Source organism: Diadema antillarum, unplaced genomic scaffold (genome assembly GCF_040938485.1).
Source record: "Diadema antillarum isolate AM-2024a unplaced genomic scaffold, OU_Dant_1.0 seq00001221_RagTag, whole genome shotgun sequence".
Taxonomy (NCBI): Eukaryota; Metazoa; Echinodermata; class Echinoidea; order Diadematoida; family Diadematidae; genus Diadema; species Diadema antillarum.
In genome coordinates, this window is record NW_027272011.1 from 645327 (window position 1) to 757405 (window position 112079).

The 112079-nt window shown below is 38.8% G+C and overlaps 2 protein-coding genes across 2 annotated transcripts; one reads left to right on the forward strand and one right to left on the reverse strand.

Annotated features, from left to right (window-relative positions):
* The first annotated feature begins 11754 nt into the window (after positions 1-11754).
* Positions 11755-79927, forward strand: LOC139744939 (large ribosomal subunit protein uL3m-like). Its single transcript, XM_071655352.1, has 8 exons — positions 11755-11806; positions 74933-75260; positions 76753-76854; positions 77203-77302; positions 77452-77512; positions 78360-78471; positions 78789-78866; positions 79651-79927. The coding sequence occupies exons 1-8, from the start codon at positions 11769-11771 to the stop codon at positions 79882-79884; spliced, it is 1053 nt and encodes a 350-aa protein (XP_071511453.1). The 5' UTR covers positions 11755-11768; the 3' UTR covers positions 79885-79927.
* A 2974-nt stretch (positions 79928-82901) lies between these two features.
* Positions 82902-105136, reverse strand: LOC139744920 (uncharacterized). Its single transcript, XM_071655335.1, has 23 exons — positions 104932-105136; positions 104221-104471; positions 103471-103482; positions 99932-100063; positions 98919-99011; positions 98034-98120; positions 96729-96802; positions 95878-96010; positions 95208-95281; positions 94382-94478; positions 91560-91684; positions 90901-90988; positions 90193-90291; positions 89442-89526; positions 88526-88589; positions 87796-87967; positions 86904-87047; positions 86119-86294; positions 85411-85514; positions 84558-84941; positions 83940-84047; positions 83535-83641; positions 82902-83089 (listed from the first exon to the last, which is right to left on the reverse strand). The coding sequence occupies exons 1-23, from the start codon at positions 105134-105136 to the stop codon at positions 82982-82984; spliced, it is 2922 nt and encodes a 973-aa protein (XP_071511436.1). The 3' UTR covers positions 82902-82981.
* Positions 105137-112079: the final 6943 nt, after the last annotated feature.

Genomic DNA, 112079 nt, shown 5'->3' on the forward strand with positions numbered 1-112079 from the left:
AAAACATAGAATACCTTGGGTCCACAGCCCGATGACCGTAGGCCTTGCCGACCAGGAAAGTCACATTATGGCCCCGGTTGACAAGGCTGCGACCTATGGCAGAAGCTGCCATGAAGTGGCTCCCCTCGCCGTAAACTGCATTTATCAGGATGTTAGCCGCGTAGCCATTCTTTGTCTGGATCAATGACCCAAACAGCATCAGCACAATCAAGGACAAGTCTAAATGGAAACTCATCTTTACTCCCAGCAATAGATTGTGAGAAATCGTGCCTATCCCTGCCGCGAAGGAGGAAGCTAACCTCGTGAAGTGTGCCTCAATAATGAGAAGTCTATGCACATCGAGACACACAGGTGGCCGCATTATGCTCATTAATGCGTGACGCATCTTTTTGTCCTTTTTGGTGACGTTTTCTCCTTACACGCTTGACGATGTAAAAGGTAGGCGCGGCATGGATTTTCACCGACAGTGAGGAACAAAACCTAGACACTGTGAGTATCCATGAACATGTGCCAGATTGTTCGAAATGTGGGGGAAAATGTTTATTTTTCGTATACTCGCGTCACAAAGAAAATTGTAGTCAGTAAATCACATACATAGGTGGTAATGGGATATTAAGCGGCGATCGGTATGGGAGGTAGTCTTGGCTTCGTCTCCTTTTCCTTGGTGCGATAAACCAAGAGAGGACGCAGATTTTCTGATTGCGATAATCGTGAGACGGGGCGCGATTTTTTTTTCCGTAACCCTAACGCGTCGAAATTGCCCATTGTGTCACTTGAGCAAAGACTATCAGTGTACAAGTTGGTTTTTGTACGCATGTGCGTGGACTTCGCAGTTAGGCGTTGAGTTCGTACTGTTACACAGTATATAGAGTACCATTGGCATGGTCGTCTGCTAACCACAGAATCAGATTACTAGTACAATGTGAGAATGGGACACCGTCCTTCAAGCAGAAACATAACAACGGGTTTGTGTATGGGTATGTGTATGGGCGTGTGTCGAGTGTTTGTGTGTGTGTGTGTGTGCGTGTGTGATCTAGGGGTTATAAAGTGAAGGAAATGTGAAGTTCATGTGGTAATTTCATCAGGACAACGAACGTCTGAGCAGGGAGGTATGAAGGAATCTTTGTATAAAGGGATTGTATAGGGTGAATGAAGTATGAAGTGTGGTAATTTATGCAAATTCTAAAGATTCGCAGCAGACACTGTACAATGTACGTGCGTGAGGTCATGAATATGCATTTTCGATGGTACTGCACTGTCGATCCTCGCTACTTGCTCATTTTCAGACTGAAATATGGCTTTCCGAGGGTGCATGTGTGGAAGAGAGGCAGTAACGATGTCGATGAACATCTGGAGGCGATTGGACGAATTCAGGTAGGCTAGGCCTACACATTATGCCTCTACCTGTTGTTTTATTTTAGGCAGAGGCAATCTAGACGTAGAAACTATGTAGATAGGTCCTACTGTTTTAGAGCTTCAGTCCTTGGGTCCTTGCTGGTGCAGTGTACAGTAACTCACTGTGCACATGTACAGCCCTGTCGCTGTACACAAGTGTCACGACAACACGCCGTGTTGAAGCACAGCGTCTGGTCGAGTGTAGCCCGACCAGACGCTGTTACGCTATGCGAAAACGCTATGCGAAAACACACTGTGTATAGTTCATGAGTTAGGTCGAGTGCAGCAGCGTAGCCCGACCAGACTCCGTCGTGCCGTGGTGAGCTGGGTCGGGAGCTGTGAGGGTTTATACATAACAATAATACAAAACCGATACCAATTGATTTATTGCAGTATATGTATCTCAGAACATTTTTTTTTTTTTGGTCACAAGGTCTACACCTTTTCTCGCTTTGAGAGGGTGTAACCTAAGACTTAAAGGAACTCTGCAGTACTGGTTGAGGTGAAGATTCAACTTGTATCGTTTTGCGAGATATGTAGAAACCACTCTTTGAAATGTTAAAGAACATTCAATTCTAAGGGGAATCAAAAGTTTATTATTTGTATCTCAGAAGATTTTTTTTTTTTTTTTTGTCACAAGGTCTACACCTTTTCTCGCTTTGAGAGGGTGTAACCTAAGACTTAAAGGAACTCTGCAGTACTGGTTGAGGTGAAGATTCAACTTGTATCGTTTTGCGAGATATGTAGAAACCACTCTTTGAAATGTTAAAGAACATTCAATTCTAAGGGGAATCAAAAGTTTATTTGATGAAAATCAGTTTTTAAATGTCTAAAATATCTAAAAACAAGGTAAAACAAAGAGATTTTAATAAAAGGTATGCGCCTGTCACCTTTATTGGGATCGCTTCTTTCAAGCAATTTCTAGGTCAATTTTCATCAAATCAACGTTGAATCCTTCTTGAAATTACATTCTCTTTCATATTTCTTTAGAGGTTTCTATACCTAAATCCTCCCCTCAACCAGTACTGTACATTCCCTTAAATTCTTACCTTGTCCAGCGGCTTGGCGATCGTCACAGTAAGACCACCGACACGGATAAGGTTGGGAGGTAACGGTCTGGGGAAGTCCTGTTACGACCAAAATCACTCTGAGAATGATCGCACAAAAGAAACAATCAACTGATGTTCAGGCTGTTTATTAACAGTGATATTGTGGGTACAGACTGGTAATCGGCGTCACATCAGTACAATAATGATCACAAGAAACAAATATAAGTCAGTAATGGAATTACTTACGTAGGCATTACACGCAATATATCACTTACATGCATTAAGTAATCCTTTGAAAGTGTCCAAATACGATGTTCAATGCACAAATGAATGATCCGCGATGCACCGATGAATGATTCCTTCGACGTAAATCCAAACGCAGGTTGCGATAATCCTTGGTATTAATCCAGGTATATGTCCATGTGATAGGTCCACGGTATAATGTTCACAGCGAAATGTGCAGAATCCAACGACCACGTCCAGTCGATGCGTTGAAGGATGATTCACTTTATATTGTCCAGCTAGGAATCCAGCCCGTCACAGCTTTGCTGTAGCAATGTCCATTGACATAAAAACATGGAGTCTATCTCCAATGAAGAAATTCTCCGCAGGCAAAATGTCTCCCAGGCCTTATCTCCACAAACATAACAGGTCAGCAGGTAACACAGGACTGACTATAACAAGTCGCTTCAGAGCCAGAAGTGACGTAACTCTCAGAGCAGAGGTGTTGGGTACTCTGCCTACTGCAGAATTTCTCTGGCTTATATACTATCCATTCACCCCCTTCTAGCACATTCTATAACTCTCTCCAACCTACTAGCCAGTCCAAGTTCCAGGAAACCTGGATGACTCACTGCCTAACTATGTACAAAACATCATTACCAAGAATAACTACCAATCACATTGGGCTACAGGGACAGTGCCTCACTCAGCCAAATATGTTAGCACTTCCCAGAACATTCTGGAAATGGGTGAAATCATTCTAGATTGAGTGAGCTATAATGTTTTTCCTATTCCATGCATGTACTGTATAGCTACATTGTATACCACCTAGAAAATTCTCCACTGATCTGGTCAGCCTGTATGTACTATATGTATACCACATAGAATGTTCTCCATTAATCTGGTCCACCTGTGTACATACACATTAAAACAACCATGCATACATAACTACTAGTGTGTACATTTGTGACACCATCCCCCATGGGAAAAAGAAAGCCTTGCCGTAGCAAGGGTTTCTTTTACCTTCACAATTTCTCATTATTATTTACAATGAATGTGAGGTAAAATCCAACTCAAGCTACAATAATCACATACTATCACATGCCTTTTGGATAGCTGTATTAATTCCATGTTATCTTTTCATGGATACCATTTACAATAATATTGCTTGGATTCTCAGAGCTTATACAATCGTATCAAACTGTTTTGCACACATTAATGAATATGCTAAACACATACACTGGAAATGATATACGGTGAAAACTTTTCACCTTTGATGCTCTCTTCATGTTACACTCTTGACAGAGCGTCGGCAATTACATTGTTCTTGCCTGCCACATGTTTGATTTTGAGTGCATATGGCTGCGTCATCATGCTCCATCTGAACAACCTGTTGTTCTTCATTTTGAACCGGTCTAAAAAGACCAAGGGGTTGTGGTCAGTATAGACCGTGATCTCCCCTTTGCTATTTGTCAAGTACACTTCGTATTGCTGGAGAGCAAGGATGAGACTCAGAGCCTCCTTCTCAATTGTGGAGTACTTCTTCTGGTATGTGTTCAATTTTTTGGAGAAGTAGCTAACTGGTCGTTCAGTGCCTTCTTCATCTTCTTGGAGCAAAACCGCTCCCACTCCTACATCGCTAGCATCTATTGCCACCTTGAATGGCCTTGCAAAGTCAGGAGCTGCCAAAACAGGCTCATTAGCAAGGACTGCCTTTAGTTTCTCGAAGGCTCTTTGACACTCATCAGTCCACGTGTACTTTGCCTTGCCCTTTAGCAGGTTTGTTAGGGGGGTGACTACAGTGCTGAAATTTGGTACAAATTTCCTGTAGAAACCAGCCATGCCCAGAAATCTGAGCAACTCCTTCTTGGATTGGGGGATGGGAAAGCCTAGTATAGCCTCTACCTTAGCTTCTCTTGGCAATACTTGTCCCTGACCGACTACATGCTCGAGATACACCACTTTGGCCTTTGCAAATTCACTCTTTGCCAGATTAATCACCAATGCGGCCTCCTTTAGTCGATCAAAAAGTTGCCGCAAGTGTGTAATGTGCTCCTCCCACGTGTCACTGTACACTAGGATGTCATCAATGTATACTACACAGTTGTCAAGTCCGGCAATGATTTGGTTTGTCAGCCGTTGGAAGGTGGCTGGAGCATTTTTCATGCCGAATGGCATTACTTTGCATTGGAACAAGCCATCTGGTGTAGCAAAGGCAGAAATCTCTCTGGCTTTGTCGGTCAAGGGCACTTGCCAGTATCCCTTTAGAAGGTCTATCTTACTGACATATGCAGAATTTCCGACCCTGTCAATGCAGTCTTCTAGTCTGGGAATGGGGAAAGAGTCTGTTTTCGTCACGGCATTCACCTTTCTGTAATCTATACAGAATCTTTGAGACCCATCCGGCTTGGGCACCATGACGATTGGGGAGCTCCAACTGCTTTTACTCGGTTCTATTATGTCATTGTCTAGCATGTATTGAACCTCTTCCCTTACTTTTTGCAGTTTGCTCGGGTTTAACCTGTAAGGGTTTTGCTTGATAGGGTCAGCATCTCCTACATCAACATCATGTACAGCCAGAGGGGTGCAACCTGGTTTGTCTTTACACAGTTCTTTGTACTCATGTAACAGACTAGTCACATCTTTCTTCTGATTTTCAGGTAGGTAGTTCAGTGCCTCATCTACTTTCCCTAACATCTCTGAGTTAGACAACCTGGCACTAGAGGGCTCACTTCCATTCTCATCTTGAGCTTCCCCTTCTTCCTCTACTTCCTCTTCTACCACCTGAGCTACGCCTACCGGCTGACTAGCCTTTCTCTCATAGTACTCTTTCAGCATGTTTACATGACACACCCTCTGATCTTTTCGTCTGTCTGGCGTACTGATCACATAGTTCACATCATTGAGTTTCTTTTTGACATAGTACGGGCCACTGAACTTGGCTTTCAGTGGTTCACCTTGTATGGGCAGCAGTACAAGAACTTTGTCACCTGGGTTGAAAGTTCGTGCTTTGGCATTTTTGTCTGCCTTTCTCTTCATAGAGTCTTGTGACACTTTCAAGTGATCCCTAGCTACCTCACAAGCCTTTGAAAGCCTTTCACGAAACTTTGACACGTAGTCAAGTAGGTGGACCTCATCATCCTCCGTCATGAATTTCTCTTTGATGAGCTTCAGTGGGCCCCTAACTTCATGACCGTACACCAACTCAAATGGGCTGAAACCCGTCGACTCATTTGGGGAGTCCCTCGTTGCAAACAGCAGGAAAGGGATGCCCTTATCCCAATCCTCGGGATACTCCTCACAGACCGCCCTAATCATTGTCTTTAGGGTCTGGTGGTAGCGCTCCAACGCACCTTGGGATTGGGGATGATAAGCTGACGACTTCAGCTGCTTCACACCCAAACGATACATCACCTCTTGAAATATGCCTGACATGAAATTTGACCCTTGGTCAGACTGCACTTCCTTGGGCAACCCATACCTAGTGAAAAACTGCACTAGAGCATCTACCACAGTCTTAGCAGTGATATTTCGCAATGGGATAGCCTCTGGAAACCGTGTGGACATATCCATGATTGTCAAGAGGTACTTATGACCCGACCTAGTCCTAGGCAAAGGTCCAACACAGTCGACTAGAACCCGACTGAATGGTTCTTCAAACGCAGGAATCGGAATCAATGGCGCCGGCTTCACCGAATGCTGTGGTTTACCAGCCACCTGACATGTGTGACAAGTCTTGCAAAACTCAGCCACATCCACATTCAACCCCGGCCAATAAAAATGCCTCATGATCCGATCCTTTGTCTTTCTGACGCCTAAATGGCCGCCAACAGGTAACTCGTGAGCAATCCTCAAGATCTCACCGCGGTAACAGGGAGGGACAACAACTTGACGGACCACCGTCCAATCCTCATCAGCTGGCCTATGGGGAGGTCTCCACTTCCTCATCAAAATGCCATCTTTGACATAATAGCACTCAGGGACCTTTTCAGCCTCAGCCTCAGAACACGCCGTCTGAGACAAGCCTTTCAACTCAGAGTCTGCCTGCTGTGCTTCAACCAAGGAAGACTTGCTAAACAGCCCATCACTGTTAGCCTCGGAGCCTAATACAGCAACCCCATCATTCAAGTCCTTGAAAAAGGTTTCTGCCAACCAAACACCGGAATTCTCCTCCACATCAACAGAATCCGCATCATCTTGAACAGCTCTACGAGCCTGAGACCTAGTCACGACACAATCTGGAAAAATCCCAGGAAATTCCTCCTGCAACTGCTCAGTTTCAGCAACCAGCACTGGTTTCTCCGAAACAACTGGAGACGCAACCACCTTGTCCCCAGCCAAGTCATTCCCCAACAAGAAGTCAATGCCTGCCATAGGCAACTCAGGAACAACTCCAACAGTAACAGGACCAGAAACTAGGTCACACTTCAAATCCACTCTATACAGTGGCACTGACATATAACTGCCATCAACAGTCTGAATCAAGACTTTTGCATTTACTGCACTATCTGGTGGAAAAGTCATACCACCATCCACCATCAACGACTGAGAGGCCCCCGTATCCCTCAGGATAACCACTGGCTTACCTGCCTCACCAGAAGTACATGGGGTCACCTCACCATCAAACAAAAAGCTATGATAGCTCTCATCCACCTGCTTCATCCTATCTTTGAATTTGGGAGATTGACTTTCAATGGCCTGTGTTTCACTGAACGGGACACTGTTTTCGGGTAGGACACTTTTTGACATGACAAATCCCAAGTCCTTCTTTGTTTTGTTTTGCAACTTCCAACACTGTGACTTTACATGCCCTGTCTTGTTACAGTGAAAACATTTGATGACATTTGCACTTGTACTGGACCCTTTGTCAAATTGAGGCTTTGGTGCCGATGAAATTTCAGAACTCGTGCCTTTTTCAGAACCAGCATTCTTTGGATTACTCAACTGATTTTTGTCTCTCTTGTTTCCAGAGAAATTCCTGAAAGGTGGTCTGTTGTCATTTCTGTGGGTCAGCTCATACTCATCAGCCATCAAGGCTGCTTTATGCAAACTTGTCACTTTGTGATCATCCAAATGTGACCTCACACTGAAAGCAACACTCTTTTTGAATTCTTCCAAAAGAACAACCTCACGTAGGTTATCAAAGTCCTGATCCACTTTCAGGGATCTGTACCACCTATCAAACATCATTTCTTTTTCACGAGCAAACTCAACATGTGTCTGGCCTGGTTTGCGGTACGAATTTCTGAACTTGTGTCTGTACGCCTCTGGCACCAACTCATAAGCATTCAACACTGCTTTCTTGACTGTAGCATAGTCACGTGATTGCTCTTTTGAGAGAGATGAGTACACGTCGGCTGCTTTGCCGACAAACACACTTTGAAGGAGCAAGGGCCAAAATTCCTGTGGCCAGTTCAAACTGTCAGCCACCTTCTCAAATGACACAAAGTATGCATCAACTCTGTTTTCTTCAAATTTTGGCACCAATCGAATGTTCTTGGCCAAATCAAATTCAAAGGGAGCCCTTTCATGAGTTCTTACAGTCTGTGCATGAGCCAATTCCATCTCACGCAATTTCAGTTGTTGCTCAAGTTTCTTCATTTCAATTTCTTTCTCCACTTCCCTTCGTTCTCTATCCCTCTCTCTTTCCATTTCTAATCTCATCTTTTCTTTCTCTAGTTCCAATCGAGCAAGCTCAAGCCGTGTCTGATCAGAAATTTGAGCTTGATCTGGAATGTTGATTTCTCCTTTGAGCTCCATGTGACCAGCTACTAAGTCAAGAATCTCTGCCTTTCTTGCACCTTGTGGAACATCAACATTCAAATGCTGTGCAATAGCAGTCAAATCACATTTGCGTAACCTTTGCAAATCTTTGAGGGACAAATCTGTCCTCTGAACAAATGCCTGAACATCCATTGTACTGATTGACATTGTCACAATGTATTACACACAATATACAATTGAACAACCAACTCAACTGGTATTATGTCTGTACCAATATTCTGGCTTCCGGTACATTCCAAATTCTAAGTTTTGGCTTAAAATTCACTTCTCGGACACAAGCCCCCAATTTTGTTACGACCAAAATCACTCTGAGAATGATCGCACAAAAGAAACAATCAACTGATGTTCAGGCTGTTTATTAACAGTGATATTGTGGGTACAGACTGGTAATCGGCGTCACATCAGTACAATAATGATCACAAGAAACAAATATAAGTCAGTAATGGAATTACTTACGTAGGCATTACACGCAATATATCACTTACATGCATTAAGTAATCCTTTGAAAGTGTCCAAATACGATGTTCAATGCACAAATGAATGATCCACGATGCACCGATGAATGATTCCTTCGACGTAAATCCAAACGCAGGTTGCGATAATCCTTGGTATTAATCCAGGTATATGTCCATGTGATAGGTCCACGGTATAATGTTCACAGCGAAATGTGCAGAATCCAACGACCACGTCCAGTCGATGCGTTGAAGGATGATTCACTTTATATTGTCCAGCTAGGAATCCAGCCCGTCACAGCTTTGCTGTAGCAATGTCCATTGACATAAAAACATGGAGTCTATCTCCAATGAAGAAATTCTCCGCAGGCAAAATGTCTCCCAGGCCTTATCTCCACAAACATAACAGGTCAGCAGGTAACACAGGACTGACTATAACAAGTCGCTTCAGAGCCAGAAGTGACGTAACTCTCAGAGCAGAGGTGTTGGGTACTCTGCCTACTGCAGAATTTCTCTGGCTTATATACTATCCATTCACCCCCTTCTAGCACATTCTATAACTCTCTCCAACCTACTAGCCAGTCCAAGTTCCAGGAAACCTGGATGACTCACTGCCTAACTATGTACAAAACATCATTACCAAGAATAACTACCAATCACATTGGGCTACAGGGACAGTGCCTCACTCAGCCAAATATGTTAGCACTTCCCAGAACATTCTGGAAATGGGTGAAATCATTCTAGATTGAGTGAGCTATAATGTTTTTCCTATTCCATGCATGTACTGTATAGCTACATTGTATACCACCTAGAAAATTCTCCACTGATCTGGTCAGCCTGTATGTACTATATGTATACCACATAGAATGTTCTCCATTAATCTGGTCCACCTGTGTACATACACATTAAAACAACCATGCATACATAACTACTAGTGTGTACATTTGTGACAGTCCGAAGACGCATCCATGCTTACTAAGAACAGGTCTTGTTCAGAGATGGCATAAAATGGGTGAACTGAAGAACGAAGTCCAACTTTTTTCTCCATCCGTCGGTAAGATGGAACCATAGATGTTTCGATATATACACGCAAGAATGATGCATGCAAAACATTAATTATTCTTTCACGGAAGGTCATTTCGGGCGAGTATGCACTCATAAGTTCCGGATTAATGGCAAAGTTGAAGCCAGACCCGGCTGCTTGTAGAAAGCCACTCCAAGGTGGCCCTGGTGATATCAACACCATAGTGATATTTCCAGCTGTGTCTCTGTTTTGGTCCAACATTGCCTTAATGTGCATGCCGCACATCCAAGAGTAGTCAGTGACGATAGCATCCATGGAGGCCAGTCTCTCCATCAGTGCTTTGTCGGAAATAATTGAACCGCAATCATCTACCATTTGATCTAATAGCAAGTCAATCATTTTCATGAATTGGCCAAGAATCCACGTCTCAAAGGCGATGTTGTTGAGTCTGTCAAAATTTCTCTTCGCGATGTCAGGGGAAACAGTGTGATTGAAGATTTCGAAGGAAAACATAGAATACCTTGGGTCCACAGCCCGATGACCGTAGGCCTTGCCGACCAGGAAAGTCACATTATGGCCCCGGTTGACAAGGCTGCGACCTATGGCAGAAGCTGCCATGAAGTGGCTGCCCTCGCCGTAAACTGCATTTATCAGGATGTTAGCCGCGTAGCCATTCTTTGTCTGGATCAATGACCCAAACAGCATCAGCACAATCAAGGACAAGTCTAAATGGAAACTCATCTTTACTCCCAGCAATAGATTGTGAGAAATCGTGCCTATCCCTGCCGCGAAGGAGGAAGCTAACCTCGTGAAGTGTGCCTCAATAATGAGAAGTCTATGCACATCGAGACACACAGGTGGCCGCATTATGCTCATTAATGCGTGACGCATCTTTTTGTCCTTTTTGGTGACGTTTTCTCCTTACACGCTTGACGATGTAAAAGGTAGGCGCGGCATGGATTTTCACCGACAGTGAGGAACAAAACCTAGACACTGTGAGTATCCATGAACATGTGCCAGATTGTTCGAAATGTGGGGGAAAATGTTTATTTTTCGTATACTCGCGTCACAAAGAAAATTGTAGTTAGTAAATCACATACATAGGTGGTAATGGGATATTAAGCGGCGATCGGTATGGGAGGTAGTCTTGGCTTCGTCTCCTTTTCCTTGGTGCGATAAACCAAGAGAGGACGCAGATTTTCTGATTGCGATAATCGTGAGACGGGGCGCGATTTTTTTTTCCGTAACCCTAACGCGTCGAAATTGCCCATTGTGTCACTTGAGCAAAGACTATCAGTGTACAAGTTGGTTTTTGTACGCATGTGCGTGGACTTCGCAGTTAGGCGTTGAGTTCGTACTGTTACACAGTATATAGAGTACCATTGGCATGGTCGTCTGCTAACCACAGAATCAGATTACTAGTACAATGTGAGAATGGGACACCGTCCTTCAAGCAGAAACATAACAACGGGTTTGTGTATGGGTATGTGTATGGGCGTGTGTCGAGTGTTTGTGTGTGTGTGTGTGTGCGTGTGTGATCTAGGGGTTATAAAGTGAAGGAAATGTGAAGTTCATGTGGTAATTTCATCAGGACAACGAACGTCTGAGCAGGGAGGTATGAAGGAATCTTTGTATAAAGGGATTGTATAGGGTGAATGAAGTATGAAGTGTGGTAATTTATGCAAATTCTAAAGATTCGCAGCAGACACTGTACAATGTACGTGCGTGAGGTCATGAATATGCATTTTCGATGGTACTGCACTGTCGATCCTCGCTACTTGCTCATTTTCAGACTGAAATATGGCTTTCCGAGGGTGCATGTGTGGAAGAGAGGCAGTAACGATGTCGATGAACATCTGGAGGCGATTGGACGAATTCAGGTAGGCTAGGCCTACACATTATGCCTCTACCTGTTGTTTTATTTTAGGCAGAGGCAATCTAGGCGTAGAAACTATGTAGATACTGTTTTAGAGCTTCAGTCCTTGGGTCCTTGCTGGTGCAGTGTACAGTAACTCACTGTGCACATGTACAGGCCTGTCGCTGTACACAAGTGTCACGACAACACGCCGTGTTGAAGCACAGCGTCTGGTCGAGTGTAGCCCGACCAGACGCTGTTACGCTATGCGAAAACGCTATGCGAAAACACACTGTGTATAGTTAGGTCGAGTGCAGCAGCGTAGCCCGACCAGACTCCGTCGTGCCGTGGTGAGCTGGGTCGGGAGCTGTGAGGGTTTATACATAACAATAATACAAAACCGATACCAATTGATTTATTGCAGTATAAGAATCTCAGAACATTTTTTTTTTTTTGGTCACAAGGTCTACACCTTTTCTCGCTTTGAGAGGGTGTAACCTAAGACTTAAAGGAACTCTGCAGTACTGGTTGAGGTGAAGATTCAACTTGTATCGTTTTGCGAGATATGTAGAAACCACTCTTTGAAATGTTAAAGAACATTCAATTCTAAGGGGAATCAAAAGTTTATTATTTGTATCTCAGAAGATTTTTTTTTTTTTTTTTTTTTTGTCACAAGGTCTACACCTTTTCTCGCTTTGAGAGGGTGTAACCTAAGACTTAAAGGAACTCTGCAGTACTGGTTGAGGTGAAGATTCAACTTGTATCGTTTTGCGAGATATGTAGAAACCACTCTTTGAAATGTTAAAGAACATTCAATTCTAAGGGGAATCAAAAGTTTATTTGATGAAAATCAGTTTTTAAATGTCTAAAATATCTAAAAACAAGGTAAAACAAAGAGATTTTAATAAAAGGTATGCACCTGTCACCTTTATTGGGATCGCTTCTTTCAAGCAATTTCTAGGTCAATTTTCATCAAATCAACGTTGAATCCTTCTTGAAATTACATTCTCTTTCATATTTCTTTAGAGGTTTCTATACCTAAATCCTCCCCTCAACCAGTACTGTACATTCCCTTAAATTCTTACCTTGTCCAGCGGCTTGGCGATCGTCACAGTAAGACCACCGACACGGATAAGGTTGGGAGGTAACGGTCTGGGGAAGTCCGAAGACGCATCCATGCTTACTAAGAACAGGTCTTGTTCAGAGATGGCATAAAATGGGTGAACTGAAGAACGAAGTCCAACTTTTTTCTCCATCCGTCGGTAAGATGGAACCATAGATGTTTCGATATATACACGCAAGAATGATGCATGCAAAACATTAATTATTCTTTCACGGAAGGTCATTTCGGGCGAGTATGCACTCATAAGTTCCGGATTAATGGCAAAGTTGAAGCCAGACCCGGCTGCTTGTAGAAAGCCACTCCAAGGTGGCCCTGGTGATATCAACACCATAGTGATATTTCCAGCTGTGTCTCTGTTTTGGTCCAACATTGCCTTAATGTGCATGCCGCACATCCAAGAGTAGTCAGTGACGATAGCATCCATGGAGGCCAGTCTCTCCATCAGTGCTTTGTCGGAAATAATTGAACCGCAATCGTCTACCATTTGATCTAATAGCAAGTCAATCATTTTCATGAATTGGCCAAGAATCCACGTCTCAAAGGCGATGTTGTTGAGTCTGTCAAAATTTCTCTTCGCGATGTCAGGGGAAACAGTGTGATTGAAGATTTCGAAGGAAAACATAGAATACCTTGGGTCCACAGCCCGATGACCGTAGGCCTTGCCGACCAGGAAAGTCACATTATGGCCCCGGTTGACAAGGCTGCGACCTATGGCAGAAGCTGCCATGAAGTGGCTCCCCTCGCCGTAAACTGCATTTATCAGGATGTTAGCCGCGTAGCCATTCTTTGTCTGGATCAATGACCCAAACAGCATCAGCACAATCAAGGACAAGTCTAAATGGAAACTCATCTTTACTCCCAGCAATAGATTGTGAGAAATCGTGCCTATCCCTGCCGCGAAGGAGGAAGCTAACCTCGTGAAGTGTGCCTCAATAATGAGAAGTCTATGCACATCGAGACACACAGGTGGCCGCATTATGCTCATTAATGCGTGACGCGTCTTTTTGTCCTTTTTGGTGACGTTTTCTCCTTACACGCTTGACGATGTAAAAGGTAGGCGCGGCATGGATTTTCACCGACAGTGAGGAACAAAACCTAGACACTGTGAGTATCCATGAACATGTGCCAGATTGTTCGAAATGTGGGGGAAAATGTTTATTTTTCGTATACTCGCGTCACAAAGAAAATTGTAGTCAGTAAATCACATACATAGGTGGTAATGGGATATTAAGCGGCGATCGGTATGGGAGGTAGTCTTGGCTTCGTCTCCTTTTCCTTGGTGCGATAAACCAAGAGAGGACGCAGATTTTCTGATTGCGATAATCGTGAGACGGGGCGCGATTTTTTTTTCCGTAACCCTAACGCGTCGAAATTGCCCATTGTGTCACTTGAGCAAAGACTATCAGTGTACAAGTTGGTTTTTGTACGCATGTGCGTGGACTTCGCAGTTAGGCGTTGAGTTCGTACTGTTACACAGTATATAGAGTACCATTGGCATGGTCGTCTGCTAACCACAGAATCAGATTACTAGTACAATGTGAGAATGGGACACCGTCCTTCAAGCAGAAACATAACAACGGGTTTGTGTATGGGTATGTGTATGGGCGTGTGTCGAGTGTTTGTGTGTGTGTGTGTGTGCGTGTGTGTGCGTTGTGTGTGCGTGTGCGTGTGTGTGTTTCCACTTCACATGTCATCGCCATCGCGTTCGGCTTTGCCTTAGGTGGTATTTTTGTAGTTTTGTTAGCCGTCTGCTGACACTTTTCCTGTGTCTCGCGAGACTTGCGTTACTAGGATGCATGCAAACTCGACGTCGTCTTCAATATCTTGCAAAAAGTAAGTTGGAAATCTAATTGAAGCTTGGAATAAATCATAATCAAAGTACAAGTGTATTATATATACGTAGCGACACGTAGCGGTATGTAGGTTAGTGAAGCAACCTTCTTTGTCAAATTTGTAATCTGCTATTCACATGTAGATTAACGTCGTATATCTGTTCATTTTACTCATGTTTGTATTCCCATACATGTATACACTATAATCTTGTATATCTTTTGTGTCATGTGTAATCTTTGAGTATATCGTATTCACTGGTTTGTTATATTGTTATTTATACTCTTTGTTTGCTACTCTCATACCCCGAGAGGAGGTCGGAAGAGTCAATTATATTCACAAAATTCACAAATATTTATACATCTGCAGCGATTGCTATTGCTAAAGGGTGTGTACAGTTCTGGTCGAGGTGTAGATTTAGCTTTTAACATTTTGCGAGATATTCAGAAACCACTCCATGAGATGTCAAAGAGCATGCAGTGCTATGGATAAGGGGTATCAAAAGTTTATTAGATGAAAATCGGTTTTGAAATGGCTGAGATATCCAAAAACAATGTGAAACAAAGAGATCCTAATAAAGTTGTTGCATGTCGCCTTTTATTATTAGCACTTTTTTTTTGATATCTTAGCCATTTGAAAACCAATTTTCATCAAATAAACGTTGAATCCTTCTTAGAGATTACATGCTCTTTCATATTTCATAAGAGGCTTTTCATTATCTCACTTAGGAATGTTCAAAACATGAATCCCTACCTCAACCAGCAGTCCCTTTAACATTGATCATGTTTATTAAGCCCCACAAAATCAGATTCGAAGAGGGCATTTGGTCTTGGGTAACATGGATGAACTCCTAGGTTAATTTGGGCTTATCCTCCAACTTCACAATGATACAGAAAGGCGTAGTAAATAGGCTCCTTTTTAGTTCAGGTTCATATATATCAACGTATATGATTACATTCTCATGCAATAACATCCATGATGAAGATGGGGGAGGGAAGAGAAACTGCGGGAGGGGGGGGGGGGGAGCTATAGTAATCATCGATTTTGATCGATGAAATCTCTCTATAAATGTTTTAATTTAATCAGCTTTAAAAAGGCATTTTGGATCGGCATTTAAAAATCAAAAGATGTGCTATTTCCATCAAAATCAATTCATTTTCCCAGTCCATACATGTGCAAAATTGCTCTAGTTATATCACGGTTTGAATGGCTCTATCAATAATTTTTTGATGTTCACTTTATCATTGCCAACCCTATAGTCCTTCTCATCACTTGCCATCGTCACCTCTATATACCATCACGACCATCATTGAAGGAAACCAAAACCCAAAAAGAAATGTGGATTGAGTGAAAGCAGCAACATTAGTAGAACACATGCAGTGAAAGTTTAAGGAAAATCGGGCAATCGATGCAAAAGTTATGAATTTTTTAATTTTGGATGTTGGAACCACTGGATGCATGACATCATGTGTGGGCAACAACATAAAGAAAATATAAAGAAAACAAACATGTTTCACTTTTCTTGAGTAATGGAAGAGCATTATTTTGATTAACCACTTTCAGAAAGTATATAGGGGGAATGATACCCTTAACATAAGTCAGTATCAATTAAGTTGATGGAATGTATAATTTTATTGATTTTTTTGGTGGAATTCTCTTCATATTTTCTTTACATTGTCGCCCATCATGGTCTCTAGTAGTCTCTTTATTCAGTGATTACAACACAAAAAATATAAAAACGAACAACTTTGCATCGATTGTCCGATTTTTCCTCAAACTTTCACTGATGTATAATGCTACTGTTGCTGCGTTCACTCAATCCATATTGGTCTCATGGGTTTTGGTTTCCTTTAATATCAACCAATCATCACTACCATCATTGCTTTTATTAGATTACCATGCACGACCATAAACATCATTACTATCATTTATTTTCACAACTGGATATCATCTTATCACCACGATTATCACTCGTATTACCATCGTATACATATAACCACAAGCAATATCTTCCACCACTATCAATATTTTTTTCCATGTCATCAATCCACCAACAACTTCACGAAATCTCTTTCAAAGTTCTCAGCATCATCATCATTATCATTAGTCTAAATAAGCATTGCACCTGGCAATATATTCATACTCGATCCCTCCCTTCAATGCGCACATAGCACTCGTAATTGAAATGATGAAGAGAAACGATTGAATATTAAAACACTGATTTGTTGGATTGTTTGTTTGTTTGTAAGAACACTAGCCGCATTCACACGTACAAAATAGCTGGTTACCGAACGCACTCCAAAACTCGAGAGTTCTTGTTATACTCGCAACTTTTTATAAACTTCATGATCGATATATTATAGAAACAAACACCAGGCTTTAACTGGTATCAGATTCCCAGGTGGGTTCATGACTTTAAATGTGTATAAACCATTTGTTGTCGACTGACACCCAAAAAGGGAAGCCATGCGTGATTTGTTGTCTCGAAGTCGTGCAGTATCGTACACATAGAGCTGTGATAGAAGTTTGTATATGAAGTTTATCAATATCAGCATATAGCCATATGTTAACTATGTGTGAGAGAGAGAGAGAAAAAAAAAATCAAACCCACAGCTCCGATTCTCAAGTAAAACACATTGGTATAGAAGAGATTTGAAACGATCGTTTTATAATGTGTTATTTGGCACAAAATAATTTCACTTATTTTTAATAATATTAATCGATAACCAAATTAAAATCAATTTGCCCGATATTCAGCCAAATTTAAGATCTTTTCATTAAGTTGGAGCAACGAGCATTAGTTCAGAGTCACAGAGGCTACTTTCGAGTTTTTATGAAATACATTCATAGGAAACTGATAACTATAAGTTTGAACGATGATGGCACCCAAAATATCATGGTTACAGTTCGTTATTGAGAAGGTTCGCTATTCAGAAGGCTTTTTATTCCGAAGTTTCGTTATTCCAAAGATTCGTTATTCCAAAGGTTCGTTATTCCGAAGTTTCATTTTCCGAAGGTTCGTTAATCCGAAACTGAAACAAAGCTCGTTATTTCGAAGGTTCGTAACGGACCCTATTTCATTGTCGGATCAATGAACCTTCGGAATAACGAACCCTATTTTATTTTCGGATTAGCGAACCTTCGAAATAACGAACCCTATTTCATTTTCGAATAAACGAGCCATCTGAAAGCGAACCATATTTTTTTCGGATAAACGAACCTTCAGAATAACTAACCTGCGGAATATCGCCACAAATGTTCGGAATAACATACCCTTTTTGATTTTCGGATTAACGAACCTTCGGAATAACGAATATCCGAAACACACAAATTCCCTATATACTTAGAGGTTTGTTAACCCTAAATTCAAGAAAGGTTCGTTAATCCGAACATTTGTGACGTTATTCCGAAGGTTCGTTAGTCCAAAAATAAAATAGGGTTCGCTATTCCAAAAGGTCGTTTATTCAAAAATGAAAAAGGGTTCGTTATTCCGAGATTCGTTAATCCCAAAAGTCAAACAGGGTTCTGGAATGGGTCATAAGACTTTTTTTGTTCAAAAGTTATCTGGTTATAAGTTACCTTCGGAATAATTCGGATTAACGAACCTTCGGAAAACGAAACTTTGGAATAACGAACCGTCGGAATAACGAACCCTATTTCATTTTCGAATAAACGAGCCTTTGGAATAGAACCCCTATTTTATTTTCGGACTAACGAACCTTCGGAATGACGTCACAAATGTTCGGATTAACGAACCTTTCTTGAATTTAGGGTTAACAAACCTCTAAGTATAGGGAATTTGTGTTTCGGATATTCGTTATTCCGAAGGTTCGTTAATCCGAAAATCAAAAAGGGTATGTTAATCCGAACATTTGTGGCGTTATTCCGCAGGTTAGTTATTCCGAAGGTTCGTTTATCCGAAAAAAAAATAGGGTTCGCTTTCTGAAGGCTCGTTTATTCGAAAATGAAAGAGGGTTCGTTATTCCGAAGGTTCGCTAATCCGAAAATAAAATAGGGTTCGTTATTCCGAATACGAACCTTCGAAGTAACGAGCTTTGTTTCAGTTTCGGATTAACGAACCTTCGGAAAACGGAACTTCGGAATAACGAACCTTCTGAATAAAGAGCCTTCGGAATAACGAATCTTTGGAATAACGAACCTTCGGAATAAAGAACCTTCTGAATAACGAACCTTCGGAATAACGAATATCCGAAACACACAAATTCCCTATATACTTAGAGGTTTGTTAACCCTAAATTCAAGAAAGGTTCGTTAATCCGAACATTTGTGACGTTATTCCGAAGGTTCGTTAGTCCGAAAATAAAATAGGGTTCGCTATAAAAGGTCGTTTATTCGAAAATGAAATAGGATTCGTTATTCCGAGATTCGTTAATCCCAAAATCGAACAAAGTTCTGGAACGGGTCAGAAGACTTTTTTTGAACGTTCCTAAAACGTTTTTAAACGTTCTAGAGGGTTTTCAAAAGTTATCTGGATGTCTATAATGTCCAAACGTTTTTCTGTCGGTCCTTAAAACTTTAGAAAGTTTTTTTAGTGTTATCTTACTGTTTAAAACAACGTTTTTATAACGTCCAATTGAAACGTTTAAATACGTCGAAAACCTTCCACAAGAAGACGTTCTGAAAAAGTTTTGACAAAGTGTTCAAATAACGAACTTGGAATGTTTCAAGAACGTTTAGAAAACGTCTTTGTGTTAGCTGGGTAAAGACATAAAATTCAAGTCAGTTTTGAGACTCATTATTCACTTCATATTTACGACGTATTAGTGAAATAAAATTTACTTTGCTTTGCAACCTATTTACCACGTCATATTAATGACGTGACGTTAAATTTACGTCAGTTTTGCGACGTCTTTGTGACATCATATGATAAGGTCTAGGAATTATAGTTTTATAGAATTATATCAGTTTGCGACATATAAACTGTCGTCAGAACGACAACAATTTCACGTCAGTCAACTGTCACAAATAAGATTTTTTTTTTTTGCTCAAATGGAAGACATAGAGAGACGTCATTATCTAGACTTTAGAAAGGCGTAATAACTGTCGTTTGTTGGCGGTAAATAAGCAAAGAAAACAGACGTTATTATAAGACGTCTCAAACTGACGTCAATAAGTCGTATTGTTGTTTGAACCCATATCTAAAAGACGTCATTTTGTGACATCTTTCTGACGCCTGGTTGGTTATACGAAGACGTTGTAAAGATGTGTTGATTACTAATTTAAAGTCTTATAGACGAAAATAAACACAGATACTTGACATCATATAAACGTTTCAAACTGACGTGAACATGTCGTATTTTTCAAACTGACGTCAATATATGTCGTATTTTTGCTCAAGTGGAAGTTGTCCCAAAGATGTCATTGGTGGTCATTAGATTCGTCTAAATGACGTGTAAATCACAATTCTAAAGACAAGATTTACATCAGAATAACGTCACGAGCACGTCATCTACACGTTAATTCATGCCTTTTTGATGTATATTGGAAAAGAAAAAAAGGAAGATGTCTGAAAGACGCCTTTTTCACGAAAACTATGTAAACAAGGAAAATGGACGTGATTTTGACGTCATTTTTAGATCGTGGGCGGTTAAGGTCTAATAAAGCGCATGTGAGTACCTCAAAGTACAACCATGATACAAATCTGGGCCCTAGCTGACATTTGGACGTTTCTAAACGTTCTTGAAACGTTCCAAGTTCGTTATTTAGACGTTTTGTCAAAACGTTTTCAGAACATCATTTTTCTGGAAGATTTTCGACGTATTCAAAATGTTTCAATTGGACGTTATATAAACGTTTTTTAAAGGGACACAGTCCTCACGAAATTTAAAAAAATATGTTGTTATTAGTACCTCCATTGAACTACTTTTACCAAAAACAAACTTTAAAATCACCAAATAAGCTCGTACATTTTGGTTGAAAAAGTGTGACTCTGCATGGTGAATGTGCTAATGAGCAAGTCTTGGCGGAGAGTCATACGTCGTCGATGCACAACTCTTCCCAGCCGTGTTCTGCTCGTTATCCGTACGCTCCCTAGTTTACCCGGATGCATGAAGACGTCGGTGGCTACTCCGACTCGTATTTGACATTGTTTCTACGTTGTGTGTGTGTGTGTGTGTGTGTGTGTGTGTGTTTGTGTGTGTGTGTGTATGTATTGTGTATCATATTCGCACGTGTGGACGGTACAACTAGATGATAGATCTACGGTAGATACGCGTACGCACCCCGTACGCGGTTTGCCCTTCGCACTTTTCCAGTCTCAAGCGCAGCTGCAGCCCTACCTGTCGCCGCTCATGCATGTTCTATAGTACGTACAGAGTGTACATATTTAATTGTAGGTAGAAACGATTCTACACAGGCCTGCTAGTACACTACAGGGGCGACCGCATTCAGCGTCGTCTGGTCAGGCTATCTTACATCGGTAGTTTTGCTCGAATCGTGCAGAAAATTTCCCAGGAAAATCCTTTTTTCCGTCCCAGACCAACAAAAGTATCGTGAAAGGTGAGCTGTATGGCTGGGAAATATCGGTACAACGATGCCGAACATAAGAAACTTAGGGCCTACAAAATCTCGAAATCGTGTTGTGACCTACCTGTGCCTGGACAATTTGTGAAGCGATGTTTTTACGTGGACCGGCAGGCTGTGGCCCTCGGTTATAAACCGAGAAAACTCCTGAAACCAGATGCAATCCTGACCATTTGCTCACATGAGTTAAAAAACAGAAACACCTCGAGCATCGACTTCGAAGAGAACCGAGGGAAAAAAGCGTAGAGAGGTAAGAAAAGTGGCTAGCTATGTTTAATTTACCGTGGGCCTGCAGCCGGGGTTGGACTGCAGTACAGTGCCACTGAGCTAGCTGCTGTCAGTGCCGACTGGACATGCACGGCAAAGTGGAGCGAAATCATATCCCTACGACCCCCTGTGTTTATCCTTCCCGGCTCACGTCATATTTTTTTTTTTCGAGGAAAGGCGATTATCTGACTACTTACAGAAATATTGAGATACAAACAATATTTTCTTAAGAATTCGACTTTCTCATGCACAGGTTATCTTCGGTTTGAATGCCAAAATTGACTGGACGGAGTCGAGTGTACTGTGTATTATGTATACATTGGTATGGTAAGGATTTGCGCGCGAGAGTGGTTTCTACGCTAAGAAGTATGCAACACGGACGGAAGCTAGAAAACGACCGTGCCTATTTGATGTCAAGTTCATGGTATATTTGGTTTAAAGATACATATAAATTTATGTTTACAATATTAATTTTTCGTAAATTATATATATCTAAGCTTGAAATATTTTGTTTGAAATTATAAAACCACAAACTTTCACATTATATGATAAAATTGCAACTAATCATTTGAACACTTAAATTGGTTTTTAGAGGCACGGCTGTCAACTTGGTGAGTAGGGCATGCACTACGTAGCATCTTTTTGCCGGCTCTTTCACGATCGCTTGCAGGAATTATTTTTCAAAAATCGCGTACGGAGACAATTTTTGATGTCCAAGCGTATAAATTGGTGAAAGTTTATATTTTTTACTCTTCTTAATTATCAGAACAGTGAAAATCTCAGGACTGCTTCCCTTTAAACGTTAAAATAACTAGAAACCTTTCTAATTCTTTAAGGACCGACAGAAAAACGTTTGTACGTTATAGACATCCAGATAACTTTTGAACAAAAAAAGTCTTATGACCCATTCCAGAACCCTGTTTGACTTTTGGATTAACGAACCTTCGGAATAACAAACCCTATTTCATTTTCGAATAAACGAGCCTTTGGAATAGAACCCCTATTTTATTTTCGGACTAACGAACCTTCGGAATGACGTCACAAATGTTCGGATTAACGAACCTTTCTTGAATTTAGGGTTAACAAACCTCTAAGTATAGGGAATTTGTGTGTTTCGGATATTCGTTATTCCGAAGGTTTGTTAATCCGAAAATCAAAAAGGGTATGTTAATCCGAACATTTGGTGGCGTTATTCCGCAGGTTAGTTATTCCAAAGGTTCGTTTATCCGCAAAAATAGGGTTCGCTTTCTGAAGGCTCGTTTATTCGAAAATGAAATAGGGTTCGTTATTCCGAAGGTTCGCCAATCCGAAAATAAAATAGGGTTCGTTATTCCGAAGGTTCATTGATCCGACAATGAAATACGGTCCATAACGAACCTTCGGAATAACGAACCTTTGGAAAACGAAACTTCGGAATAACGAATCTTCGGAATAAAGAACTTCGGAATAACGAATCTTTGGAATAACGAACCTTCGGAATAAAGAACCTTCTGAATAACGAACCTTCTCAATAACGAACTGTAACCATGATATTTTGGGTGCTATCATCGTTCAAACTTATAGCTTTCAGTTTCCTATGACTGTATTTCATATAGACTCGAAAGTAGCCTCTGTGACTCTGAACTAATGCTCGTTGCTCCAACTTAAAGGACAAGTCCACCTTCATATACATAAGGATTGAGAGAATGCAGCAATTATAGTAGAACACATCAGTGAAAGTTTGAGGAAAATTGGACAATCCGTTCTAAAGCTACGAATATATTAAGTATCTGCGCAGTCACTGCTGGGAGAGAAGACTACTACAGTGTATGATGTCACATGCGTACAACTATATAAGGAAAATAAAAAGAGAATTTCACAAAACTTTACTTTTTGAATAAAGTGCACATTTCTTCGACTTGCTATACTGACGTATGCTAAGGGTAATATTATTCCCCCTGCCTTCTTAAAGAGAGAAGTCGAGTGTTCTTTTGTTACGCGAGAAAAATGGAAACATGTTGAATTTTCTTTATTCTTTCGTTATATCGTTGTACTCATGTGACATCACAAGCTATAGTAGTCTTTTCGTCCAACCATGACTGAGCAGAAACTTCAAAAATTCATAACTTTTTAACGGATTGTCCGATTTTGCTCAAACTCTCACTCATGTGTTCTACTAATATTGCTGCATTCACTCAACCCACATGTCTATGAAGGTGAACTTGTCCTTTAATGAAAAGATCTTAAATTTGGCTGAATATCGGGCAAATTGATTTTAATTTGGTTATCGATTAATATTATTAAAAATAAGTGAAATTTTGTTGTGCCAAATAACACATTATAAAACGATCATTTCGAATCTCTTCAACAAATGTGTTTTACTTGAGAATCGGAGCTGTGGGTTTGATTTTTTTCTCTCTCTCTCTCACATAGTAAACATATAGCTATGCTGATATTGATAAACTCCATATACTGGTAAACTTCTATCACAGCTCTATGTGTACGATACTGCACGACTTCGAGACAACAAATCACGCATGACTTCCCTTTTTGGGTGTCAGTCGACAACAAATGGTTTATACACATTTAAAGTCATGAACCCACCTGGGAATCTGATACCAGTTAAAGCCTGGTGTTTGTTTCTATAATATATCGATCATGAAGTTTATAAAAAGTTGCGAGTATAACAAGAACTCTCGAGTTTTGGAGTGCGCTCGGTAACCAGCTATTTTGTACGTGTGAATGCGGCTAGTGTTCTTACAAACAAACAAACAAACAAACAATCCAACAAATCAGTGTTTTAATATTCAATCGTTTCTCTTCATCATTTCAATTACGGGTGTTACAGGCCATGTGCGCATTGAAGGGAGGGATCGAGTATGAATATATTGCCAGTCGCAATGCTTATTTAGACTGATGATAATGATGATGATGCTGAAAACTTTGAAAGAGATTTCGTGAAGTTGTTGTTGATGGATTGATGACATGGAAAAAAGTATTGATAGTGGTGATATGTATACGATGGTAATACGAGTGATAATCGTGGTGATAAGATGATATCCAGTTGTGAAAATAAATGATAGTAATGATGTTTATGGTCGTGCATGGTAATCTTATAAAAGCAATGATGGTAGTGATGTTTGGTTGATATTAAAGGAAACCAAAACCCATGAGACCAATATGGATTGAGTGAACGCATTATACATCAGTGAAAGTTTGAGGAAAAATCGGACAATCGATGCAAAGTTTTTCGTTTTTATATTGTTTGTGTTGTAATCACTGAATAAAGAGACTACTAGAGACCATGATGGGCGACAATGTAAAGAAAATATGAAGAGAATTCCACCAAAAAAATCAATAAAATTATACATTCCATCAACTTAATTGATACTGACTTATGTTAAGGGTATCATTCCCCCTACTTTCTGAAAGTGGTTAATCAAAATATTGCTCTTCCATTACTCAAGAAAAGTGAAAACATGTTTGTTTTCTTTATATTTTCTTTATGTTGTTGCCCACACATGATGTCATGCATCCAGTGGTTCCAACATCCAAACTTTAAAAATTCATAACTTTTGCATCGATTGCCCGATTTTCCTTAAACTTTCACTGCATGTGTTCTAATAATGTTGCTGCTTTCACTCAATCCACATTTCTTTTTGGGTTTTGGTTTCCTTCAATGATGGTCGTGATGGTAGAGGTGACGATGGTGACGATGCAAACCGTGATACTAGAGCAATTTTGCACATGTATGGACTGGGAAAATGAATTGATTTTGATGGAAATAGCACATCTTTTGATTTTTAAATGCCGATCCAAAATGCCTTTTTAAAGCTGATTAAATTAAAATATTTATAGAGAGATTTCATCGATCAAAATCGATGATTACTAGCTCCCCCCCCCCCCCCCCCCCCCCCGCAGTTTCTCTTCCCTCCCCCATCTTCATCATGGATGTTATTGCATGAGAATGTAATCATATACGTTGATACATAATGAACCTGAACTAAAAAGGAGCCTATACTACGCCTTTCTGAATCATTGTGAAGTTGGAGGATAAACCCAAATTAACCTAGGAGTTCATCCATGTTACCCAAGACCAAATGCCCTCTTCGAATCTGATTTTGTGGGGCTTAATAAACATGATCAATGTTAAAGGGACTGTACAGTACTGGTTTAGGTAGGGATTCATGTTTTGAGTAATTTGAACATTCCTAAGTGAGATAATAAAAAGCCTCTTATGAAATATGAAAGAGCATGTAATCTCTAAGAAGGATTCAACGTTTATTTGATGAAAATTGGTTTTCAAATGGCTAAGATATCCACACAAAAAAGTGCTAATAATAAAAGGCGACATGTAACAACTTTATCAGGATCTCTTTGTTTCACCTTGTTTTGGATTTCTCAGCCATTTCAAAACCGATTTTCATCGAATAACTTTTGATACCCCTTATCCATAGCACTGCATGCTCTTTGACATCTCATGGAGTGGTTTCTGAATATCTCGCAAAATGTTAAAAGCTAAATCTACACCTCGACCAGAACTGTATACACCCTTTTACAATAGCAATCGCTGCAGATCTAAATATTTGTGAATTTTGTGAATTTTATTGACTCTTTCGACCTCCTCTCGGGGTATGAGAGTAGCAAACAAAGAGTATAAATAACAATATAACAAACCAGTGAATACAATACTCAAAGATTACACATGACACAAAAGATATACAAGACTATAGTGTATATGGGAATACAAACATGAGTAAAATGAACAGATATGCAGACGTTAATCTACATGTAAATAGCAGATTACAAATTTGACAAAGAAGGTTGCTTTACTAACCTATAATATAGGTTAGTGAAGCAACCTTCTTTGTCAAATTATACCGCTACGTGTCGCTACGTATATATAATACTTTGATTATGATTTATTCCAAGCTTCAATTAGATTTCCAACTTACTTTTTGCAAGATATTGATGACGACGTCGAGTTTGCATGCATCCTAGTAACGCAAGTCTCGCGAGACACAGGAAAAGTGTCAGCAGACGGCTAACAAAACTACAAAAATACCACCTAAGGCAAAGCCGAACGCGATGGCGATGACATGTGAAGTGGAAACACACACACACACACACACACACACAAACACGCACACCACACACGCACAAACACTCACACACGCGCATACACATACCCATACACAAACCCGTTGTTATGTTTCTGCTTGAAGGACGGTGTCCCATTCTCACATTGTAATCTGATTCTGTGGTTAGCAGACGACCATGCCAATGGTACTCTGTATACTGTGTGAACGGGTTAACTCAATGGTTAGCAGACGACCATGCCAATGGTACTCTGTATACTGTGTAACAGTACGAACTCAACGCCTAACTGCGAAGTCCACGCACATGCGTACAAAAACCAACTTGTACACTGATAGTCTTTGCTCAAGTGACACAATGGGCAATTTCGACGCGTTAGGGTATTGTCCTTCCGTTCTCTGTCTTGTAGTTGAGTTGGCACTGTGGTACTTGGTAAATTTATCCCGTATCAACTGTCTGTATATTCACTTCCATAAAAACCTGAGCACCAACTGCGGATGCTGGAAAATGTGCCCCCTTATATACGGGTACAACTTGTAGGCTCCCGGAAGGGGTCTATGGGAAGCCATAGCGGGTGTGTGGTGTGCCCCTAGTATAGCCATAGCAGGTGTATGGTACGCCCCGCTATTCCCCACAGGGGTGCTCCTACTACACTCGCCAATGTTGTGGACGTGGAGTCCCGGTAAATAAACTGCACATCCACAATAAGTATTTACCTCTTTCCGTGGTATTGTCCTTTCGTTCTCTGTCTTGTAGTTGAGTTGGCACTGTGGTACTTGGTAGATTTATCCCGTTATCAACTGTCTGTGTATTCACTTTCATAAAAACCTGAGCACCAACTGCGGATTCTGGAAAATGTGCCCCCTTATATACGGGTAGGCTCCCGTAAGGGGTCTATGGGAAGCCATAGCGGGTGTGTGGTGTGCCCCGCTATAGCCATAGCGGGTGTATGGTACGCCCCGCTATTCCCCACAGGGGTGCTCCTACTACATTATACAGCTAATTAGTAACAATCTTATTAATAATATCCTAATTAGTACAAATATAGTGGTGGACATAGTAATAAATCCTTCAAAATTCTTTCAAATGCCAAAATTTTATAAGTGATACGGTAAGTCAAATAATTGTATGCAATTATATTTTGGGTACCAGTAGTCAGTACATGTTCATGTACATGTATGCAAATGTCTGCATTTGTAGACTGTAGAGAAGATCATGGTACATACTTATGCACAAATGTGATTGAAAATTGCTGCAAGTGAAACACATTTAACTGATATCTTTATTTTTTCATTGCTTTTTATTACAAGAAAATTGCAAGGTTTATCAACTTACCCAAAGCCAATTTCAGAAAGTGGTATTTGTGCACCTAATTGGCAAACATAAGTTCATTCCCAAGATCAGCTGCAATCTCATACTTGGAAACATCGAAATCTGTAGCATCATTGAAATCTGATGATGGCAGCCAGTATGCCACCTTGTACATGCTACTTGCATACAACTTCTTTGGCATAATCGTGATTGGATAGTCCCCACCGCTGCGTGTCCGTACTAAATACAACCCTACCTAACCCTATACCCTAACCCTAGTCCGCGGGTGCACGCGCACTGCGGCGGGGCCTATGGGCAATTCCACGGTAACTAGGACACAGGTGCCAAAAATTCAAAATGATATTTGTTTCAAACACCATACATTTTCAGACAGTACTTGAGTTGAAGTTTTAAGAATCATTATGTTTTTCAATAAAAGCGGCCATTTTGATTTTCAAAATGGCTGCCAAAATATGCCTATAACTCAATGGTGAAAAGAGTGTATTGTCGCACAACTTACTCTCTGTATATCCACTTTATTAGTACTCTAAACAACAATCTTTCATATGTATGCAGTTACCAGAGAAGTCTTTTACCACACGATAGAAAAAAAAGCTGGTAGCTTTAAAGAATTTGATAAAAACTGTTAATTACTTTGATAATGATGGATGTAACGTCAGTTACCAAAAACAAGGAATTTTTAAGTTTATTCATCAAAGGAAGTGAGCTGTATGATGTAACTTGGGATTTCTAATGTATGCCCATATGCCTTTATTTTAATACCAGAAATAAGGATACTTGGCATACTGGAGAGTCAAAATGAACACTACAAAATGTGTAACGTCAGTTACCGAAACATCATACACGAGTATGTAACGTCAGTTACCATGACAGTAGTTATAACTGAGGCAAATTTTTTTACTTTTGGCCATTTCAATACATCTGGGAAGTCAACTTACAACAAAGAGCAGCAATCCCTTTCATAGGAAATGATGTCATTACCATGGTATGTCCATGGATATTTTTTTTTTTAGATTTTATTCTATTTCTAAATTCATTTATTCATTCATTTACCATGATTATCTTTTTTTTTGGGGGGGGGGGCTTGAGCTTTCGATTTTGATTCAGCACAAGTTTAAGGTTAAATCATCTGGAAGTTTAGTTTGCCACATGCAGTATATGCACTCAAATTAGTACATTCCCAGTCCTACGGGATGATAAAGCTACCAAAGTTTGTAGGCCTAATCAGTGACATGATTGCATGTTAACCACATTTTCTATTAAAAAAAAAAAACTTCTGCACAGCTGTATAGGTAGTACCAACAGTTTAACAATCTTCACCAATGTTTGCTTCTGCTGGCATTTTTCTTTTTTTTTTTCAGGAAGCTTAGTCAAGTTTCTACCTCAAGGCAAATGCACAAACAGATATTTCTTCTCTTGCACTTAAATGTGTGGTGTACATGTAGTTAACATGGCTCATCTTGTATTATGGTACATAAGCCATGTACTCATTATTGTTTGAAACTTAATACTGATGTTGCTCAAAGTGAGAGAGGATTCTATAGGGTTTTTAAAAAATTGTTCATACAGTGTGTATTTGTTGATTACTTTATTCTATTCATGCAGGGACATTTGTAATACAACACATAATTATGAACAGGAAGAGTTTTTTATATTGATTTTTGTATTCTTTCGTTGCAAAGTCCGATTTCTTGGTATCTCGAATGTATTTGCAAGCCGTGATATATCAGTGAAAAGGAAAAGAAAAACAATTAAATTACTTCAAGCCAGGAATAAAACAATAATGCTCTTTTGACCAAAAGAGCATTTATTTTTCTTCTTCACAGAGAAATATCAAAAGTGCGACACTTTTCATTTAAATCAATTGATGATGGAGATCATCAGGAGTAAAATAAAAAAAAGGAGAAATATATCACAATAGATTTCATACACATTTATGCATATATATTTATGAGTTGATACATGTTTTTTCCCCATGACCTGGAAGTTATTTTGATATATTTTCAAGCACAAAAGTATCCATGTTTTGTGTAGTACTACAAGGTATTATGGGTGGAGCACTCTATGTAGATAAAAACTTTCCTGTTCATTAAAAAACAAACAAACAAACAAACAAAAAAGCCCTTAGTCATGTCAATATATTTATACTAGGAACTGCTTAATCTATCAATGGCTCTGTGTAATCATAAATGTTGAATAAAAATTTAAATCTTCAGACAAATGTCAAGATATATCCTCTTGTGCATTTACATTATTTTTGCCCGACTGTGCTATGGCATGGGGGGGGGGGGGGTGCCCCCTAAGGGCCCACCCAATATTATTTGTGTCTTTAGATTTTGATTTAATTTGTTGCTGTAGTTGCCTGGGATTGTCACTGGTACATTGCAGCAGTATAATAACCTGTTAAATAAATTAGTTCTCTGTAAACCCCACGGCAAAGTATGTGTAACGTCAGTTACGTAACGTCAGTTACTGACATGTTTACCTTTAAGTTTTCATAGAACACAAAGAAAATGGACTACTGTTTCATTTCATTGTGTATTTATGACTGATGAACCAAGGTATGACTCCATATCAACCAAATCATTCTGAATGGTCAGAATTATGAAATATCACATAGCTATTCCCAATCATGATTTTGCATGTGTAAACCCTATGGCAAATGTAAGCGTAACGTCAGTTACGTAACGTCAGTTACCGTCATGCCTTCACTGAAATTGGCATGGTGGTAAAAGGAGACAACTAAAGTGCACATTATTTTGCACACCTGTTCCTAAGAACCTAGGTGTATTGCCATATTAAACACATAAAGGCTAAAAGTCAGGGACATGAGATATTTCCATTTACATCTACACCATAATTTCCCATGTCCTTTTTCCGTAACGTCAGTTACCGACACATTTTCACTTGCTATGTGATAAGAAATGCAGTTTGAGAGAAAAACTTTCCACCTATTTCTTCATTCTCATGAACTTATTCATCAATGCTAATTGCAAGCCCAAGGTGCTTTCATTCACAAAACTACAAGGTAAACAATTTCATGAAAATCCTTACATGTAACGTCAGTTACCGTGGAATTGCCCCTATGCGGATGGTGGGGACTATATCACGATAATGCCACTTCTCTATCATCCCATTGTATGTTACATGTTCTCTATCGGCTTCTTCCCAAACGTGACATATCATGTGCCCAACAACTCTTCCCTCTAACACAGCTTCAAGTTTTTCTGTGTGTCTGTCGTAGTTTAGGTTTGGAAACTCCTTTTTGGCACCCTCCAGTCCAGACTTCTTCAGCACTCTCTCCAATTTCGTCTTGTCTACCATCTCTTTCTGCTGTTCCTTTTCTTTTTGTCTCCTAACAAGCTCGATCCGTAGATCTTTCTGTCTCTTCCGCCTTTGCTCCCTCTGCATTCGCCCATACTTCACAGCTTTTTTGAGGACCTTCTCTTGACATTCTCCACTAAGGCTATCAAGATAATCAACAGTCTTGTTTTTGGTAGCACGCATTTAGGAACTTAGGAAGCACAACGTAGCATTTGGTGCTTTCTTCTGGGCTGCACTGTACATTCCAGATATTTCCTCTGAATCTATGTTATGTGAATGGGCTGATTCAACCTCTTTCTTGAGCACATCAGTGATGTCAAGTGAAAAGTACCTCTCATATTGCCGCTCCAACACTTGGATGACTGCCACCAAACAAGCTCTCATCATTGGTACAAATTGTTCCTTGGTAGGTACAGCCCTCAGTTAGGGTGTCATCAACAACTAATGCCTCACCAAAGAAATTTGTTGTTGTCTGAAGGATGGCTGCTGGGTCATCAACCATTGACTTCAACGAGGCTACAACCTCCTTCACTATGTTGATTCCCTCGAGATGGTTCACCTCATTTTCAGCTGAAGTATAAAACTTCTTCATCCAAGGGCCAGTGAGTTGTTTTCCAAGGATACCCAACACCTCTAACTCTACCAGTGCCAGATCACTGCCCAAATCTGCCAGAAGAGACGATCTCAAACCACCAAGAGATGAACTAGTGCTGAGCAGTTCTTTAAAGACATCATGGTGTTGAATGAGGATGCCTGCGTTGTGGAACAGGATGTGCAGCCTGTTGCCCCTATGTCGGGGAAGAATGTTACGTGGGAGGTTGTTTCTATTCAAGAATGTGGTAAATCCCCGTGGGTCACCTTTCCCATCTTTATACCTCATCTTGCTCATCTGAATGATTATGTTTGCTGCTACACAGTCATTTCCATATAGTTTACCTCTTCCTTCTTCAAGCCCTTTCAATGCACCCCTAGCGGATGATGCCATTGTATCTAGTGGGTGCAGATGGCAATTTCATTCATTTAACGTTTTATTCCATTCACTGTTCACCAGACGCAGTGCGGCATGGTTTGCTGCACATCGGTCAGTCATTGACTTTGTGATATTTCCAATCATAGCAGCTCTTGTTTCTTGATAATTTGCTTCTTCATTAAAGAAGCAATATGTCTCAGCCATACTATTAACTGTTTGACAGATATGGTTGGAATAATCCTGTGCTGTGCCGCCAGGAAGTTCATCCACTGCTGCAGAAATACACTGATTTCTGGTTGCAAAGTGAATTTCATTTATATGTGTTCCCTCTTGGGTTGTTGCATCAAACCCTATTGTTGTGTTTTTGTTTGATAAAATAACCTCTGCAGCCTGCAGCTCTGCCACAGCACCTAATTCGGCCACAGCACCTAATTCGCGGGCCATCAGCTCGACTGAACTGCGTTGCGGAACAGCATCAACTTCGAGTCCACTCCGTTTATCAGATTGTCCTATCAGCACTGGTATATGATTGTTTGTTGGTGTATTGTTTACAATGCAGTCACAGACATGCATTCTGGTATTTGCAGAGTATGTCTTGTGGTCTACTTTTGCTGATTTACAGGAACCAGCCTCCAGATTATCAACAAATTCTTTTAAGAGCATATTCTTGAACTCCAGTTGTTTGATAGTATCTTCTCGATCTTTCAGTTTTTCTTGTAAGTCTTTGTATTTTTTATGTGATACGGATTGAGCTTTCTTTCTCTTTCCCTTTCTCTTCTGTGTTCTCCTGTCTATCAATTTCTTGTGAGCCCTTTTCAGCCTCAAAAGTTCTGCCTGTGTCTTTGCCAGCTCCGCAGCAACATCATTGGTGCATAACTGGGATTTGAGTTTCTTGATCTGTTTGTCCCGCCAAGCTATTTGATCTTCTTTTCTCTTGATAGCCTGGTTTATAACTCGTCTAGGTGATTTTAACTTTGACCGGAGATCGCTTAGTTGGGCACGATATTTGTCTTTCAGATCAGCCTTAGATTTTGACATAAATTGAAGTCATTTGTTAAGTTTTGCGTTTCGTGGTGTAAGAATTTCATTTCTTGATCTTGTTGATACAGTACTAGCTGAAGTTGATGGCATTTACTCAAGTGGAACAATGGATGTAGATGGTGTGAGCTTACTTGCAGGTGTACATATAGATGGTGTGGGTTCAGGTGAGGAAGATGCTATTGGTGTTACTGCATGACCTGCAGCATCTGCAAGTACATCAGAGGACACTTGGTTTTCAGCAGATGGTACATCTTCAGTCAAAGAAGTGTCTTTAGGGGCTGCTTGAAGTTGGAAACTTTCTTCACAAATTTGTGTGAATTTTTCCAGTTCTTTTTTATTACTGAGTTTCTTGAACTTTAGCAAGGTACGATTAACCAGAGTCTGTATCCTTGACATAACAACAGCTGTTGAATAATTATAAAGTGTCGGACAGAAGAAAATTGGACCGTATTTGTCTCTCAGTATCAGTCCAACTTTTACTTGACAAAATGTACAAGTTCAACACATGTCCATTCTTTAACTCTGTCACAGTGTGGGGTAAAACAGCAAAATGTGATTCGAGGTACACTCTTGCTACACCAGGCTGGGCATGTGGATTGCCAGGTCTGGATTTTTTCTTACGTGGTGGCATCTGAAAAATAAAATACAGTAAAAAGTTTGTAGTCCAAGAAGTATGATTTAATATTTGATATGATATGAATGAAATCTACAGAAAGAGAAAATGAACAAAAGCCCTTGTTCGGGCAACAAAAACAAAATGAAATATTTTGATGATGGTGATAACACTATTCTCAGATCTCATTAACATGATTTAATATTAATAGTTTTTACTGATACTAATAATCATAATAAAATGCCTTTTTCCTGGCAAAAAGTGCCCTTTTCCAAGTGCAAAGTGCCCTTTTTCTGAGTGCCCTTTTTTGCTTTTGCCCCCCAAAACAAAAATTGTTCTGCTGCCCTTGAAATTGCATGGGGGGGGGGGGGGGGGGGTAGGCAATAACCAATGACCGACCGTGAGGAAAGTGTAACCTCCCAAAATAAAATAAATATCACAAAAGAAACCGATCAAAAGTCAGTATGAAAATCTAGTTCACCCAAAACATAGAGGGGATATTTAAATTATTATCTAATAATTATGCCCTAAAAAAAAAAAGGCAAAAAAGAAAAGGGGGGGGGGGGGAGGAGAGGAAAAAAGGGGGGCTCACCTCAAAAAGGAGGGGGTGTCCTCCCGTCCCCCCTCCCAAAAAACCCCCCAAAAACTGTGTAACTTATTGTGTGTCCTTCAACACCCCCAGTAATTGACTTCCATGTTTAGTCTTTAGATTTCATCTTATTATTTAAATGTTATCCTTCTCTTCATCCCACTCTACAAAAAATAACAAAAATAATACTGATTACAATGAAAAGATAAGAGAAAGAAAAAGAAGAACAAAAGAATCATTTATACACATGATAGGATGCCTACAGTATAACATTAAGCATAGCCAGACCCTCTAGAGTACTGTGCATTACTAAATTGTAGAGCAGAACTGCTCGCAAAACATGCAATCCAAATCGTCAAACATCTACTTTTAGAATCATCAAAATCATATTTTTTTACAGTATTGTGTCAAATTAAAGTCTTAATTGTGCATGACTTCAGCCTTTGTGAATCAAAAATTAGTATTTCATACTTAATATTGAGTTTAAAAACACGGAAAATTCATGCATTGATATGAGAGCGAAATGCATGCGCAAACATTTCTACTAATATACATAGCACAAACGCTCCTCAAACATGGTCAAATTTGGCATGACATTTCACATTCAGGCACAAAAAAATACACTTCGCATTATCAAAATGCAATGAAACTTCGTCAAACATACAATGAAATGTTAAATAAACTTCAAACATACCTTTCAGCGTCCTAATACACGTATGTAAGCGGTAAACTTGATCCTCAAATTCAAGACATATGTGCTTTCGAACCAAGAATTTTTCAGCAAATTTCAAAAACGATATGCAAAAATCGAGTTATCGATTATGCTGTCGCTATGATGTAGGTCGAAATAAGACACGATAACCAATGAGAAACCCCCTTATAGGGAGATGGTTCAATATCGCTGTGTATTCCAGACACAGGCAGGCCAGCACATCGCGATCACCGCTACGTGCCGCAATTGTAACGTACCTACATTTAACGTTAATAGGGTACGCGGGACCCCTGTGATTTTCACAGTTCACTGTTCCCTTTTCCCGGACGGACGGACGGACAACCCGAAAACATATTCAATGCCTCCGGCACCATGGCCTGCACCACTTCATGGCGGAGGCATAAAAATACTTAAGGTCCTAACTGTTAGCAGTCTGTTGTTACTCACATATGTTTTTTTTTTTAAATTAAAAGTGGAGTAAACGGTCCATACTATCGATTTCATGCACTTAAGTTTTAGTCCTAACGTTAATTGTATTTTTCTTCTGATGGATGCAAACACATAACGTTACACACACACACACACGTATTTGACGTTTAATAGACTCTAGTTAACGTTAGATCTTAACATTAGGCCTAACATTATTACTGTTTAACGTTAGACTAACTATGACCAGCAGCCCTATATCCAGATATCAGTGTATACATGTGAATTAGTATACACGTGGTAACTCTCACTAGATCAAAATCTAATTTGCACAGACTATTACTGTTAGCTAACATTAACTGTTACGTGTCGTTACTAACCGTAAACTAAAAAATGTCTAACGTTAGAGAAAGCTCTATCTGTGAGATTTTACCTAATCATTCAATCTACCATTTTATCACAACTGCTGCATGACTGAGAGTAAGATTTCTAAGAATTGAAGTTATTTACCGCCATAGCTGTCATGACATTCCGTCATGATGCGTTCTTGCCCCTGGCGAGACGGAACGACCCGTCTCGCCGCCCCCGGATCTCCCGTTCCCTTCTCGCCAGGGCCTCCGCCGATGTACACCAGGGTATCCCCGTCCATCTTGAACGAAAGGGCTCTCTTTCTGAGAGCCGTTTTGTTGTTCTCCGTGTATCCTTCTGGATATATTCTGTGCCGTATATACGCCTTCAAACGTGAGCAAAGGCGCTCAAAATCACCGTCCGCCATCTCAACAGCTGATATTGATCTAACTTTGATATGGGTGTACTCTTCGATGAATGCGATACAGATGTAGGCCTAATGGAAAAGTATCAGCTAGCTACATCACATGTGTAAATCATTTTATTTTTTTGCGCCACTTGTTCGAGCGCAATTTAAGTACGAGTCTATAATATAACTCAACTAAAGGGACATTATCAGAACAAAAACATAGGTTTGTCTTTGAAATTATTTAAGAAATGAAGAAAAAGCTTGCCTAGATTTTTTTGGTTTGGTATAGGCACCCACAATAAACAGACTATTGTTTTGTTTTTAATGAGGCCCACTCGCACAACCCGGATAAGATCGGCGGTTGCGGAACGTTTCTGCGTACTGCCTATTGGGCAGTATATTCGTTCCGCGGAACCAATCGACCGACTTCAGCCGGTATATCGGTTCCCCCGGAACCCGGAACGGATCGACCGTGACACCGGCACGAGCCGCACGCCCCAGGTGTGTGTGTGGCGCGCCCAGGCGTGCATGCCACGCATTGGCGCACCGGTCATCGGCGCATCGATCATCGCCCCGCACAGCACAATTGCCTGTTTTAAGCCAGGCACACTGCGCTGCCCGGGCGAACATATTATAAACATACACTGTATATTTCTATGTTGCCTTATGCAACACTACATTTTGATGGAAGCATTATATGGTGTCTTCCCGTGGTCAGCGTGGAGCATAAGCATTGCTAGAATTTTTAAACACCTTACATAATGACACTTACAAAATACTGAAAATGTAATTTCTTCTCAAACATGATAAATTGAATTGTTTCAAGGATACCACTTCTAAGAGAACAGGGAGTGGGAGAAGGGGAAGTGGTAGATAAATAGATAAGGAGAGACAGGAACAGAAGGAGATTAGGAACCGAGTGAGCGAGTGAACAAAATAACGAAAGGGAGAGAAGCGAGACTCCTACCAAAAGCTACCAGAAACTACCAGAAAAATATGTAGGCCACATGCAAACATTCAACATGGTGCGTTCCCACTACCGACTTTGCTTTGTTTAGCTTCAGACCTGACTCTCTAACCTTCTCATGGAACTTGCCCAACCTTTCATCATGTTGTTCTTTACTTTCCCCCCACACTAGAATGTCGTCAGCTACTACTCTGACTCCTTCGAGTTGACTGAATTCATCAATCATGGCCCTTTGCCAAATTTCGCTTGCCGATAATATACCGAAGGAAAGAACCTTGTAGCAGTATCTTCCGAATGGGGTGTTGAAGGTAGTGAGAAACGAGCTTTGCTCCGTTTATGGCAACTGCCAATAGCCACTTGTGGCATCGAACTTTGAGAACATGCTAGCATTTGGCATTCTCGCTGCCACCTGTTCGAACTTGGGCATTGGGTAATGTTCATGCTGCACGGCCTCGTTCAAATTGTGTGGATCCAGACAATGTGTACCGCGCCGCTCGGTTTCCGTACATACATCATACTGTTTACCCACTCCGTGGGTTCGTTCACACGGGCGATTACGCCAAGCTGTTCCATGCATTGCAATTCTTTCTGTATTTCATCCCGCAGCTTGTGCGGTGTCACTCCTGACACCATGTGATGTTTGTGACGAGCACAAATAAGTATGTCTTGACTCAATCAGATACGGTTACAGAGTGACTTAATTGTTCCGTCTTGTACTGCCTCAGACGGCAGGTGGCGCTATAATCACATTACATTACACATATGATCAACGTAAATGTATTGTTTACCATTCAAAGCAGTGATTTAAGAAATCTTCGAACTGTCACATTTGATGCATATGTACTCGTGTAGGTTCGTAGAACTGGAGACGGTTTATTCTAAGACCATTGCTGCTATCACTTATGTTCACAATTTGTGTATTTGTTGCTATCACTAACTCAAATTTCAGAACTATATTGAGGAACTAATTTTGGGATTTTGGTTTGTCTGCGAGTGGGAAGTAAGGTATTTAATTTTGGTTGAGCTTGGAAACCAACGATTTCTTTCTTTTTTCAATTTTGTGTCTTTTAATAGTAGACTTCAACTTTTCCTGCAGGTAGGAATGGAGGTCCGTTTTGATGCCCGCTGGTTCTCCAATCCTTGGTCCACACTCTGTCTACTGTATGGTACCATCGTGGATCAATTGGGTCATTACGTCTCTATGACCTGCATGGGCAGGAGAAGGAAAAGAGAAAAAGAACACGACTAAACGTGTGTATTCATTGATTGATGCGGCTGGCCCAGTTCTCATACGTTCGAAAATCCCAGTAACGAATTTGTTTACAGCTTCATTACTCAAGTGCCTATGTCAGCACAAACTCACAGCCGAAGAATCTTGAATGACTTGACCGCTACTAGCCTATAATCTAGGCGTAGGATGCAGATTTGCTGTTGCCAAGGACCTTTACTTGCTATTGCGCTAAACATCTGAGGTGAAGGGGCTACTGTCTTTGCCAAATGATACGCCTAATGCGGCGAGACTGCAAACAGCGGAAGCAGGGAGCCGAGACCGAGCGGCACAGCCGCGCCAGTCGGACTCGCGTTCACCCGTTTGTGCTCGCTGGGGCGAGTTAGTCTCAATCTTCAGCCACGAGGCCTTGTCAAAAGGCTAGCTGCCTATCAATATCCACCCATTTTGTTTTAGTCGTTGTGTTATTATTAACTGTGAATCAAAGGCAGGCAGTTTTCCATACGGAACTGCCACCGATTCATAGTCAATTATAAGAAAACAACGACAAAAAAGTAAGACAGTCTGGATGCTCTGCTCTTCTGTCCCCCGTCTCCCAGTTCTATCCCCCGGGTTTTTCGAAGGAAGAGCGACCTTGGCTCGTAATCCCAGATCGCGCACCAGTTTTAATCATAAATGCGCATGCACGAAGTGTGGATACGACCAGGTCGACCATGGTAAATGTAAACAATTTCGTGACTACAACTCCATCGAGGCCAGTGCAGTGGTACTTTGGTACATGTCATACACTGCGATTTCAGGTTAAAATGTTGACTTTTGCTGATAATAATGTTACAATCATCCGCTGGAAACGTCTGCGATGCTTCAAATTGTATAATTGTCTCAGTTTAAAACTACCGACAATATTAGCATGAAGCTAATCAATCTGAGGAATAATACAATCCCACTCTCATTCATCCTTGATGTAAGCAAGCCCGCTATCAAGTTCGACAATTCAACAATGATCGCCATGCAATTGTTCTGTGCTAATTATTATTACCGTACCGTATATACTGTGCTCGGCTAACTAGCTTCAAGGTAATAGCATGTGCGGGCACGCCTTACGTTACCACGACGATGACCTAGCCCACACATCCCCCAGTGCCCATCTCCTGCACACAGGGGGATGTGTGGATGGTCGGTCATAAAATGAGAAAAATTACTCTCCCTTCCCCCGGGAGACGGGGGACACTCTGAACGGGGTGTACATATCCTACCGAACACGCACTGTCCAACGATACGTCCTTTCTGATGTTTCCTCTTTCCAAATTTGGATTCATCAATTTCTACAGTATGTCAAGGGCCTCCAATTGGTTCAGATTCGTGAAGTTTTGTTTCTACAGCCCACTCGCATACCTCTCTACAGTAATTGTAGTAATCTGCAATTGTCTCCCTACTGGTTGTCACATATTTCTTTTCTGTCTCACTCTGACTGTCTCCTGATGAAATACAGATTTCATGTATTGCTTATTGATATGAAGCTTTATAGTGATGAAACAGTATAGTAATAAACATTTTCGAAAAGAAATATTTGAAGCATTAAACCAAGTTCCTTTCCTGACAGGTACTTGATTCTTCTTTTGCTTACACTTTTGCATATTACATTGAAAACGCAGTTCTGATCGTTTCCTTCCTGCTTTCTTGACTTTGTAAATTGAATTTAAGTTAATACTGCAAGTAGGACATTTTACTTCTTTTGCAATAAGACCAAGTTCCTTTGCAAAATCCAAGGCCGAGTCTTCATCTCTGAGTTTACTGCACAATCTAAAGAAATTATATCCACATGCTTTGCGGGATCCTTTTGTACACTTTGGATTGCTTGATGATGTCTGACCCTGAATCTGAGACTGAGTAGTTGAACTTGAAGAAGTGGATGGTACATCTGCATGAGTGTCAGTCAACGTTCCAACCTGAGGCTGAGGCTGAGGTTGATGGTTGTACTGTATCACTATCAGATGAACAGGTTGCACCGTACATGTCTGTATCATCACTCATCGTTCGGATATTGCACTAAGTCCACATGATATGATGACAACATTATTATAGTTCCAGGAAATTATTAGTAAGTCCAAGTGAAACACACACCAACTCCACGATGCATCATATGAATTAAATCCAATAATTCCAAACTCAAAAAAAGCTGGAAAATTGTCTGCAATAGAGTGGAGAGGATGGTAGCTTCTTCACTCGAGGGGAAGCTTGTTGCACACGCATATGCAGACCCAATGAATGCGACGCCGTGCTGTACCGTGGGTGTATGCATGCATGCATACATGTATTGCATAACCAACTCCTGTCTTCGCAGGTACATCGGTAGAGTGTGAGACTGTGGACCCACATCCCACATGGTTTAGAGTTCTAGCCCACTTGGAGGGTACGTCTTTGCTTTGCTTTATTCCATTATATATTTCAATGTCTGCTTAACATAAACAATTACTAACATTCATGATCACATAACACATTGTTCGAACTAGCAATAGTGGAGAGTTAGAGGTAGATGAATACAGAGAGAAGAGCAACAGATTGACGGAACAAACAAATAGACATCTTTTTTTTCCTTTATAATCTATCTTTTTTTTTTCTTTTAGTACTATAACCCCCCCCCAAAAAAAAAAAAAATACCACGCCCTATTTTTACTCAACCCCCATCAAAAATGCCGCCCTCTTTTAGAATGATAACGAAATTCTTATTGCAGCAAATTAGTGGGGGGGGGGGGGGGGGGGGGACATAAGGAACTCTTTCCAATTTCTTTTTTTCATGAAATATGGCCAAACCATATTAAGGGTCTCGGCAGTTTGACTTCATGTAGATAGTATTTACAAATTTCAACAACTTGAGAACAATAATTGCGAAGAACTGGTGTTATGCGGTGGACCAGGAACTTCAACTATGAAGCAACGATGGTTTTGTGAGATAACTCTTCCCATCCACCACTTAGGTCCTTCCTCAGTGTTGAACCAGTGTCGAATTTTCTTGCGCACCAGGCTAAGACATCTTGATTCATCCTCAGTGGTCGTCCCTAGAAGGCTTTCCCGTATTAGAAGTTGCACATTCTCTACAAGCTGTTCTGGTGGCAACTGCCGCCTCTTTTTACAACCATCTTCTTCAGTTTGTACACTGTACCTGGAGAAATGAAGCATAGACCAACTCGTTCTCAAATGCTTGAAGGATATCCGTTGAAGGTTGGAGCTGATAGTGATTGACTGTTTTGATCGATTTGAGTGCATTGATAACAATTTTCTTCAGTCCCGAGTTGTTATATATTAAATAATAATTATAATGATTGTGATTATAATACACCAATGATAATAATTAATAATTATCCTATCTAACAACAATCATATGTATACATGCAGAGGGGCATTTGTAAACATTTGTACTTCAAAGTCAAAACCCAACATCTTCTTCATCAAATTGAACTAATTGAATTAATTTGCCGAATTAAAGCATGGACTTTGTCTACATGTACAGGGTTTTTGCTAATTTTCTGTAAGCAGGTTATTACTAATTCACAGGCAGTTTCCAAATTGGCCGGGGGTCCAGGGGGCCACCTAGGCCCCTGGCGGGGTTCAGGGGCAGCACCCCAGCAGGGGTTCAAGCTGAAAGGAAAAAGGCATGTTCGAGGGCCATTAGTGGCTTAAAATGACACCAGAATTACACTCTCTACAGACTGTGAGAAATACAAAAATACACAAGTTTAGAAAGGAAAACTGCAGGCAAAAATTTTTTACAATCTCCAATGACCATGTCATGATGTGCCTGCTACATCCTATTCCTACTGCTTTACATTTCTAAACACATGAACTATTCTACAATACTTTTTCATGTCATAATATGAACAAAGGGGTATTTTCAAATTGTGTAAAATGGAACATAAATCTGAATAATATTTGATAACACAATCCAGACTTATATCCAGAATATTTACTGAAAAAAAAAAAAAAACGACATGAAATTGACATTTGTTTTTGTCTGCGCAGAGCTATACTCCTTGGCAATTTTTAGTCGGGAAACATATAAAGTACGAATTTGAGATAATTGTGCAAAATTCAACTCAAGACTTGTTCTGTTTTTAAATGACTACACCAAAATTACCTTTTTTAAGGCATGAGTATAGTTTTGGTATAATTAGGCAAAATCATGAAAATTTAAAAATGCTCATATCCTCTGAACTTTATTTCCATTGGAAAAAGCTTTAAATTTCCAACAAAATAAGGGGTCTCCCAGCTTCATAGGGTCAGTATAACTAAAGTTATGCTCATTTTCGTGTTGTCATTTTTGCCATATATTGTTATTCATTTCGAGCAAATTTACAGTGACCCAAAGTAGGAACATTGATCTCAATGTATGAATATTGAGCATAATAGCGTGAACCAAAAAACTGTTTTGAATCATCACAACTTTTTAATGATTTCAGGAAATGACATCAAACTTCGAATACTTCGTTGCATGGTAGCATAGAACATTTCCAGATGAGTCCAAGAACGTGACACACGAATCATCCATCTAATTACGTATTCAAAATGGCTGCCATCAACCTTCATCATACCTGATTTGTATGCAAAAAGTGTAAGTATTCTGTTTATTCAACAAACATTTGAGCCATGTCCTCCCAAAAAGCTACTGCTTTGATTATTTGCAATGTTTCAATAAACAATATCAAAGATGACCGTCAAAATTCAAATAGGCCACAAAACATTCAAAATGGCCACCATAAATTTAAAATGGCCGTCAAATTCAAAATGGCTACCCTAAATTTAAATGGATGTAAAGAATTTTACAAAAGCTACATGTATGTTATAAACATCACACTTACAAGTTAAATATTGTACACAATGTATTATTACTTATTAATTAATCAGGGTTGGGAAAAAATCACAATATTTTTGAAGAAAAAAAATCAATTTAATTTAAATCATGATTTTTTTTCGATTTGAATCGATGTTTTCAATTTTTTCCTATGCAAGGCATGAAATTAACTTAAACCTTTCATTTCTGTTAGTTTCTAGCTTACAACATTAACCATTGCTTTGATTTTTGTTAAAAAACGATTTCCAAGGCATGAATTTCCAAGGGGTGATTTAAATTGTGATTTAAATTGCGATTTATATCAAAATGATTTAAATCGCGCCAACCCTGAAATTCATTGATTATAAATGCTTCTTCTCTTTCAGAGAAACTTGTAAACAACTTTTTAATTATAATAATGCTTCTATTTTTCCCTTTCGTATATGCAAGGAACTTGTTACAACAGGAGAGGACTGTACATCTCTCTCTCTTTATGTGTATCTGGCTGAGGAATGGACTTAAAAAAAGATATAAAGAAATTAATTTAACACTTGTGTCATGTAAACTTAATGTATAATTTGGTAAAGACAATTAAACTCATAGTAAACGTCCAAGAGCTGCCAATATTGAATGTCACTGTCATTCTAATTTTCGTCTTGAAATGTTCATTATGATGCACAGATTTGCATGATTGAAGATTACTTGCCTGTTTTATTCAAAGTACAAAACCATGTCTCCCACCACTAAGTCTGCTACTAACTCAGCTACTGTCTGGTATGCAATTTCTTCCTCAAACTGACACTTGTATTCAGTATCTTTCCCAGATATTTTGACAATTCCTGTTATTGCACCTCTGCAAAAATTCTCTTGCCCATCAGTAACACTGAGGCCCTTGTTTTTGACGATTTTGTAACGCTATTTTACTTAGTGACAATAAGCATCGTACGGAGCCGAATGTTACTGTTTTTCATTTTTGAATGTAGCAATTATCTGACATTTATTTAAATAGCATCTTCCAGAGCAAATGTTATTGCTATTTACTAAAGAAAGTAAAAGCAAACATCTGACTTATTTAATCATCGTACAGAGTTGAATATTATTGTTATTAATTTCCAGACGTAAAAGCAATCATCTAACATTTATTTTGACCAAAAATAAAAGTTATTGTGGAGCCCTGACCAGTATTAGGAATAATCAAGCACTAAAAAGTTAATATCTCATATAATTAAAACAAAAAAGGATGAGATTTTATAATGCTTCAGACCGTCAAATTTTTAAGCAGGACGTTGTTGTTTTAAGCAGATTTTTTCACCTTCAGTATCAGTTGCAGTCATCTCCTTTGCTGGTAGAAGAGCAACTGCACATACTCCCTCCTCTCGCCACTTCATCACTTGATTAATCATCAAGCTCTTAAGTGGAGTTACCACTATAGTCATGTGGTGCTTTTTGGGATGTATCTATTGAAAAGTACAGTCATGAATATATACATTTCTAGTCTATGTGAATATTATAGACAGACTGTACATGTAACTTTAAGCTATCTGAAGTTTTCATTTTGTACGTTAGAAAAATTCTATTTTGCTACAAAGATAACGTCTGAATAAATTATGAGAAGTTACAGTGTGTCTCGTGAAGTGTTTCTGCATTGATAATTTGAAATTCAGTCTTCCATGACTATTTCTTCATATTATTAATGTGTGATCTTGCCTTAATCTGCCATGAAGTGTAGTTGAAGCGTGCTTAATCTCTCTATGGGGCCCAGCCAGATGGGGCCTACCAAGTACCATGACATCTATTCTGAAGCTAAAATATTAGCTGACTATCATGAATAACAATTTACTGATCAAAATAGATAGGGCCTACATGTCTCACTATGCAACAAATAGAACTACATAGATTAAAAAAGGATTAACAGAATTTTGATGAACGATTAAATTTGTCAAATTGTTTAATTGTAAGCCAATGAATGTCTGAGGAAAAGTCTTCTCTTAAAATCTAATCAGTATTGCTATTGAGAATAAATTGTAGACCCCCATTCACACATTTTTGTTCTTTTGATGCTGTCTTGCTTGATTAATACCTTATTTGTAGCCTTTCTATTTATGCTCAATCAATAAAAATTCTTCCTTATCTCATAACCATTCTTGCTTTAATTAGTCAATATTTTATAATTCCTATGCCATCAGAGCCTGCATTGCTTAATAAATGATATAAGATTATGATAATGATAATAATGATTATTATCATAATTTGAAATATCTACTCTGCATAGCTTCAGGTTGCTACACTGTATTTACTACAGAAAATTTACTAAACTCATTTTATCCAAGATTTGGTGATGAAAACCAAAGCAAGCACTCTTGCCAAACCCAGTTGGCAATATTATGAAGGTGTCATTTTGTCTCACTGCATTCTCAATAATCTCTATTTGCTCCACTTTGAACTTAATTCTTGCCTCCTCCTCTACTTCCCTTAGAGCATCTTGGAACTCCATGATAGCTATGGTACAATCGGGTGTACACTATGTACATGAGGCCGAGAACTAGGAGCAACATTGTACAAAGCCTATATGGCAGTTGACGTAAAACATGAATATTCTTTTGCGCATGCGCACATCATTTTACTTGCGTGATATGTTTAAAATGGCGAACAGCATCTCGAATGGGGGTCCTGGAGATGGTCTCAAAGACAACGATTTGATGATTTATCTTGTTTTCAGAGGTAATGGTGAGGGATACATAGTCCGGTCTAATATTCAACAATATGGTATTACAACATGTGGCTTTTCGTCGCGAATCCAAGTGTCGTTTTGAACGGTGACTTGTTTACAGAATTGCAAGCGTCGCAGTGCACTTGATTACTTCACTAAATTGCATACACGTCGTTGGGGCGCAGTTATACTGGTTACAGTGCCCCATGCCGGGGTTAGTCTTCTGCGGCAATTTATGGAGAATTGCTTCTCCTTACTCTACTACCCCCCTATGCAGGTTATCCCAAACAAAAAAAGAAGATGGTTTTATGCACAAAATGAAGCTATTTCTATATAGTAGAGCAGATAAGCCGAAAAATTGTGCAAAATTTGACTAAAGCATGAAACTTTCACCAGTGTTAGTACATGTTACGAGATTCATTTTAAGATCGGGAGGTAAGTCTGAATTGACCTCTGATGACCTCCAAAGGTCAATGACCTCAAAATTTGATAAAAATTGATATTTTGCGTCATTGATTAATGTTAAATATGGTAATGATGTACTAAAACTCATTTTCGTTACAGTGAAATTGTCTTCATGTTCCATAGAACCCTGACAGGTTTCTACCTTTGACCTCTGATGACCTCCAGAGGTCAATGACCTCAAAATTTGATAGAAAATGACATTTTGCGTCATTGATTAATGTTGAATATGGTAATGATGTACTAAAAACTCATTTTTGTTACATTGGAATTGTCTTCATGTTCCATAGATCCTTGACAGGTTTCTACCTTTGACCTCTATGACCTCCAGAGGTCAATTATTGACCTCAAATTATCAGAATGTTGATATTTGGTGCAATTGGTTGATGATAAACATAATGCTGTCTAAAAATTAATTTGTGTTACAACTGAATCTTTGTCCTATTCCTCAGATCAAGGGAATTATTTACGCGTCTCTGCCTTTCTGAGGACTGTGACAGGTCAATGACCTCAAAATATCAAAATATTGATATTTGATGTATATTCAATGGTTTAACTGTTTTCTGTGTGCAATCATGCATTATGCTATTAGCATATACTCCATTGTATAAGAAGTGTCTTCTCATTCCACAGAACATTGGTCATTATTTACCCTGAGTATATCCAACTTTGACCTCTAAGGACAATGTGAGGTCAGTACTTTTAGAATATCACTAAAAATTTGTGTAGGATTGCAAATATTGATGTTTGGCTTCATTGGTTTAATCCTAAATGTTTAATCATGTACAAATCACGCCTTGACGTTATAATCAAAGTATGTATGCACATTCCACTTTAAAGCATTGGTTCATAGTAACAGGTCTGAGGAATGTGAGCGGTCAATTATTTCAGAAATGAAGCTTACGTGTCTTCAGTGATGGCAGTGACCTCAAATATAATATTTGTTTGGGTAAGTTATGCAGACTATAGCTTGCATGAAATTATATGCAACATTATCCAATTTGCACTGGACAAAATTTGTACGCTTAAACATGGAAGGTGGGGAGAGGAGTACCATATTTTGGGTTGATGCTTAATAGTTTGTGAACAGGCATATGGCAAAGTCCCTTGAACTGGATGAAAGGGTGACAGATGCTAACCAGAAAACAACAGGCCCACCTCATCAACGATGTACGTCACGAGTCAAACAACCCGACTCGTACAGCCCATGAGTTACGCAGCCCACGAGTCATACATCCCGTGACCTAAACACTAGATAAACAAGGTCAATGAGCTCGGCATCAAATATAATAGGCCCACAAGCTGTGCGGTCCGCGAGCTCGACACTCGAGGAAAACAAAGCCCACGAGATTAATATATGTATTACATCAGAAAGCTTAATCTATTCAGTGTAGGTCTTGTGGACCTCCCCCCCCCCCCCCCCCCCCTCCATGTGTCGGATTCGTATGGGCCTGGTTTGCCTAAGTGTCAAGCTCATGGGCAATGCTACCTAGTTTCCAGCTGGCGGGCCTGTGTTGGTCAGTGTCAAGCTCGTGGGCTGTATGGTTCCGGTAAATGACTCATGGTCCAGGAGCATACAGTGACATCATGGACCATTTGGAAGGCGACATACTGTGAGGCATAACATGCATTCCACATGAAGCAACCCTGTGTCTTGCAACTTGCTATTGTCATCCAATTAAGTTTGGGTCATTACGTCAGGCAATTTTGGGCATTTTTTCAATGACCTGTTTAGGAACCTCAATTCCAAATAGGAGTGGAACTACTATTTACTCTAATTGTCTTCTTTATGCTCGATACTCCTTAACACTTGGGCCTGGCCAAGAGTTGTGCCCCCATGCCCAAATATTGGTTGTTTCCAATATGCCGCCATCCGGTTTGCATCATATGTGTGAATCAGGGTACGCTGGCAGTGGGTAATATCACCTGCATGATCCGGTTAAGACTCTCTGCCAGCAAGTGGTGATTCATTGTAACCTGCTGAAATTGGTCTAGATCTATAACCTCGATCTCTTTCAAGACAGGGCAGCATCTGCGTCTTCAGTGAAGCATGCGATCGGCACACAGATCTCCTCCACGACTAAACTGGATAGACATCCTGTAGTCAGACCAGCGTTCTTATAGGTCCACAGCCACTGTATGCGATCATCAGAGTCTTCCAATGGCAATATCTAAACAGTTTGGGTGAAGGCAAGCTTTTGTCTCTATGATGAGTGCATTGCACATAGAGTACAGGATGCACGAGCTGATAAGAAAGGTTCTTTTTGAATCGCGGGATATTCTACACTCCTTTCTCAGGCAGAGGTTCTGAATTATCAGGTCGTGCTCAGTCTGCACTCTTGAAATGTTTTGAAAAACTTCTGCTTGCTTTTACATGAGCGGATGATTATCAGTTGTTTTTTCCGCTTTTTCATTTTGTGTGAAACAAAGTATTGTTTCTCTTCGAAAGATAGCGTGCCAATTAATCTGCACTTACTGTTAGTGCTCTATCGGCCCTATAAGACATTCAAACCCACCTTCAGCCTAGACATCCGTAGATGTTGTGGTGTCGAGCGGGATCTGAACATCTCCCATGAAGCGAGACTTCTCTTTTCTTTTCTTTTCCCCACTAACAATGTGAAACAAAGATATCCGTAGGCATTGTAGTATGTAGTCGTGGTAGAGCGAGACTTCTCTTTTCTTTTCTTTTCCCCACTAACAAACAAGTTTTCAATAGCAGGAAACATAATAGAGGTATTCGCACATACTGTTTACATTTCCCATCACATGCATTTTAGCGTGCCAATTAATCTGCACTTACTGTTAGTGCTCTATCGGCCCTATAAGACACTCAAACCCACCTTCAGCCTAGACATCCGTAGACGTTGTGGTGTCGAGCGGGATCTGAACATCTCTCATGAAGCGAGACTTCTCTTGTCTTTTCTTTTCCCCACTAACAATGTGAAACAAAGATATCCGTAGGCATTGTAGTATGTAGTCGTGGTAGAGCGAGACTTCTCTTTTCTTTTCTTTTCCCCACTAACAAACAAGTATAGCAGGAAACATAATAGAGGCATTCGCACATACTGTTTACATTTCCCATCACATGCATTTTAACATCGGAATTTTCATGTACACATTTTGCCTGGAAAAGAATTACCAAGAACTTTTCAACACAATACATGTTCAAAAGAAGCCATTTGGTTCATATATAATTTACTCGACAGAGTGACTTATAGGGGCCTACTTATCACTGTCCACGTACTCGAACAGTTTTCGCTAAATATACAAGCGGATGTTCACAAGACTGCAAAGAGTAGAATGATTTGCCCCTTAACATGTCAGACTACTACATCTCTTGAAATATCTTCAAACGTAAATTAAAGTCATTCCTCTTAAATGATTACTCTCAGTCGACGAATGAGGTCCTCGTCTGCATGTCATTGTCGATCTCGTCAGTGTGACTGCATGGGCCGTCCGTTGAGCGGTCTGCCGTCACGCTGTCAGTAGGCCTATTCTCTTCATCACCATCACTCTCCACTTTGTATCAGTCTGACAGGGCGCTTCAACATCTCCGATGACACCAGTTGACTATTTGGAGTTTGTAATTGCACTCCAAATTGGCGTAAACCAAAGTTTTGTGCTATCGTGACTCCTAGTTTTTCCTAATGTCCTGCTGCTCGCCGGTTCAGTCATGACAGTCAGATCCTCATCACATTCACAGCGTAGGTCGATGGTGCATTCGGCGTCGATAAAGATTAGTTGGTTGACTTGGAGGGGGGAGGGGGCATGATGTACCAAGAAAGGGGAACTCCTGACTTTATCTCTGTGGTCTCCAACTATTCTCAAAGTTCCTCAAAATTCCAAAATACTCTGCAGCCTTTGCTTCACTACATAGTGTGAAGCCGCTCCCACTGTGCTTGCCACTCTAACTGATTTCTCGGCTGAGACATGTTTTTTTATAACTAATTTACTAACAAACTTCCTTTCCCTAAAGCATTTCATTGGCTCAATCTTACATTGGGGTGTGGCGTTCACTGGAAATTAATTTCTTACCGGTCAAATGTTCAATTTGCTCCTCCTATTCGTTTCTGTGAAAACTCAATTTTCTATGATTCATCTCAATTTCTGATTAACTCGCCCACTGTCTTTTAGTTTCTTCATTCAGTTGTTCTCTGTAACCACTGGTAAAGACTTTATTGTTTCTTGGATATCAAAATGATAAACCAAATGAATATTAGTGTCCTTATGGCACCAACGTCATCGTTGTTCTGGGTCATTATCCCTGAATTTGTCTTTGGAGTTCCTGTTTGACCCACTCCACTAAACAATAAATGCTAAAATAGAGGGATAAATTCTGGCAGGAGGGCCACCTTCCAGCTCAGAGGGTCATTTATGTTTGGGGATCAGAGGGTAAAAACAAGTCATCACGTCATTCCCCGTAATTTGGCGCGGGGCTTTGGGGATGGAGAGTGCTGACCACTAGCGGGGAAAGTAGCCAACATCAAACTCATAAATTCCTATGACCATAGACTTTTCTTGGAAGAGGTGGTTTTGACACACACACACAAAAGAAAGGAAATAGCTGGAAGGAACATAAACGGTTTCATAAGGGCTTTTTACACTTGTAAATTTTTGCTTAGTCCCGTACCAAAGGTGGGGCTTAGGGGGGGGGGGGGGGCTTAGCCCCACCGCTTGTACGGGACTATCCTTAGCCCACTGTTTACACTCGTTTTTGCCAAAGTGGGCTAGCCCCACCGATAATCCCGTACTATCTGGCCCTGCAAAATAGCAGGGTTAGCACCGCAATTGCGGTGCCAAGCAAGTGAGTGTAAACAGAACGAAAAAATAATCCGGGGCTAAGCAACGGAGACGAAGTCCGACCCCCACTGACCAATCAGAAACGAGGTAATCAAGTGCTGCCGGTGCGTGCGTGTACGTGTACAGTGCACAGCGTAATCATGAATATTAATGTGGTTTGGAAAGTCCGGGGCTAAGAAATACGAGTGTAAAAAGGTCAGTTTTCTCCTTAGCCCCGGACAAGAGATAGTACGGGACTGATTGGCCAGTGTAAAAAGCTGAAACAATTGATACGGGACTAACGATAGTCCTGGGTCAGAGAAAGTCCGGGTTAAGAAACACAAGTGTAAAAAGGGCTAGGAAAAGGACTGCAGTGTTGTTTTCCTTTACTCTCTATCCTATTCTATTCTATTCTATTCTATTTTATTCTTTATTATAAACACGTGCTAGTAGCCATCTGGGCTACAATTGTGTTTGTTTTGTACATCCTCTGAAGGTCACCAGAGGTCAGAGGTAGAGCCTTATCTGTGCTTTTTGGAATATGAAGACACTTTCTTGTAAAACAGGTATATGCTTGTTTTGTACATCTTAACCGTGTTTATCATTAACTAATGACACTACAGATCAATATTATGATATTTTGAGGTCATTGACCTCTAAAAGGTCACCAGAGGTCAGAGTTAGAAACCTGTCTTTGCTCTTTGGAATATGAAGACAGTTTCATTGCAAAACAGATATGCTTGTTTTGCACATCTTAACCATGTTTATCATTAACTAATAACATCACAGATCAATATTATGGTATTTTAAGGTCATTGACCTCTAAAGGTCATCAGAGGTCAAAGGTAGAAACCTGTCAATGCCCTGTGGAATCAGAAGATTTGTAGTACAAATGCATATTTAGTGCAGCGTAACCAAGATCTAAGCCTGTCATTCACAAATGCCTCCAAACATCAATATTCTGATATTTAAAGTTCATTGACCTCTGGAGGTCATCAGAGGTCAAATCAGACTTACCTCCCGATCTTAAAATGAATCTTATGGTATGTACTAACACTGGTGAAAGTTTCATACTTTAGTCAAATTTTGCACAATTCTCGTGATTTTGAGGGCTTAACCGCTTTACTAATAAGACGTGTAGAGACAAAAAAAAATATTAGGCCTACATTGTAAATAGCAAGTTCCCAATAGAAGCTGTATCACTTACAAATCAAGTGACCGGAGGAAAAAGTGAGCTCCAAATCTGATCAAGATTTCCTATTTAAAATTTTGTAATTGAGCCAATGTCAACACTAGGCTTATGAATACAGTAATACAATTATTTTCTTTTAATACCTTTGTCATTGAAGGAATGAATTTGATGGTGCTCCCCAAGATAACCAGCTCCTCGAGTTAACCAGCTCCTCAATCAGCAGCTTCCCACTGGTCCTTTTGACCTCTGGGCTTAATGAGTTCTATTATTTCTTTATTTTTTATTTTCTTCAGGAACTAGCTTTGTACACCTTCATCTAATATTGCTCTAGGAGGTCTTCAAAATCACGATACTCAGTTGTCTCATTTTCACCACATATATATGCATTCCAACAACATCTCGATAAATAAAGAATAACCTGAATGATGTGAAAAACCTTCCACAGTGGTCTCTTCTTTGTATTCAAATGTTGGATCAGCCAGTGCTGTTTCCAGTGCCCATAAAAATTGTGTCATAACATACTTTTCCTCCTTTGTTGCAGTCTTTTCTGAATCTACTGCTGTGAGCTAGATATTGCCTGAAAGTTTGTGCGATAGCAAAGTACAGTCTATCCCATCCATCGATTTGACTGTTGGATTTACAATGGATTTAAAAGTGGAAGACATGATAGAAGATTCAACACCTGCCCTGATTGATTGTGTTCCTGTAGGAATCATTCGAAAGTAAAGTTGGGATAAAGACGGGTAAAGAGAACTTAACCCCTTGAGGACGAGTCCCAAGTATACTCGGGCAGGTGTCTATGGGAAATGCGTGTTGTAGCAAAATCAGTCTGTCCTCAATGGGTTAAGGTTGAGACATATCGTGATATCTACAACAAAAATTCACCTAATATTGCTATGAAAGATGAAGGCATTCATGACGATACTGGGCAGGCATACAATTGTTACAATTACTAATACAAGTAAAAAAGAAGAAGAAGCTGCAATTACATGTGTCCTATTTTAATGCTAGGAATAGGATAGGACATCAGTTATTACATTAATAATGAAAAAATACAAATGATTGTTTATTGTAATGATCAATGACTTGACTGTTGATTACAATAGTAATAATCATAATGTTGATAATAAGAAGCAAAGGGAGTAAATTAAAGACACATAAAAAATGAACTTGTTATAAAAATAATAATACACAGACCTACATGATACATCACATCATGATTATATAAGTGCTATTTCAAAGGGGTTTGGCTAAAAAAATTGAGAAATAAAGTTATCAACTTTCCAACATAATTTCTGACTCACGACTGATTGTATTTTCTGTAATTTGAATATGTCTTGAAATGAAATTTCATATTTATCATTCTTATCCCACATTTCTATAATGATGGAAGGAGGGTGCTCCAAAAATTCTTCAGGCATCAGACTCCTAAGTACAAGACCATTAAAACTCAAATTTTTGCCATTACTTTCATCAGCCAAATAGCATTTTGCTGTTGAATGTCCGCCCAGACGTCATTGCCCAGGACCATTCATTGTTGGATGTGGTGAAACAAGGTTGCTGCATCCCGCTGAGCTGGACTTGGACCAGAAAACCTATCTTGCAGGCAGGTTCTTATCTGCCCAGAACCCATTTTTCTGGTCCGGCACGTCCGACGTTATTCTTTCATCTTGCAAAAAACGATTCATCAATCTCTACCAGGATGCGGGTACCTCCGATTTGATGTTGATGATTTTGAAAATATTGCACGCAGATGTCGTGAAAGAACTGCATCCAGTCAACCGTCGTCCTGTTGGATGGACACTCCGATCTCCTTCATTATGACGTTCTGAGGGGGCCCTCTCGCACAACCACAGTTTGTTGACCAAATGTATGACAGTGCAATAACCTGCCAGAGTTGCAGATGGCTTTTCTCAAAAAAATTTCCCACAAATTATATGTTCATTGTCTTCCATGAGGCCTGAGATGGGCAACGCCATGTGACACCATCAATTGTCTTGTTGTAGGGTCTTTCCTGACATGGTCGGCCACAGAGGGTGGTACAGTCCATGTGTGTAGCAAGTAGTCCATGGTTCCGACACTAACGAACCATGGCGTTGACGTTATATTTGAATCGATGGTCAATCTCCGTTAGAGATATTCCTTCAAACTCTGCCTGGTTCGGCACATTCCTGCCCTAAGGCTGAGCAGCAGCCATCTTAAAAGATGAAAATGATAACTCTCTTGTTCGAAAAGAAGTCTAGGATGTTTCACCAAGGACTGATCTGACACTGGGTTTTTAAGTACAAGAACACTAGACCCTGCAGTAGGCCTATATAGATACCCTGAAAGCAGCTGACCACATCCAGTTGTGGTTAACATGACATTGGGGCAGTGTAGATCATGTTAATTTGGTTGCACATCAAAATTAAGTTTGGCATCCACAAGTTAGATCTGAATACAGCCTATGAGTTTGCAATGAGTCTGACTTGAATTGGTGTGCAACAGTGGTCCACAAGTCGGACACCAGGAAGGAAGGCTGGACACATTGACACCTGTGGTGTAATGTTCTTTTATTAATGTCAAACTCATGGGCCGAATGACTTGTGAGATGACCCTTATACAATGTAGGTTCACTTTTACAAATTACCCCTTGGTGTCATCAGATGAACCAACAGTCATGGACCAAAATATGAGGTCAACATAGCCATACACTCACATGTACTTGCCAACACCACAGATTGAAAAGTGCTATTATACTTATAGGGAGCTAAATTTATTTTAAGGAATAAGAAGTTTCAAGGTTTATAAATGCAGGAGCATGAAAAGCTATGTTCTACCTCCAATCAAGTATAAGCCACTTATTATCCATCTCCTAAAAAGGTCAACTAAATAGTCTCAGATTGTCAAATTAAAAAATGTGATTCAATGCCTTCTCCACCATCCATTGGCGTGCACCCTCATACAATTTCTCCTTGTTTTCCCCATAACACATCTACTATGCCCCATGTCATCTAGCATTGACACGCAACATGCTACGTTATTTTCAGCTGCTAAATTGCTTCCAAGATGGGCCATGTAATTTCAACCGAGTTGGGGTTGTCAGGCTCATATATTCTGCAGCAGGCATCCCCCGCCTGCACCTTGCACGTTATCTGTTGCAAACTAGACGAGCCACTCAGTGGCCCACAGGCGAACTGTTGGCCAATTTTCAGAACTTTGAGAGCTGTCACGCAATTATGATATTCTCCCTTGCAGTATATGTCAACAACCTCCTTACTCCCATTTTCAATGACACTACCCCTGAAAAACGTACTGCCGTCCCTCTTTGTTCTCTCTTCCAAGACTTCCACAACCTCAAAACGTCTAGGTCTCACCATATGAAAAATACCAAGGATTACATCCTACACATATTTAACAGTAAAAACAAAACATGCACAACTGGTAAACATTGTCATGCATTGATTCAGAAATAGATAAATTAAACTAATCTGTTCGATCAATTTGTGTAAATAGTTCTGCCAGCTGGCATATGAAAAAGAAATGTGTTGGAGCTCTCCCATTTTCACTCCAGTGTCTTTGTAGGAACCAACCTGTTCCACATTGGGGTGATGTGATCGGTATACAGGTCTCATTTCACAGAAAAGACTTACTAGTACCTGCCCCAATTCTGTTCTTCGCTCCTCATAAGGCACCAACTCCAAAATGCTAGCATGATTGTCCACTGCAAACAATGCCCTTGCATGATTGCCTGGCATCATCATTCTTGGGACTAACCAAAGCTTGGAGTGAAAGTGATTGCCTAGGTCTTTCTAAGCTTTTTCAAAGCCAGCTTTGAATCTTTGCTGTTTCAAATGTGAGGAGCTTTCTGAAGAAAGACCCCATGTTTATGTCCGCATGAGTTACATCCAATAGATTGTGCATTTGCAGTATTCTACAAAATGTGGACTAATTCTTTACACCTTCAACCATTTCTGCCAGTTCTGTTGCATTTTTACAATACAGTTACGTAGATCACAGAGAATTGCAGAAGGTATCTTTCGCCTTGCAAGATCCAGGAGCAGACAAGCATTCAACCAATGGGATAAAACTGATGAAAAATGTATTTCAGCATTTTTCTGAATTTGTTTGGCCCAGTGTTGTGCCACATATACAACTCTAAGTACAATGAAAACAGGGGATGGGAGATGCAAAACTGTCAACGCAGCTTCCGCTTGGCAATGGCATGCATTAATCGGCCTTCTATGTTGTTGGTATGCATCCACTCTTGCACGGGATCAACAAAGTGATGTTGGTGAATCACCACGTCGTGTGTGTATATCCTGTTTTCTATTTGTTCTATATTTCGGTATGCCCTCCACCATCGCTTATGATATGTGTGCAGGGACTAGTCCATCTTTGGATAATTGGTTCTAGAGTTATCCTGATTTGGTCATTGACGACCTCCATCAGAAATCTCCCTTTCCCCCTCTCTATCGCATGGAATACCCAGTGGCTCTCTCTGTATAGACCTCTATTATATTTGCGATAGAAGAATATGCTCTTGTCAATGTTGATAATGCGAGGCTAACCGTTATTGTCCATTCCTTGTAACTGGCAAAAATTGTTGAAAAGATGCATGCTGTAAACGTCTCTGAGAAAGTTCTCCCAGTCAGTAGCTGTTTTGTCATCTTTAATTCCAGTTTGTCTTTTAGCAAACAAGAGTGCCACATTATCGCATGACAGAATGATACAAAAAGGATCAGTTGCCAAAGTGACAAGTTGCTGGGTTGAAAAAAGCTTCCGTGTCGGATGCTTTTTCTCCATCCACACCCAGAACTCTCCCAGATTTTCCCATCTTGTATGTGGTGATCAACAAGTGTACATGCTTTGTGGCAGTTTTCCCATTCCATACTATTGGCGAGTAGCCCCTTCTCTGCTAGATAGACAATAGCATCATCTTCGGTAGCCAAGTGCGGGAGCACGTTGAGAAGGATGACATCATTGGCCAGTAGAGCGTCATTGTCAAGGATCCTTTCTGGAGGCACATCTTGTAACGATGTAACCCCTGTTCCGTGACCACTTTGCTTGACAAGCAAAAAAAAAACAATTATTTTAATGTTCTGTCGGAGTACAGTAAACGTGTAAATTCTTGCCAAGCACGGTTAATTGCATTAAAGAAGTCCCCGAGAAATATTTTACCATGTATATGATATATATCACATACACTTGACCAAAAACGTAAGTTCCCCCGTAGCATTTTTGGATACCGGCTGCATACGGAATGACGTGCAGTTCCTACACCTCGTCAACGTATCACTGCGCTGTCAATCGACCTGCCACTGGAACTAACTCTGTCTTGCATGTCATCGGGGGTGCTTGCCGACAAACTTGCGGGGCCCGCAGCTGTGTATGAAGGGCTGGTTGCTATGGCTTTACTGCTATGCTGGCGACTGAGGACAGAGGTGCTACTTCCAAAGTATGGTTGGCTAGGGCTGCAACCTCATTAATGTCCGTGGTCTTGCTGGTGGAGGCAAGGATAAGCTGCACATTCCTCGGGAGATGTTGCACAAAGAGGTGTTTAAGCTTGTTTGATTCAAGCTTCTTCTCCTCAAGGTGCTGCTGAGGAGTAGGGTCCCCCAACTCCTCACTGATCAGCAACATGTTCAGCCTCTTCTGCTCAGATAAAGACATTTGGCGAATGAGTTCGGTCTTCAGCTTTGTATACGGCTTGTCCTCGCAGGAAGGCGGGTCGACAGTTAAGTGGGGGGGGGGGGGGGGGGGGGGGCAAGGGGGATCAATAGAAGTCTCTTTGAAAATCATGCCAACTCCTCAACTCTATACAACATACTGCCACATGTTTAAATCTCGTAACAAAATTATATCACATACTTTCCCTCGGTCCTTCAAGTTGAAAAACATGTCAGTGCTGTTTATTGATATTTCTTGTACACAACTGATCTGTATCTAGATGAGCAGAATTAAGGATAAACACATGGGCTGTCATCTTGAAAAGTTTGGGGAAACTGTCTCAAGTGTAATCACTTTGAGAGAGATGGTAAAGAGTGCAGTGTGCTATGATGTGTCTTTGCTGCTGGCAATTTGAGCATTTGTAGTGATGTGCTATGATCTTGGCAATCCTATGCATCTTGGGGCTGGTGTAAAGCCAATGGAACCACATTATGCCACGCAGGGAGGTGATTGCATTTGACCTAGAGAAGTGACGCCGCAGATCTCAGAATAGCTCGTTGGCACCCTCATTCCCTTTTCCGCACAGAGCACCTATTGTACATGGGCCATTCTCCATTTCAAGGGGCTCTTGTACATGTTCAATTAACTTATGAAGATAGTGCGGCCAGCTTGCATATTCCCTGAAAAGAATTCATGGAGAAGCTCTCCCATCTTGACTCCTGTGGCCTTGTACGAAGTAACGTGTTCCATGTTGGGGTGATGGGCTCTGTACACAGACCTCATTTCACAGAAGAGACTGAGCACCTGCCCCAATTTTGCCCTTCACTCCTGTTCAGGCACCAAATGCAAGTTTATGATTCTCCACTGCAAACAATGCTCTTGTATAATTAACTGGCATCCTCATTCTTGGGACTAATCCAAGTTTGGAGTGGAGGTGATTGGCTAAGTCTTTCTCTGCTTGTTCAAAGCCAGGTTTCAAACTATCAGAAATGTTCCAGCTTTGAATCCTGGCTATTTCACATGTGATGAGCTTCTTGAAGAAAGACCCCATGTTTTTGTCCACAAGAGTTGCATCCAGTATAATTTGTGCATTGTCTGTACTGTAAAAAATCCCTTACTCCAGCAGCCATTTCTGCCAGTTCTGTTACACTTTTCCTGTCTTGATAGACCCGGACATACTCTGCCATCGTTTGCATGTCAACCATATTTCTGATGGGTGCATGCAGTCTCTCTTGTTGCATCACAGAGTGTGCATAAAAATTTCCCATCAATTCCAAGAACATTTCCTCACCATTGTAGTCCATCCCCACTGCTATGGCACATCGATGCAAGGATGATCGCAGCAATAACTCCCGGATGAACACCAAAATCTCCCGTACATCAAAATGACTTCCTACGAAGACTGAATACAAGTGGGCTGAAAGAGTTTTCTTGTGAGACCATGAGAAACATAATGCTCACCCCCAGACACGCATTGCAGGCTTTGTAGAGGATCCTCTTCTGGTCTTCGACCTTTCCTATGACTTCTAGATGACCACGTTTTGAGTGATTATAAAAGAGGATGTCATTTTTGATGAGATAATCTTGACTTTGAGGTTGTATGACTCTCTCTCTGTTGTCAGAACAACCAAGTGGATATGTACCACTTTTCAGGTATGAAAAGATGGACGCAGCCACATCTTCAAATGTTATTTTGGCAAAAGGGCCAAAGTACATGTTACAGTAAGCATGTAAGCAGTCGGCAGAATTCAGTTTTTAAAGGGATTATTGGCCGGTTCAGGTGAGGATTCAGCCTTCAACTTTTTGCGAGATACTTAGAAACATTTTTTATAAGATATAAAAGAGCATACAATTCTAAGAGGAATTCAAAATTTATTTGATGTAAATCGGTTTTGAAATGGCTGAAACATCAAGAAACAAAGTAAATAAAGGGATCACAATAAAAGGTGGTTCCCTTCTTGGGTATAAACTTTAGATCACTTTTTTTTCTTGCCCCACGCATAAACATTGGATTCCATTTAGATTTATATGCTCTTTTATACTTCTTAATAGGTTTGTCCTTATCTCAAGCAAAAAAAAAAAATTGTCACCGAGAAATGTTGGAAACCTGCAGCCACATCTCAACCGACACTTCGTTTTCCCTTTAACCATATTTAGGGAGGGGCACTTTGAGCTTGTAAGTATGTCACCAGTCTTATTCCTAGAGTAAGGTGAAATTTCTGTACCTGTAACTCTGAGCGTAAACGTCAGAGACAAAACACACAAATACAATGTGTATGATGAGACTGTTTTCCTGTCCTACCCTTGTGAAAAATTACTGCAGTTACAAGAACTGCAGTAGACTGCAGTACAAGTACTGCAGTCTACTGCAGTTCTTCAATTTCTCTGTGCTTCAATCCTATACTATTCCAACAGATTTTCCCAATTTATTAATATATAGTAAATGTACTAAACCTTGTTACTGATTATGCCCTTGACTTTCTGACTGTCCAAAGGAGGTTTGGCCTGGCCAGATGAATTTTTGCCTCCAGCGAGTGAGTTGTTGATCAGTGCATCTCTGCGGAAGACAGCAAGCATGAGATCACAGGTATACTTGCGGTAGTCGGAGCTGTTGCAATTTCTGAGGGTTCCTCTCACCAAGTCTGGGGATATGGTTACATGGGTCTGCAAATGTGAACAAACATGAAATAGGAACATGGATCTTTACCCCTTTGCTTTTTGACAAAACGAAAATAGAGATTATGCCCTTTACTTTCTGACTGTCCAAAGGAGGTTTGGCGTGGCCAGATGAATTTTTGCCTCCAGCAAGTGAGTTGCTGATCAGTGCATCTCTGCGGAAGACAGCAAGCATGAGATCACAGGTATACTTGCGGTAGTCGGAGCTGTTGCAGTTTCTGAGGGTTCCTCTCACCAAGTCTGGGGATATGGTTACATGGGTCTGCAAATATGAACAAACATGAAATAGGAACATGGATCTTTACCCCTTTGCTTTTTGACAAAACGAAAATAGAGATCCGCATATATAGCTAAATTTAAAAAAAAAAGTATTTTTTTTTTAACTGTAAAGAATTGAAAGTCCAAAGCATTCAATTTTAACCCTAAAAGGCTGGGGGGTGGGGGGGGGGGGGGGGTTGGAATCCGCCACCCCCTAGACGTTGAGCATGATAAGTCCGTAACGCGACATGCTACCACTGCGAGATTTCAAGACTTTTTTCTTTCACTCATTGTGCAACTTTTGAGACCAAATTCAGTGCACTCCCACAGTCCCACATAAAGTCACGAACACACACCTCGTGAAAAAGAATTTGTCAAGCCCAAAATTGCTCAACAACTTTATTTTTAATTCATGGAATTGCCCATATGAAAATGTAACTACAATTTTGTAGAGCACATTTGCCTCTACCGGCATGAAAATTTTTGCGGCGATCACACAATCGTCAGCCAAGATCTGAGAGGACCCCCCCCCCCCCCCCCCCCCCCCCCCCCCCCCCCCCCGGCTGTAAGTGGGGTTGAAATAACCCGGCTGAAATGGGGTTATGATCAATTTTCACATGAAAAGATATGAAAAAATATTTAAGACATAAAATCAATAAATGCCAATACCACTAATACAGGGCTCGACACTAGCAGTGGCCTGGTGGCCCAAGGAAAAATTGGCTTCGGGCCACCAGATTTGAACAAACCATAAATTCTGGTGGCCCATACAGGCAACTAAAATTGTTGTCATGATTGTACATAACTGTATGTTAAGCTGTGTTTTCGGGCACCAAAAACAAAAAATGCCTTTATTTTGGTGGTCGGAAAGGGCAACTGCCAAAAAAGTTAGTGTTGAGCCCTGGCTAATACACCATGTTCATCAATATATAAAAAGGATTGGGAAAATTTATAATAGTTTGAACAATAGCTGTATCAGCGGAAAGTATTTCTACAACTGTCCCTGCAAACCATTCTCTTTCATGCGCTACAGCTACCCATTCTCCCTGATTGGTAAATTTGTGGGACTCCAAGGTATGGGCACTATCAGTGTGGGAAAGCAAACCTTCTGCTTTTTACTTGTTTTTGCAGATGCTTTACCTTCCCTCTTTCTTTTGTTTTTAGATGGTGCACTGGTCTGAGGATCTGTTGATGAAACTTGTTACTTTTTTTCACATCTTTGTACTTCATTTTTAGCTTCTTCAATTTGTCTCGAAGCTGATCGAAAGTCTGATCGTATCCGGCTTCTTCCATTCTTGCAGTCATATCACGGAACACCTTCTTGTTCCTGACGGTTCCATCCAAGTGTTGCTGGACTTCGGTATCAGACCAGAATCAGACTAGAAATACGTCTGAACATGGCTCATTTCTCGAACCTCCTTGGTATGTGCATAAATATTCTCACACCAGAGAAAAAAAAGATAAAGGTACAAACCTCATGAGCCCTGGCTTGTCTGAAGGCCCTTGTAGATTCACCTCACAGTTTCTTGGAACTGACAGCTTTCCAGAAGGAAAGAAGAGCGACTTGACCTTTGCAAGTACAATATCCCAATCATCCTCCCCTTCGGATTCTAAATCATAAGTTCCTCCTCCGCTGTGCACATACATAGTATGCTTGTACTGCCCATTTTCCTGCATCTATATGCTTCCATGACTTCTGGCTACAAATTCCACCGAAGTCCCACTGTCTTGCTGCTATGTGTCCTTTGCATTAGTTCTGGCTCACATAGGTCCTTCTTTGCTTCCAGTCTGGAGGATGCTAGCAAGTTGCTGCTTGCGAAACATCAGCTTTGTTGCCTGAATGATATCCTGATCCATGAGTTGGATGATTGAAGTTGTATTTGGATGTAGGAAGGGCAACTTGGCGTTTGTGAGGTAAAGTTCGATGTGAGATGATGCACTGTCCAAGATCAGTAAAATGATTCTGTCTTGTCGTTTAATCTTTGCATCAATCTTCTTAGTCCACAATTCGAAGAGGTTGCTGGTCATTTACACTTTGTGATTGCCATGGTAGTCCACATTGAGGTTTTTTGTTGTTGTTGTTGTCTGATCTTATGGGTAACTTGGCTTGACTGACTTACCAATGACAAGTGGGGTCTCTTTCTCACCTTCTGCATATAGCACATAGCATCAATGTGAGACACTCTTTGGAATGTTTCCCTCCAGAACAATCTGCTGCCTTGAAATGTAGGGTGGCATCAATTGAGATTTGAAATATCATCAATATACTGCCCATCACTGCATGGTAACATGCATTTTTGTTTTACTTTTTGTGAGATTTCTTCACCAAACAGTTCTCTACCTAGGCTGTTGAGATGCAGGCCATCCCACTTGCAGAGGGTACTGCAGTTGTGAATTTGAGATTCTTTTACTCTATTGTAATGAATTCACAAGCAGTCCATTCTGCACATAATAATTGGAGTTTGGATATTGTAGTGCACTGACTTCTCATACCGCTCTTGCGAGTTCCATCTCAGAATAATTCCTGATTAAAAAAAACAACAACATAGAATTCACATACAGACTGTGAATAGATGAATCCTCATATGACACTATCCAAATTTCATAGAGTGCCGACACTACAACCTATGCCAGCATTAACACAGCATCACTGTCAGTAATTGTTGCTTGTTGGATTTAAACTAGATACCAAATGGTCATGATTTTGGTATCTGGCAAGTTGAAGTAAAAACATCCCCAGAGATCATTTCCCCAAACTCCTGTCACCTTCTTTTAGAAATTCTCATTTATACTCTTCAGGAATCTGTAATAGACTTGTTGTCAAGATATTGTTGTCTTCAAGATATTGTTCTCGCCTCCGATTCCTTCAAGCAAGGGTCTATTACTTCAAAGAGTTGTGCTTTGTCTTCTCGAGCAATACAGCATTGCCTCCTAACTTGTTCTGACAGTTGTGACAACTTCAGTTCGGAGAAGTAGCAAAGCTTGATCAAAATGCCGTACCTGGGAAAAATGTTGATTTTTTTTTCTTTAGTATACTGACACATCTCACATCCCATCCCAGCCACCTTTGACTATCACTACAAACTCAACTTTTTCATCAGGAGGATCAGTGTCATGTTTCCTTAAGCCATCCTGAAATTCAGGATCTAACTCTTCATGAGCTTTTGCTTTGGCACTGGAATATGGCTACCTCACTGCTGTTCATTCAGCATGTTTCTCTGTTGGTATTTCCTTTGATATGATTCCTGTACATTAATGGGTTCATTTGAACTCTCTCCCACAATAACTGAGCCTGTTGCTGGCTTTATTGATGCATTGAAACCATTGAAAAACTTGGTTTTGACCTTCTATTTAATGCCTGGCAGAGCCATTATGAAATAGAAGGTCAAAACCTGGCAGAGCCAGAGCCAGGCATGAAATAGAATAAACCATTATCAATTCGAAACTACAATACAAGAGTACAGCCTGCATTTAGTTAAAATCATAATTAGAAGAATGATAATCATAAATTCATGACCGTTGGCACCACCTCTGGTTCAGTAGATGGTCGATGGCCAAGTACATTGTCAAGGATGTCAAAAAAAGGGGCATGTCTGCCTCCCTGCCCCACTCTTCTTGTTACTTTTTTTTCACATCTTTGTACTTCATTTTTAGCTTTTTCAATTTGTCCCGATGCTGATCGAAAGTCTGACGGTATCCGGCTTCTTCCATTCTTGCCGTCATATCACGGAACACCTTCTTGTTCCTGACAGTTCCATCCAATTGTCACTGGACTTCGGTATCAGACCAGAATCAGACTAGAAATATGTCTGAACATGGCTCATTTCTCGAACCTTCTTGGTATTTGCATGAATATTCTCACACCAGAGAAAAAAGATAAAGGTACAAACCTCACGAGCCCTGGTTTTCCTGAAGGCCATTGTAACTTCACCTCACAGTTTCTTGTAACTGACAGCTTTCCAGAAGGAAAGAAGAGCGACTTGACCTTTGTAAGCACAATATCCCAATCATCCTTCCCTTCGGATTCTAAATCATAAGTTCCTCCTCCGATGTGTACATATATAGTATGCTTGTACTGCCCATTTTCCTGCATATGCTTCCATTGACTTCTGCCTACAAATTCCACCGAAGTCCCACTGTCCTGCTGCTATGGGTCCTTTGCATTAGCTCTGGCTCACATAGGTCCTTCTTTGCTTCCAGTCTGTGGAGGATGCTAGCGAGTTGCTGCTTGCGAAACATCAGCTTTGTTGCCTGAATGATATCCTGATTCATGAGTTGGATGATTGAAGTTGTATTTGGATGCGCCTGTTGCTGGCAGAGCCATTATGAAATAGAAGGTCAAAATCTGGCAGAGCCAGGCATGAAATAGAATAAACCATTATCAATTTGAAGCTACAATACAAGAGTACAGCCTGCATTAAGTTAAAATCATAATTAGAAGAATGATAATCATAAATTCATGACCGTTGGCACCACCTCTGGTTCAGTAGATGGTCGATGGCCAAGTACATTGTCAAGGATGTCAAAAAAAGGGGCATGTCTGCCTCCCTGCCCCACTCTTCTTGTTACTTTTCTTCACATCTTTGTACTCCTTCTTCAGTGTCTTCAGTTTGTCCCGAAGCTGATCATCCAATTGTCACTGGACTTCGGTATCAGACCAGAATCAGACTAGAAATATGTCTGAACATGGCTCATTTCTCGAACCTCCTTGGTATTTGCATAAATATTCTCACACCAGAGAAAAAAGGATAAAGGTACAAACCTCATGAGCCCTGGCTTGTCCAAAGGCCCTTGTAGCTTCACCTCACAGTTTCTTGTAACTGACAGCTGTTACTACCAAAATCACTCTGAGAATGATCGCACCAAAGAAGCAATCAACTAATGTTCAGGCGGTTTATTAACAGTGATATTGAGGGTACAGACTCGTAATCGGTTTTCACATCAGTACAATAATGATCAATAGAAACAATTATAAAACGGTAGTGGAATCACTTACACGTATTACAGCTAACTCTCAAATCATGAGGTCCTTATAATTCCCTGGAAGTCCAGATACGATGTGAGATGCACAGATGGATGATCCTTGATGCACCGATGAATAATCCGCGATGCACCAATGACTGATACCTCCGACATAATTCCAGAGGCGCTGGCTACAATAATCCGCGTTATAAATCCACGGTATGGGTCCACAGCGAAACGTGTAGAATCTAACGTTATGACGACAGCGTCCAGTCGATGCGTTGAATGATAATTCACTTAATAATATCCAGCTAGGAGTCCAGCCCGTCACAGCTTCGCCGTAACAATGTCCGTTGACATTAAAATGGAGTCTGTCTCCAATGAAGGCAAATTAATTATTTGCAGACAAAATGTCTCCCAGGCCTTATCTCCACAAACATAACAGGTCAGCAGGTAACACAGGACTGACTATAACAAGTCGCTTCAGAGCCCGAAGTGACATAACTCTCAGAGCAGAGGTGTTGGGTACTCTGCCTACTGCAGAATTTCTCCGGCCTTTATTTCCATTCACCCCTTTCTAGCTCATTCTGTAACTCTCTCCAACCTAGGGCCACATACCTGAACATACTCGCAAGTCCTAGTTCCAGGAAACCTGGATGACTCACTGCCTAACTATGTGCAAAACATCATTGCCAAGAATAACTACCAATCACATTGGGCTACAGGGACAGTGCCTCACTCAGCCAAATATGTAAGCACTTCCTAGAACATTCTGGATTGAGTGAAATACAATTGTACCTTTCTAAACTGAATGAGTATAATGTATTTCCTGTTACATGCATGTACTGTAGCTACATTGTATACCACCTAGAAAATTCTCCACTGATCCGGTCAGCCTGTATGTACTATATATATCTATACCACATAGAATGCTCTCCATTAATCTGGTCAACCTGTGTACATACACATTAAAACAACCATGCATACAGTACATCATACAGGTATATAACTACTAATGTGTACATTTGTGACACAGCATCTGAATTCTATAGCAGAAAAATGTTGTCTTACATTTGATGCAATATTTGGTACCCTGGGGTACCAAATGAAAATTCACAATTTTGTTGAATTATTTTTTTTTTCAGCGCTGTACCCTGGCTTACCAAAAAATGTGTCAAAATATTTTTTTAGTATTATTATGCACAAAAATGTTTTCTTATTTGTGATTATGCAACAATTAATGCATGCAACTAATGATTATTTTCTGCTCTGTTATAATCTTAACTGTTTGATATTATTGTGCATATTATTGTTAGTACTGAATGGAGATGACTTCAATTTGTGAGAGACCTTGAGCTAATAATGTTAGTATTACTCCATCTGCTCTCTCCTTGTTCTTGCGCTGGGTTTCTGCGCTTGCACTTGCAGTGTTGTCACCACCTTGGGCCATTAAAAAAGCATCAAGAATTTCTGCGATCTTATCCTCGTCAAGCTTACCTACCACCCTTTCCCTGGCATTCTCTAGTTTACCTCTTCTATTGAGTTTCTTGTGTTTTTTGTGAGATTTGAGTAGGTCCTTGTATCCGCTGCTGGCACGGCCATCACTGCACGCAGACGCCATGACTATGGCTGTTGCATTGGCGTAATGCTAGCATTCGTGCTTAAAATTACTTAGCGCAGTGTACGTGTAATAATCAATTGCAGACGAAGTTGCCAGTCTAATGCCCCGTAAATTAATGAATACAAAATGAAACTAGAACCGGAATTTGTCAACACTGACAAATTAGGTGATCCGATCTCTTCGAAAATCAATGATTTGAGTCCTGATCCAAATATTCATGGCCATACAGGTTTCATCTGTGTTGACGGGACATTGGCCGTGTGATGTTTGGATTCTCATTTAGAAAAAGGAGTGAGACCTGCCATCTTTGGTACCGAATTCCGTATACACTAACGGAAATACAGAATGAAGTATATTTGACCTTTGACCTCACTTTACACACCCAAGATGGCGTCTAAGCAAAAAGTACCGTACAAAAGTGATGATTTTATGAAATGATTCTTGTAACATGGTCTTTGCGTGTGCAAAATATGGGAAAGATAGGACATATTCACCAAGATACAGGATGAAACATTTATGACCTTTGACCCTAATTTACATACCCAAGATGGTGTCCGATCAAGTAGTTGTTATTTTATGATATAATGTACGTGACATGTACTAAACATGTGCAAAATATGGGATTGATAGCCATTGTTGTTGTTCATCTATTGCACAGAAAGTAGTAGAAAGAAAGAAAAATAAAGAAAAACTATGTTATTTTATAGAAATTTGAAGGAGAAGCATAAAAAAATCAGGAAAAGATAAAGTAAGGAAAGGGAGATTAAGATTAACTAAAGAAAAAGAAGGAAAAAAGTGTTTAAAAAAATTTTAAAAAAATATTGGCAGGGTTGAGCCTCGAACCAGGGACCTTAGGATTACGAGTCGGATGCGCTACGCAATGACCTATTTCATTCTCCATAGGCCCTGTGTATTAAGCAAAATGACACTGCATCGAAGCCTCGTGCCATTTTCAACCAAGTTTTTCGACGTGATGCCGACATCGTATGAAAAAATGGAGGGCACATTAACGATAGCCCAAAGTCTCAGCTACAACATACTAAAATCTGGGAGATATTCATCGAAGTGTAAGTGAGCTAGTGCTCGAAAAAGAGAGTCATGTCAATTTTCACTGCCAGAAAAACTGCTCTCCCATAGAGATAACACGTAAACTGGTCAAATTTGACAAGGATACTTTCAATCCATTTTTACGAGGTGATGCCGTCATCCAATCAAAATGTTGTAATATATTAATGAAAGATCATTTAATAAGCTACAACATACTGAAATCTGGGTGTAAATTGGCAAAGGATAAGTGAGATACGCTCGAGTGAACTTGAAATTTGATGACGTCATTTTGAAAATTTACTTTTTTTAATTTATTAAGAAATTTGATATCTTTTGAACATTTTTCCAGCATCGTCAACCCATGGAATGACATGTACAACTCATCAGCTTTCAAAATATGTAAAGAAAATGGGGGGTCATTGTCCATCCTGGCGAGTAAATTCGGATTTAAAATTGGCGTTTTTTTTGCATTGTTGCACTGTATATCGCCATTGACGCGTGCGCGGAATTTCAACTTTGACGGGCCCGTATGACGTCATTTAGAGTCGGATTGACTTGAAACTTGGTAGAAATATTCCTTGACATTTCAGGCATCTGATCTGTGTAAAAAAAGTGGAAATTTCTATTGCATATTAGCTGTACGTGCGTATATGCGCGCGCGCGTACGCGTCCGTCCAATTTTTTCAATTTTTCAAAAAATGCTCCAAATGGTCTGAAACGTGTGCAAAAAAATTTGAGCTCGATTTGAGCATACAAATATTTCAACGCGCACGTACGCGCACGTTTCAAGAGAAAATGTGAATTTTGAGAACATGAGTAGAATGCGCATCAGTTGAAATATATGTGACGTAAATTTCATTGAAAAACTTTATTCCATTAATGAGATATGATTGAGAATGTGTTTTCATATAATGACGTCATAGTGACGTCACGATCGACCAATCACAATGATACATTAGATTTGTCGTCTTTGGGACATGATACATATATGGTATGAGTTTGAAGTTGATACTCTGAGTACTTTTTGAGTACGTAGATACACAACTTTTGTCCAGAAATAAAGAAAGAAGAAGAAGAAGAAGAAGAAGAACAAAGAATCCGTACAGATACAGAAGGTGATCCGAGAGGATACTCGGATCACCTAATAAGAAAATCATTTAAATGAAATATTTTTAATGATAACATTAGAAATCCACATAAATATTTTATTAATCTAAGAAATAAATTCCAATTATTTAATTTGAACCTTTTTCTTTCGCATTTCATCTCTTATTATCGGCCATTCGCGCACGCGTAGAAGATTATAAAGATGGCAGCTCCCATGATCAAATTTTGAAGAAATACAGTTGATTTTGGGGTGAATTTTCTGGGCTTTCGGTGATTTTTTTTTTTTTTTTAAATAAAAGTTACGGTAGATGATGTTTACAAAATGGTGTGGTGCTAGAAATTACTTCGAAAAACACCTATGGTGCTAGTTCATTGCGACAACTTTGCCGTATCTGAATGCGGAATCGGCGTATCTGAATTCGGATACGCATTATAAATAATGGGCATGAGATGGCGCTATACAACGCGGTACACCGGGTTACAACGGTACCCCGGTGTACGGCGTGCCGAGTCATTTTACGTTCTGCAAATCTAGTAGTAAATCTGTACAAAACAACCTCTCAGGCAACATTTACTGTAGTGGAAGCAATTCATGTTGGTTGATATGTCGAGAACTTGTTTTTAAATTTTATAGAAAACTTAATTGGTACATAACTAAAGTTATAATTGAAGTCATGAAACGTAAGAAAGGCATGATTAATGTCTAATATTGTACAAAATGAACAATTAGAGTGATGTCTTGCCTGCAATAGCAATTTGTGTTCATAGTGTGTTTCAATGTAAGTTCATTGATTCCACCCTAACTTTATCTAATGCACCATTTTTGGACGACTTATTTTACCTGCCAGCAATCTAGCTTTATGGTAGTACAATAGGCCTGGACATTCAGGCTTGCACCTTTCATAAATATTGATACGCCTGCCATTATGTTGAATTACTAGGGCAGTACTTACATTAGCTGTGTTCAGAAGGAGGCAGTTTTGGTCGGAGTAACTTCGGAGGATAGGTCGGAGTAGTGCCCGTCTGAACAAGGTCGTGGTATCTTCCTCCGATCAGAGGAACTTACCACGACCTCTTCCTCCGAAGGAGATACTCCCAGTTTTCTCAGGAGTATCTCGCTACCATGACTAGCCGGTCGGAGTAAATTCCCCGTGCGGACAAGCCCTCGGAGTATCTATGAACTTACATGCCGTACGTCCTAGGTAAAACTTCCCGGGTCAAATCGCAATGTTGACATTGTGCGACTACACGTGTGCGTGTAGTGCAATTCTAACCTAGTAGTCGATCGCGACGAAGAAGCTAGCGCTCATGCAGAAATTTTCGTCATCAAGAATGGAGAAGACAAATGCCATTGGTAAAAAAACAATCGCATGTTCGACGAGGGCGGCACTACCACTTCCCAAAGTTACACCGACCCTCGTACATAAATTGGTCGGAGTTTCTTCCCATGACCGTCGTGTGGACGCAAGGGTCATGGTAAGATATGCATTAATATAAATTTTAATTGCCGTGCCATAAATGTTTACTCCGACTAGAAATATGTCTGAACATGGCTAGTTTCAGCAACGGCAGTACCAAATGTTAAGTATTTGTAACTTTTGAACAGATTGCGTGATTTTCTTCAAATTTCTCTGATATGTGCTACTAATATTTCTGCATTTACTCAAGCCATATATTAAAGCTCTGTACTTAAATGTCAACCTCATGTGGTACAAAAGATATGCCAAGCCATGCACAAGTGACATTTTTTGAAAGATGGTCAATGTCACTACATTGAATGTTAAAAAAAAGAGCAAAGTTCAGTTTATATTTTACAATTACAGGTTTGTTATTATGCATGAGTGAATATACCCTGTAAAATGGGGAAAATGACGCTTGATATCAATCAAGTGAGAGGATTGTTGTTGTTTTTGCTATGTGATGAAGAGTAGTTATTAGTTATTAAGGATTTATTATCACTCCCCCCCCCTTTTTTTTTTGTTAGATTTACAAAATTGGCTAGCAGTATTTCTCTTGCCAGGACACAATCACTCCAGAAACTTAATGTATAGATGCAGGAGCCTTCTGTCTAGAGGAGGAAGTACCTGCAACAATTTGTATCTAACTCGTATGAATAATGTGAATATGTTACCTTTTTGAAGTGCACTCTTATCTCGGATTGTCTGAATAATTTTATGAATTATGAATGGTAATGTAATGTGTGTTTATTCTTTTCTATGTGACATCAAAATAGGAAAAGGGTGCACAGTTTTCTTCTTTGTAATTTGCTATCAACATTACTGTTTACGGTAGGCTATGTGAGTGACATTAGCAACCACAAAATAAGTCATAATGCCTTATGTAATGTATGAAAACGGAGATAATTTGGTTTTAGAAATCTGCCATGATTATTATGAAAATATATACCAATAACTTCCATAGGTATATATGAACTATAATAAATAGCAGTTAGTCTTACATTTTGCATGTACACCTGCCTACTGTTTGCATTTGATTGGAACATTCCATATCTTAGGAAAGAAAAAGTTCCATTGAACCTTATGTTCCTATTTTGTTAACACTCTGCTGATATTGATGTATGGGAGATGGGTGAAAATACCTATGTTTTTCCTTTTCTATTCACCAGTTGTTACCGTTTACTGTTTTTTTAGGGTTGGCAGGTATGAAATTGTAATTACACAGAAGTAGCAGTTTACAATACCACTCTCTTTATTTTGAGTCTAAATTTATGAACTACTGTATGATGAGCTGGGATGAACCATATGGGCAAGCTCAAAGCATAACTGAGTAGGGAAGTGAGTGGGGCACTGTTTTCATTATAATGCTCTGTAGCCTTGCGATGGCAGCTTTTTTAAGTAGGAATTATCTATCGCAAGTTTTTGGCATGTCATAAAATTCAAATAAGCTGCATGGACAACGCGATAGCAAGCGTCGACGGGGACAACTTCATCAGGAGTTTATCAAAACATTCTGCAGACAGCAAGCATTTGGCAATGATTCCATTGCTTGATGGAACTGTCAAAGACTGCTGAGACGCTAACATGTTCAACATAAAGAATGTGGATGGTGACTGGGTCACCATTTTCCTGTGACATGCCATCCAGTTTTTGAAGCGGCAACTGATATCAGTGACTACCTACCACAACTGGATGGAAGTTTTCAACAACTTTTCTTCAGACAGCAGTATGTGATAACAACTTAATCACAAGATGGAACTGCTGTTGACTGCAGATGAGCTACATGAATGTGTATTGTAACAAATTTGTGTATTTTAACAAAGTTGTGACTGTGTGACCATGCATCTTCAACATGCATGCAGCTCTTGCAGCAATTATGTTCAACTCATCGATGGATGTCTCCTGGAGACAGCAATACATGAGCAACGACTCCACATTTTGATGAAAGTGCCATGGACTGCAGACATGCCAAATGCTCAACGATGGACATAGTGAGTGGTGACTGGGTCACTACCTTTCTTCAACACGTCATCCAGATTCAACAGCGTGCTGCAGTTTGTAGTATCATCTGCATTACCACTCCATGGATATGCTGCACTTCCAACACATCCCTTATCAGTATTGACATGGTCATAATTTCTGCAGCAATTTCATCCCCATGGGATATTCATTTTGGCTGTGGACATGCAAGCAATTCAACAGCACATCCACAACATTGTTTTCTACAACTCCATGGTGTGTCTCATGTGGCTGGACTGTTGTGGCAACCAACTTGTGACTGGGTCACAATTACTCTTCAAGGACAACATCACATCTCCTTTGTGTGCTAGAGCTTGATAGCAATATCTAGCATCCTCTCGTGTCAGCCAAGTGAGTTTTCCATGTGAATTCAAGGATAATCCACCAGTTCTTCAATACCACCAATCATGCTGCTAGAGCAAACTTTTATCTTAGTGATCAAGAGTGTCAGCTGTGCTTATAATGGACTCGGCACTTAGTAAGAAATGGATATGCAATGATTTAATTTTGTACTGAAAAGCAGAGCTTCGTATTGAGACAGTGCTTCACTGTGGTTTCTGATAATATCACTTATATCATAAAAATGATATCTTTGCCAGTTTTATTAGATGTGGTATTTAAGAAGAATTATGATCAAAGTCAAGCAGATGATTACTTAAACCCAATGGCATCACATTCTCTCATTTTTATTCTTTTCCCTTACTTCATTTTTTTTTTTCCTGGGTAGTTGAAGAAAACTAAATGTCTCAAGAGTCCAAGCAGAATTTTATACAAAAATAATCTGAGCTTGTTAGAGACGTGTGTAAAAAATTGTACAACTGAAGTTTTATGTCATGGTGTATTTTAAGGTAATCTTTGAATAATTTTTATTGAAAAAGAAAATGAATTGAAGAGTTTTCTTTTACTGTGTCCTGCAAGATGTAAAATGAAATATGAGATAGTTAGATTTTAGTGTTTTCCCTCTCTGTTGTATTTTTTGTTTTGTTTTGTTTTGTTTTGTTATGTTTTTGTTTTTGTTTTTGTTTTGGTTTTTTTTTTGCAATGAAGTATGATTTGTCACTCATGCATGGATTGCTCTTAGGAACAATAAAGGAATCGAAGAGTGTCTTTCAAGATGTGAAATGAAATACTATACAGTAAAGTCCCCCCCCCCCCCCCTCAGTTGCTTTTTTTCAGTGAAATATTTCACTCATGCATAGAATGTTAGACACATGTATAAAGACTGTAACGAACAAGTTATCATGATTTCAATCAGTAACCTTTTTAAGACTTTTATACTATTGATTATTGACTGGGTGATTAAGTTGATTGAATACTGGTATCTGGCCCTGATGTGAATGGATGTAATCATGCTTTACACAAATTTGTCTTGTATTAAGTGGAAGTATCACATGTAAATATCGCCTGTTTTGAAAGCCAGTTATGCTGATAAAATTTCTATTCCATGCTATATTGTATGGTATATGCATTTCATGTGTTATGTGAAGAATGAATAAAATGATATAAAAAAGAAGTGGCACTGCAGGATTGGGAAGAATTATATTTCTAACTGATATTTTCTGCTCATTCTCTATGCATTGCCATAGGTTGCTGATTCCAGCAGCAGTGTCGGCATCCAGTGGGCCGGTACGGCACTACTACCCACAAGCTCCAAAGAGAGACCTATTCAAGGAGAACTATGAACGTTACAGGCAGCGGCCACAAGAGGGCGACCTTACGGAGGAGAATGAAGAGTTCCTCTACAAGTGGAGCAGCCTCAAGAACATGGCAGGCCCCAGTCCCCTGAAGCATGCCCCCTGGCCCAGGGGTGAGTGGACACCCGAGTCCAAGAGAACCGGTGTGGTGGCGGTAAAGCTGGGCATGCAACCCCTCTGGACAAAGGCAGGTGCCATGGTACCTACCACTCTCCTGCAGGTCAGTGAAATCATTTTGTCTCCCTCCCAATCTCTCTGTCTGTCTCTCCACCTCACACACATTCACACACATGCACACACTTTCCCTTTTACAGCTGTAAACCATAGGTGTTATGAATTATTTTTATTCTCGTCGAATCTATATTCATGTTGAGAGAATCTGACTTCATTTAGCTCCAATTAAGTCCCACCGTAATTAAAGAATTGAAAAAGTCCCAAGTTTCTGTATGATTTAAGTATTTTAATGGAAATGGATATCAGTAACAGTATTACTATCATGAGTTTGAAATAAAAAAAGAGGGAAATCATATTTTCAACATGTTTATCCTGAAGTGAGTTTGTCTATTTTTGTCACATGCTTCAAAATATATCCTTCCCTATGAACTTAAAAGGAATTAAACTTGTGATATCTTAATGATAGTTTTCCAAACGAAGCTTTACTTACTCCTGTGGAGCTTTATTAATTCTTATTCTTTGTACATGTTTGTATTTTATTATGCTTTTTTTATTGTTTGGAGGTTTTTGTCAAAAGTAACAATGATAAATGCCCCGTTTGCATTGTCATTTAAGGTAAAAGATATGTTTTCCTGCATTGCTCAGACCTGTAAAAAGACAATATGTGACCCCCTACAACAAAAGGATCTTAAAGTTGGGGAGGACACTTTTCTGAAACTGGCGTGACATTATTCCCTTACTCTTCTACTTCAAATTCATATATAGTACAACTCATAAAAGTACTCCGTTGCGGAGATATCGATGAGTTTGTTAGTGCATGTCAAGTAGCTGAGGAAATTAGAGTTTCAAGAAAAATGCCTTCAAAGTTTTCCTTCCGATGCTATTATGATCAAGGGGAAGCAAGACAGTTTTCACCGCTTGACAATGGAAGGCATGCTCCTAGCGACCTCCGCGATGTTCATTCAAGCTTAGTGCCAGCAGTCTACGCACGACCAATCAGTAGTCAGGATGCCTCGCACTGACCAATAAGATCACTCCCTTGTTGCTAGGGGCGGAGTCTAGCTGCGGCGCTAAATCCAAATCTTCGGACACGTTTCTTTTCAGCTGAAAGTCAGAAAATCTTGGCCCAGAAAAACGCTGATTTCTTGCCTTTCCTTTGATTGTTTTGGCCAATTTTGATTATGTGACTTCAAACTCGATTTTCTCGGCTCAGCCGTCAGCAAGTTTAGGATCCTTTTGTTTTAGGGGGGCCACATCCCATGTTGAGGAAAGTGGCATAGTACATCATGATATGGGGGGGGGGGGATGTAAGAGGGTATCATGAATTAATCAAGTGTTTGTTGCAATCCCCAGAGCAATTAACTTTCAATTTACATCCGCCCTTTTACCTTAAATTGAACCAACATTGTGTGACCAAATTAAATGATCTAAAAAATGCATCTGAGTTGATCAGAAAATGCATAATTCATAAGCAGTTCATAGTGACCGGTGAATAGTAATGAGATTTAGGACCATTCTTAAATCACTGACTTCTGCAGGTCCTAGAGTGTAACGTGGTGGACTTCATACCAAAAGGTCTGGCAGATACTGAGAAACATGCCTTGATGATCGTAGCAGCCAAGAATGCATCTCCTTATTATGTAAGTATATTTCTTATCCGATGATTAGTGTACTGCTGATGATGTCAAAAGCAGTAACACCAAGAATGGGAGTAATTAAGAAGAAGATGATAATGGTGATTATTACTATGGTCGTATCTATTCTTTTTTTTCAAGTGAACTTTTTTTGTGCAAGACTTAGAACACAGAATTTAAGTTACCATCACAGATATATACAAGAGTTGTCCAGAGGTAATTGTCAGGAATCTAACTCAAATAATATGTTGTATATGCTGAACATGAACGCATTTCTATGTATATTTTTAGATCTGATGAAATAATTGCTATATTTTTTTCTCCTCTTTTTTTTTTCTACATGTGATCTTACAGAAAGACGAGGAGTACGCTGAGCAGTTCAAGAGGGCCAGACTGCCAATCAAAGAACACGTCACTGGATTCCAGGTCACAGACGATGCCGCTCTCCAACCAGGTCTCAACTTTCATTCATATGTGTGATATTTTCTTAAACGTATGTAATGTACAATTGTATATCTAATGTTGCATGCTATTGCAGTGTCTGTCTCTCACTGGTAGTAAATGCAGAGTTTCTAAGTAGTGTTTGTTTCATTATATCCTCAGGAACTCCATTACTTGCTGGACATTTCAGACCAGGAATGTATGTGGACATTGCAGCCAAGACGTGAGTAGAAATATTCTTGTCGGTGCAGTGAATTTTACCAAGTCCTTGAACGAAAAAAGAACTCTCTACACCAGTAAAGCTTCCAAAGTTTATGAAAATGTTGTCGTGACATATTACAGTAGAAAGCTCTTCAAACTTTTCGGGAACTTGTAGATTGTCCAAGATTAAAGGCACTGTTTAGCATTGGGCACAAGTGACTTTCAAAAAATGTTTGAGTTATCACATTTGATGCATATGTATAGTTCAGTTGTATCTCAAAACATCCTACCCTATAAAGATTTGGCTATAAAGACACAAATATATGGAGATATTAATTTTCTCAATATGCCATAACTGTAGAAGGTTTATTTTAGGTACAATGTTGATAAAACTATTATTCACAGTTTGTTTAACAATATTTACCATTGATTGTACTGATTAACAATTGTACATTAGCTGTGTCTATCCGTAACTCATATTTTGAACCACTGAAGCTGGGTGATCTTCTTTTTTCATCTGATAATGGTAAATAGTGACTTTAATGCTATCTCTTAAATTCCTAATCAGTACAGCTAAGTCCAGCTAAGCACAAGAGCAGCATTTTGAAAGAGTTGTTAGGATACAGTGACAACCATTTGAAAGTAAACATATGATATGCAGGCTCCTGTAACTAGTCATTGTGCCTTGTTACCTGCTTGTTTATGCCATATAAGCATATTCCTGAGTAGATGTCGGGACCCTCAATTGGACATTGGATTTAGATGTTAAATGACAATGTGTAAGTAGGCTCAATTAATTACATTATTCAGTATCATTTGTAGCAGGTAGAGTTTATTGTTGATGTGAATTGTTCCCTTCTCTCTTCTAGGATTGACAAGGGTTTCCAGGGTGTAATGAAGAGATGGGGGATGAAGGGGCAGCCTGCCTCCCATGGGGCTACCAAAACTCACCGCAAGATGGGTGCTTCAGGAGGAGGAGGGGTAGGTCGAATCCTGTTCCGTCATAGTCTCTAAATCCTGTCCTCTTTCTCTACTGCAATCCGTTCATATCCATCTTCATAAAGACATTATTCTTGAAATGGCATTTTTTTGTAGGCTAGGTTTCTAATCAAACCAGCCCTCATATGTCCTCTGGCAAAGGATCAGAGTGATGTCGATTACGTAAGGTTAAAAAATTACCTAAAATAAATTGTATTTAGTGTTTTTATTACAGTTTACAGTTTAGTCAAACACTTTGAATTCAAGATTTCTTTTTGTTGCTGATGTAACATATTTGTGTAATACAATTCCTTTATTAGGATCCTGGAAGAATATGGCCTGGGAAGAAGATGCCTGGATTCATGGGCAACAGACTGAGATGGACAATGGGTCTGAAGGTAAAGACTATCAGTAGTTAATCTAACTTCTTGTGAGATGGTGTGTAGCGAATTAGATGTCAGGACCTACATGTAACAAACTTGTGAATGTGAGATTCAATGCATGAATGTCATGAAAGAGTTTGTAGAGATTTCTTCAGCACAGAGCTTTTAATGATTTTGAACATAAATTGTCATTGAATGACCTTTTGGTGTATTTTTTTTTTTCGGAATGTGTGAGGTCGAGTTTCTATCCATTTTGCATGCATTTGGCAGTGAATTCTTTGATGTGTAACTGATAAGAAGGTAGGACACTTCACCAATGTGTTTACAGAGTTGTTTTGTTTTGCCTCATTTCAATCATGCACAAATGTCAGTACTTGTGTGAATCATGACTGTAAGTAACAAGTGGTCAGGATATGTCTAAAATGTGCATTTCTAATCTTCCAAAGGTGGCGTTCAATTATTATTTTGAGTCCAGTGGCACAGAAGCCATGTGAAGCTGAACGTGAAGCAATAGTTCCTTTTGTATGCATGTACATTCAATGGATCTTCATATTATTTGACTCTATGTGACTGCATATCTCTCTTTGTTGTGAGTGATGTTATGTCCAGAGCAGCCAACCATTCCAAAATATTATTATTTGTTACAAAAAATCAAAGGAAAGACAAAAATGTGAAAACGCCCTCAAAAGTACGTATTGTCTGAGAAAAAAAAAATAATGATGAAGGGTAAAATGACAAAGACACATCGTGTTACTTGGTATGTCATGTCTCAGACCCATATCTCTTTGTCTTCATTCAGATTCTGAGGGTTAACACCAAGCACAATGTCCTGTACGTGAATGGAAGCATCCATGGACGAGTGTCTGGCTTTGTGAAAGTGAAGGACTCTCTGATCCACCCCCTGTCTGCCGCCCCGCCTTTCCCTACCTACTACCCGGACGAGGAGGTAGGGGAGGACATGTTTGATGACAGCATCCACAATTTCACGGACCCGAGCATAGAGTACGAGGTCGACCAGGAGGAAGAGACGTGAGACGAGGAACACTGAAAACAGGACAGTTGGAAATGGAATGTGACTGACATAGATAGGAAACACATTAATGAGCTTCCAGATTGCCATAGACTGGAGAGATGTGTGTAGGGGTAGTGATGTCATCTGTGGTTCTTAAAGTTTGAGATCAGACAGACATGCTGCTGCCATGAATGGAGTGAGTGATTAACCCGTTGAAGACTAGTCCCATGTATACTCGGGAAGCAGTCTGTGGGAAATGCAAAAGCAGCTCGTCCTTAACGGGTTGTCCTTAATGGGTTAACAAAGAAAGTATGGTCAGTTGTGGACATGTTGTCTGGTGTCATTGTGCTTCAGTGTCCATGCAATGGGTCTGCCTCTTCCAGTGAGGAGATACAATAGCACCATAGAGCCATTGGATAGCAAATCCTACCTCTTGTGGAATTGTCACACTAACCAACAGAGGCCCTGTCAAGAAGATGAGCATTTGTATTATAATTGTGATTATTTTTTTTTTTTTTTGTGGGAAAGAAAATCCTATGTGATACAACTAACTTTTGTTTATGCATTCTTCATGGGAAGAAAAATCAAAACCGAAACTACCCAAGTAAGATAGAATCAACATCGGATGGAAAGTGTTTTAACCTGTTGAGGACGAGTCCCAGGTGTACTCGGGCAGGTGTCTTTGGGATGTAGCAAAATCAGTCCATCCTCAATGGGTTATCTCTGTATACTGACAATGTTGAACCCCAGTAATTTTGCTACCATGATTTATATGAAGGGAGATGGTGTATAATTTGCTGTGAATGGTCAAATTTGCATTGTTCCATACCTTGCTGATTGTGCACTCCAGGGAAACTAAAAATGAAAACCCACTCAAATCCTATGAATGTTACGACCTGTAAAGTGGAGTAGGAATATAAGACTACCTGTAGATATTTGTAGGACTTTGTTGCTGTATTGTCAGTTTGCCATCGTGCCATGCAAATCACCTCCTACAAAGCATGTTTAGAAGATTTTGTCATCACTGGTCTAGGAGTGGATTTCATGTCTTCTTTTGCAAGAGTATATGTGAAACTTTGCATTTGACATTTTCCTTCTGATCTTAGGTTTGCTCTTTAACCTTACAATCTCCATGTTTTGGACCTCACTATGACAACCGTTTGTACACCATCCACTCGCAAAGAATGGCTTCATCATACTATATTGATATACTTCCAATGTGATAAAAAATATGACGCAATAAATGCACCAAATTTACTACAAAATGCATTTGTAATCGCTTATTTGCATGATGACTTTAATTACATGTGGTCATTTCTGAAGTATGCTGGATATTACACAGATGGATTGCATAACACTGTTAACACTGGCACTCCAATCAAACACTCTAGAGAAAGACAAGTGGGCTTTTTTTACAATGAAATATTAGAGTATTATAGCAGCATGCTCAACCAGACTTTCAGTCAACCATTTCAAAGCATCTGATATTCATTTGAAAGATTGCATAAAATGATTATTGTAAATCTCATAGGAATAGACATACCCAGCTCATTTTCTGCACTGTATATACTTTCAAAATTTATACGAACAGGCCAAAATCTCTGCTGTGGCAGCTGACATTCTACATACAATTTTACTTGCAATTCATCGCAGAGTTATGTATATTTGACTTTAGGTAAATAGAACATTTTTGAAGTCATTAGCTATAAGGAAATAGCCCCCTTCTGAAACTTTCAGCTTGAATGATATAAAAAAGCAGCATATAAGCAGATGCAACAGAACTCTGATTAGAGTGAATGAGACATTCTGAGACAATCAATGAGATAGTGATTGCATAGTTGAATATCTGAAGCTCATTTTCCTAGATATCTAGAGATCATCCTGAGTAGATGAAATTGTAATCATAATGTCACTTCATAAATTTCACTTATAGTCTATGTTGGATGTCACTAATGTTATACTGAACTGCAAGACGCACTTCCCTTGAAAACCCCCTCATGACTGAAAATGACTCAAAATAATTGTGTGAAAAAAAAGGGTTCAAAATAATGATAATACATTTGGACACCAGTTTTGCCCATTTTATAATGTGTTACATGATTACTCACATTAAAGTTTTTATCATCGCCCCCCTACCTGTAGTAATGACAATAGCTAGCTTTTGATGAAAAGGCTCCTCATGTAAATTTGATGACACATCAAATATTTTCAAACTCTTCATGCATATATTTTGTTATCATTTACTTGACATTCTCAAATATTTACTACAAACCAAACAGATGATCCTAGGTTACATTCTAAAATAAAACACAGAGGTGGCAAGATATTGCACATAAAATTGCTCTTAACTGCTACGTTTCTCCGGCTTTGGCACTTGCAATGAAGAAGAGAGAAAGATGTGATAACTCTTCACCTGTAATAATGACACAGTTTTTAAAACATCTACGAACCATGGAAGGAAAATAGGGAGTGCATATGAAAGCTTTCATATGCTAACTTCTAAATCAAATGCAAACTCTAACATTATGAAGTCATTCTTGCGTAAAGGCACACAATGAATGACATGTAGACCTATATGTAAAGCTTCAGCTCAGGTAAACTGCATGTAGCCACAAAATTACCAATAGGCTAGAGTATTGTTTGTAATTCTTCAGTGGTATGCCTTTGCCTTCCTAACCTCCTTTCTCTCAAACACATTGATTTTAAAAAAAATCATACAAAATGTGCTATGAAAATGATTGTTTCAACATGAGATCATTTATAGTATATATACTTCACAAATCTGTTTCTGGGATTCCATTGTTTCTCTCAGGTACTCTGTTCCCTTTCGAGTAAAGTCATGTAAACCTTGGAGTCCAAAAATTCTTCACAAACGGCTGATTGTCTCCTCTAACATTTTGATCTATGCTCCACATGTGCATCCTTCCACAATAGTCTCCAAGTTTTCCTCTTCTCATTTATCGACCCTCTTCCATCTACAGCATTATCGCAGACCTGAGTGTAGTATAGTTCTGATAATGAGGATTTCATCGCCTGATGAGAGTAGGGTAGTATAGGGTCACGACATGAGCCCAGTGGAGATGATTGAAGCCAGTCCCAGGAGAAATCAGCTCGTCTCTCAGGGTAGCTCTATTAGTTCAGGTTCTCCGTCGTGATATGTTTTCGTCGTCCCTGTCTTGTGCCGCAGTTCTCGCACCAGTTCATTAATCCTCTTGTAGGTTGCAGTCTGTCAATGAGAAAGACAAAAACTTCTTTTTGAATACTTTCTGTCCATATCATTTTGTCAAAATTAATGATAATATTGAAGGGTGTTTGTGACACTTTGTCTTAAATAGGACATCACTTGATAGCATTTTCCAGAATATCCTGTAGAACAGTGAACAACTTCAATTTGCACATGAAAAGCATGTTGTCTTGGTCAAATAAAAAGTTGGTATAAATAAAATCAGTGTTCAAAGTCATTAACTATTTGTACATGTATATTGACAACAGACCTCACAATATCAATGAAAACATGAACTTTGGGCAAGCATTTGAGGAAAGTTTTGAGCTTTGCTTGTAAAATCATTGTGAAGAAAGATTTTATTTTTTACTATAGAACTGACAAGTCTGAGTGAACGACATCTAGAGTGTTATCACAATTGATGTCTGTCATCACAAAATGTGCTTACCTTTTGGTTGAGGACCAGGAAAATGTCTGTAATGCTGACTACCTTGCCGTGTCTCTTGTTGGCATGGAAATATCGCTTGCCATTAATGATGCCATCTGTATCACCAACTGGAAGAAAGAACAGGCAAGTAAAATGTCTTAAAATCAAGATTTTAGATCCCTGCATCATCCTGAAAATAAGGCACATGGAGTCTCCTAATTCCATTGAAAGATATTTCAGAAACATCATTTTTTATATGGGAAGAAGACAGGCATATTACATCAAGATGATACGAAAAAATTTCTGTGGTGTTGAGCATTTCACCTAGAGCTTCAAAATTCTAGGCAGAGCTGTTCAACTATGCTCGATCTTATATGTATGTTCGAAGAAGAAGGATAGGGGAGAGGCTGAAAGAGGTAAACTAACCTGGCTCATCCAGTCGTAATCCCACTTTGATCCGATGGTCCACAGGCTCCTTGTCGATCTTGCCAACAAACTTCACGATGCCCGTCAGGAAATCACTTGGCTTCATAGCTAAACACACAAGAAAAAGACAAAGACACTTAAGTAATGCTGTGCATACTTCAATTGTTTGATGATACATTAGTTGATAGTTTTGGTGGTCAAAATTTATGGTTTAGTATTCTTAATCATTCTATAGATTTACCACTCACATTACACTACTACCAAAATCTCCAGTTTCCATATTATTTTGATTTCAGGAAATAAGTAATCAAGTAAGTGATGTATCAATACCTAGATGACAAATTTTCCAATGATAGATTGAAGATGTAGTACAACATCCACCTGTCTGTCAGCCAGAATCAAGGCAGTAAACCACTGTGAATTTAACCACGTATACATCTTAGCTGTAGTGTTTTGATATCATTGACCATAATATTCCAAGTTTCCTGAGACATTGAGTTTCCTCAACAGCTTGGCCATGTTAAGCTGTAATTGCAAGATATAGACCCAAAGAGTTTATTATGCTATCCCCACTTAAAGAATGTGAAAAAGAATGCAAAGTGAATATGGTTTACTTACATATGATTTTTGAGCCGCTTTTCTTCACCCTGACCCGGTCTCCAACATGAACAAATTGCGCCACCATGAAGTCGTCCTCGTAGAGCTTCGTACCCCTGGGTAAAGCTGACTTGTCGTGTCTGATGATTCGAGCCATGCTGGTCTTGGGCCGGACACGATGGTGGGATCTAGGGGACCCAGACCTCTTGTTCCGTGGAGAGTAGACACCGTCCGGCTCGTAGAGGTCTGGGACGGTCAGCATGTCGTCTTCGTGTCCGTCATTCTCCAGGAAACGCAGGAAATTCTTGTGGGAGGTGTCGATGGCGCGAGTGGCCGGCTGACGCTTTGGAGCTGAGGGGTGCTCTTCCTCATCGGAGCACTCTTCCAAGATGGACACAGCTGGCCCTGGGCTGACCTGAGGGAGTAGAGAAAATACAACATGAGTGATGATGAATCAAGATTGAACAGGATGGATGGAAAAAAAGTATCCCATACTTTTTCTGAAAGTAACACATAGCAATGGGGTATTTACAAAAGAAATCCATGCCATATTACTAGTAATAACTGTTACCATCAGAGTTTCCCTCTCTACCCCCTCCCCCAAGTTGTTATGTTAAAATTTTGTAATTTGCAGAGGTTGCATTGTACAGTGTATCTTGTTGCCCATGATTCCATAAATTTTCAGTGGTCAGAAGTTTATTCTGTCCAAGATATTAGCTATAATTTTAATGCAGGAGTAATGAAAACACAAGAAACCTTTTGAGTTGATATGAATTGCTTAGTCTCTTTTACTCTGGAAAGGAAAATTAGTCATGACTTCTCAAATTTCAACCACCTGTATAGAGCCCAGTGGAAGTGGTGCTGCTCTTTGGACCATGATATCTTACCTTTTTGTGGTGACCATTGGTCTGAATGCCTTGTGTCTTCTTCGGGTTTTGGTAGAGTGGACAAGAAGGGTCACTACAAGACCGTAGGGCACTGGGGAATACACAAATATACAGAAAGAGTGAATATGAACATTTTCATTAAATTAGTGTCAGACAGTGGCAAGAGAATTACAAATGTTGCTACGGGGTATAGAAGTTGACACTGATAGATCTATCATGAAGTAACTTCAAGACTGCCAAGCTCCCTACCAGCACCATAAAGTAGATCTTTAATGCAAAATTGAGAGAAAAAAAAAATGTGACTGAACAACTTTCAAAACTGTGTGCAGACTAATATCCCTTTTACTTCTTTTTCTAACATGTGCTGAAGATGCTTCCATCTTCTAAACTGTCAAATTCTGATAAAGCTGCTAGTCTTTCTGCTCTCACGGAAGTTCACTGCATAAGTGCACCTGACACTTCTAACTGCTATGTCACATTGGTATAGAGGTACATGTCAATAACCCAAAGCAATGTATGAAAGAACATTATCATCATGCACAATTATGTAGACAAATACGAGTAGCAAGAAAGACCACCTAGATATAGCAGTTTAAAGGTGAAAATCAGCAACCCAAGCTAGGACAAGAATATGGAGAAAAACTGGAAGGACAACAAAATCAACTGACATCATCATTAATACAACATGTACTCACAAATTGAGGGACTCTGTTGACTTCCTGTTCCCAGTGGCATTAGCCAGCTGCTGGCATTGCTTGATGACCAGGCGGTCTTTTCCTTCCAACAGCTTCTTCAGTGTCTCCACCTCACACTGAGCATGCTCCAACTCTGTTTCCATGGAAGCGAGACGGTCAATCTCATCCTCTAGTTGCTGATTGGAGGAGATGGAGAAGAAAATGTTTAGAATTAGTTTAAGAGAGAGAGAGATAGTAATAATTTCATGGTGTCCAAGCTGGTGCATCCTTCAGATTCATTGGCTACATGGCTGGCCCATCTTGGGTCCATATTCGGTCTGTTGAACAATTCAATGACTCATTAGCAAACATACATGCACAAACGACACACAATGTGCATGAGCAGTCCCTTTCTGAGTGGGAAATGCCAAGAGAAAACACATTTGGTTGGGATTTTGCTTGCATCCAGTTTTGGCACACTGAACATACAACAGCCACATAGAGCAAATAAAAAAGAACAGTGCATGATGATACACTGGTTGCAGGTGCCATGATTGAATAAGACTAGATTTGCTCAAATCAATTAAAAAGTTTCTTAGTTCATTGTGAAGATATAAGGCAACATTGTAACTTCTGGAATTATATTGTACGGCTTTGAAAAATGATAGGGCAAACACATGTATTAAAATGTGTAAGATTAATTGATTGAGTAGGACAAAAGGTTTCTACTGCTTACCTCCTCCTGCTACTGCTAACTATTGTGATGATTTAAAAAAATATCTGGATGCCACAGCAGCCGTCCATACCTTGATGGTGGTCTTGTTGTCTCGGAGGGTATACCGGGCATGGCTGAGCTGGGCCTTCTTCTCATCTAGGACACTTTGCACTGCATCCACCTTCTCATCCGTAACAGAGAGCTCCTTCTTTAGTGATGGTATCACACTTAATTCCTGCAGCACACAGGATATGAGAGTCATGTGATGTTGTCAAAGTTTTGTCTTCTTTTTTTTCTAAGTTTTAACCCCAATATTCTCCCTCTACCAATCTGCTTGCCAACTTTCCCATCCTCCACTAAGTGTCCATCTTCTGTCCTTTCTGCTATCAATCAGTGTACTTTGTATAGTCTTTTTCTGCTTTATTCATACAGCCACCTGTAGATAAGCTCATGCCATTCATCTACTGCTATTAGTTGCCACAGAGAACAATGAGTTAGTGTCCTGAACCCATTCCACCCCTGTGTTTCTTTTTGACTACTTCATTTCACTATTTACATCATGATATCTTTTGTCAATGAATCTATCTTTCAGGGATGTGAGAGTTCAGAGTTTAATCTGATATCATATTTTTATTCATTCATTATTTATTTTTTACGTTACCCAAAACCTACTTTTCCAATTTGGGCAATTGAATTTTTTTCAGACTTTTTCATAAGTTTCAGATTTTTCCTGATTTTTTTTTCTGCAAATACTCTCACACCCCTGTTCTTTCTACCTCCTCATTTGCTCATCAAATGTATATTTGCATTTTCCCATATCTACCTGATTACACATATATCTTTATTTCCTTCTGTTCAGCTCCTTATCCATTCATCCTCCAATCTTTTCATGAACTTTTATCATGCATTCTCTACTAGTAATCTCTCCTCAGATCTGTCTATCCACCCTTCTCTCCTTCACCTAATGCTATCTCAAATCATACCTTTTCCATCTGTTCATTCCTCCTGATTTCTACTCTCAGCTGCTGATGTAGATCGGCCACCTTGTCTTCCAACATTTCTCCTTTCTCCCTGGATTCAATCAGGGCCTTGTTCGTCTCATCCAGTTTTGCCTTCAGTTGCCGCATCTCAAAGTCCTTTTCTCTCACTGTCCCCCTTAAAACAGAAGCAAGCAAGAATATACTTGCAGGCTCACATTCATGCTATGCTACAGCGTAGAAGGTTATGAAGTTTATGAATAACATACATTTTTTGTATCTCCTGTAAGACAATTGTTTTTGGTTCTGCTGTTCCTCAACTGTTCCTCACCTTGGAGTTGTTTGCTTCAGAGTGAAGGTATTTTGATACTCTGTAATAGTACTAGTTATACCTTGCACACATTAAGACTATATTTCTCCTGAAGTCATCACAGATTACCACTAAATACAGATGAAAGAACAAACAATTTTTTGGGAGAAAACAAAAAAAATGTAGCATTACCATCAAAAACTGAAAGTTTCTTTGCAAACCAGAATACAGCAATCAGATAGTTTTAACCACTTGACATTTTTCCCCACTGCCCAGACTGAAAAAGTATGCAGTCGTTGAATTCTTCTTTCCCACCTAATTCCAACGGCCTCATTGGTTAGATGTGATGATGCCATGAAAATCTTCACTGACTAGGGAGTTTCTTCTTTCTGACTGTTTAAAAATCCTTTTTACATCAAAACTTACTGTGTAGATTTTAATATGTCTCTCAAGGATTCCAGATTCTGCTCTGCCTTGTCACCTTCAGCGGCTAAATATAAAAATATAATCATTTTTTGTCAGTACAAAGAGTGATATTCAACCTTATACACATTTTCTCATACTGCAGGAAGATTTGCTACAGTAGGCTACTTCACTTTGACTGGGATACAAGCATAAAAAAAAGACTTTCGAATAAGAAAATAACAGTGGTTAAAAAATAAGTGGTATATGGCTTGCATGTCCATACTAACGTTCATGAATGTAACATGAAATTTTCATATAGTAATCAGAAATCAAAACATTAACACATTTCATGTAACTCTATTTCTGACAATGTTTTTTTTTTAAATTAAAGTAACTTATTCGAAATCAAGTAATGAAACAGGAAATATATCAAAGTATATGTACTACATAGAAGCTTCATGAAAGAGTATACTGGTAAACAAATGACCACTCCATAATCCAAGTAGAACACATTGTTGAACTGAATGAAATATGTACATTTGTGTCCATTTTTCATAAAGTATCTCATGCAGAGATTTATGATAATGTGAAGAATATGCATGAGAAATTATATCAGTGTCTTTCTTACACATGGTTTCATAATAATACTGAAAATTTGATAGGAGACTTTTAAAGGGTGTGTACAGTTCTGGTCAAGGTGGAAATAAAGAGATCCTAATAAAAGGCGTGGCCTGTCGCCTTTTATTATTATCACTTTTTTTGATATCTCAGCCATTGGAAAATCAATTTTCATCAAATAAACGTTGAATCCTTCTTAAAATTACATGCTCTTTCATATTTCATAAGAGGTTTCTCATTATCTCACATAGGAATGTTCAAAACATGAATCCCCACCCCAACCAGTGCTGTACAGTCTCTTTAATATATCAGTGAATACCTCTTGCTTCAAGTCCCTGCATCTTTGTGTTCATCTTATCTCTCTCTCTCTCCATGGACTCTATCGTCTTGCCTCGCAGGTTATTCTGAACGAAAAAACATTCAAGAAAAATGCAATTCACATGACTCAGCACATAAGAAATTCATAACAAAAATTGTCATGTCCTACTCACAAAACATTATCTCTTTGGTTGCTCAAAGCTTGCATAAAAATCATGTGATAATGGTAATTCGTAATGATCATGAATAATGGTGCAAGATTTAGAAAGCTCTCTTAGATACTCCCTGTTGGTAGTTGTAGATATTGTTACTCAAACTTATGAAGTTTTTCCCATGAAGCAAAGGAGGTTAATTGCACTACAAAAATCACATAATGCCATCAATGACTCAGTTGGTTGCCTTATTTATGTAAATTTTTTGTGGGAGTTGACAGTAGTTGCTACATCTGAAATTGCACCAGACAGCAACTACATTTTGATAATAATAATAATAATATTATTATTATTATTATTATTATTATTATTATTATTATTAATAATAATAATAATAATAATAATAATAATGATAATAACAATAATAATAATAATAATAATAATAATAATAGTAATATTACTACTACTAGTACTACTACTACTTGCTACTAATAATAACAATAACTGTAATCCATCAAAAATGTTGCTGTGTTTCCATTTTTCCTTCTTAATCTTTGTTACAAATGGAATCACTTTCATCATGTGTATTTTAACACTCACCTCAGTTGTAGTCTTCTCCAAGGCTCTTGTCGTTTTTTCCAGAGCTTTGGCATTGCTGTTGTTTTCTCTGGATACTATACTTAGTTTTTCCTCCAGTTCCTGTAGAATATAGAACACAGCAATTAGAACATGATGTTTGGCAAAGAGAAAGCCAGTGAATAACTCATAAATCTATTGAACATTTAATTTCCAAAACATTTTAGGAACATAATAATATCTAAGTATCAAATTTATTCTAGTCTATTACTTGTGGCATACTTCTAATCATCTTGCTCAAATTCTTGATGACCAGACAGCACTGAAAATTTCCCTCTTTCAAAAGTACATTCAAATTAAGTTAAGAAGCCTGCTTAAATCTCCTGCGCATCTGGATGACTCCACATTAAATATCAATGTGACATGGTCATCATCCCAACAATCGGGTCTTGAACACTGAGCAACAGAAATCCTATGTGCTTGAAAATAAATATATGTGTGGCTCAATACTCTGATGTACCATTATTCATTAATTCATTTTTTTTTTTAACAACATGGCACTTCATTCTTAGAAGCAGCCTTTCTGCACAATGATAGCTACAAATGTACATCCTGTCGCATTATTATTTCTACGGATGAAGTGTCATATTGATCCATATGATCTGCTCCTAGTATCTGTGTTTCTGTCCTCTACAAATCACATGATTAATAACTGAGCCCAGGAATTCTCACCTGTCTCCATTTTTTCTCCTTCTCCAGCTCCTTCTTTGTCCTCTCCAAGTCATCAGCAGTTGTTGTTAGAAGCTCCATCTCAATTTCTCTGTGTATCACACACAAAAAAAAAAAACAGTGGAAGAGTATCACAATTAAAGAGAAGATACAGGCATAATCATTGAAATCATCACCGAGCATTTTATTAATGCAACATTACATTACACTTTTTAGTTGAGTGATAGAGAAACATGTAGAAACATGTAGGACCTCGTTCCTATACTATCTTTTCATCAAATCAAATCTACATTGTTTCTTGACCACAAAGTGATAACAAGAATAGTTACATATACTTCTATTACATGTGTGTATTTCATAGCAATTTATGCCAAGATATTTTGTAGATAATCGATGAACCTGTAAGTCCCATCTGTGCAATTACCTTTACAGCAAATAGAAAGAAGAAAAAAAATATATATGCAACTTTGTTACAAAGCATTATTACAAATACAATAGCAAATGAAAAACATACACACGGCAAGCAAACAGATATTATACATGCAAGTATTCATGCAATCTCTGTCCCATGTTTTGTTTTCCAATCTGCATCTTTCTACCATTTTGCCCTTCTTTTCACACCAAAAACCAGAGCCTGGTCTCACCAAGGAGCTTACACTAACCTGTCTACCAGTCTCTCTTGCTGCTGTGTGATGTACTTCTTGGGTGGGATGCGAGAAGACTCCCCAGTCTGTTTGTTGAACCAAAATGAGCCTACATTCCCAGTGTACAGGTGACACCAGTCATGCTGAGGAATATTGACATTAAATACCAAGTTAAAACTCAAGACAAGTACGGTATTATTGCACATCGATCACTTAGTACATATTCTTGCTTCAGAATCACAACACTCTATCTACTTACAAAAATGTATGGAATACTGCATTTCATTCTGCTTCTTAGGTGGTGATATGAATTTATATAAGCCTGTATGAAGGATGTTTATTACTGTTGTGAAGGATAATATATGTCACATACTCATTCTTAAATTGTTACATGAAATATGTCAAAGATTAACATTCATGCACTCAGAAGTCATACATAATGCCAACGATTTGATCTTTGCTAAAGAAATAAAAAAAAACACACACACAAAAATAGGACAACAGCTTACTTTCTATATTACAAGTATCAAAGTGTCACATAATTTACTAGTTCAGACTTATAGATAAGAAGCATATATGAACATTATTATCCACATATGTGATTATCACAGATTTGAGTGGGATAAGATGCAAAAATTAAACTTACAAAGTCAAATATAACTCAAAATTGACCAACAAGATAAAGATGAGAAACAGACAAAAAATATTGGTATGTTAAAACTCCTGACAGCTGCATGTCATGTCATGTCATGTACACACTGCTCCATTACCATACGACTGTGAAACAGAAGTGGCTGACAAACAACACAAATGCACATGGACAAACAACTGCCGAGGGACTGTCAACTCACGCAATCTATTCCCATACTCATGTAGAGTTACCACAGAAAACTTTGCACCTTACCCAGTACATTAATGTGACAGCTAGGCATCACAGATTATATAATACTCAATGTTACATAGTGATGAAATTATGACACAAAATTATGAGGCGATTACCTGCTATTAAAGATAAGCTCCTTATTCGCTGTAATTTGAGTCAGGCCTGTGATACTCAACACACACGAGCTATTCCTCCTAAGTCCCTTTCATAGAGCTTTCAGGTAATCGACAATACTGATCCCCCTCAACGCAAGGACACACCACCCTTAGCAACCACTATGGTCTTGTCACACAGCCTCAAATGATTAGAATCTTGTAATAAGCCAAACAAAAGTTACTCAAAGTACATTAGCAAAACATTGAAATTCACTTTAACATTAACCTTATATTTGTATGCACGATTGGCATACATAGGGTCGTAGTTGTTTGTTTGTTAGGCAAGATATTTTAGTTTCGTTTCAAAGATTGGCATATCAAAGAAAAGAAAGGGCTGAATGCAGAGACTAAGTGGAGAGGGAAGGTCCCTATTGTTAGCCTTTGAGGAGCACTAACCATAGCTTCTTTTATTTACATGACAATAGAAGCACTTCAAAGGGAGATAAAGCTGGCTGTCACAATAGTCTAAAGTCCGTTTACAGATCGAAAGCCAAAATAGGAATCAAGGTTTCATTATACTGAGGTTAGAGAGCTCCTCGGTAAGAGGGGATAAGATTTCTCAGGGAGGATTTCATCATCCGTGGATTGCTATTGAATTCCAGCTCTCCTCTTAACACCTATAAAGCCTTACACATATAAAATCCTACTATCCATATAATCTTCTCCTGTAACCATACCGACAGGTCTCTCCGGTGTACAGATATAAATACCCTGCCTTCCTCGGCTCTCTTCCCTCATACACTTGTTATCTTCGCCAAGGAGAGGTTATGTTTTTATCTTTATTGGTTTGTCTGTATGTATGTTTCTTTGTTTGCAAACGAAGTCATAAAGTTATTATCATATGGATGGAAATTTTCAGGAAAGGTTGATCATGACACGAGGAACAGGTGATTAAATTTTGGTAGTGATTAGGATCTCTGTCTTGTATCCATGTTTTATTTGTTTGGGGTTTTTTTTGTGGGGGATTTTTGATCCAACAATCAAACAATTTTTGTATAATTGGGGAATCATGTCTGCAAAGGAGGAAATATAACACACATCAGTGCACTGATCGGGAGCATGAGGTGCAGCAGGAAGCTAAACTAGATTCACTAGGAATGATTCTTTAACATTCCAAGAAATACGACCATCTCTAGCACATAGGTGGAAATGAGCTGCTTGGCGGAGGTCTGCACTCTCGGAGTGCTTTTCTGTATACTTTTATCATGTTACCTCTTGTTGACAATCAACATTACATGTGTAACACACCTACAATTACTATTCTAACACAGTTATCTTTCTGATAATTGCTAAAATTGTAAGCTGTTACACAATTTCACAACATTTTCATAAACTCTTCAAGGACTTTTTGACTGTATAAAATGCTTATAGTGTCAACTCTAAGTCTTTTTTGTGACTTCACGACAAAATCATTTAACCCAGTTCTTTTGCTATGTCAAGCAAAATGTACACAGATGAACTCTAACAAAATGTTCAAGCAAAATGTACACAGATAAACTCTAACTAAATGTTTGACATTTTTTACAAATATGTTACTGATCTGAAAACCTCATGTATCACAAACTTGATGGGATGCTTAAGGGCTTTTTGAAAACAAATCAGCACATGGGGTTAACTCAGTCACAACCATCTGCAAGTTGTTGGCATACAATGTCAGAGATATTTTCAGCTGGTGGGATTGATAGGATTATAAAACTGTCAACAGCTGAGGGTCCCTTTTCACACAAACCACGCAGACAAGGTAAATATTACAGAATTAACAGCAATCGGGGAAGAGACTCAGAATTTGAAAGGAGACTTACTGGATTTGGATCTCGAGCCCTGAACACTGTCAGAATCAATCTCTTGGCCATTGGCACGAAGAATTGGTAAGGCATCTTGATCAGCCTACCAGCTTCACTGTAAATAGAAGACAATGCATATATATATATATATATATATATATATATATACATATTATATATATATATATATGTATATATATATATATATATATACATGTATATATATGTACATATATACATATATATATATATATATATATATATATATATATATATATGTGTGTGTGTGTGTGTGTGTGTGTGTGTGTGTGTGCATATATGATAGAAGAAAACTCAAGAAATGAATCATCCTGTAAATCCAACAGTTTATCAAATGATTGACAAAGGGCTTGGAGCCCGAAAATGTGTGTGTTTCAAGTAAACTGTTGCTATTGACAGCATGATTGTACACTTCTTGAGTTCTGTTATATCTTTGATATTACTATACCAACACGTGGACTACGAATTACTTAACATACATATATACATGCATATTTTTTTTTCTCTCTCTCTCTGTTGGTCATTGTTCCCATGCATATAGCTTCAAGACTTTCCATTCTTTTTGAAAAGTTACACCTACATTAAACAGGTATCGGAGAGTTTATCATTTCTTTCTTTAAGCTATGCATTAATTCCTCTATACATACATTATATCTATTCTCCATATATGATTGCATTTGGAATGATGACATAAAATCAGAGAATTCCAAGCAATGTTAGCTGTGTTCATCTCTTATCAGGAAGGAACATATTAGTGAATATAACTGATAGCTATTGATTGCATTAATTTAATCTCAGAACTCACTTGGCAAAGTGGGTGGCAATCTGACCCAAATCTTGCTCTGTCAGCTGCAAGCCAAAGTCTGAAGATATAATAATCTGCAAAGAGAATACTAAACTCAATTAATTGTTTACAAATATACTAATAACTTTATGTCAAAATCTTATGTTATACATGAATAGATACAATGCCAGTTCTAGAAACTCAACAATAAACACCTTGTAGCATTCACACTTCAATCTCAAATTATTATGAAATTATTTGTGGATATTCATGCAAGGAGAGTGAGTAATGACAAGTTACAAATGATTCTCACATCAGAACAGGTCACTTGCACTTAATTATGTAAATTATCAATCATTTTTAAGTTGTTCAGTTCTTTGGAGATCTTGACATTACTACTTATATAACTTTTTGTCCATTAATTAACTATGATACCTAAAACTTGATTGTTGTGACATAATAATTATTTTACTAAATAAGCACTCTCTCTCTCTCTCTCTCTCTCTCTTCTTTAACACCTATTTATATTATACTATCTCCATATTTGATTGTACAGAAATCTAGTTTAGATATTCATGGATATAATTTGCAGTGATCAGTATGTGACCTACTTGTATAGAGTCACAATAAATCAAACAAACATAATAAAAATCAATGTTGGTTGGATGGATCGATTGATGTTTATTCATACCCGTAGGAAGTCATTGATATTAATCTTGCCATCATTGTTCATATCAGCGACCTCAAAGAGATCAATCAGGGATCTCTCAAAGAGATCTGGCTCCCTGAAATGCCAAGCATCGAAATCCAGTGGTCGCGTGTCCCTATTTAGGAGAGGAAAAAAGCAAATAAAACTTATTGCCCAACAGTGTTTGCTGCTGTAATTACAAGGAATGATTAACACAAAGATAAGAAATTGTATGCAACTTTTCAGTGCATGTGAAATGAGATGTAAAGCTATCATTCATCATTATTGATTTGCTTTCAACAAATTACAATAAGGTGATCAATTGAGGGAGAGGGCTACCCGTGCCCACTCGTGATCAGTAAGGAGAGAATGGAATGATTTATAATCAAACGCTCGGCACTGCCCTGTGCAGCTAATCAATTCCTAGTGTGTTTGTTCAACAGTGACTATTCAAGGAGGGGAAAATGCATGATGCTTCATAATTGTGACACAGTATGCTCTTCCTGACCTTGTCTGACTTTGATGCATAATGAGCAATCATCGATTTGTCAAAAACTGAAGAAAAAAAAGCTAGAAAGGAATTAAAAAAAAAACAGGTTGCACCTCAACATCTTCTTGAACAAAGAGAAAAGCGACAAGATAATGATACAATGAGTTTTTGATGGTAAGATGCAGCGCAAATCAATACTTTAAGTTTAGGAATATATATTTTCCATATTGGTATGCCCAAAATGGTATCACAGGATTACTAATGGTGCTTTGTTTTGTGAGAGATTTGTTGGTCAGCGGAGCCAATGTCTGTATGCTTTAAGGTTTGAAATAATGTTTCATTAAGTGTTGATTAAATAACTAACCTTGTTTCTCCTGTTTCCTTGTTGAAGTAGAAAACTCCATTCTTTAACCCTTTATCTAGCACTACCCAGTGGTTCTGGAAGTGACAGAAATGAAGGTGAACTTCAACACACACCATGATAATACAATTTACAGAATACAATGTGTAAATACACAAGTAACAGAAGGCATGGAAGGCATGCTGAGACTGGGACAATCACAATGCCTCCGTATATATAAAAGCATATAATTTTCTGCTGATCAGCACAGTAAGTTCACTGAGATCATAATATCGATATTGGAGCAGAAGCACATTAAAAGATTTAAATCATGACGACTTACAGTAGAAAGGAATGGCATGGTTTCAATAAATAGGCTGCATGTACAAATTTCTATGAGGCTATGCAGAAAGAGATGACTTTAAAAACAAACTTGGTGTACCTTCGTGTGTATACATGCCACTTAAATCTTTTCTCTAGCATGCTAACTGGGATGGTGCTCCACACTCAGTCATGAAAATATTTTATGTGGGAATGAAATAGCTTTCCAAGCAATTTGCTTTTCATTTCAATTTCTGGAGGGAGCCAGGGAATACACAAAGTAAGCTTACTGAGTGATCTACAAAATGGACACGATATTCATAACATACAATGCCACCTGCACTCGTTTACATGCACCTTCTTTTGAATAATTGTACAAACAGTATGGAAACATTACATCACTCTGGTTAGCATGTCTCATACTTATACAAAGAGGAGTTTAATAAACCATCTGTAAAAATCATTGACTAATTAACTGAAAAGGTGCTGAAGGGACACTCAGATATTTTTTTTCCTCGAAATATTTGTGTAGACGGTTATTTTTCAAAGCTTTGATTAGATTCTGATGGTGATTAGAATGGTACTTGTGATGATACTAGATTAATTGATATATTACAAATAGCTTAACTAAAGTTAACAAATTATGAAAAGAGTACTTTTTCAAGATTCTTAGTGCCATTTTAGGAAACATCAAGCTTTCGCTCATAATTCTCACGGTTTAAGTACACTGAAAATTGATCAAAACATATGAATTTATATTCATGTTATATGGAGAGATTATATTCATAGTAGATCGCTGTGCGCTACTATATCACCATAGCTAGAAGAGAAAAAAATGATATAAATGAATTTTCCCGATATTAATGAATTCTCAACAAAATATACAAGAACAAAAGCAAAGAAACAAAACATGATTCCCCCCCCCCCCATTAAAATAAAAAGGAAAGAAAGAAAAGTTTCAGCTGATTTAGAGAGATGCAGTGGTCTTTAGGGAATTCTTGAACTCACTTCCGAGTTGGAATCCTTCTTGTTGAAGAAAAATTTTAAGAGATGGATCGCAAAGGGAAAGAACTCATCAAAGGTCATCGGACAGTTCTGCATTGCAAAGGAAAGAGAGACAAAACTTAGTAAAGAATGATATATATAAATATGAAATAAACTATCAAAGGTAATTTGACTGCTTCCTGCAAAAGATGAAATCATAATATGAAAGCTTCAGGCACAGGGTGTATCAAACTGAAACAGATTTAGGAATGTATGTGATATAAACTTTTTTTCTAAACTACTTTAATTCACGTTTATTCTTTTTCCCCTTCCGGTATCATTTTTCGTCAAAGGTCTGCACATGTCAGGGTCAATGTTAACAATAGTGTTCATAGCTCAGTGAGTATAATCTTTAATAAGCCCAAAATTTTTATCTTATATCTCAAATATATAAATTCAAGAAGACATATTACATACTAGTGTTATATAGGCATGGTATACAAGGTCAATCACTTTCTATTGTCAGAGAGTAATGTATACTTATTTCCGCGTTTGTAGTTTCTACCAAAGAACACGTGACTTGTAACTATAACTAATCTTTGTAAATTTGTTTTAATTCCTATTATCCATCAACCCATACATAAACACACGCACACACACACACACCCACTCATATTGTTTATACATACTGTGGTGTATCAGTGACAGCGATTAATTTTATGTGTCCATTCCCTCGCTTCATCAGCGTCATTACAAATGGTTTCCATGCCAACGGGAAGCTAATTTCCCATAAACAAATTAGTAGAGGAGCTTTGGCAATGAGCCGCCCAACGAAAGGCCACAGGAACTCAGGTGGTAGAGATACATATTGTATATTCATTTGTTATTAACAAGATGGAGGGATCCTACCTTGATGTTGTCTCTACCATGACAGACATCAATCATTAACTTCCTAACGTCCTCCTTGGAGAGCTGGAGGTCCAGACGAGGGGAGTTCATGATCTAAAAAGGAGAACAACAAACACTATCGGATGTATTATCTACAACATCATTAAACGCACTCTTTGTGTACTATATGTTCATAATTTCAATATTGTGGATCATGAAGTACATAGAGAGGCTCCTAGCTCTGGTGTGCACCACCAGATGAAGCTTTACCCAGCTTATGTAGAGTCTGAGTGCTTGCATCATTCAACGCTTACCTATGATAATAATGCTTGCCTAATAATATGAAAAGTGTGTGTCATTGTCTATGTAACTTATTGTGAAAACAATGATGGATTATGGATTGGTGACAATTTAAACTAATACCTGGCAGGGAGTCAAAAGTGCGGTTCACAAGGAAAGCCCTCATCACTTACACAAAATGGTGATATAATTTGCAAATTATTCAGAATTAATTGATTTTCAATATCCATTCTACTACATTCCAGGAATAATGCAGCAATCTAGGATTTTTGTTACAAGCACTCAAATATTCAAATAATGGCAGTAGTTCTATTCTATTCTATTCTATTCTTTCTTTCTTTCTTTTTTATCTTGATCGTAGGTAACAGCAGTAATATGAAGTAAAGAACACTAGAATATAATGACCATGGTTATACAAAGCAAAAAGGAAGGCTGACAGGTTGAATAGAAATAACGCTTCGGCCTGAATCTCTGGTTTGCTTTAATGTTGAGTTTTTCACTGGTTGTATTTTTTTTCTTTTTTTTTTTTGGTATGTTTGTCTAAAAGACAGTTGTTCATAATGATACCAGCAAATAATTCCAGAATCATTACCATTATCATATGAAGATAGAATTGACAGGAAATACATGACTGAAATACATGTCCACACACACCTACGTAGAGGAAACGAGAGGAATCAGGTATAAGAAATGATACTAATAAAGAAATAAACCTGGAAAGTGAATAATCTTACTATTCCAAATTCCTTTCGGTTGAGCTTGCCATCATTGTCCCTGTCGGCAGTCCTAAAAATAGTCCAGGCAAGCTGTTTGTCAGGCTCATTGAACTGGGTGCACTTAAACCGCCGAGCACGACGCTTCTTTCTCTATACATAGGAAGGTATGTGAGAGAACACAAAATATAACATTATTGGATTGCAAATTTCAAACACAACAAGTACTCTCAATAAAGACCCTCTGCTTCAAAATACTGTGGATTCTCTTATTCTTAAAATTTCTTTAAAGATGTTCATACCCTCTCAGGAATTAATATTTTATGGGGAGGAGGATAGAGCATAGAAAATTTTTAAAAAGAACTGCTTGTCACAATGGCTTACTGGCGTATAGAATTAATTCTTTCAAATTTTGACAAATTAACCCACAAGCCAGCTGTACATACATGTACATTCACACTTGTTCAAAAGGGCCATCTTCCTCTTTGTTTTGACAAAAAAAAAAGTTTTACAAGAAATAAAAGCAAACCCTGCTGCACTCTTGTTGAAATTTATCATGATTTCAGCTTATGGTAAACTAATCTTATAAGTCGGGTTCTTGGTTTAAAGATCAGTCTCTATATGACATCTTTTATTTTTTTTTCGTTCAACTTACTTTCCGAAGACTTATTATTGAACAGAATGTCAACATTCAGGAATTACCTGATATTGCAAAACACATATCCTTATTGTTATTCCAACACATGTAAAGGAAATCTGCGCCTTGAGGTGTTGTTTCTTCTCATTTTTAGGATCCAATTTTGAAGGTATATTTATTAAGAATGCATGTCACGATGACTGTGTCTTTACATACTGGGGAAAAATCCTACAAATACTTCAGACTTTTTTTCACTTTTTGCTAGCACATTGAAATGATGACTATAACTATTTGAAAAGGCTCCTCTTTCCGGTAATGTACCACCACCATCATCATCACTGCCAAATCGTCATCACCAATACCACCACCATTTTTCCATAATGTCAACGCTGTTGTTATTAAACCACCACCAAATTCCTGATATCAACACCAAAATCGCCAATACCACCACTGATATTCTTTGATATCAGTGTTAATACTACCATTTTCTAACACAAATCAATATGATTATCACCAATATTTATATATACGACCATTAATGCAACTGCCAATACCATTGTCAGCCATACCGCTGCCATCATGCTAACCATCTACACCGTTTTAATCTATATTGTAAACATTATCACTTCCACCACCATTGCCATCACCTTTCGATAAATTTGCTACAAAAATGTAGGGATCTATACCCCTAAAAAGCTTTGAGTAAATTAGGAAGTCACTTCAATTCTCACCAACGACCAAACCAGTTTCAACGTTCTGGGTATAGAGTGCAATTAACAAAAGGAGTTAATTGCAAGGCACCATAAAAGCATCACACAGGCTGATGCATTTAATAATTATGATAATGGTTTCTTCTAATAAATCCATTGATCATTGGTTTTACACCTAAATGGATCCCCATATCCTTCCATTGTCATTAGCCTAGTGACATGCAATATGACTTCGGCAATTATCTCTGCTTGTCACAGTCAGTAATCTTAACAAACCCCTGCACAATATGAACTTATGATATAATAATATTTGGTCAAGTCATTGGTGTTTGTTTGGATTACCAGTATTCAGTCAAAGGCAGTTGCATTTTGCTTATTCAAATGTATCATTTCAAAATTTGACTTCTTGTCAGATCCCTAGCTTCAGGTTTATCTATTTTACTTCAAGTTATTTCAGTTAAGAGAAAATACTTTTATATCTGAGATTGGATCTGCAAACTAAGTTAATTATTTTACAGTTTGGGGATTTGTTATGTGACAAGAAGTGATCAATTACAGGCCAAAATCACGTCATTCTTCTCTCATTAAGCTGACAGTCTACATTGACTGTGTATTTCCATTGCAAGCACATGAAGTGTTTGAAACAAAGTTCCTGCGCATTAATAAATAGCAACATGTAAATCATGCATCCAAGAGTAGGACAAAACATTGGCCATCAGCAGCAACTTATCGATAGAAATTCATAAGTAATGGCTGAACAATCTTGAAAAATGCTAAGTAACAGTTTCCCACTATACATGTATATGCATATCAGACACTGTGATACATAAACAGAACTAAGTGATGCTAAGTAAAATAGAGGAAGATGATTCATAAGCGTATAATTTGAAATATGACCAGAAATGATCAAAAGATGACTGTATCAAAGCAAAAAAACAAAAGCAAAAACCAACCAACCAACCAACCAACCAACCAAACAAACAAACACTGAAGAATATTTTGACATGCTGCAAGTTACAGAAATGATTTTCTATACAAAGATATGGTTTGAGATTGCCTAATACCTTCAACAACTGCGTGGACAATACATCCGTGAAATATGAAATAAGCTCCAGAGTGTGCATACATGTACATTAACGAAATCCTGTGCATATGTCATGTAAAAGATGTGCAGAATTAATAGATGTGCCTTACTGTTACACAAAGGAAACAGAGCTTATCTATCAGTGTTGTGTAGAGTGCTGCAACACAGGCGACTCCCGTTATAACAAAGTCCTTGGGAGGGACAGTTTTCTTTCATTACATCAATATTTTGTTCTAGCCGAACAAATTAAGTACGTGTAAAGACATGTAAATAATGATTTTTTGGACCTGAATGTTTGCTTCGTTGTAAAGAAAGTTTGTTATGACAGTGTTTGTTATAATGGGAGTGCTCTGTCTGTATACATTCCAGATTGTGAGTGCATTATCAACCTAACCTCTCCAAACACTTTTAAAGAGGAAATCGACCCAAAAAATGAATAAACTTCAAAAGAAAAAAATAAATATATTCCCCACAGAATGATGTGAAAATATTTAAAAAAAAGAAATCGGAGAAGAGATAAGGAAGATATGACATTTTGAAATTTCAGACTTCTTTTTCTTTGAAAACATTTCTTGACCAGTCCTCATGAATATTCAAATGAGCGAGTGAATGATATCATACCCTCACAATAATAATATAAAGTATAATATAGTGTATGTTATGTATGAAATTCGGCGAAAATGCCATTATTAGCTAATACAAGTGAAAACATGTTCTCATACCAGGATAAATCAGAGTTAATATTTGTTCTCTTTTATTTTGGGTGGTTTTAAGGCAAGTTTTATATCTGTCATTTTTGTATGTGAAATGAATAAGAAATTGTAAGAGCGTGGCATCGTCAACTCCCTGAATTGAATATTCGTATGTACTGGTCAAAAAGTATTTTCTACAAAAATTGAAATTTCAAAATGTCATATCTTCCTTATTTCATATCAGATTTTCGTCATTTTTGTGTCGTTTTTTAAGTGATTTTTTCTTTTGAAGTGAATTTAGTTTTGGGGTGGGTTTCCTCTTTAAATTATTAGGATACCATGGAATAAAATCATATCTGTGCAACTCAAGGAGAAAAGACTATTACACCAGAGTCACTATAAAAAATGATAATATTACGACTGTTTTAGGTACAAACCCGCTTCTTGGGCTATGTGATGCATTAATCCACGGAAGAAGAAACCAGTCACAAATATAAATGTATTTAAAAATCTCAGGTCAGCTTTTGAGTTTCACAAACACAGAACATTCAGAATCAATAAATGTTAAAAGTTAGAAATGTAACAATTAAAGTCAGTAATATTACGCTGTCAACATGATCATGGAGAACAAATGGATTAAATCACAACAACAAATGCATTGAAATAATGTATAATGACAGCAGACACAAACAAATATTTAAGTCAAACACACTTTAGATTATAAGTAATCATGGTATTGTCGCAAAGTACTGTGCCTATATTGTCTAACATGACGTTCCATCATTCCGTCGCACATTATATCCTGTAGTGCTAGTCAACACGATGAATGATATGTTATCATATACTTGTATCATCACTGCAAACAATGACGTTAGAGCACAGATCAAGGTCACTGTGTTTAAATTATCATAGCTGACATAGTATGCGCCTGAGGCACAATTCACAATGTTCACAAAGGTGTTTTTTCTATGTTATATAGTTGCTGCAATCACAGAGTTAAGTCCTTACTCAACACCATTTTAGTATAATCCTTTACTTTATTATTTAAATTTTGCTACTTTGTGCTGATTCTCATTCTTTAAGTCAAAAGACAATGCACAGAAATGGTTAGTCTTACAGATGGTTAGAGATTTCGGACGGATGTATAAATATAAATACTAAGAATGAACTTTGAACTCTTGACTGACCTCTCCAAACTCATCCAATTCTTCATCATCCACCTCCACTAAGTCCTTGATGGGTGGGAGTTCCCCAAATGGGTCCACCAACCTCCTCTTCCGCACCTTCTTGGGAATCTCAGCCTGGGGATCCCCCTGAGGGTCACCTGACAGCTGTGGGTCATGTGACCTGGGTCTTACAGTGGGGATATTGCCCCCTTCGTCCCCAGATGTAACATACCCTGCTGTGTCCCCTCCAATGTCTGCATCAGTCTCACCACCTGCTGTATGAAACAAAAATGAAACTTTAGTTGTAGAGAATCTGGCGTAAGATATAGGTTTTCATGATATGGTATATTTTAATTTCTTGAAACCAGATGCACTGTTCGTTTCAAAAGGGTGGCAAGTTATGTATGAATTATGGAAGAATTAACTGGTATATTTGGTTTATACTTGAGGCAACCATGACAACTTCGAATTTTCATCATCTTTGGCAATGTTTGGGGAGAATTATAGATGTGATTATAAGTCAGTTATATATATTTCAATCTGCTCTACATTTTGTGTGTGATATGACTGTGTTGCAACATACAAAATATACTAACGTGTATGTCGTTATAAAGAGACACACAACTGTTAAGGGTTAATTATATACTACAGTGTATACATAGCATGAGAATCTATGTAAGGGTAACATAGACATTTGAAGAATCCAAAAGCAGAAATCAAGCACATAATTACCTTCATCTTCACCATGTTCATCTTCCTCCAGTATCATGTGTAACAGGTTCTCCCCTCCAATGGCTTCCTCTCCCCCCTCAGGCACAAATTGGTCCATCATCCAATCAAAACGTCCGTCATCAGTTTGGGGCTGACCCATTCCTTGGTGGGGATTGTCACCACCAGGCAAACCCTGAGGGGCAGATTTAGTTCCTTGTCTTGACATAGTTAAACTTTAATTCCTCTTGTTTGACTCAGCGTTGGTAACTAACTTGCCTCCAGCTCTGCCATGATCTTTTCCTATTTATAAAAGAATGAGAGAAATGCAAAAAAAAAAAAAAAAAGAAGAGGGGGGGGGGTAAAACTGACAACTTTCTTCCCCTCTTTGTGATCTACGTAATAAAAATGAATGATCACGTAAATCAATGTGCACAAACATTACCCAACTGGTCAGTGCCGATTAGGCCTATACTTATGCAACGTTCCCACTATCTTGTGATCTACAATCTACCATCAGCATAGAGATGATCGCAGATCTTATCAGATCTTGAGGTCAGTCGTGGCAATCGCGTTGATCGTAGACAAGTTTTGGGACGGTTCGAAAATTGTCTGTGATCATGCGCGATTGTCACACATATAGCCTCAAGATCTGATTTGTAATTGTTTATAGCAGCATTTTGTTATATTCATGTTACACAGACATCTGAATTGGAAGTACTGTTTGATCAGTCTAAGAAGAAAAGCAAGGATCAATATTATCAGTATGATTGATTAAACTATAGGAGTAATATCATCGGGAGACATGATTTCAGTTGCGCGTATTGCGTGAGCTATGGAACATTTTCAATCTATACTCCTTCACTCTTTCCCTCCCCCCCCCCTTCTCTCTCCAATCCCTGTAATCATGATGACCGTGATACTTCCACATCGACATGTAGAAAATCTCTTTTTGCATACAGAAATTGCGGTTTTTAAGTCCTCACTACGCCTGCTTCACGATCAAGACCAAAAGTGACGCAGATTGCGATACACATACACAGAAATTCTGCGATCAGCTGCTATGCCCAATGGTCAATAGATAGCGGCAACGTACAGTAGCGTTAGCATGACAGCCAATATCAAACTTTTCTGCCAAAATCATCAACATGATTGTGACTTTCGTTAGTTGATTCCAGTAAAGACATAATCAAAAGTCGTTTGTGATCGCAATAAATTACACCAATGTAAAAAAAAAATAATAATAATAATAGTAAAAAAATAAATAAATAAACGAAAACACCTCATTCAACCTCACTCCTACTACCGACTTTTCAGCATCACACATCAAATCTCATCAAATAATTGGCTGCCAAGGACATATCACTCACACCATAAAAAACCATGCAATAATCTATTCCATTGTTGATCCCACCACGACAAAAGAGCTTGTCTACAAGAGTACACTGACGTACACACTGACAATGAACGTTGGTTTAATTACACAGCTCCTGTAGGTCTCTACTGAGCTGTTACTATGGCAACCTCACTATGGCTACACATTCATTCTCATTAAATCAGCAGCGAACGCCGACAAAACTTGTTAATCTTGTAAATGTTACAATCTGGAATACTGGGGGGGGGGGTACTTTGCTAGCGAATCAAAGTGAAGTACATTGCATTAGCACTGTACAATAATGCACAATCCTGATGTAGTCACGGAAATTGACATAATGAGTAGAGTCAATGCACATGCCTGCAGAAAAATGGACTTTTAAATTTGTCAAAACTGAACAATTAGGTGCGCCATTCAATCCAGAAATAAAATTTCTGAGTTTTGTTACTAACGTACGCAGAAAATATCGAATATGATCAAGAAGTCATTATCTAATGAAATGATTTATGTAATGTAGTCTATGTGCAAAATATCATGGCGACAAGGCATATATGCGAGATTTAAAAGGAATTCAGCGTTTCTGAGTTTCAACCTAAATTTGCTCAGTCAAGATGGTGTCTGATCAGTTGATATTTGATAGTTGATATTTAAAAAATGATGCATGAGACGAGGTCTGAATGATTGTGTGCAAAATATTGACTGCCATAGATAACCCGTTAAATGGTCATATTCCACATGATTAACTTTGATCGATGTTTTTACGATAATGACATTATCAAATTGAATAACTGTGTATAATTTCGAGAGAAATTTATTAAGCTACAATACAGTATGTCCCCCCCCCCCCAAAAAAAAAAAAAAATACAACGGGACCCCTCGCAATGATATCTTTAAAAATAGTGAATCAATCTAAATACAAATTCAGGGTATGAAACTATAACTCATTGCCCACATCTTACAGAAAACCCCATTCGATTTGCTTCAGTGGTCAAAGAGAAATGAGGAATGTTGTAGAGGATGTCGGGAATCTCTTTCGTCCAAGTTCTGTCTATTATTCACGCACAAGAGCATTCAAGTGCTAAACTTGGAAGAATCAGACTCATGACATGCTTTACAACAATATACATTTCTCTGTGACCGCTTAACCAAATTGAATGAGGTTTTCTGTAAGATAGAGCTAAGATGTTATATTTTAAGACCCTGAAGTAGCACTTAGACAGGTCGATCATTTTTGGTGTTATCAATTCGAAAATCTGATTGTAATTTTTTGGGGGACATACTGCAGTATGTCCCACCAAAAAATTACAATCAGATTTTCTTATTGATAACACCCAATGTGATTATTTTTTTTAATGCTACTTCAGGGTCTTAAAGGGGCTGTATAGTACTGGTTGAGGTGGGGATTCATGTTTTTTTGCATTCCTAAGTGAGATAATGAGAAACCTCTTATGAAATATGAAAGAGCATGTAATTTTAAGAAGGATGCAACATTTATTTGATGAAAATTGGTTTTCAAATAGCTGAGATATCCAAAAAGGTGATAATAATAAAAGAGTGCATGCCACAACTTTATTAGGATCTCTTTGTTTCACCTTGTTTTTGGATATCTCGGCCACTTCAAAGCCGATTTTCATCAAATAAACTTTTGATACCCCTTAGAATTGCATGCTCTTTGACATCTCATGGAGTGATTTATCAATATCTCGCAAAATGTTAAAAGCTAAATTCTCACCTCGACCAGAACTGTACACACCCTTTAAAATATAACATTTTAGCTCTGTTTTGCAGAAATCCCCATTCGATATGGCATACCAATATGATTTGGAAGAGAGCCATGGAATGTCATTTATACCATAATGAGGGGTGAAATTCTCAAACAAAATGGAGCATTGGAAATTTGCCAAGAAAAAAATATCAGTTATAATGCTGAGTCAGAACATTCACATTTACAATCTGTACATGTACAATTATGATTATGCTATGTACATGTACAGTTATATTGTCGGGGAACTGAATTTTCGATATGGCTTCAATAGGCCAAATAAACTAATAAACTTGAGCTTGACATTTAATTGGTGCGTAAATGATAGACGTTATCATCTTGTAGGCATACAAAACATTGATGAACATGATAAAGTCTTTCCGGAACTAACGATACTACCGTAACTAAACAGAGACTATATATTATACTTAGTATATGAAATATTAGTATGCCCATCATTCTCACCGTCCCGTAGTAGTCTGAACACCAACGTTTCCCAGCAACATTATACATACAATTTCACCTTTCAGCACTTCGTATTCTATGGTTACCCATGCACACACTCCAGTGACACTGACATAGTCTCTATACTGGTTTTGATAGGCGAAGCACAACAACCCAACACTGTCAACTTGATCGCGGATGACAATCAACAAACGGTTCGTCCGCTCGTGTTCGCGGAGGGGCCACTTCTTAAAAACTATTGACGAAAAACCCGGTGTCATTATACAGGCAACATTCATTAGACCGCTTACAGGATTTCCTTTCCACTGTTTAGACCACAGCATCGATTTCATCCGAGTTGACCTTGGGAGTATATTGTCTGCATCTTTCTAATCCCTTTTGTTGTTTAGAGGAACTTCTCGACTTGGTTGAGCGACTTCAGTGATACAACTCCATGTTCCGCAGAGTGCAATGAGAACGCAACCGTATGATTAGTCTAGAATTTTGATCTCCCTCATGTATATTACGATCACTTTACAACATGATCTCTAGTACATTTTCTTCCATTACTAAGGGAATATCAAATTATTCGCCAATATTATGTTTATACAAAGCATATTTAGATGTACCTATCTAGTGTGCTGATGCTATTATCTTACACTCCATAGTAACTCATTCATTCAGTCTGAATACAATAGACTAACTGCCATGCGATCGCCTAATAAGTCTATTCAACGATTTCGCAATAGGGCAAAGGGTCTCACTCGCTTCAGGTCTGTTGTCATAGCAACGTACAGCTATCGGCAATGTCTGTGCAGGCGAGCATGATATTAGAATGGCACGTGGGGATAAAATGGGGGAAATAACTCACGTTTGTTTGGCGGATATACCACGATGATTAGATCACGGAGGAGGCGTACAGTACACTGTATGTAGCGGTTGTTTAAGTCCACGAGGTTATCGTACACACCAAAGAAAATGCTTTAGTCGTTCATATAAATTTTTCTCTCACAGTCTTTTTTTCCCTTATTTCTTTGTGCTGTTTTATCATCTCCGTACTTTTTGTGACGAAACCATAAGCATTGTGCTAAAAGTATATATAATTACACACACACACACACACATACACACATAATGTATATATATATATATATATATATATATATATATATATATATATATCTTTCTGATTTTGGATTTCAGTACTTTAACAGAAATATCATACTATCTATACAACAACCACTAATTAGATAGAGCTGCAAGTTTGTCAGACGATTGGGAAATCAAAGTCGGTTGGTTAATAAATGTTGTTTATTACAACGCAGACAAGAGGCATTATGCCAAGAGAACGCGAAAGCGCTTAATCAAGGATGAATCAATAAAAGGTTCGAGTTACATACATGTAGAGGTCGGTACCATTTAATAGAAACTGCCATCCAATGCGAAGAGTGATTCAATGCTTACATGAAAATGAAATTAGCATTTTTGAATTAAAAAAAGAGAAAACGAATTATATACGTATATTCTAATTCAGCGTCACCGATTTGTTTTTCACATCTACATGTATTTTCAAGCTCTTGTACTTACGCGTTGGTTTGTTTGAGTATCTTATCAGGACTTTTAGATATCAAGTCATTGAAATTTCAAGGACTATTTACAATGTACATTATTGTAGGTCATAATAAGTAGATTAATTGATGAAGACGTAAGTTAGGTAGGAATGCAATACTAAGATAATGACCATACAAACTGAAAAAATGTGAAATAGTCAAAGTGCTAACATTAGCCAATGTAAAGTACATGTGCATGTGACTTATTACGGAGAGAAATACAATGTAATTATATTCTAACACTTACTCTTTGACGATATTTTGTAGAATGCAGTGTAAAATCCTGGATCCCGACCGGTGTCACGTGGCCAGCTGAAAGGGATAGAAATTATCCAGAGATCGCCAGAGGTGATAATGAAAACTCAAAAACACAATGATTTATCAAAACAAAGCCACGCAGGGGGGCTGCACTGAAATGGTCTAAGTCTTGTCACACTCTGGTATGACAGCGACTTGTAGTAATTCGTGACGATTTACGATAAGACTTAAACCAGCTCCTTAAATTGTATTGAAGTTCTCTCTATGCACGCCAGTAAAAACAGAAATATAGTTCTCCAGCAGAGGAAAGCACTTTGCCGGTATAATGTATCCGCATAGGAAAGTTAGCTATCCTAAGCGGGTTGGTTCCTATGGTAGAGTCGTCGCATTCGGATGGGAGTAGTGGTATGTGGCGGTGGTGCAGTGAAGCAGGGCAATCGATGGCAGACCACTCACAATCGATTCAGGTGAATCGGGGTCCAGTGAAAGGGGGGACTCACTCTTTGTTTGCAATGGACGAACAACAATGGAAAGAACCCAAACAATGGACACTGTCCACAAAGAAGTCATAATGGATAGCATTGGTAGAACGTGGTGTGACAATGAATGGAGAGGTACAGAACTAGTAGCAGAGTCAACAATCTGTCGGACTGTAAATGAAAGAATGGTCCGTTGTTCAAACACTGTCTATTATGACTGTTCAAAAATCTACTTGGTAAAAGTTTATCAGCTAGAAAAAGAAATGGAGTAAATTACACCTGAGGCTCAGAAAAAAGAAAAAAAAACAGAACATTTGGATAAAATTCCAGTTTGTATTTTCGAAAAACAGAATCGCACCCTGCAGGTAGACACTGTTGGAGATGTAAATTCAAGATCTATCTAACTTGTCATTCGAGAAAAATCTAAAAAATTTAAAATGGCACAATTCGTGTCGAGTGGACTTCAGCGATTAAAATAAAGTAATATTTTATCAGATTTGCATTCGAATTAATGAGAGGGCGTTCAATTTCAAGCAATTTTCGTCAACGCTCAGCTCTCATCGTTCATTTTAGTGCTTTGATAATTGAAATACGCTGCGATTTTAATTCCCTGTAGATTTTATTTCATTCCTTACAATTTGGAAAGAAATCCCTTCAATTTTGATAACGGAAAGTTGGCAGCAATTGTATGTCAGCTGAAAAGACGTTCAATTTCGTCCCAATTTCAATTTCATTTTCAGGCACTCATCTGTGAACTTTAAAACATTTGAATTCAATGAACATAAACAAGCTATATATGTGATTCATACCGTAATTCATAAACGTCAAATTCTCATTTTTCTCTTATGAATAATTTGATGATCTAATTATTTTCACTTTAAAGTTTCGTTTAATCAGTTGATTTTAATCGTTCGTATCTGTTCTTTCTAAACTTTCCTCCATTTTCACTTTATTCATTATCAACAATACGGATTGAACACTTACCGAATGATCATAGCTTTTTTTAACAGGTCCAGATCCATATTTACATTTTGGACCCTTGAGTTGGTATATAAATATATGCGCTTATATTTTTTTGTCATTAATTTTTGTTTTACCTTCCTCGTGCCTACATTATTCGTTGCTCGACATGTTGTTGTTGGTTTTTTTATAGAGCTTATCGACTGCTACATAATATAATCTTGCTGGTTGTCAAATGCTTCAGGTATTTACAGTTACATCCATATCCAAGATATTTATGTAAT

Bases quoted from the DNA above. Each gene is read 5' to 3' on its own strand.
- LOC139744939 (XM_071655352.1), top strand. From the start codon at position 11,769: ATGTCGATGAACATCTGGAGGCGATTGGACGAATTCAG. The intron at 78,472-78,788 runs GTAGGTCGAATC...TTCCTTTATTAG, and splicing joins GTGCTTCAGGAGGAGGAGGG to GATCCTGGAAGAATATGGCC. The intron at 78,867-79,650 runs GTAAAGACTATC...GTCTTCATTCAG, and splicing joins GATGGACAATGGGTCTGAAG to ATTCTGAGGGTTAACACCAA.
- LOC139744920 (XM_071655335.1), bottom strand. From the start codon at position 105,136: ATGTCAAGACAAGGAACTAAATCTGCCCCTCAGGGTTTGCCTGGTGGT. The intron at 90,292-90,900 runs GTGAGAATTCCT...TATATTCTACAG, and splicing joins AGGAGAAAAAATGGAGACAG to GAACTGGAGGAAAAACTAAG. The intron at 88,590-89,441 runs GTATTCACTGAT...TTTTATATTTAG, and splicing joins GCAGGGACTTGAAGCAAGAG to CCGCTGAAGGTGACAAGGCA.